Raw genomic sequence first — 144,179 nt, forward strand, 5'->3', positions numbered from 1 at the left:
CAAGATACATCTATATGTTCTCCTACAAAGATATGATCCTAACCTAATACATACATATACATCAACCTTTACATCAAGGAGCATAGATCTCAATTACAAATACAATTACATCATGGATTCTACACATACATAGGCCATATGAATCGTATACATCAATATACTACAAGTATCCATCAATAAGCTGAAGCGATAAGAATCCACATCCATGCACAAGAGCATCCAATGAAAAAAATACCAATGGAAGAAGACATCAAACCACCCAACCATGTGGAACCATAAAGAACCACCCGTCATGCTAGGAGATGATACACGTGTTGGCATTTGCATGATGATTGCATTAATGAAATGTTATGTTGTCATTGATGTCAATTATAACTGGTAATGCTGTTGTTATAATATTGTTTTGTAACCGGTAGGAAGAGCTAGTGAAGGGAACTGCAACCGGTAGTTGAATTTGTGGAGGAACCGATATTGCTATAAAATGGAAAGATGAACTAGTAAACCCTACCTATTGATATGATAAACCCTAACCGATGAATTTTGGTGAATTGGTTGTATTGGTCTATGATCTAATGATGAGCGGTAATGCTTATGACACATATGCATGTTGTATGAGAAGAGTTTCAAATGATTTTTTGCACATTGAGTTAATGGTTTTATCTTGGGAATGAGAAAGTTCATTGCATGTAATATAAACTGCGTGATGAGTTACAGTGTTTGATGAAGTGGTTATCAAGGAGCGGTTGAGGATATCTTGAATGATGTGCAGTGATTATTATGTAATACAACAGTCATACTTGAACCGATTTTGTTTTTAATCCCTATGAGATAATTAGGTTTGTGATGTGTTACCGACCTGATTATTTGTTTATAAGGTCGATGAGTTGTTTTGTTGTAGAGTTGGCAATTTTTGATGGAGAGTAAGAGTGTGTGGTTGCCGAATCGGATGATGTATCTGTAGTTTGTGTAAAGGCAGATAGGAGCATGAAAATGATTTGAACAAGAAAGTGTAGTGCTATTGAAATAGATCATCAAACCCCTGTTGTTTTCTAACAATTACAATAGTCAAATCCCCTAATTGGGTAAGCTCTAACAAGCTTAGTGTTATTCAAATCCTCTAACCAGGTGGTCCATTAGCTTGGATTTCAAATCCTCTACCGAGGTTACTCCTAATAGAGTATTGCTTCTAATAGGGCATTATAGTCAATCCCTTAACCGGGTGGTCCCTAACAGGATCTGTTCTTAATAGGACTTTTTGTAAAGCTTTAATAGGCTTGGCTCCTAATAGGGCAAACTTCAGAAGAGTTCAAAATACTTGTGGGTATTCATCCCCACCGTGTTTTTTCAAATTTGGGTTTCCACGTCAAAAATATTGTGTCAAGTGGTGAATTCTTTTGTGGTTATGTTTACTATGGTTGAATTGCTTAACTGCTAAATCCAATTTGATATGTTATGATAACCGACAACAATCTGAAATATGCTTTTACTTATGTCAGTAAAGCATTTGTATGTTTTGGTTTAATATGTTTTGTGAGTTTAAGAGATGTTTTAATGTTAATCTATTATAACAGTCAACCGGTTTAACTTGTCAGTATTATTGCATTTGAAGTTCAGTGTTGAAACTAGTCAGTTTAGAGTTTGCTTTGAGAGGTTGATTTTGAGATTGGAGAAATTTTATATCAGTTTTCTATCTACTTATTCACCCCCCCCTCTCAGTAGTTTACCGGATCCTTATTATTTCATCAAACCATCAATTGGTATCAGAGCATTTCAGGTCCTCTAAGGTCTAAGCCTAATAGCTTGAGAGAAAGATCTTGTAGAACATGATGAAGAAAGAAGGTACAAAATTTAATAGAGAGAACTACATAATATGGAGTGATAGAATGAAAATTTATATCAAGAGTCTAGGAAATCAATACTGGGAACATGTTGGTACTCAATATGTTGCACCTAGTGGGATTATGACTGATGATCAGAAAAAAGAGCAACAAGAAAACAATCAAGCACTGGAGACTATTATCAACTCTTTGTCTGATGCAGCACATGTTGATGTCCATGGTCTGGAGACTGCTTATGAGGTATGGAAGAAACTTGAAGAGATCTATAGCAGTGATGAGCATGTGAAGATTTCCAAAGAAGAGAGTCTAAGAGAAAAATTTGATGGCATGCAGATGAGTGAAGGTGAGAATATACAACAGTATGGTCAGAGGATCAAAGAGATAGTTGGTGAGATCAAGAATGCTAGTGGTAAAGTGGAGGATGCCACAATAATTAGTAAGGTGTTGAGAACCCTTCTACCGATCTATGCTATCTTAGTTGTATCCATTTAGGAGCTAAAGTCAATTGATAAAACTAAGGTAACCCTTGACTCCATCATTGGTAATCTTACTTCTTTTGAATTAAATGGTTATGATGGCAGTGTTCAGAAATCTGAATCTACATTTAGAGCTTCAGTTTCTAACCCATCTATGAGGAAAAGTAGAGATGTCAGTCATAGTTATGAATCTAGATCTAGCAGAGAAGTTGATGATGAAGACAATTTGGTTGAGCATGAAGCATTGTTGGCCAAGCGGTTGCCCAGAGGTAGCAGTAAGTACAAAGGTAAATTACCTTTGAAATGTTTTACATGCAACAAAATTGGACACATTGCAGCTAAATGTCCTAATGGCGACAATGATCACAAGCATGAGAAGTTCAAGAAGTACAAAGGAAAAGGCAAAAGAGATTGTCTTATTACAGTTGACGGTGGTATCATTGATGAGGAATCTAAGGGTGATGCTAATGAAGACAATGTCTTTGTAGCCATTAAAGAGGAGATGTCTGGTAAGAAAGAATTAGTTTCTCACATGGATAATTCTGATGATTGGATCATTGATAGTGGTTGTTCACACCATATGACCAGTGATCGGAGAAAATTTCTTTCTATGAAGGAATTTGATGGCGGAGTTGTGAGATTTGGTAAGGACTCACTCTGCATGGTAAAAGGTAAGGGAACTATTTCTCTTAATGGAAAGAGTAGTGTAGATGATGTCTACTGGGTTGAAGGATTAAAGCATAATCTTTTGAGTGTTGCTCAACTCAATGACAAAGGATATCCATTGCAATTTAAGAATGGAATGTGCAAAATCTATGTGAGCAAAGGTGAACTAATTGCAACCGACAAGTAGACTAAAGGTAACCTATTTCACCTAAATCCTAAAGTCAACAATTATTTAATTGCTAAAGTAGATGATACTTGGCTTTGGCATAGGAGATTTTTTCATATAAATTTTGATAACATTGTTAAAGTGATTAAGTCTAAGACATTGAGAGGTTTGCCTCAGTTGGACTAGTTAATTCTCTATGTAAGGAATGTCAGCTGGGAAAGATGACATTCTCAACTTTTGAGAGAAAATCTTTTTTTAGTAGAAAATTTGTTAGATTTGGTTCATACAGATCTTTGTGGACCCATAAGGACTAAAAGTATTCAAGGTGACATATATTTCATGATCTTCACTGATGATTTCTCAAGAATGATGTGGGTCACATTCTTGAAGGATAAGTTAGAAGCTTTTAGTAAATTCAAGGCATTTAGGGCCTTAGCTGAAAAGGAAAGTGGTAAGAAGATAAAGTGTTTGAGGACTGTTCAAGGTGGTGAATTCACTTCTTAGGAATTCACTAGATATTGTGAAGAAAATGGTATCAAATGGTAGCTTTCTACACTGAGGACACCACAACAAAATGGTATTGTAGAGAGAAACAACCAGTCAGTTGTTGAAGCTGATAAAACGATATTGATACAAGGAGGTGTAGCAAAAGCTTTCTGGGGAGAAACTGTCAGCACAACTGTCTACACTATGAACTGGATATTGGTAAAGAGAGGTAAGGATAGGACTCCCTATGAATACTGGTATGGTAGATCACCTAATATCAGTTATTTTAAGATATTTGGCAGCAAATGTTTTATTAAGAGAGGTGACTATGTTAATAAGTTTGAGGCTAAAAGTGATGAAGGTATATTTCTTGGTTACTCCACCAAAAACAAGGCCTAAAAATGTTACAACAACCGAACACAGAGAGTGCTGATGTTCAAGTGGATGAGTATCCTGAAGTCTCAGGGGAAACTAGTGTGGAGAAAAAGGATGAAGATCCTTGCATTCTACTTTTGGAACCAGAACTGGTGAAACCTGAAAGTGGTAAAGAGAATGTTGTTGTACCAATTCAACCAGTATAGGTAGATTTAGAAGAAGATGATGATAATGAAGAAGAAGAACCTGAAGATAATGATCATGTTATTTCGAGGTATGTGAGACTCAATCATAATCCTGACCAGATTATTGGAGATAAGGATGCTGGAGTGTTAACCCGAAGAAGAATTAGAGAGAATTCTTGCATGATGTCCACTATTGAGCCTATAACTGCTAAGGAAGCTTTTGGAGATGATCATTGGATCAAAGCTATGGAGGAGAATCTTGATCAAATTGAGAAGAACAATATATGGACCCTAGTACCCAGACCAGTGAATAAAAATGTGATAGGTACTAAGTGGCTATTCAGGAACAAACTGAATGAAGATGGTGTAGTAGTCCGAAACAAAGCTAGATTGGTTTGCAAAGGTTATGCACAAGAAGAAGGAGAAGACTATGGTGAGAATTTTGCACCCGTTGCTAGAATGGAAGGTGTTAGGACTTTACTTGCATTTGCAGCATATAAGGGATTCAAACTATATCAGAAGGATGTGAAGTCAACATTTTTGAATGGAATACTAGAAGAAGAAGTACAAATTGAGCAACCAGAGGGTTATGCTTTGACTGATGCAAAAGACATGGTATGAAAATTGAACAAGGCACTATATGGGTTAAAGGAAGCACTGAGAGCGTCGTATGCAAGGCTACATTCACACCTAATGAAGATAGGTTTTTAGAGCACCAATGAAGATAGCAACATATATCTCAAATCTAAAGGAGATACGATACTGGTTAGTGAAGTGTTTGTGGATGATATCATATTTAGAGGAAATGATGACATGAGAAATGACTTTGCAAATGAAATGAAAAGTTAGTTTGAAATGTCTCTAGTGGGAGAGATAAAAAATTTCACAGGCTTGCAAATACAACAAATGAAGAGTGATATTTTTATCATAGAGTCTAATTATGTGAAAGAGGTATTAAAGACATTTGGTATGAGTGACTGTAAACTAGTTGGGATACCAATGGTTACAGGTTGTAAATTGTCTAAGGAGGATGAAGCCATATCTGTTGATGAAAAGGAGTACAAGCTAATAATAAGGAAACTGCACTATGCTGTTCACAACAGACTAGATATATCTCATGCAGTTGGACTAGTTGCTAGATTTCAAAAGAATCAAAAGGAAACACACCCAATAAAAGCCAAGGGGATATTTATATTTTTGAAAGGTACTATTGACTATGGTTTATGGTATTGATATGTATGTAACTTTGATTTGAAGGTGTATACAGATGTAGAATGTGCATGTAATGGTGATGCTAGGAAAAACACAACCGATGGAACATTCTTTCTTGGTGGAAGACTTGTTTCATGGAGTAGAAAGAAGCAGAGCTGTATATCTCAGTCTACTACTAAAGTTGAGTATGTTGCATCTTATATGAATTATACCCAGGCTATCTGGACGAGACACATTCTGGAAGGTTTCAAGATGAAGTTTACAGAACCAGTAAAAATCTTATGTGACAATACCAGTGCCATAAATATTTCCAAGAATCTTGTTTTGCAGGCACGGACCAAGCATATTGAATTGAAGTATCATTCCTTGAGAGAAAAAGTGCACAGTAAATATGTGATATTGGAGCATGTTTCTATCAAGGAGAAGCTTGCAGATATCTTTACTAAATCTCTGCCTAAGATTACTTTTAATTATCTTAGAAGTCAGCTAGGGGTTGTACCCCTACATGAGGTCAATTGAGCATGATGTAGAGTACATTAGTCCCAGAGCTACTTGTAAAATTTTATAGCAAGATTGGTGTAGAGTGGAGTTATTCCACAGGGGGAGCATCTGCTGGCATATGTGTAGAGTTTGATGACATGATGATATTGTATGTTGTCATTGATGTCAATATACTGAAGTGTGAACCACTATGTTGAAGTAAGTAAACTAGAAAGTGAACCGGTATGATGACGTGTGAACCAATATGTTGAAGTAAGTAAATTGGCAAGTGAACCGGTATATGCAAAATTTTGTATCGGGGTTTCACCTGATAAGGCTACCAATTGGTAATCTTAGCTTCAGGGTTTCTAGCTGATGCATTCCAAGTCTGTGTGATTTGACCAATGACATCCTATGATGAGTTAGCATTGAAATGAAGATTAGATTGCATTTCCATGTCAGCCTTGTGCGCGTGAAGAATTTCCTTGAGGATCTTTCTACCTCGGGAATGCGTGAAGTCTTAGTAAACAATGGAGAGCACGTGATGGGTTATCAGCTTCCAGAAGTAGTGAAGAACGAATGATGCAAAACATCTTGAGATTTTTTCAAGATTGTTTTACCCCATGTAATGTGTTTAAATGGTTAGGATTGGAATGACTGTATTGTTAACCTAGATGCTTAGGGTTTTAGGTTTTTGCCACCGACCTAATTATTGTCTATAAGGTCGATGATGATTTTCATTTGAGTTTGTTGGCAAATGAATGTATGTGAAGTGATTCTTGATAGATCAGAGAAGTGAGTAGAGATCTATAGAGTGTGATTGCAGATGTAAAGGAATTGAAGTGGATCTACCTTGACATTGAGTGTTGTTATCAGACCAGTGTATTACCTATTGACTTCTAACCATTTCAGCAGTTGGAAAATCCCTTTACCGGTAGCTTTGATAGGATTTTTGTAAATCCTTTAATAGGGTGACTCAAAATCATTGAGTTCTTCAAATCCTCTTGCAAGGTAACCTTTGACAGGGTTTTAACCTCTAACTAGGTATTTAGCCATCCCTTAACCGAGTGATCCCTAGCAGGATCAGTTCCTAACAGAACCTGTTGTAAAGTCTTTAATAGGACTAGGCTCCTAACAAAGCATACTTCAGAAGAGTTCAAGAACAACTTGTGGGTATTCATCCCCACTGTGGTTTTTCCCAGTTGGGTTTCCACGTGAAAAATCAATGTGTTATGTGTGATGCATTTCCATGTGATGATTTAGTGTTTTCTGTTAAGTGGTAAAGCATGCTGATCTAATGGTCATTGTATTTCTGATGTATTACCTGCTTAAGTATATGGGTGAAGTTGAGATGAGATGTTAGGTTTTGTTGAGTTCTAAGTGTTACCGGTTTATGTATTTTACAGTCTTATTGTGTTTTACCAGTATTGTCTTGATCTAGGTTGATGATGTTGTTTGCCAATTAGTGCAGCCTTTACAGTTTAAGTTGTCGATAAATTTTTTGTTGGTACTAATTCACCCCCCCCCCTCTCAGTACTTGTTGGGTATTTACTGTTCATTATTATTCATCAATTGGTATCAGAGCATCCTCCAGGTCCTTAGTGCTATAAGCTTAACCGCTTGAGGAAAAGATCCTATTCTAATGATGAAGAGGGAAGGTCCTAAGTTCAAAAGAGATAACTTTAAGATATGGAAGGATAGAATGAAAATCTACATTAAAAACATGGGTGATCAACACTGAAACTATGTTGAGAATACTTATGTTGTCCCTACCAGTACTCTCACCGATGATAAAAGAATAGAAATTTAGGAGAATGGGCAAGTCATGGAAGCTCTTATCAGTAGTCTATCTGATATTGAGTTTATAGATGTTTGGGATAAAGATAATCCCAAAGATGTATGGGATACTCTGGAGACTATCTATGGCGGTGATGAGCATGTGAAGCAAGCTAAAGAAGAGAGCCTTAGGGGAAAATTTGAAGACATGGAGATGGTTGAAGGAGAGACCATTCAACAATATGGGATAAGGAATAAAACTATTGTTGGAGACATCAAGAGTGCAGGAGGTACAATGGATGATCTCACCATTGTTAGCAAGGTTTTGAGATCCTTGTTGCCTGTCTATGCAATAAGGGTTGCCGCTATTCACAAGACAAATAGTTATGATGGCAGTGTTTAGAAGACTAGATCAGCCTTTAGAGCATCTGCTGCACTATCTAGAAAGTGAAAAGAAGCTGGTACTAGCTATGAACCTAGACAAAATAGAGATATGGATGATGAGGAGATCTTGATGAAATTTGAAGCTCTTCTTGCCAAGAGACTTCCTAAGGGAACTGGAAAATACAGAGGTAAGCTCCCTTTGAAATGTTTTTCTTGCAACAGGATAGGACACATTGTTGTCAACTGTCCTAATAGTGATAATAAGGACAAACCAAAGAAGTTTAAAAAGTTCAAAGGAGGAAATAGGAGAAACTATCTTGTTACAGTCGATGAAGGTGTCACTGATGATGAATCAGAAGATGAAGAAAGCGAAGACATAGTTTTTGTAGTCATTAAGGAAGATGTGTTAGACAAGAAGGCTCTTGTCTCCCACTTTGATAATTCTAATGAGGGGATTATTGATAGTGGATGTTCTCACCACATGATTGGTGACCGGAAAAAGTTTGTATCACTGGAAGAGTATGATGGAGGTGTAGTCTGATTTGGTAATGATGCACCATGTATGGTAAAAGGAAAAGGGTCCATCTCTCTAAATGCAAAAAGTAGTGCTGATAATGTGTATTGGGTAGAAGGTCTCAAGCATAACCTTTTGAGTGTTGCACAGCTGAATGATAAAGGACTCACTCTGGAATTCAAAGGTGGAGTATACAAAATAAAAGGAAAGAGTGGTGAACTAATGGCCACCAGTATGCAAACCAGAGGTAACTTATTTCAGTTAAATATAAATATCAGTCAATGTCTAATGGATAAGTTTGATTGCAGCTGGATATGTCATAGAAGACTCTGCCATATAAAATTTGATAATATTGTGAAGTCTAGTAAGATCAAGTCAGTTAGAGGATTACCTGTGCCAAACAAACTAGAGAATCCTTTGTGCAGAGAATGTCAACTAGGGAAAATGTCTTCCTCAACCTTCAAAGGTAAATCTTTCACAACAGATAATTTACTTGATCTTGTGCATACTGATTTGTGTGGTCCTATGAAAACTAGGAGTATTCAGGGAGATAGGTACTTTATTATTCTCACTGATGATTGCTCAAGAATGATGTGGGTCACATTCTTGAAAGACAAGTCTAAAGCTTTTGGAAATTTTAAAGCCTTCAGAGCACTAGTTGAAAAGGAAAGCGGTAAGAGGATCAAATACCTTAGAACCGACCAAGGAGGTGAGTTCACTTCTGGTGAATTCAATAAGTACTGTGAAGAGAATGACATCAAGAGGCAAATATCTGGCCCCCAGACTCCACAACAAAATGGCCTAGCAGAAAGGAATAATTGGATTGTAGTTGAAGCAACCAGAATGATGCTGATTCAAGGGAAGGTTGCTCACACTTTTTGGAGAGAAGCGGTGAGCACTGCAGTCTACACTATGAACCGGGTACTCATAAAAAAAGGTAAGGATAAAACTCCTTATGAGTATTGGACTGGTAAGACTCTAGTAGTAATCTACTTTAGAGTATTTGGTAAAGTGTTACATCAAGAGAAGTGAACACCAGAGCAAGTTTGATGCAAAATGTGATGAGGGAATATTCCTAGGGTATTCCACCAAGAGCAAAGCTCTCAGGTGTTTTAACAATTGGACTCAGAAAATTGTTGAAAGCATCAATGTTAGAGTTGATGAAACCTCTGAGAAACTTGAGGAAATCGATAGCTAGCGAGCGAGTGGTAGATGAACCGGGTGTAACCTTCTGGGAACTGATTGCAAAACAACCAAGTACAAGTAATAGTTTTCCTACACCAATAGATGCTAGGGTAGATGAAGATGAAGATGAGGATAAAGAGGAAAAGCAAGAGGAACCAGCTAAGATCATTCCTAGGTATGTAAAGCTACATCATGATCCAAATCAAATCATAGGGGATAAGGATGCAGGAATACTTGCAAGAAGAAAGATCAGAGAGAATTCTTGTATGATTTTTGAATTTGAGCCCAAAACATTTAAAGAGGCACACAAAGATGAAGACTAGATTAAGGCTATGGAAGAAGAACTTGACCAGATAGAAAAGAATAGCACATGGTCTTTGGTACCCAGACTTCAACACAAAAATGTTATTAGCACCAAACGGGTTTTTAGAAACACGCTGAATGAAGATGGCACAGTGGCAAGAAACAAAGCAAGATTGGTATGTAAGGGATATGCTCAAGAAGAAGGAGAAGACTATGGAGAAACCTTTGCTCCAATAGCTAGATTGGAAGGAGTTTGAATGCTACTTGCATATGCAACCTTCAAGGGATTCAAAGTGTATCAGATGGATGTAAAATCTGCACTCCTGAATGGAATACTTGAAGAAGAAGTGTATATAGAGCAACCAGATGGGTTTTCCTTATCAGAAGACAGTGATATGGTGTGTAGGCTACATAAAGCCTTGTATGGATTGAAGCAAGCATATAGAGCATGGTATGAATGTTTACACTCTCATCTTGTCAAGATTGGATTTGAAAGAACAAGTGAAGATAGCAATATCTATATGAAGTCAGAAGGAGAACAGATTCTGATCTGTGAAGTGTTTGTTGATGACATAATTTTTGGTGGAGATGATAATATGAGCCATGCATTTGCAGATGAAATGAAGAAGGAATTAGAGATGTCACTATTCAGACAGACTAAGTTCTTCATTGGACTACAAATTCAACAAATGAAAGATGGTATCTTTATCACTCAGTCCAAGTATGTCAAAGAGGTGTTGAAAACCTTTGGCATGGAAGACAACAAACCAGTTGGTACACCGATGATGACTGGTTGTAAATTGTCAAAAGAGGATGATTCAACATTGGTGAATGAGAAGGAATACCGGTCAATGATTGGTAAGTTGCACTATGTAGTACACAACAGACCAAACATTTCACATGCAGTGGGCATTGCTACACATTTTCAGAAAAGTCCAAGAGAATCCCACTTGGTAGCAGTCAAACTAATTCTTAGATATCTGAAGGGAACTATAGATTATGGTTTGTGGTATCCATACAATAATGATTTCAATCTCAAAGTACTCACAAATGCCGATTGGGATAGTAATGTGGACGATCGGAAGAGCACAAATGGTGGTGCATTCTTTCTCGGTGGTAGACTACTCTCATGGATGAGAAAGAAGGAGAGTTGTATCTCTTAGTCTACCACAAAAGTAGAATATGTAGCAGCATTTATGAATTGTACTCAGACAATTTGGATGAAGCATGTATTAAGTGGTTTCAAAGTCCCTATATCTAAACCAGTGAGTATATTTTCCGATAACACAAGTGCAATTAATATTTCCAAGAATCCGGTATTGCATGCTAGAACCAAGCACTTCAAGCTCAAGTATCATTTCTTGAGGGAGAAAGTTCAAAACAAAGAGGTTGTATTGGAACATGTTTCCAATAAGGAGTAGTTAGCAAATATATTCACCAAGCCTCTACCAAAGGCTACATTTACCTATTTAAGAAGTGAATTAGGGGTGCTTCCCCTTCAAGAGGTGAACTAAAGGTATGCGCTCCACATCAGTTAGGTATTGCATTGTCAAATATTTTCAAGATTGATGTGTTGAAGGATGCTACTCCTCAGGGGGAGCAACATAGTGGAACATGGAAGCTTGTGCCTCCACTTTGGCATTGTTTTCAAAGGGGGAGAAGATGTGAAGTAGAGAAGATATATGCAGTATTGAAGACATATAATATGGAAGAAGATGTATATACATCTTTGTGTATTTCTATCAATGCCAAAGGGGGAGATTGTTGGCATATGTGCAGAGTTTGATGACATGATGATAATGTATGTTGTCATTGATGTTAATATGCTGAAGTGTTAACTAGTATGTTGAAGTAAGTAAACTTGCAAGTGAACCGGTATGATGAAGTGTGAACTGATATGTTGAAGTAAGTTAACCGGAAAGTGAACCGGTATATGCAAAGTTTGTATCAGGGTTTCACCTGATAAGACTACCGGTTGGTAATCTCAGCTTTAGGGTTTCTGGCTGATGCATTCCAAGTCTGTGTGATTCGATCGAAGACATCTTGTGATGAGTTAGCATTGAAATGAAGATTCGATCACGTTTCCATGCTAGTCTTGTGCATGTGAAGAATTTCCTTGAGGATCTTTCTACCTTGGGAATGTGCGAAGTCTTAGTAAATGGTGGAGAGTGCGTGATGGGTTATCAACTTCCAGAAGTAGTGAAGAATGGATGATGCAGAACATCTTGAGATTTGTTCAAGATTGTTTTACCCCATGCAATGTGTTTAAATGGCCAGGATTGGAATGACTGTATTTTTAACCTAGATGCTTAGGGTTTTAGGTTTTTGCCACCGACCTAATTGTTGTCTTTAAGGTCGATGATGATTTTCATTTGAGGTTGTTGGAAAATGAATGTTTGTGAAGTGATTCCTGTCAGACTGGAGAAGTGAGTAGAGATCTGTAGAGTGTGATTGTAGATGTAAAGGAACTAAAGTGGATCTGCCTTGGCATTGAGTGTTGTTATCAGATCAATGTATTACCTATTGACTTCTAACCATTTTAGCAGTTGGAAAATTCCTTTACCGGGTAACTTTAACAGGCTTTTTGTAAATCCTTTCACAGGTTGACTCAAAATCATTGAGTTCTTCAAATCCTCTTACAAGGTAACCTTTGACAGGGTTTTAACCTCTAACCGGGTATTTAGCCATCCCTTAACCGGGTGATCGCTAGCAGGATCGGTTCCTAGCAGAACCTGTTGTAAAGTCTTTAACCAGACTAGGCTCCTAATAGAGCGGACTTTAGAAGAGTTCAAGAACACCTTGTGGGTATTCATCCCCACCGTGGTTTTTCCTAGTTGTGTTTCCACATGAAAAATCAGTGTGTCATGTGTGATGTTTTTTCATGTGATGATTTAGTGTTTTCTATTAAGCGGTAAAGCATGCTGATCTAATGGTCATTGTATTTCTGATGTATTACCTGCTTAAGTATATGGGTGAAGTTGAGATGAGATATTAGGTTTTGTTGAGTTCTAAGTGTTACCGGTTTATGTGTTTTACAGTCTTATTATGTTTTAATGACATTGTCTTGATCTAGGTTGATGATGCTGTTTGCCAGTTAGTGCAGTCTTTACAGTTTAAGTTGTCAGTGAAATTTTTGTCTGTATTGATTCACCCCCCCTCTCAGTACCTGCTGGGTATTTATTGTTTATCATTATTCATCAACATCAAGTTGCAAGTTGATGATGCTTAACAATAAAGTTTGACATTGCATGTTTTACTTTCACTTTGGCATTGTTGTCAATGGGGGAGAAGAACCATGTGATTATAGTGGAGAATAACTATATGAGAAGAATTGTATGATTGATATAGAGAAGGTCTATAGCCAGCTACTAGCTGAAGACAAGGAGAGTACACAGTAAAATGTAAACTAGAATTCCTACTCAGAATCATAGAAATGAATGATATTGATACTTATATTGCCATTAATGCCAAAGGGGGAGACTGTTGGTATTTGCATGATGATTGCTTTAATGAAATGTTATGTTGTCATTGATGTCAATTACAACTGGTAGTGATGTTGTTATACTATTGTTTTGTAACCAGTAGGAAGATATAGTGAAGGGAATTGCAACCTGTAGGTGAATTTGTGGAGGAACCTATATTGCTATGAAATGCAAAGATGAACTGGTAAACCCTAACCGATGAAGTTTGGTGAATCAGTTGTATTGGTCTATGATATAATGATGAGCAGTAATGTTTATGACACATATGCATGTTGTATGAGAAGAGTTTCAAATGGTTTTTGGTGCATTGAGTTAATGGTTTTTATCTTGGGAATGAGCAATTTCATTGCATGTAATGTAAACCGCGTGATGAGTTACAATGTTTGATGAAGTGGTGATCAAGGAGCGGTCGAGGATATCTTGAATGATGTGCAGTGATTATTATGTAATCCAACAATCATACTTGAACTGATTTGTTTATAATCTCTATGAGATAATTAGGTTTGTGATGTATTACCGACCTGATAATTTGTTTTGTTGTAGAGTTGGCCATTTTTGATTGAGAGTAAGAGAGTGTGGTTTCCAAACCAGATGATGTATCTGCAGTTTGTGTAAAGGCAGATAGGAGCATGAAAAGTATTTTAACAATCAAGTGTAGTGCTATTCAAATAGATCAACAAACCCCTATTGTTTTCTAACAATTACAAAAGTCAAATCCCCTAACTGGGTAAGCTCTAACAAGGTTAGTGTTATTCAAATCATCTAACAAGGTGGCCTATTATCTTGGATTTCAAATCCTCTATCGAGGTTACTCCTAATAGAGTATTGCTTCTAATAGGAAATTATAGTCAATCCCTTAACCAGGTGGTCCCTAATAGGATCTGTTCTTAATAGGACTTTTTGTAAAGCTTTAACAAGCTTGGCTCCTAATAGGGGGAACTTTAGAATAGTTCAGAATACTTGTGGGTATTCATCCCCACCGTGGTTTTTCCCATTTGGGTTTCCATGTCAAAAATATTGTGTCAAGTGATGAATGCTTTTGTGGTTATGTTTACTATGGTTGAATTGCTTAACTACTAAATCCACTTTGATATGTTATGATAACTCACAACAATCTAAAATATTCTTTTACTTACGTCAGTAAAGTATTTGGATGTTTTGGTTTAAATTATTTTATGATTTTCAGAGATGTTTTACTATTAATCTGTTATAATAGTCAACCGGTTTAACTTGTCAATATTATTGCATTTGAAGTTTAGTTTTGAAACCAGTTATTTTAGAGTTTTCTTTGAGAGGTTGATTTTGAGATTGGTGAAAGTTTATATCAGTTTTCTATCTATTGATTCATCCCCCCTCTCAGTAGTTGACCAGATCCTTATTCTTTCATCATACCATCAACAAGACCTCACACACTCTAGATCTAAGTTGATATCTAACAACCAAAGGATAATACTCCATACATCAAACAACTAAATCAAAGCTCAATATAAACATAAGATCTAAAACCTCCAGAGGCAACACATAAATCAAGACTCAAGGTGCTAAGACCCACATGTAGGGAAACAATGTCGCATGCAATTAGAATGGGAACTTGGGTACCTGTCCTGACATCCAAGATGCTCATGTAGAGCCATCTCAACCTCTAAGGAGTAAGGGAGATTATTTAGCTAGGTGACCTAGGCATTCTTAATCCTATCCCAAATTACTACCCTTAGGCAAGGCATTGGGGCTACCATATTCATTCATTATATTTATCAAGATAAAATATACTACCCAACACTCATAGAATTAATTAAATAAATTATCCCTTGATTACAAGGTAAACCCCCAATGAGGTATTCTGGTAGTCCAGACCTTGGGCAACCTGGCTGTCTACTCCTTAAAACCCCAATCACTCACTTAGAAGATCAATCCCCCTAGCATGTACCTATAACTTAGGGTTATAACATGCATAACAAATACAAAACATAATATAACATGACCCAGGGCTCTCTACAACACATAGCTTGGTTATCCAAGGTTCTCAATTAGATAAATAACATCAAATACCATCATAAAAGCTTCATAATCAAATCCACAATATCAAGATTATAACCAATATGATCCCGAGTAAATAATTCAAATAATCCAATTCAGTCAATAAGCCAGTCCTAGGACAAATCAAAATGACAATAGAAAATAGCCTCTGGATAGACTCAAAATCATAAAAGTAATCTCAAATTAAGAAAAAGACCTCAAAGTAGTAAACAAGATAGTTTGGTGTATATGATCAATCTTGTTGCATATATGAAACATAGATAAAAATACACTACAGACATAAATACACATTACAAAAAAGATTGGTCTTGTTGTGCATATGACCAATCTTGTTGCACATATGAAATAGAGAAAAAATACACTACAGATGGAAATACACATTACAAAAAGGTTTGGAAAATATCTAAAGCATCTGAACAACTTTGAATACAATAAAATTAAGATGCAAAGGTAATTGCAACCCAAGAGGCTTATCAAAATAATATTAAGTAGATTCAAAATATAAGAGTGTTCCTTAGTAAAGGTAGATCTGATACCAAGGACAAGCTCATTCACCTTAGAAATGTATGAATGTATGTTATCATTATCTCCCATCTTCAATGTCTCATACTTTCCTTTTAAACTCTGCTACTTAGCAACTTTGACTTGACTATCACCTTCATACATGATTTCAAGCTTCACCCATATCTCATGTGCAGTCTGAAGTTCCATAAAATTTGTCATTTAAGAACCAGTCAGGGAACTAAGAAATGTTTCCTTCACTCTAATGTTATATTCAACTTCCTTAACCTCATTAGGAGCGGATGGTCCATTATGAGGAGCAACATAGGCATTCTTAGTAATCTTCCAATAATATTCTCCAAGACATTTCAAATGAACCTCCATCCATTTCTTCCATATAGTATAGTTGCTTCTATCAAAACTTGCACAATGATCAATACAAATTCACCAAAACAAATAGGAAATGACAAGGAAACACCAACAAGCACGTTAGAATCATCTGGAATAGTTGCACCAACACCTCTTTTCAAATCTTCATCGGTCAATGTCTCAAAGCTCAAGAACACAACCAATCAACAATTGTCACGAGGAAATATAACTTGTGGAGCACCAAATCATGAACCATCTGAAATGAGGATACACAAGATCATCCCAAACAATAATCTAAAGTCTCAACACAAGATCTGATCACACCAGAATATACCAAAGGAAATACCAGATTCTGCAAAATAGTGATCGACAAAACCAAACTATAAAATCAGATCAAAAAATCTTCCCAAACTCACTGGAATGACTCATAGTAATATGTTGACATCAATGACAACAATATATCCTAGCAGCAACAATGATCGACCAAATCCAACAATCTCCCCAATAATCCAACAACTCCTATTTTGAAATCACCTGATTTTGGTAAGCCATTTCAAATATTCTCCTTTGCTTGTTGTAACACCATAGATGTTGTTATGTTGCAGAATAATGATGAGGGATATGAATAGCCTATAGCCTTATTCAATGAGTCTCTCCAAAACATTGATCTAAAATATGATATAAATGAAAAACAAGCATATGCTCTGGTTAAGGATGTGAAATTTTTTACGTCATATTTAGTTGGTGCAAAAATAGTAGCCTATGTCCCAAATGCTACATAAACAAATGTTTTTAGACAAACATAAGTGACTGGAAGAAGGTGCATGTGGATCAACCAAATTCAAGAATTTAATATAGACATCCAGATCACTAAGTTGGTTAGGGGGCAAGGGTTGGCTAGGCTAATTGCTGAATCGAATTTGGATGCAGTACAAGTGAATAATGTAGAATGAGAAGACTCTTCTTTTAGCATTCAGAGGACCCCATGGTACAATGATATAATGTACTATTTAAAACATATTAAGTTTCCAAAAGGAATGAGTGAAAATTAGAAAAAGGACAATAAAAATGTAGGCTTCAAAATATGTGATACTTGAAGGAGATTTATACTGGAAAAATAAGAATGGATTATTACTCCTATGTTTAGATAAATGTCATTCAATTTTTTTTTTGGAAGAGATGCATTCTAGTGTTTGTGGAGGACATTTCTCTACCAAAACCATAGCTCATAAGATACTTAGATCAGGGTATTATTGGCCTACTATTTTTAATGATGCATATTGCTGTGTAAAAAAATGTTTGTCTTGTTAGAAATTTTCAGGAAAACTCAAATACCAAGGAGCTTTACCTTTGAGGCCAATACATATAGAAGCATCTTTTAGCTAGTGGGGAATAGACTTCATAGGAGAAATTTGAGAAAAGTCAAGTGGTGGTCATAGGTGGATCTTGGTGGCTACTGATTATTTTAGTATGTGGGTTGAAGTGATCCATACCAAACAAGCCACAAGCAAGGTAGTAATAAAATTCATGAAGGATTATATCATACCAAATTTGGAGTACTTGCTATGATGACTGTTGACAATGGTATGTGTTTATGTTCTGATGAGTTTACATCATTTTGTAATACTTATGGCATAAAAATACTATATTCATCACCATATCATCCTCAAGTAAATGGGAAAGCTGAATCTAGTAACAAAAATATCCTAAAAATAATTCAGAAGATATTGGGTTAGAAAAAAAGATCTTGGGATTCAAAACTAAGGCTTGCATTGTGGGCAGATAGGACCACCATTAAAAAGGCTACAAGAAAGTAAACATTTGAGTTAGTTTATGGTACACAAGAAAATATGCCCATAAAAAACCTTTTACATGTACAAATATTTATAACCGAGGAAGGTTTCAATATTCTTGAGCCAATGGAGGCAATAATTGAACAATGAGTAGAGTTGGATGAGATCAAGAATGAAGCACAAAAACATAATATAAAGATGCAGAAAAAGGCAAAGTACTTGTTGTAGACACATAAATTAATTATTTTAATTAATTTAGCCTTCTTACATAATTAATTAATTTAATTGTGTTAGCCTTTATTCTTCTCAATATTAATTAAATTTAATCTAATTAATATTGTCACTATAGTCCAATGATTGATTTATTTAATAAATCAATTCTCGCTTCTTCCTCTAAAGTTCTCAAAAATCAATTTTTCTTAATCCTCCCTTTAATTAATTAATTAATTAATTAATCTAGGTGATTCCTACAAATCACCTTGTCCTAATCCATCATTAGTCCAATCAACTCTTCTAGAAACTCCCTTAATCTTACTTAGCATTATTCTTCAATTTTTAATTACTCCCACTCATTCTCTCTCCTAGTCAAATGCTCCTACAAATCCCACTTGCTCCTAATCCTCACCTATTCTTCTAAATAATCCCCCTAATCCCTTGCTAGTACCTAATCTCCATGATTAGGCACAAAAGTCAACTATAGCCATTTATGGCTAAATCCTTTTTGTCCCCCTTCTCACCTTCCACCTTAAATGTCCCCTTTTGGGTGAATGTGAGATTTTGAAAATATCACATTCTCCCATGCTTCTCATCTTCCCAAGGAATTTTAAATTTCCTTTTCCCTTTTCCAATCCCCATACACACAATATCTTGGGAATTTTTAATTCCTTGTGCATCCCCCAAAGAATTTTTAATTCCTTTTATTCCTCCTAGGTGCATTGGGAACTCTTCCCCATGTACCTTGAGGAGGGTGGAGAGAAGAAATGCCTTTATGACAAATCTCTTGGTCTCCACCCCCTTTGTCATGTCATTGACCATTGATCAATGTGATCTCTTCTTTTCAATCCTAGCCCTCCATTTTTTTTCAATCTTGACCATCCATTTTCCTCCATCCAACTCTATAAATTGGGGTCACCATCCCCTCATTTGTCATCTCCAATCCAAGTAATCTTATGATGCTAGTTTGAATATCCACATCATACTTGCATCCATCCTTGAGAACTTATCATTCATCCATACCAATCCCTTGTTGTGTAATTTGGAGAGCCATCCACATCCCACTGTTGGAGCAATCCAAAAAATTTAAGTAGGGGTACATTCTTGGCTTAAACTAGAGTCCAAATTGGAGGAACAAGAGAAACTCCTCTCTTGCAAGGTATATTTATGTTATCTTTATGCATATCATTTGGATTTAAACTAACCTACTAACCTTTCTTGGTGTTTCCCTTGCTTCACTTGTATGATAAGAAGGATAAAGATAGGAAGTTTCAGGAAGGGGAGCTAGTTCTTATGTGGAATTATAGAGCTCAAGACAAAGGGAAGCATAGCATGTTTGAATCCTCATGGGTTGGTCCTTTTGTCATCACTGGGAAGAATGGAGCTAACTCCTATCTTTTACAAAATATGGAATTGCCAGCACATGAACAATTCTTGAAGATATTTTTCTCTTAATTATAATCCATGTGTAGTAGTTTAGGTTTCATTCCTGTGTACTATACCATTCCTTTTTTCCAATTAAAATTTTCCTTTCTAGCCTCTCCCCTAGAGAAAAGTGGATTCTTGCTATACCTGCTAGGGGTATACATCTCCAAATAGAGCTGTGTGTGGGAAAAGTGGGGGGATAAAATGGATTCCGAAAAATGTGATTTCAAACTAGTCCACACACCAATGAGACTCTTGGTACAAGTTATGGAGTTATATTGAATAAATCAACTTCCCAAGGGATGTTCCATTGTTATCTATCTCACAAGACCCCTTAAGCCAATGCCTTTGCTTTCAGATCACTGAGCAAAGTGACTTAGGGATGACAATCATGAAACTGAGGGATATTGATCAATCTAGCATGGATGCATTCCTAGTTATGCATGATATTAAGTCTAACATGATTTAAAATAGAATGTATATGATAACAAAATAAAAGGATTAGTAACAAAACTATCCTAGCATGCTATAATAGTCTACCATGATTATTATGTGATAATGCAAATGCCTATTTAAGATGCTATGAGGATTATTTCTATCAAAGAGAGGCTAAATGCTTGATTAAAAATGATTTTGATTAGCTACTTTGTAAAATGTCTATAAGTTTGATACTAAAGACTTGGATATGAAAATGGAGGAATGAGAGCTCTATTTATAAGAAAAACAGGTCAATGAATGGTCAGGATTGGATGATCTTATGAAGGGCTAGGATTGAAAGTTATTAATCCATGTTTACAATTCTCACCAATGAAATGGTGACAATTATCAACATAAGACTACTTGAGAGGAGATGTAAGAAGCATTAAATTCTTGAGAAAACCTCATGGTTACCCTAGGGGGTAAGGGTTAAGGTTAGGTTAAGGTTACCCATTGGATAAAGATTTTACCCAAAGGATAAACTCTTCTACAAGGGTTAAAAAAATAACCATGGTCAAAGCAATGAATGCTTGATGAGACCCTTGGGTTAGATGAGGGTTGAGTTAGAGAGAAAGTCTCTAATCATGCAAGAGGGTTGAGTTAACCATTAATGGTTTAGAAGACTCTCAAGGTTAACTTGTTGAGGACATAAAGCCTTTAATGGTTTTCAAAGACTTTGAAAGTTTGAGAAGTGACTTCCCTTTGCTTAGGGATGTGACAATATTTAGGGGATGGGTCAAGGTAAATTGGAAGGGATTAGAAGAATCTAGAAGGGGTTTTTAGAGAGACAAGTGGGAGATGTAGGAGAATGCAAGTGGATGGAGGGGAATTTTAATTAAAATAAATTACTTTATTTCAACTAAAAATAGATGCAACTTGCATAAATACAAGTGGGGGATTTAAATAAATAAATTAGATTTATTTATTTGCAATGAACAATCTAATTAAATGTAAATTTAATTACAAAGGGAAGAAAGGGGAATTAATTAAATAAAGTGATTTATTTAATTAAAGGCTATGAGAGACTTAGGTGAATTTAATTAAATAAATTGAATAACTCATTTAATCAAATAGATGAATATGAACAATTTAATTAAACAAAATTTAATTAAATAGAGGAATGAGGTTAAAATGAATATTAAATATTCACTTAAGAAAGTGGTCATTTTTATACGTCTACATTTTGTCCCTCTTTGAAGTGACGTGTGTGCACATGTTGATTCAAAGAAAATTTTTCTAGATGTGATTTTTGTGTCGAGATGTTGATATGATGATGTCGTGCCCCAGTTTTGACGAACGATATTGATGATGCCCCCTCAGGAGATGAATCAAGTATTTTGAAAAATTTGTTGATTTGATAATCGTTTTTGAATTGATTGCATTTTTAAATTTTGATTGTATTGAATGCAGAGTTGTTTGATTCATCTCCCAAAAATGATGTTTGATAGGGTTAAAAGTGAGAAAATGAGCAAAATACATGCCCCACCTACTAACCCTAGTTGACTTTTACCCTATAAAAGGCAAAAAGTGATTTCATTTGGATTATTTGTACCTTTTGAATTCTTGCGAGAGTGACACGTGGAGAGTGACAAAATGCCCATTCCTTGTGCTTCTCATTGTTTCTAGTGCGTTCACCGATATTGGAGGCCTACTATGTATGGTCCACATGTAAATCATCTTAATTTTGCCTTGTTTGCTTTATGTTTTGTCGATTTTAGTCACGTTTATAATTTTTTGCTTCTAATTTTTGTGGTTTAGCATGTAGGGTTTCTTTCCTAGCGTATACGATACAAAATTTAGCACATAGGGTTGTTTAGCTAGGGTAGCATCTAGGAGTCAGCTTGCAGCGTATCGTAGGGTTAGGGTAGCACATAGAGAGATCTAGCGCATAGGGCTAATGAGTTTGCACATGCAGTGCATAGGGTAGCGCATAGGGTTAACCTAGTGCATAGAGTTCTTAGTTTAGCATGATGAAGGATTTGGTTAGTGCATAGGGTTAGTTTAGCGCATAGGGTAAAGGTCTTATTGCGTAGTCAAGTTTAGCTAGCACATGGGTGACAACTTAGTGCGTGGGAAGGGTACTTTGGTGCGTGAGTAGGAAAAATAGCTAGACAAGATCAGGAAGATTGCGTTGCAGGGGAAAAATAGATGAGGGGGATGGTTTAGGGGTGAATAAGTGCCTGTTGAGCTACTTCAAGGTCGTGTCTGCTATCTTAATGTCAGATTTTGCCACTTGGAATTTTGCGTTTGATATGGATTGCTAGATTGAGTGTTTGTTTTTGATGAGGATCTTGACTTTCTTTCGATATGGATCTTTGATTTTTGCCTTGCAATTGAATTTGATGATTGATATGAGTTCCAATTCGTGATTTCTGATATAGTTCCTGATATGATTTATTTTTTTTTGCTTGCGTTATGGGTCTTTGATTTGATTTCTCGATATGGTGCTTGCGATATGGGTCATTTATTTGATTTCTCGATATAGTGCTTGCAATATGGGTCATTGATTTTATTTCTCGATATGGTGCTTGATTGATTTTGATATGGGATTTGATCTTTGATATGGAATTTTGATTGATTTCGATATGGAACTTGATTTAATGCTTTGTTGTTTCAAATTGATTTTGTGATTGGATTTATCAGATAGATATGGGAACTGATGTTTGGAAATTTGTTGTTTTACAGGCAAAACTTGGCATACTCCAGTCGCGAGAGTGATTTCTTAGACCATGGTCCTTGATTTTGCATTTGACATAGGCAGATAGAGATGTTATTGAGATGTTTGGTTTATCCTTTTTGTTGGATATGCTTCGGTATATCATTAACCTGGGTTTGCTGAAAGATTTGGTAGAGAGGTGGCATAGTGACAGAAATACCTTTCATTTGGCCATTGGCAAGGTAACAGTCACTCTAGAGGACTATTATCGGATTTTGCGGATTCCCGTGATTGGGGCATTATTTCCATATGAGTAGATGGAGGAGGATGGGAGAGAGGATCTTCGTCGAATATTCCATGATGATTAGATTTGTAGATATGAAATCCCTTGGTGGGAGTTTATAGATTTTGATTATGCTCCACTACCCTTTGTACTGGAAGGATTTGTAGGTGGATCCTTGTGTCTTGACTATAGGTTGAAGGGAATGGCAGTGGGATGGGGATTGATGTTGGAGGACATGGTGACACAAGGACGTAGGTTCACTTGGGGATCTTGTATGTTAGCACATTTATACATGGAGCTGCACCAGGTAGTGTATCTAGGATACATGAGTTCATCAGCCAGAGTTAGATTATTATAGGTGTGGGCTTGGGAGCACATTCCTATAACGAGGCCACTTCCAGATAGGGATAGGCTGATTGGTCAAGCCTATGCATATGGGTACACAGGTATAGTTGTCTAGTGTAAGTTGGGCAAGCTAGAAAATTCGAGGAGGGTGCTGGATGATATTGATACGGTCATCTAGAGACCATATATGGACTATGAGGTATGGGCTAAGGATGGGGTAGAGATACCCTATGCTTATATGTCAAGGTACTTGATTGGGTGGATGCCTTTTATCATTGAGAGGTTCTTGCACATCTGTGTTCAGCAGTAGTATGGTCAACAATAGGGTATACTGCAGGGAGCATGCTTATATGCTTGTCGAAGACAGGATGTGCCAGAGTGGGGTCCAACTTTTGATAGTCCAGGGACTATGGAGGAGTAAATGCATTTGGTCAGACAAATTTGGGATTACGGGTTTGGAGTGGTCGATGCTGGGATGACAGAGGAGTGTGCAACATACTTCATGGCACATGCCATGGCACAAATATCAGATTAGATAGAAATGAGTGCTGCCTTTGACGATGATGATGATGAGCAGCCAGAGAGGCTATTGAGATGGAGAGAGGAGGGAGAGGAGATGGAGGAGGGATATGGGGATGATGGAGGAGATGATGAGGGAGATGGGAGGGGAGGTGGTAGAGGGAGATAGGGAGATAGAGGAGGGGATAGAGGAGATAGAGAGAGGATTGGAGGAGGGGATGGAAGGAGGAGAGGAGGAGGGGATGGAGGGAGGGAGAGATGGGAGAGGAGATAGAGGTAGAGATGGGAGAGGAGATGGAGGGAGAGATGGGAGAGGAGATAGGGGGAGAGATGGGAGAGGAGATGGAGGAGATAGAGGGAGGATTGGATTATTCAGATGACTGGGTGGTGATGGAGGTAGGGGAGGTTTGGTTCTTGGAGCTAGCAGGGTTGGTAGAGCAGGTGAGGTGCTAGCAGTTGTGGGTGGCTTAAAGGATTTTAGGCGGCCGACCCAGCGGAGGAGATCAAATGTGTTACATCCACTGGGGCCTAGGATAGGGATAGGTAGTGTTACCACCTAGGTACCAGTGTAGATCAAGTTACCATCACATTGACATGATTCATAGATTCGAGTACTACATGTAAAAATGTAGGAGTTGTAGGCACAAGTGCTAGCTCATCAACGTCAGATTACGCAGATTACCATAGAGAGAGATGCAATGATAGAGTGCCTAGGTCAAGCAGAGGAGCTTGTAGAGAGACTGCAAAGAGCGATGACCAATGCTGCTATAAGAGACACACTGAGGGAGATATGGTACACGACCATGGTAGTTTAATACTACAGGTGCTTATATGAGGATCTAGTCCCTAGAGAGCAGTGGGCTCCTAGTTTTACTACTAGTCTATCAGCTTGGAGTTAGTCGGGGATAGAGAGCAGAGGTGTTACATGGCCTTCTCAATGTGACCCACCAGAAGATCCAGGAGCTAGGACATCTACTGTGAGACTGTCAGCCTCAGGAGATAGTCATACCTGAGAGACTTGTCTCTATTGTATTTTGATCATTGTTGTATTTTGACAGACATGACATCCCTTGTATATTTTGACCATTTTTAATATATATATATAACACCAATTTTTTGATCCACATGTGATGTGTTTATGGATGATGATTTATGCATTGATATGATGTTTCTATGATGATGATGTGATGCTTAGATAAATTCTTTTGATTTGATATTGATTGATATGATTGATGTAATGATATAATGATAGGTTGCTGTGATGAATTTGATTTGTGAGATGTATCATGAAAATGAGATGTATGATAATGATATGATGTGAGATGTATCTTGAAAATGAGATGTATGATAATGATATGACGTGAGATGTATCTTGAAAATAAGATGTATGCTAATGATATGATGTGAGATGTATCATGAAAATGAGATGAAAGATAATGATATGATGTGAGATATATCTTGAAAATGAGATGTATGATACTGATATGATGTGAGATGTATCTTGAAAATGAGATGTATGATAATGATATGCAACTAATGCAAGAGTTAAAATGATATGCAACTAATGCAAGATTTAAAATGATATGCAACTAATGGAAGATGTAAAATGATATGCAACTAATTGATCACCCTCTTTTTCTTGTTGTCATTCCTATATAGTCATATATTTTTGCTTTGTTGTTGTTTATCATCATTGAGATTTTGATATGTTGAAAGTTTATACAAGCATAATGGTATAATTGAACCATAATGACCTAAGAAAAACTTACATGGATTTTGATTTTGCAAGATGGCACAAGCATCGAGGTATAATTGAACCAAGACGACCCGAGTGTTGCTTGCATATAAACAGACAAGATTAAACCATTTGTATGCGCAAAGTGGAACAATGTCTTCAGTGATATGTTTCGAATCACATCTCGAGACAAAATTTGCACAGTACAAGTGATCGCCTCACAGACAGAAAACCAAAAAAATATCAGACTCTCTGGCTACTTCCTCTAGCTCAATGCATTGCTGAGAAAATTTTGGAGATTCAATGATTCAAAAAGTTCAAGTGCAAAATAGTCAAAACTTCATGTGAGATGTAAACAAATTATATTTCAGAAAATCATCCATCATGTGTGTTGAAGTTGTTAATAGGATCAGTGTTTTGTTTTCTCTGCTGATGAGCTATTGTTGATAGGATTGTCTTGGCATGCTGCGATTCTTGTTTGCTTGTTGTTGGAATGCTTGAAGTCAGAGGAATGTTTCCCCTAGCCATATATACTGATCGATGTGGATATTTACAGTGATGACCAAGCCATGGTGGGATATAATGAACTGATTCTTCAGATAAGCAAGGATAGTGACTACGCTAAGTATGTTCGAGATAATGTTGCGTATAAAGTGTTGGGTGATTGCCATTAGTTATGACTTCAGATATAAAAGATATGAGTAATGATAGATAGAGGAGCTATTTGCTCACAAATAGCATTTGTTGCCAGGTTTTCACCACTTGTTTTTATTGCACCTATTTTTTGCTTTTATGATTTTTTTTGTTTTGCATTTTTTTCTGATTTTTTTGTTTTGCATTTTTTTGTTTTGTTTTGCATTTTTCTGATTTTTTTGTATTTTTCACTTTTTCCATGAATTAGGACCACTCAAGTATAGAATTTTTTTAGATGGATTTTTTTGGTTGGTTCATCGAGCACATCACCTTCTAACGTTGTAAGTTGATAGGCACCTGATCTATAGGCTGATATAATGACATAGGGACCCAACCAGCTAGGTTCAAACTTCCCCTTCTTTTCTCGATCTTGTTGATTTATGGGATTTTATTTGAGTACGAGATCACCGACTTTAAAAATCCTAGGGATAACTTTTTGGTTGTAGCTTCTGCACATGGGCTGCTGGTATGCTTTGAGGTGATTATAGGCATGTTGTAGTTTTTCATCCAGAAGCTCTAGTTCTTGAAATCTGTTGACCCGATACTCCTCATCTGGAATGAGGCCTTTTAAAGATACTTTGAGTGATGGAATTTTTACCTCAAGAGGCAAAATTTCTTATGATCCATACACCAATGAATATGGCATAGCTCCTGTAGGTGTTCGGATGGTAGTCCTGTATGCTCAGAGTGCCAGATTGAGTTGCACATGCCAATCCTTTCCTGCATCATGTACTGTCTTCTTTAGGATTTTTAATATTGTTTTATTCAATGCCTCTGCTTGACCATTCCCATGTGGGTAGTAAGGTGTAGAAAAATGATGTTGGATTTTAAATCGTTCACATAATTCTCATACATCCTAATTTTTGAAGGGACGCCCATTGTCTGTGATAATAGAAATGGGGATGCCATATCTACAAATTAGATAATTGAGAATAAAAGAGACAATTTGCTTTCCAGTTTCCATGGTCATTAGGACTACTTCAATCAACTAATTCAAAAATCTAAGTTACGTTGATAAACCCTTTATCGGTGTAACCCTCTTTGAACCTCATCAAAAGACCAGTTGTCGGTATAAAATGTTTTTTTTGCCAAACATAAAGAAGCCTCGCCGAAAGAACATGCTGTAATGAAAAATAAGCTTATTGGGGTAAAGTACGGAGGGTATACCGAAATATAAATAAGGCATTGGGTAAAATCCTTGTTCCTCTTATCGAAATCATTAGTTTTAGGTGTAGTGATTGAAGTCTATCAAGCTTAAAATAGTTTTACCAAAATACCATGCTACATTGAAAATCGGGTGGGTCCCACAATAACAAAAGGAAGCAAGAATATTTTATCAGTCAAGCATATCATTAATCTTGCTGAAACACCTATTTTGGCATAATTATAAACATCGGTAAGGAGCGAAGTAATTATACCGAATGCCAGACTTGCACCGAAGTGAGTGATATTGAAGAAGTTGGTAAGTGTTATAATGACAAAGCTAGTTTTCATTGTATTTATGAACTATGGAAAAAGATAAAATGATTTCCTCAAAGTCACTACCTACAATGAAAAGCTTAAGTGGTGATGAAATAGGGTGTAGATTCTTCCGACATTAATATGTGCCAACTTGATGTAATGTCACACAAATTTTTTAAATCAAGCATTTAATGACCATTCTGCAACTGTATCTCAAAGCGATGATTCATGCAATTTTAAAAGGGTAGATTTTACATTCATTCAATCTCCGTCGAATATTCAGACAATAGAGGCCAAAGCAATAAAGAGGTAGAAGTGAGCACAAAATTTAGTGATTAGTGATTCAAATACAAGTGCCTGATTCCAGAGAACATCTTTTCAAATTTAATTGTTCATTTTCTATCCTAATGGAGGATCCATCTAAAAAGCCCAGGGTTAGAAAACAAAAGGAAAAGGTAACTGAAATAGAGAATCCATCGGAATGAAAACCCAAAATACAAAAGAAGGGAAGGCATTTGAATCAAAATTTAATGGACTAATTTCCTGATTCCCACCCTAGAATAAAAAAGGTTGTCTCAATTAAAATCAGATGTCTTATGGGACAAGTATAAAAATTTAGGAGATGTTTGGATGCCAATGAGGGGGTATGAATTGGTTCTATATCATTTCATAAAAAGTAACAAAGTAGAACCCATATGTAACCCATGGATTTTTAATGTCATAAAATTAGTAGTCCCCAATGTCTTTGTTAATATCAATTTGATAATTCTTCTATCCAAGAATTATGATCCTACAACCAAGATGATTTATGATGCTGCTGGGAAGCCACTATTGCCTAAAACAAGGGACTACATGTCTAGAGTATTTGACCTAGACCTAACCTTAGAATAGCCTATTGATAACACTCTTTTAACAAATGAGTATTCCAGATTTAAGGATGTGTACAAGAGGTGGAGATTGCTGACTCATAGGTCTAGAGATGGAAACAACCTTAGATTATTTTATGAAAATGAAGAGCCCCCATATGAGTTAGATTTATTTGAATAATATTTCAAGTATACATATTATTCAATTTGTCAAATTATGGGGATTGAGGTCGAACTTCTTGTGGATGTAGCTCCTATGGTATTGGCTACAGATGTGCAAATGCATGATGCTCGACCCTTTGATTATGTTTGGTCGACCACATAAATCATGGATTGGAGAAAATCAAAGCTAACCCTAATGAAATTCATTTCAAACATTATTCTATGCTTATGCACATGCTTTGGATATGTGGACTAATAGTTTTAGAGTTAATGAGTATGATAGTTAGGGCATGAGGAAGCCAATGTAGACATGGACAATTGTATGGGATCAGAGGTGCCCATGTCCCAATACTTGTATTTCAAAGAGTAATTTGTTAAACCTTTGTATCAACTTCTTGGTTGACCGTGCAATTATTCCCTAGAACTCCGGAACTTAAAAAATTTCTCATGCCTAAATTGTATGATGAGCGTAAAATAGTCAATCACAATTGGGGAGATTGGTATGTCCTCAAGGACTGTACAAAAATAAGAGTGTATGGATTTGAAGGTACCCCTCTACTACTCCCTAAAATAGTGCCGAACAAGATTTCTTACTTGGAGATTATAAAGCAGCTTGCTGAAGCAAGCTCCACACATTTAGGAGCACATGGGAAATATTCCCTTATGTCTGTATACCTATTCTTTGGACAATTTACAACTTTCTCCACCAAAGGATATGATCTCATAAAAAAAGAGAGCCTAGTATAGCCTAGCACAAGATGAGCCTAGGTTCAATTTCAATTTTGAATGATTCATGAGTTCAAAAAAAAATCATAGAAGATACACTCTTATGATCATGTTCCACTTGTACATGAGGACTTGATAAAAAGTTTGAGTGAGCTACAAGCTATGGATAAGTTGGAAGCTTATGACAAGGTGACTAGGGCTCAAGAATGGAAAAAAAATCACAACTTGTTGAAGGATAATGTTTATTTAGATATTTAGGACCCCATCGCTTCCATCAATGAACAAAATGCTCATTTGGATGAAGTAATTGAAGGAGTCCCTACTAGTGTTTTGGAAAGAGATACGAGAAAGCCCCAAGGATGAAATGTACAAGTTGTAACACCTCCTCTACATATATCACCACAACCTACCCCCTCAATACAATGTGATACAGAGGACATTTGAGAGCATGATCCATCTCATGTCCCAAAAGGAGAGGAGGTTATTGCATAAGTTGTAGTAGAAAGAGAGGATATTAGACAACTTGTTGGTGAAAAAATTATTTTTGATGATGAGTATATTCATTATCAATAGTTCCAAACATTCTTGTATATGTACAAAGGGAAAATGATTAGGCAACAAGTTGGTGAAGTTAAACAAGAAAATGAGGGTGAACTACTTGACAAATTGCAATAAGATGTAGATAATGAAATTGCTACCATGACCCCTATTAAGGGAAAAAAAATCCTATAAGATGTCGGTGTACTCATTGCACGTAGATGGGATATGAGTTATACTCTACTATTTGATAGCTATTGCCATTATGTTGTCATTAATGTCAATTGGTATAGCATAAAGTAGTACAACCGACATGGGTGAATAGTTGATATGCTGACAATGTTATCAACTGGTAGTATGGACAGTGAAGCCAATAGGTAAGCAAGCTGGAGTAACAAGTTTACATGTTAGTATTGGGAAGAAGGAATTGGTTAGTGAGTATGCATGTTGATGTTGAACAAGCATTATAGAGAAGTGACTAGTGAGTGATGATAACCAGAAAGTGTGTGACCAATAGAGATTGCTGTAGTATGAACTAATAAAGGGTCAATAGTTCAACCGATATGCTAGTGTGATGACATCTAGAAGGACTCCCACCAGATGAAGACAAGGCTTACAGAAAGGGTGTTGCTTCGGTGAGAAAATATGACATATGGAAAAGGTACTGGGACATATGTCAAGTTGGAGATGTATCCTCTCCTTAGTGAAGTCACATTATTACTGGTAGGTGACGAATCCTCCTCCACCAGTGTTTAGTAGTTGAAGTGCAGTTGTCTAGTCTTCCCACTTGTAAGTGGTAATACTTTTCTTATCCCACAACATACATGGCATGCATCATGATTCTTTGAAATAATATAGTCAGAGTAAGTAAAGGTAGGTGATTGGATGCATAGACCGGATGAATAAAGTGGAAGATGAGGAAGCCTCTAGAGGATAGAACTGATATGTACACTAGATCAATATGTGGAGTCAAGATCACCTATTGGGACAAAGAAGGAAGAGCTGAGGCGATGTGTTTGCCATCTTGGCAAACCAGTTGATAGGAGAACCAGTCTATTGATGAAGAAGATAAAGTTGGAACAGCTATAGACATAGAATGTTTCAAAAATGAAGATGAAGTTTGGTGCCATGGGTGTGCATGGTATCTTACTAGTATACATGCAGACGATACTACTGATATAAATGTCAATCAGTAAGCTAACAAAGTGTAGATGCAAAAGCCTCTTATTTGATGAAGATGTGCATGTTGTAGATTAGCATGCTCGATGATCGAGAAAATGTGATTCACTGGCAATAAGAGAAGACATGAAGGTTAACTAGTTAGGTCTAACCGGTAAGGAAAGATACATTGACAAGGTTAATGTGTCGATAGACAAAGATGAACCAGTTGTATGAAGTATATACCAGTTGTGTGCTATTGGTCAATGACCAAGTTAGATCGACATAGTGAGCCAAGGTGGATATCGATAGAGACACCATGTGGAGTTGAAGTGGCAAGCATGCAGAGGTTAGTGAAGTACCTTTCAGTGAGGTAGTTGGTGGTTGGTTGACATTAAATGTCGACTACGTAAATCATGGGTTGATGATAGTGGTTTGTGGCTCGAAAAAGAATGATATATTGAGATCAAGATTGGTGATGCAAGGATCAATGAAGGACACCTTGCTATAGATCGAATTTGGTGGAGAAACTGGAGATATCATTTATTGTGAGTTGACCAAAACGTAAGGCCAACAAATAGGTAGTAGCTTGCTAAGTTTATCAAACGTGAACTGGAAGGAATGATAATGGTAGTGATGTGGATATTGTCATCTCTAAGACAAGATTTGAGCTAATCTGATACACCTCGAGGGTGGTGGAAGAAACCCTACCACGTAAATATTTGAACTCAAGTTTTGGTGGAAAAACCTGACTATATATGTGCAGACTGAAGAATGAAAAGATTTATGATGCCAAGGATATAGAAGAAGGGCATGAGCGTGTGAGTAGACCGGTCAAAGTGAAAATAGCAGAAGATCATAGTGACTGAGTGTAGGAAAGACAACCAAAAATAGGTTTTAGTTGAGGCTTAACCAATAAGGTTAAAAGCAACTAGAAAACAACAAAAGAGGATGAGTGCATAAGTGAACTGGTGGTGTTCAAGCCAACAAGAGGATATCATAGAGTGAAGCGGTTATGAGTGTGTTGTAGAGAAGGTCTGGTAGGCACATGATAGAGCAGGGCTGAACCGGTAAGCTTAGTAACCAGTATTCAAGTGCATAGTGTCTCAGATGAACAACTGGTAGAGCTTGAGTCAGAAAGTGAGAAAATACTTGGGAGAAGGAGAGGAGATAAAGAGAATAGGGAAGCGGTGACCAGTTGTAGAGACATAACAAGGCAACAATGAATGAGATAGTGTTAACCAGCAGAGAGGAGGCTGAGTAAAGACTCAAGATACTATTGGTAAAACTAAAGAGAAGGGAAGCTAGTAAAAATATTATTCATGAGTGATTATAGAACACATTTGTAACCAGGTTATTACTTTTGCATTTGATGGTATTCACTATAGATCACTGGGTTGGTGCTTGTTGTAGGGGTTGTAGCTCCTTTGGGTTATTGCCCATTGTAATGCCCCTACCCTAGTCGGCCTTGGAAAATCCTTTTGACCGTGGTTGACATCCTATGTGGCATTCTTGAATGGTTGATTAACTGTGATGTAATGTTGTAGATTAGATAATATAAATAATTGTGCATACCTATTGTTGTGCTTTTGCATCGATTCTTGTGTAGATGTAATTGTTTCCCTAATTTTTGTTATAAATCTCAAGCTAACGCCTTCATTGAATATGTATATATATGTATGCTTGCGTGACTCATGGTTGTAGGAAATTGTAGGTACTATACTGCCTAGGTATGAGGTTCATCTCCATCGGGATTCGTAGGGTGGAGTATATCTCCTTTATCCTTAGAATTTGGATTAGGTGGTCATAAAACTCTCGTCTTGCCTTAGCCATGATCAGGTGAGCATCATGTGTGGTCTGTAGGATTCCTTTGTCGTTTGGGTTGCGCGTCGTGTGATTAGTGGACTTTCTTGGTTTGCGTGCCTTGCGTGTGGTAAATAGAGTATTTAATCCTAAGTATCTAATTCCAATTAATGTGTGGATGTACGCATTAGTAATTGAGAAATTTAAAATAGATAGGTTTCTTTTATATGATTAATTGTTAATTTAAGAGATCACTGTATTTATATTTGTAGCAAGCTTAAGTATGTAATTTGAATTAATGTGTTCATTTACACATTAGTAGTTGAGAAATCAAAATAAATAGGTTTCTTTTAGGTGATTAATCATTAATTAAAAGGATCGCTTTATTTATGTTGTAGCGAATTTAATTAATGGTTAATTTTAAATAATGAATTTAATTAGTTTATGCATTTTGAAATAAAGAAATATTTAAAGTTATTTGAAATATAATTAATTTAACCACTTTTGCTTTTTGGAAAAGAAAGGGTAATTTTTATTATTTAAAGAAAATCATTTTTAATTTGTAAAGTTTGATATAGTATAAAAGATTGATTTTGGAAATTAATTTAATTAAATATTTACCCTTGTCAATATTGTGAAATATAAATGTTGGCTTAATTAATATTGAGAAATTAAAAAAATTAATAAGAGAGAAGCATTTTAATTTTAATTAGAAAATCAAGTTAAATTATTTGAATAGTTGAAAAGAATTATTATTTCCTTTTTATTTAAAAAGTGCTTAAATTTTGAAATTAGAAATTAGGTCAAAATGTGATTCATTTAACCTAGGTTGAAAAATATTTTGGGGGGTTGTTGAATTTTTGGAAAAAAAAATATGGGGATGGAGATTTGGGGATTTTGGCAAGTATGGTTTTCTACAGCTGCAGGTTGGGGGCTCTTCTTCGAATCTTACCAGGAATGCTAAAGAGGTAGGATCCCAGTTTTTCCATTTTGTTTCTTTGCTAAATCAAAATAAAAATGGTATTTGGTGGATCTTCATGAAATGCTGGTTTAAAAATATCTAGGAATGCTCTTAAAATTTGAGTATTAGTTGTGAATATTGTTTGTTTTTGGGTTCAAGAATGTTTAAATGGTTTCGTGTTTGAGCAAATCTTGTTATCTGAAAGCAATTGGTTTTTTGGGAAAATCATGAACTTGTTGGGAAAATTTCCCCATTTCTTTTTGTTTTAAACATTCTGGAAATATATATATATATATATATTTGTGACTGTGAATGAATGAGATTTGGGTTTTTGAGAAATGATAGAAAATGCTGTTTTAGAATGTCAACAATATCTCCAAATTTACAAACCTTAATGGGAGAATTCTTAAGTTGCCTACGTTTAAAATTCATCGAGTAAATATCCTCAAGTTAGCCTCATCTCCAATCATAATAGATGAACACTTCCTAAATTCTAAAATGTCAATTCATCAAACATATTATATCCATGTCTTAAGTATTAACTTGTAATTAAGAAATCCAGCTTAATTGGATCAAATGTTGTGAGTTGGGTTAGGTGTAAGGTTATGTAATCACGTTGGGAAACTCCTTAGGTTCGTTTAGTCTTCCGCTGTGTTATCTAAGCTTTAGATAACTCCAATGTATCTTAATGTGGTTTCTTATTATTAACACTCTTATTATTATTAAAAAAAAATATTTACACTCCATTTGAGTGTTTTAGCTTTCCCCCTTCGGGGTTTCCTAGCGGGGCATTACATTTGGTATCAGAGCCCATGTTGCAACACTGGGATCTTTGGTTTTGCTTGTGCCCTTAGTTGGTGTGTGGTGTGTCGACCTTATGTTGTGTGCTTGTCCTCCTTGATGTGTGAGTGTGATTGAACAAACCCTACTTGTGTGTAACGTATGTGTTCACACCTTGTTTTCACCTTCTTAATGTGGGTGTTTTGGAATGATTATATGTGCTTTGTCTACTTATTGAGGTCTTGGTCAATGATTTCTCTTATTCTAAAAGAGAGTCGTATGTACCTTAGTTCTTGATTTGTTTTACTCTTTTGACTAATCTATCTGGGTTGGTTGGTATTGTCTTGAAATCTAAAAGTACGAAATGTGCTTGTTATGGTTATGATCTATCTTAGTGTTGTCCACTTGAAGGACTAGTATGGCAAATATTAAATGCTTTTAGGGTAGTAAAACGAATGATTATCACCCTTCTTCCTCTCTTGCTAGAAACTAAAATGTTTTGATATGGGTAAATTATCTCTTAATTGAGTTTTCTTATTGCAAGAGAAAGGATGAGATTTCTTGAACCCTTGTGTGAGCCTTGTGACACTTATGTGTTTTAGATAATAAAAGGATTATGGGTTTGAAAGTTAATATTGGTTATTGGGGGAAAAATTGTATGTTTACATTAGAGAACTCTCCATGTGCATTGTAGGAGTAATATAATTAAATTCCATCTTAAGTAAGGTGCATTAATATGCGCATAGTTGATTTTATGAAAACTGCTTTGTTGTGAAAGAAGTACCCAAAATAGAACATGTTATAGTAGCTTCAAGAGTGTATTAATGTGTTCCTTGAAAGATTGTTTTATATGCTTCTTCAAACTAGTTTGATTTAGGACCTATTTTAGCAATGCTCCATTTAACTTGCCTTTGGATATAGATAATTGTCTTATTGTGTTTAGAAAGAGCAAATGAAAGACTTGTTAATTTGTATGCATTAATGTGTAGTATTTAGTAGATAGCTCCTCATTTACCTTCTTGTCATAATTCAAATTTCAATGTTAGGTTGCAGATTTTGATGTATTGTGGTATTGAATTAAGAATAGTGAGTGTTCTCAAGAAGACTTGTATTACCGAAAAATTGTTTGTCTTGAATTCTTGTTTGGAAAACTAGAACATTATATTGCAACAACAATAATTGGAAATGTCATGTTAGGTTGTTTTGGCACCCTCCTAAAAGATAGCGAAATGAAAACCATGCAACTAAAATGATAGACTTATATTTGAGCATATAGTGTGATCTTGTAGATCTTGTGTATTCGTAGGAAATAGATGATTTTTCCAACTGTCTTCCTCCTCTTGCCTAAAATATAAGGTTTGTTGTTTTTGAAATGCTATTAAGAATGTAGTGATTTAAGAAGAATTTTTATAACGCATATAAAATTGTATGTTTGCTTTGGCTTCTGATTGAATGAGGAAAGTTTTTCGCTTTGGAAGAGAAAATTGCATAGTTAGTAAGGTGAATGAAAATGCTTAGTGGAATTTGAGAAAGATATCAGAATGACGTTATTTCCTTGTGTAAATTTGAATTGTTAAGAATTTTAGAACGTGTATCTAGAGTAAACTTTATTTAGTGATTCATGGGTAAACCATAATTAAAACTTCCCTTAAATAGATGTTAGCGTATTGTAAAGTACTCCCCGTAAATGTGACTAAACCAGTAATGGTGCTATTCCTTGTGTGTTGTAAGAAACCCGTACTTGCTATGTGTGCCCATGGGATTGTGAAGTAATCAACCATGGGGGATGTGTTTGCTTATGAGTATGGGAAACCATACTATTTATGTGATGTTGTATATTTGTTCCCTTACTGAGTGCCAACCCACGGGTTGTTGATAAGTCAGTATGTGAAGGGGTAGTATTAGAAGTCACCATTCCTTGAATAGTATGAACAACGCACGAGTAATGTCGACACGAAGCGACTTTAGCTTCCCTACCATGAGGAAAAATATAGTTATATAATGAAACTGTATTATAGGTGTACTCAATACTTTCCCTTGTGATGAACTGAGTTATGAGGTTCATGTGTGCCAGCTTAATTCCTATCCTTTATTTTTGAGCATATAGATGACAGTCCTTGAGCATAATGATGGATACTATTGGAGCATCTTTTGCCTTGTCTTCATGAGAGGCATGTTATTTTTCACATGAGCTGCCAATTGACTAGTGTTGGTAGACTTGTGGGTAGACCTTAGCCATGTATACCTCTGGCTTATGGCAGGTATCCTAAGAGGAACAACGCTATGCGGGGTGTGACCGACATGTGCCTTATTCGTGAGGTACAGTGCCATGCGGGATACATCCATTGCGTGCCCTATCTGCTTGGAGTCTTGCCATGCTGTGCTGAGACACGATGTGGGATGTAGTAGACATTGCCATGCGGCCTACCGATATGTATAGGGTAGAGCCATGCCACGTGATGACGTGATGCAAGGTGATGTCGAGGTGCACACTGCCATGCCATGCGGATGTGTGACTTGGCCACACCACATGATGAGCTACTATGATAGCTAGATGATTGTTCCTTCCTTCCTTGTTGGTGGCTAGCTGTTAGTCACGTAGTGATGTAATGTGCACTTATGATTTTATTTTATTACTTATTTATTTATTTATTTCCTTGTGGGCCAGCAAATTTATTTTATTTTGACCTTGAAGGTTTAGCCACGATCTTACAATCTTGTTTTTACTTGATTTGATGTTGCAAATTCTAGAATTATTTTCTTGCCTTACTGTTGGAATTGACGACTATTATCTTTATACTTCTATACTTTGGTGGCTAAACTAGTTTATCCTTATTGTTTTGATAAGTTGGTCTTGTGTTGCAATGTGAATTCCTCTCCAAGAATGTAGGAGATGGTCTTGGTTGAGTGTATACGAGGAAGTAGACGGAGGGAGCCTTGAGGATGGAGGTATGTGAGGCTGTGAGACAGCTAGGATCCACTACCTACCTATGAGTGGTGATTATCTCTTGGAGGCTAAACACCTTACAAAACAAGGGATGTTCACGAGGGTCTTGTATGGAAGGTAGCACTGCTATGGTGTACCCTAGCACCATCAAGCCCTTGAGTGAGATGTTGGATATTGATGATCACTGAAATCAGGCATAGAGATGTTGATCATGCATGTTATCTTTGACCGAGCATTAGACATGCTCACATGTGGCCTTTTGTGTTGTGCAATACCAGTTATGTGGATGGTTATTGTGTGTAAACATGGATTAAATGGTGTTAACTTGCCACTATGTAATGGGACATAGTTATTGGAAAAGTTCTTATATGTCTGGAAAGTGCAAACAATTGAGTTGTTTACGTTGCTCCTATATATTGAAATGTTAACTTGGATGTAGAAATTGGTATTTGAAGCTTGTCCTATGTGATAAAGTTTTGTTAAAAGAGGTATGGGTGAAAGAATTTGATCTTGATGACATATTTTCTTGTCATGTTTGATAGATGAGTATGATAACTGTGTCTATATCTTTTAATGCTATAGTTTGGTGTAATGAAAGGAAGGAAAAATTCTCATTTCTCTACTAAGATTGTGTGTAATTTCTAGAATATTTTAAGAAGTGTATGATTTTAGATGCATTCTATTAATGGATAATGACATTCGTAGAGGATTTATAAACAATGTTTTAATTGTTGACAAAATATTTATTTGTGCAAATTGATAATTGTTAATTGAGTTTCAGGGCTAATACATGTTGTATGATTTCTGCTTAGCCTTGCGACTTCTAGGAGTAAGTCGGAGCCTTGGGGGGGAGAATGTAATGCCCCTACCCTAGTCGGCCTTGGAAAATCTGTTTGACCATGGTTGACATCCTATGTGGCATTCTTGAATGGTTGATTAACTATGATGTAATGTTGTAGATTAGATAATATAAATAATTATGCATACCTATTGTTGCGCTTTTGCATCGATTCTTGTGTAGATGTAATTGTTTCCCTAATTCTTGTTATAAATCTCGGGCTAACACCTTCATTGAATATGTATATATATGTATGCTTGCGTGATTCATGGTTGCAGGAGATTGCAGGTACTATACTGCCTAGGTGCGAGGTTCATCTCCATCGGGATTTGTAGGGTAGAGTATATCTCCTTTATCCTTAGAATTTGGATTAGGTGGTCATAAAACTCTCATCTTTCCTTTGCCATGATCAGGTGAGCGTCATGTGTGGTCCGTAGGGTTCCTTTGTCGTTTGGGTTGCGTGTTGTGTGATTGGTGGACTTTTTTAGTTTGCGTGCCTTACGTGTGGTAAATGGAGTATTTTATCCTAAGTATTTAATTCCAATTAATGTGTGGATGTACGCATTAGTAATTGAGAAATTTAAAATAGATAGGTTTCTTTTATATGATTAATCATTAATTTAAGAGATCACTGTATTTATATTTGTAGCAAGCTTAAGTATGTAATTTGAATTAATGTGTTTATTTACGCATTAGTAGTTGAGAAATCAAAATAAATAGGTTTCTTTTAGGTGATTAATCATTAATTAAAAGGATTGCTTTATTTATGTTGTAGCGAATTTAATTAATGGTTAATTTTAAATAATGAATTTAATTAGTTTATGCGTTTTAAAAAAAGGAAATATTTAAAGTTATTTGACATATAATTAATTTAACCACTTTTTCTTTTTGGAAAAGAAAGGGTAATTTTTATTATTTAAAGAAAATCATTTTTAATTTGTAAAGTTTGATATAGTGTAAAAGATTGATTTTGGAAATTAATTTAATTAAATATTTACCCTTGTCAATATTGTGAAATATAAATGTTGGCTTAATTAATATTGAGAAATTAAAAAAAATAATAAGAGAGAAGCATTTTAATTTTAATTAGAAAATCAAGTTAAATTATTCGAATAGTTGAAAAGAATTATTATTTCCTTTTTATTTAAAAAGTGCTTAAATTTCGAAATTAGAAATTTGGTCAAAATGTGATTCATTTAACCTAGGTTGAAAAATATTTTGGGGGGTTGTTGAATTTTTGGAAAAAAAAATATGGGGATGGAGATTTGGGGATTTTGGCAAGGATGGATTTCTACAGCTGCAGGTTGGGGGCTCTTCTTCGAATCTTACCAGGAATGCTAAAGAGATAGGATCCCGGTTTTTCCCTTTTGTTTCTTTGCTAAATCAAAATAAAAATGGTATTTGGTGGATCTTCATGAAATGCTGGTTTAAAAATATCCAGGAATACTCTTAAAATTTGAGTATTGTTGTGAATATTGTTTGTTTTTGGGTTCAAGAATGTTTAAATGGTTTCGTGTTTGAGCAAATCTTGTTATCTAAAAGCTATTGGTTTTTTGGGAAAATCATGAACTTGCTGGAAAAATTTCCCCTTTTTTTTTTATTTTGAATATTATGAATATATATATATATATATATATATATATATATATATATATATATATATATATATATATATATATATATATATATATATCTGTGACGGTGAATGAATGAGATTTGGGTTTTTGAGAAATGACAGAAAATGCTGTTTTAGAATGTCAACAATATCTCCAAATTTACAAACTGGGTTTCTACAATTTTTTTTGGGTTTCTTCGTAACTTTTCATTATAACTTTTGTATAAATTTCATAAAAATAAAGTTTTGGGTTTTTGAGAAATGATATTAACCGTGTGTCTGTTAAAACAAATTTTATTTTATTTTATTAAATTTAAATTTTGATTTTTTAAAAATAAAATAAAATAAAATGTTTTAATGTTATTAAATTTTAATTAATATATTTTATTAGTTATATATTATATATTAATTATTAATTAATATATAGATTTAAATATATGTTTATTGTGATAATTTTTATAATAATATATATTAATTGCTGATTTCTAATTTGGAGTATACTTTCAATGCATAATAATTATTGTTTAGTCATTGCTTTATTAACTTAGGGACGTATATACATAGAGAAGTATATGCCAATTCATACTTTTAGATCGTGTATTTGTTTAGTATATGCAAAGGAATTATATTTTTAATGGGGATTTTAAAATTAAAATATAATTATTATTTGGTGATGTTTAAAAATAATATATTATCGAAGGATATATTATTTTTGGATTTTAATGTTATAGGTCATCTGGGAAATTTAGAAGTGGAATACAAAAGTTTAGGAGTAATTGGAAAATGAAATGTTTTATCATTGGATCTTTCTTTTGAAAACTAAAATGAGATGCTATTAAAAATAATGAAAATTTAATAATGTACCGTTGGAAAAATTAGTAAGTTAATGATATCTCATTTGATAAAATAAATGGGTTAGTTTTACTCATCCCCGGCATTGGGAAATAGACAAATGGAAATATGACAAAGTTTAATTTATTAGTATTCACTTAGTTTAAAGTGATGGCAAGACCCTGTTATGTTTGTTTAGACTCTATCATCCATCTAGTTGCTTGTGTTTGGTCATAGTCGGTCAAGTCCCTAGTTAGGGAACCATCAGACAAGAGACCTTTGTAATTGCTTTTGATATGTTCAGTTGGATCAACTTCTATGAAGCAATCATTTATGTATTTATTGACCAAAGTGGTCGTTGTATAGTGGTTGTGTTTGCCTATAAGGCAAGATGTAAATGACATGAAACTTATGTAACATTAACTATATTAATTGCCAGAGGGGTCTTACAGTTGAGCAAACCCAGAGATGTAGCCCTCTAGGGGTGAACTCCAAGATCATTTCTGTGTTATGTGATTCTTTTGTCTCTCTTGTTTCATTCTTAGTGCTGGTATGTATGGATGTATTTTGTAAGTGTGTAATGGGGATTAGATGAAGTTAAATTTACAATGTAGGTATATAGTCCCCTTGTTAAACATGGTAATTATGATCATAAAAGATTGTAGATATGAATATGAAAAGTATTTTGTTAATGTTAATGAAAAGAAGTAAGCATGGGAGGAAACTCACTAGGTTGCAATTAATGGATTAACTTGTCATAAAGCTTGTAATTTGAACGTATTGAATGGGTAACAAATATTGGATTAACTATCATAATATCTAAATTGAAATCTAATGGATGAACCTTATTCGGCTACTTACCGTATTATCTTAATAAATGAACATCGTCATGTTAGCTATGTTTCACTAAATTGGATGAATTTATTTAGTTGTTTACGTTTTATTCTAAACAAATAATCCTCACCAAATTAGTTTTATAATTGGATGAACTCAATTGGTTACCCACATTTTAACCTCTATAAATGAACTTCATCATAATAGCTATAATTGAACTAAAATGGGAGAACTCATTTAGTTGTTTATATCTTAATCTTAGCAAATGTATTTCTTCATATTAACTTTATTTTAACTAAAACGAGTGAACTCATTAAGTTACCTATATATTAACCCTAATGGATGATCTTCATTTGTCTATTTACATTTTATCCTCTATAAATGAACTATGATTTAATAGTTGGTTATGTTTAAACCCTAATGAATGAACTTCATTTTGTTTATTTACATCTTAATCCCTAATGAATGAATTTCATCTTATTAGCCATATTTTAACTATAAAGGATGATCTCATTTGGTTGGTTATTTTTAAACCTAAATAAATGAACCTTGATATATTAGTTACATTGTATCTAAATGGATGGACTCGTCAAGTTAACCATATTTAAACCTTAATGGGAGAATTCTTAAGTTGCCTACGTTTAAAATTCATCGAGTAAATATCCTCAGGTTAGCCTCATCTCCAATCAAAATAGATGAACGCTTCCTAAATTCTAAAATGTCAATTCATCAAACATATTATATCCATGTCTTAAGTATTAACTTGTAATTAAGAAATCCAGCTTAATTGGATCAAATGTCGCAAGTTGGGTTAGGTGTAAGGTTACGTAATCATGTTGGGTAACTCCTTAGGTTCATTTAGTCTTCCACTGTATTATCTAAGCTTTAGATAACTCCAATGTATCTTAATGTGGTGTCTTATTATTATTAAAAAAAAATATTTACACTCCATTTGAGTGTTTTAGCTTTCCCCCTTTGGGGTTTCCTGGCGGGGCATTACACCCATAAACTATCAAAGGCTGGTGCTCCTTCGGTTGGTGCCCTAAAGAAGGAGTGGTACTCCTTGGGTTGGTTTCCTAAATGTTGTAATTGAGTGATTTTTTGTGAGGATGGATTGGAGTAGTAGTCTCCAACAACTCTTCTTGTTGAGGTTTTTCCCATCTTGGGTTTTGCTCGTATATACTGGTGTCATGTGATGTGTCTTTGTGTGATTACTTTATGAAGTCTTGTATTATCTCACCAATAGGTTTATTTGTATTGGATTTGATAATTGGAACTCACTCTTAGGATCAAAAGGTTAAAGAGTTTTGGAAACCATTGATTCACCTCCCTTTCAGTGGTACATTGTGTTCAACAATTGGTATTAGGGTCTAGGTTTCCAATTGATAAGATTTCTCTAGCTTGGGTAGATTTTGGTATTAGAACACAATGGTCTATTTAGTGTCAATCCCTACTCATGTATTTGATGGTTCAAATTATTCTATTTGGAGTTGTAGGATGGAAGTCTACCTGTCCTCCCTTGGGTTTGATGTATGGATGTTAGTAATAAATGGCTGCCCTATTAAAGTGAGTCCTCCCATCGATTCAGAAGAAGAAAGAAGATATCGGTGTAATGATATAGCAATGAAGGATGTACTATGTGGGTTATTAGATGATGTTTCCTCATAGGTGGATAGATGCAAATCGACAAAGAGCTTATGGGACAGATTAAAGAAGCTCTATGGAAATGAGCCTAGCACTACAAAACCGATTTGTGGAAAAAAGGAGGAAAATGTAACACATGAGTCTGCAGATGAAGATAGATCAATGAGAAGAAATAAAAATGATGAAGAAGGAACCCACCTCTTCATGGCTTAAGAATTAGAAGATGAGAGGCACACATCAGAGAGTGATCATATAGATCATTCCTACCAACAAGATGTGTTTGGTAGTGATAATGAAGATGAAGTCAAAGTTGACCTTGAATGTGAACTGGTAAGTGCACTAGAAGAGATGCAGAATATTAGAAATGAATTTAAGAGGTACAAAGATTTAGCTCATGAAGAATGCAGTCGATTGAAAACATGCCTTGAAGAATCAAATAATCATATCTGTATATTGACATCTCAACTGGAAGAGGCAAAAGGAATAATTGGTGAATTGAAATTTGTCTTTGATGATTAGGAGAGAAGATGTGAGGAGCTATAGCTAGTAGTGGAGACAAAGGACAAATAATGTTAGGGCCTTAAAGGTGAAATGGAGAACATCAAGAAATACCTTGAGAAGTGTCAAGATGAGCTCAAGGTAAGGATCTAGTATGATGGCAACACTAAGGCCTTGGACAAAATGTTGAGTAAATAAAAACACTCCAAGGATACCAGAGGATTAGGATATGCTATCAGTGAATGATCCACAAGCATGGATGTCTCCCACAAGGACATTCAGTTTGTCTCCTCTAATGGAGATAACAAGATTTAGACCTTCACAGTCTGAAGTTCACCAAGAAATAAGGTTGAGCTAACTACAACCGGTGAGGACATGAGGCTAAAAATGAAGATCGGTGCAGCAGAAAGAAATAATGAAGATCCTAAAGGAAAAATAAAGCTGAGAGAAGATAGGTTCACCGGAAACAAGAATACAAGAAGGAAGCCTAAAATATCCCCCACCGGTGGAAGACAAAGATATGCTGCACCTTGGAGAAGTAGAGGTGAAGAAGCCAAACCGGTTAGATCACCTCATGTTTGGTAGAATAAATTTGTAAGTAATAAGTGTTGGAATCCAATAACACTGAGAGGGGGGGGTGAATTAGTGTTATACCGAGAAGTCCAATTTTAACCTTATTAAAAAATGCATACACCAACCGGTATACCGATACATACAAAATTGAAAGAAGTAAAGAAACCAATAAGACAATCACATAAATGAGAACCATAAAGCACAAAATTATACATGGAAAACCTCAAAGAGGAAAAACCATGGTGGAATTTGTCACCCACAATATCAATCTAGTGGCCATATGAAGAGATATTACAAAATATAATGGGCCTGCACTTGCACGAAGGCTTACAGTCTAGAGCACACTGCTCAATTACAAAAGGAGTCTCACTGACTACATATAAATCCAGACTACAATCTAGAGAAGTGTTGAACTACTAATATAACATCTTCTATGCCAGAATACAGTTCCAGTTTAAGCTCTGTCTGTTCCGGTCTTAAACCCTAAACCCTTTGCCGAAATAACCCTTACAAAAATATCCTCACATACATAATCTCTCGGATATATTTTGCATCATATTACATCCACACCTCCATCACCATCTCTAGTGATTTTTTTACTGGCTAATATTCACCAATTGGCTATTTAAAAAAAAATTGAAAATAAAAAATTGGGTAATAATTCAAGTTTTAAGGTGACCTAAATCGCCACATTTTTACAAAATTTTATTTTAGTCTTATTTAAATCATCAGAGAGTTTATTTTATTAGCTTTTTTTTTAACTCAAAGATTCGTCAAAATATTTGATACATGATTGGATCAGATTCGCCAAAATATTTGATACATGATTGGATCAGATTACCCAAAATTTAATAATTTATTATAAAAAATTAAATTAATTCACTAGTGATACATCATTATCATTTGTTACTTTAGGGTTTTATTAGCAATCTTTAGTTGCCACCATTGATTTAAAATTTAATCTAATGACAATCATTGCATTACATGAGGTAAATTCTACCTACAAGTTGTAATGCTCATGCGGGTTGAGTTGCTTTTCAATTGTTGACCTCAATGGAAATCAATGGTATACAAACAATTTTGGGCCATATGAGTATTGCAAATTTTTAGTACATTTTATCTAACAAATACAAAGAAGGCTATTAGATTAATTTAAATTAATGACAATAACTAAATAAAGTAGTGTCTACCCTTTAAACTCATTAATGCTTTCTATCTTAGGCCTCTACTTTTCTATAAGAATTTATTTTTAAAATGAAATTATTTGCAATAGTAATTAATGCATATATTATTTTATAATATTTGCCAATATTTTCTACCAAAGAATTTTGATTTAAAAAAATTCGCCAATAAAATTAACTTTTTTCTTTAAAAAAATGAAAGATTCACTAGTCAAAATTATTATTTTTATCTAAAATAAATAAAAAGTCACCAAGATTTTACAACTTTTTTGAGGGGGGGTTTCTTTAAGTTAACACTGGGGCTCATCTCTATATAAAAATGATCTAACCCAATTGACCTATATACCTTATACAACTTATCATGCCTTATGTCGTCTTACAAAGATTATGACAATATCAAATTACATGTCTGCTAGATAACATAAATACATGAATAGAAAAAAAAATTGCCGATACCAGATCCAAGAGATGTTGGCCTCCAATATTGATAACCATATTCTAAACCATGTCGGTCTGCATTGCTGGTAACCAAAGAAATCCTTCTATCCTACTGGTGACGGTGCTGGTGTAGTGCCTGCCAATACACAACTGAACCAAAACATGAAGCCGGAACAAAATATCATGTTTCCATCAATGACAACATTGTGAAACCAACCAATTGAGTGTCAATTGCCAACAATCTACCCCTTTGGCATTGATGGTAACACTCATGTGAAAATGGGTCATGGTTTCATCTGCCAGTTTCATCTTGCCTGCTCCCCCTAAGCTTTATATTCATCAATGAAAAATACTCTATATTCCCATAGATCTCCCCCTAATGTATACTACTCTTCTTATTCTTTTTCACATCTATATAACTCCCCCTTTGACATCAATTCCATCAAAATTTCAAAAGAATGTCAAAGATCCAAAACTGTATAATGAATATCCCAAAAATATCTTACTGGAGCTTAACAAATTTGAAAATTTCTTGATAAGCCTTCTCCAATAGCTCAAGATAAGTATCCCAACCAAATTTGAAAGTGCTAGAAATAGATAAAAGTCCACTCAGTATATGTGCAAAGGACTCTTTCTCATTTATCTCTGCCGATGTGGGCTTCCCAACCATATCCATACATTCCTTCTTATGTACATTGAGTGAATCCAACCGAGGACTCACCAAGCCTCTAAGACCTCTAGCTCTTCTTATGATTTTGTCTTTTTTCTTCTCAAGAAAAAAAATTTGGGCTTCCAAAACCAAAATTTGATCATCTATGGATGTAGTCAATGAAGTTAATCCATCAAAAGAATTAGCTATGCTTGCAATTTTCTCCTAAAATTATTTGATCTTCTTATCCACATTAACTATAAGTATATCTGTGTTACAACATCCCTGTATATATTTGTATATTGTTTCAAAGAATTATCTATCAGTTTCAACTTTTCATCAATCTTCTTCTTATCAGATTCAACCACCTGATCAAATGTGGCTCTTTTAGCCTGAGTGAATCTATCCAGTGCTTGCCGGTTTGAAATATGCTACAAGGATTGAAAATCCTTTGAAATATGCTTAGTAATTATCTTAAGCTTTCCAGATGGGCTTGCATCCCTGTCGGTCTTGCACTCCAAGACTAGTCTATGTAAAAAAATGATAGACTGATCAATAATCCCTTTATCTGTAGATCACTCCATTAATTTTTGTGCTGCCATCATCATGAGTTTAGTACGAATCATCTCGGTTTTGTTTTTCTTTACAACCTGCGAGGTGTCAATTGACAACAGTGATGGACCTACTACCAGTTCTGTACCAGATTCTCCTTTATTCTCCTCTGATGATTTATCCTTAATAGCTTCCTCACTTGCACCAGTGGCTTCGCCACTTGGTACAGTCTCTGTAGCTATCGGCTCCTCTCTAGGAACTATAACCTCAGCCTGTACATTTGTATCCTGTGCATTAGTATCCTGTACATTATCAACCTTTTCACTCTCTATATTAGTCAGTGTCTCAATATTTGATTGTACACTTGTATCTACAGGGGGCTTAATTTCCACTATCTTAATGTTTTTCAAAATTAGGGGTGAAGTACCCATAATACCCTTTCCTTTCCCTTTAACCAAAGGGTGTCTGCAGTGTCTGCCTTTGATTCCAGTGAAGTAAAAAATCCTATGTTTTCCTCAAAGAACTTAGCCCATGCCTTGGGTCTCCTTTATTATCTCATTTACCCTTCATAGCATCAAACTGGTTATTCTATGTTTGTTGTTAAAGACTTTTCTATTTGCAACCTCAAGTGTCTTATCCATTTCCTCTGGAGTTATAGAAACACAAACATATAACAACTCTTTAATTTTAATATGCTTGTCTTCTTGTATTGCTGATAGCCTCCTAGCATCTAACATATCATACAGTTCTGTTGGTATTTGGTTTTCAATTTCTATCAAGGCTTTATTATAAATATCTAAATATAACAAAACTTCCTCCTCTATCTCTCTCTATTCAATATTATCTAAACGATCATAGTAAAATTGTAAATTCTTTAACATGCCATCCTTAGTGATTTCATCTACTAACTCTGCACAAGTTTTTGGTGGTATGATAGTTACATTACCAGTTTGAATAGCCATGTCAATGTCACTCTTCTTCTTCCTTTTTGCAGTACTGGATGGAGCTGAAGTGGTTACTTTTGGTGCTTGCTTCTGTACTGGTTGCTTTTTAGCCTCCACTTTTGTTTCCTCTATTTTATTCCTTACAACCCTCTTGAATACTAGGGGTGTGTCATCCTCAGATTCAGACTCAGTTGTAACAGGATCGATGTGAACTTCTAGATCCTTCCTCTTCTTGCCTTTCTCCAGGAAAACATCAATTAATGCTTTGATGTCTTGTAAAACCTTCTCAAGAAATTTTCTTGCCTCTCCTTCCTACTTCTCTCTCTTCTTCCAGTTGAGCTTTGTTTCAACTTCTTGTGTTTTTTGTTTTGCAGTACCATAGAGCTTCTCTACCTCATCAAAAGGTGCATCAATCAACATTTTTGCATAAGCCTCAAGAATTTGTGCATCAACTTCATAACCCATTTCCTCAATCCAAATCTTCCAGGGCTTAACCGCTTCCATAAGTGTTTCATCCTTCTTCACCATGAAGCATATGTTGCTTGAGTATTTTTCAACAATATGCTTAGGAACCCTTTCCCTTGATTTCATAGACTTTTGGAATCCCTTAAAATAATGCCATACTTTATCATCTGTTTGACTGTCTAAAGTAGCAATTGACTATTTCAATCATCTCCCTACCGAGATATCAAATGCCCATTGCCTCTTCCCAAAACTGGGATTTTCATTCATGAAAAATAACATTAAGAAGACAATTAAGTTGTCATACCAGAAATTCCCTTTCTTTTCACCTTTAATATTTCCTAGGTTTATTAATAGTTCATCTAACATCCAACCGCATAGATCGAATTTCTCATTTTCTCTCATCATTTTGTAGGCTGCAAAAATGCAGGATCTAGAGATAGAATTTAGTCAGTTTGACTAAGTTACCTTATATCCAATGATCATGCTACCGAATTTGATGTCTATGTCGGTAATAGTGATTATTCTCATAGATCTTCTATTAGATATCGCACCGGTGATTTTGTTGACATAATCATTCAAAATTTTCTTTTCTGGACATTGCCCAACCTATGGTAAACCAGTGATTGCCCTGATGGCTTCCTTGGTGATCTTGTAAGGTCTATCCAACAAGATAAACTCTCCATGTACTCTGTTTAAAACATACCTTATGATTTCATCTTTGAATTCTGGAATGTCTAGAATGTCGGTAAACCCTAAGTCTTCAATGTACTTATATGCCGGTTTGATCTTTTCAGAATCTCCATAAGTTTGCTCATGTACGTTCTCTTTATATCATATGTCCCCAAATCCTCAATATGACAATGTATGTATGCCCTAACATATTTGATATAGACAACTTCCTCTGAAATACGAGAAAATGCTCCAATAAAATCTTCTAGTGTTGCCACATGCGGATACCGCTTGAGAATTGACCTGGGGTTGTCCTTGACCTCTATAACAGACATATATTCAACAAAGATAGGAATAGATGATGATCCTACTTCCATGATTAAAGATAAATACCTGTTGATCACTTCTGGTGAAAACCCTAAACAAATTCTTCCAGTCACCGGTGAAATCGCTCAAGAAGAAATCTAATTTCTTTGAAAAGCCTTTGATTTCTCTTAGTCTCTCTTAATCACACTAAAATTACTCTAAATGCAAGGTGATCAATAATGAAGTGAATTAAACCTTTTAACCTCCAAGAAAAACCTTAATCTTCTATTGACATCAATGACTACCGATGAAAGATACCAGATCTTGAACACAACACCTCCATGGCAGATAAGCATCTCCAATGTCTGGAACATCTTCCAGAACCTCTTCCCAAGGTATATGCAATATCTTCATGAATTTTTTCTACCCCTAAGGAATTTTCCTTAGCTACTGGTTGAGCTACCTACCGGTGCAGGAGAAACCTCATCTGCCGGATAAGTAATCGGTGCATTTCCATATGCTAATTGTTCTTCAGTCTTCTTGACCCATCTCTGAGTATGATCTTGTTGGATTTCACTAACCTTTTCTTTCTATTTCTCATTTGATCCTCCATTACCAACCAGTGGATTTTTGCTTCTATAGAATTTAGCAATATGTCCAACCTCATTACATGCATAACATGCAACATTGTTCCTTTGAATTGCTTTGCTAAAAATGGTGAAATTTCTTAACCTGCATTGATTAGCCATATGTTCAAATTTTCCACATGCATAGAATTTGACATTTATTCTACAATATTTTGTCTTATGACCATACTTATTGCATTTAGAACATTTACCAGGAGCAGAATCAGGGTTCTGATTTGCTCTATTTCTACATTACCTAGCTATGTGACCAAATCTATTGCAAACAAAATATCTACAATTAAATTTATAAGCATTAAACTACCTTACCAGTGTCTTATGGTTTTGATCTTCATTAGCAGTATCGTGACTCTATCCTTGCTCAAATCCAAGTCCACTGGAATCTCCAATATGCCTTTGTCTTTTCAACAACTCATCTAGCTATGCTGAACTAATATTGATTTTTTCTTCATACTTACTTGCAGTAGTTAGATCTTCTCTCAAAATTACCATTTGTCTCTCAATCTCTTGTTCATTACTCAAGGGTTGTACTAAATCAGTTCTCAACATATCATTCTCATGAACCAACCTACCACATTCTTCAAATTTGTTCTTTAGGGATACAACAAGATTTTCTTCATTTTTCTTCCGGTCCTCAATCTCTTTAGACATTCTCATAGTTATAGCTTGCATTTCCTCTCTCATGCCCATATTCTCCTGACTCAGTTTCTAACATTGTTCCTTAAGTGCATTTTTTTCTTCATCATCTCGACCTTGCAAAAGTTCCTTCCTCCTAGCTTGAACATATGTTAGCCTCTCACGTAGCATAAAAATGGATTCCTTAGCAGAATTCAATTCATCTGGTAGCTTCAAGTTCTTCAACCTTTCAGTATCATAATCAAGTTCCATCTCAAGTTGCTTCTCCAAGGCCATGTCCATGGATCTCAGATTCAGGATCTCCCTCAAGCTATTAAACTTCCTCCGAGGTACAAAGCTTTGATACCAATTGTTGGAATCTAATAACACTGGGAGGTGGGGTGAATTAGTGTTATACTGAGAAGTCCAATTTTAACCTTATTAAAACATGCATACACCAACCGGTATACTGATACATACAGAATTGAAACAAGTAAAGCAACCAATAAGCCAAACACATAAAAGAGAACCATAACACACAAAATTATACGTGGAAAACCTCAAAGAGGAAAAACCAGAAAATGATCTAATCCAACTGACCTATATACTCTATACAACTTATTGTGCCTTGTGTCGGCTTACAATGATTATCACAGTATCAAATTACATGTCGGCTAGATAACATAAATACATGAATAGCAAAAACAATTGCTGATCCTGGATCCAAGAGATGTCAGCCTCCAATATCGATAACCATATTCTAAACCATGTCGGCCTGCATTGCCGGTAACCAAAGAAATCCTTCTATCCTACCAGTGTCGATGTCGGTGTAGTGCCTACAAGTACACAACTAAACCAAAACATGAAGCTGAAACAAAATATCATGTTGCCATCAATGACAACATAGTGAAACCAACCAATTGAGTGTCAATTGCCAACAATAAGCCTCTATTGTTTGGTTTCTATTTTGCTTGTAAAGGATATGGCCATAGGGCAAAGGAATGCAAAATGATGTCTAGGAATAGAAAAGGTGGTTTTCCTAGGAATAGAAATTTAGTTTGTAAAAGATGTAATGCATTTGGGCATAGAAAATTAGAATGTAGAAATGTGCATAATCTCACCCTCATTTATGCTAACCAGAGTCCATTTTCTCCTTCAGGAAATATAAATTATATATTTTATAACTGTAATGGATCTAGCCATAGAAGTAATGAGTGCAAGAAGAAGATGATTCATGCACATGGAAACTTTCATAATAGCTATGCCCAAAGGAGAACCGCACCTGCAAAATCAAGAAGTCAGTTGAAACCGGTAGCAGGCTATAATGACATTACCCTAAGAAGAAGATCAAATCGGTCTGATAGAAGGTCTTCCAATAATCGAGTTGGGATGAATGCAATATGCTTCTATGGAAATGTATCCAATCATACTGTAGAACCTGGTAAAGCAAAGACCTATCAATAGAAGAAGATGAGACATGCTCTAATGGATACAAATGAGAAGAGGAGGGAGTCCAAGTAGGTATGGAGGAAGAAGGATGAAAACATGACCATGGACTGACATTGTGCATTCAATGCACATGTGATTACTCCTAAAGTTTAAAGGAGATGCAGATCCTTAGGGGGAGCTACATTTTGATCAGATCATTCACCCTCAAATATTGAGAAGGAAAATGATTAAGGATGGGCAGTTACAAGCATGAGGGAAAAGTTGAGATGAAAGAGTGTGTGCAATTAATATCTTGGCCACACATTCACAAGGGAGAGATGGATCACTGCTGAAAGTGTCAAAGTGGGATTTGACACAAGAAGGAGGGCCAATGGACAAAGTATACTAACAAAGATATTGGATTGGTGCAGTAAACCGAAATGTGCAATATGTTGCTGGTAGGGACAATTTCCAATATTAAAGCATATGTGTTGCAATGCATTTTGGCTATGTTGTAGTGGCTTCGGTGGCCTGGACAGATGAATTTATGTCTCCGATGATATTAGAAGTAGTCCTAAATGATAGTGTGTTGGACTAGTAGCTGATCTGATGTGTATGAGACATCATGCTATCAACCGGTATGAGAATTGACATGAAGTCAATGTGACTTGGCATTGTGGTGAGGTAATATCATGTCATAAAGATGGGATGGATGTCATGGAAGTGAAATACCATCACCATTTATAGATGCTCACTTCCATCAGTACAAAGTGCAGTTTGGGGTACCAGTTTAGGACTTGACAGAAAAATGAAGACCAAAGAGCTATGATTCAGGGGGAGTTCACAGTCATATCTTATGATTGGTATTTGATACACTTGACATAGGAGGAGATCAAGTGTCATTGCTATTGCACCATGGACCAGTATGCAGGCAAATGTGAACAAAGATGTGAGTTACCTGTATAGGGAAAGAATATGTCAACTAGATTGGTGTCAGAGCAACCCCCACAAAGAAAGAATATTTCATTGATATCAAATTGGTATTAATGTCTTTTCAACAATTGGTTGATTCTGCAATCGATATCACACCAGTATAAACAATTGGTATAAACAATTGGTGTCATTTCTCTGGTTGAAGTGCTACCAGTTGAGAGGTTGCAGAGAATAGTGGTAAAAAGAGAACAATCAACCAATACAAAAGGGAGAGAGAGAGATCTTGTGGTATACCAGCTACCAAGACCCTTTGCCATTGTTGTCAAAGGGGGAGAAAGAATCTGTAGTATTCTAGATACTACACGTGTTGACATCAATGCTAAAGGGGGAGATTGTTGGCATTGTGTTGTCATTGATGTCAACCAGTATAGCATAATGCAGGACAACTGACATGGGTGAATAGTTGATCTGCTGACAGTGTTATCAACCGGTAGTATGGATAGTGAAGCCAACATGTAAGCAAGTTGGAGTAACTAGTTTACATGTTAGTATTGGAAAGAAGGAACTGGTTAGTGAGCATGCATGCTGATGCTGAACAAGCATTATAGAGAAGTGACTAGTGAGTGATAAGAAATAGAAAGTGTGTGACTGGTAGAGGTTGCTACAATATGAACTAATGAAGGGTCAACAGTGCAACCAGTATGTTAGTGTGATGCCATCTAGTAGGACTCCCACCAGATGAAGAGAAGGATAACAAAAAGTGTGCTGCTTCAGTGAGAAAATATTACATATGGAAAAGATACTGGGACATATGTCAAGTTAGAGATGTATCCTCTCCTTAGTGAAGTCACATTATTACTGGTAGCTAACAGATCCTCCTCCACCAGTGTTTAGTAGTTGAAGTGCAGTTGTCTACTCTTCCCACCTATAAGTGGTAATACTTTGCTTATCCCACAACATACATGGAATGCATCATGACTCTTTGAGATAATATAGTAAGAGTAAGCAAAGGCAGGTGATTGGATGCATAGACTGAATGACTAAAGTGGAAGATGAGGAAGCCTCCAGAGGATGAGACCTGATATGTACACCAGATCAAAATGTGGAGTCAAGATGTGCTAGTGGGAAAGAGAAGGAAGAGATGAGACAATGTGTTTGCCATCTTGGCAAACCAGTTGATAGGAGAACCAGTATATTGATGAAGAAGGCAAAGTTGGAACTACTGTAGACAAAGAATGTTTTCATGATGAAGATGAAGTTTGGTGCCATCGGTGTGCATGGTATCTTACCAGTATACATGCAAAAGATACTACTGATATAGATGTCAAATGGTAAGCTAACAAAGTGTAGATGCGAAAGCCTCATATCTAATGAAGATGTGCACGCTGTAGATTGGCATGTTTGATGACCAAGAAAATGTGATTCACTGACAAGAAGAGAAGGTATGAAGGTTAATCGGTCAAGTCTACCCAATAAGGTAAGATATACCGGTAGGGTTAATGTGTTGGTAGACAAAGATGAACCGGTTGTGTGCTATTGGTTGATGACCAAGGCAGACCAACATAGTGAGCCAAGGTGGATACCGACAGAGACGCCATGTGGAGTTGAACTGGAAAGTATGTAGAGGTCAGTGAAGTTCCTATCGGTGAGGTACTTGGCGGTTGGTCGATATTAAATTTCGACTACATAAATCATGGGTTGATGATAGTGGTTTACGAATCAAAGAAGAATGATAGATTGAGATCAAGAGCGGTGATGCAAGGATCAATGAAGGACACATTACTGTAGATCAGATTTGGTGGAGAAACCAGAGATATCATTTATGGTGAGTTGACCGAAACGTAAGGCCAACAAATAGGTAGTAGCTTGCTAAGTTTAGTAAATGTGAATTGGAATGCATGATAATGGCAGTGATGTGCAGAATTTCATCTCTAAGATAAGATCTGAGCTGATTTGATACACCTCAAGGGTGGTGGAAGAAACCCTGGCACACAAATTTTTGAACTCAAATTTTGGTGGGTAAACTTGGCTATATGTGCAGACTAAAGAATGAGAAGATTGATGATGCCAGAGATAAAGAAGAAAGGCATGAGCATGTGAGTAGACCTGTGAAAGTAAAAATAGCAGAAGACTATAGTGACTTAGTGTAGGAAAGACTCAACAAATAATAGGTTTTAGTTGAGGCTTAACCAGTAAGGTTAAAAGAAACTAGAAAACAACAAAAAAGGATGAGTATAGAAGTGAACTGGTGGTGTTCAAGCCAACATGAGGATAACACAAAGTCAAGCAGTTGTGAGTTTGTTGCAAGAAGGTTTGGCAGACACACAACAAAGTAAGGTTGAATCGGTAAGCTGAGTAACCAGTAGTCAAGTGCATGGTGTCTCAGATGAACAACCGGTAGAGTTCGAGTTAGCAAGTGAGAAGATACTGGGGAGAAGGAGAGGAGACATAGAGAATAGGGAACCAATGATCAATTGCATAGACATAATGAGGCAATAGTGAATGACATAGAGTATGAACCAATACAGAGGAGGTTGAGATAAAGACTAAAGATACTAATGGTAAAACGGAGGAGAAGGGAAGCCAGTAGAGAGATTAGTCATGAGTGGTTACATAACACATTTGTAACTGAGCTATTACTTTTGCATTTGATGATATTCACTATAGATCACTGGGTTGGTGCTTGGTGCAGGGGTTGTTGCCTGGTACTCCTTGGGTTGGTACCCTAAAGTAGGAGTGGTACTCCTTGGGTTGGTGCCCTAAATGTTGTAACCAAGTGTTTCATTATGAGGCTGGATTGGAGCATTAGTCTCCAACAAATCTTCTCATCGAGGGTTTTCCCATCTTGGGTTTTCTTTATATATACTAGTGTCATGTGAGGTGCCTTTGTGTGATTGCATTGTGAAGTCTTGTATTATCTCACCAGTAGGTTTACTTGTATTTGCTTTTCTAACTTGTACTCACTCTTAGGATGAAAAGGTTAAACAGTTTTGGAAACCACTGATTCACTCCCCTCTCAGTGGTACATTGTGTTCAACAATAGCTTTGTAAAGAACCATGACACTCAAAAGAAAATGTCATTACAAGATATTGACAAAATCTACTCTAGTTTGGTTTTGATCCAGACATAAAGGTGTTGTTACAATGGGCATTATACCCAAGGAATAAAATTCCCACCTTAGTGGGGATTGATAAAGTATTTGGTCATCTCATGGTCCAAAAGGTTGGAGAAAATGATCCATTAAAAATAGTAGAACTAAATTTTAATGTGGCAGAATTCACCAAGGTGCAGATAAAACATGTAGTGAAAGAAAGAGACACCTATAGGGTAAAATATGAGAATGTAGAGGAATAATTTCATCAGTTAGAGGAGGAGTTGAGGTTGATTCCTAATAGAGAAGAAGTCTCATATGAATGGGAGTAGCAGATAACTAAAGCACTTCAAGACACAAATTACTGGAGATACTAGGCAGAGAAGATGCAAAAAATATTGAAGAAATGGGAGGAACAAAGGAAAATAACTACTTATGACATGATGGCAGGATTAGTCCACCATAGGTTCAATGAAATGATGCAATATGCCAATGATTATTGGAACACTTATGTAGGAACCTTCAAGGCATTACAAGAACAGGCTAGGTTGACAGAAAGGGTGAAAGAAATAGTCGATAAGGTACAAGATTCTGAATCTTCCAAGTTTCCAAAGAATGTCAAAAATTTGTGGTCAAAATAGATGGAGTACAAACAAGAATTGAAGATGATATGAATTGGCTGGATACAGAAGACACTAAAATCCTCTCCTCACTATTGAATGATGATGATGGTACACCAATTCCCTAGGAATAATGGAAGGAGTTACTATCTTAGGAACACTCATGACCATTGAATGAGATCAATGATGAAGATCAAATTATTGAAAACATTAAAATTATCCCGAATAGGCTCTATAGGAAGGAATATATTATAAGACATTTTCTCTCAAACACCACAACTTATCAAGAGAAGGAATATGTAGATCACCTAAGAGCTGTGAATTTGTTTCTCTTAAATAATTAGAAGACTTGTTTGGTTTGTTACATTATGTAACTAACTTATGTTTTTGAGATGTATCTTAACCTTGTGCTCCTTTGGGATTTTCCATTGGATTACTTCGGGATAATTCCCTTTTGGTATTTTCTTTTTCTCTTTCTTGGTTCATCCCGCTGTTCACAACACTTGATGAATCACTGGCCATCATAACCTCATCTTCACTACCTTTTTCTATATTTTTATCTTGCGGTAGTTGTTGGGTTCCCTATTGCAAAGCCTTTTTCACTTCTTGTTGCAGGAACACTCGAATCTCATATCGTTATTTTTTCTTACTTATTTAATTTTCACCTTCTATCTATTTATCTTTTTCCTTTGCAACCCAATTTTATGCATCATCATCAATTTGTTTATCTTGGTCATTCTCACTAAGTAATACATTTTCTCTCTCTCCTTTTTTTTTTTTGATTGATAAAAGGTCAAGGCCAAAGAATTTTATAAATTTTAAAAATAGATAGATTTACATTTACACCTGCATTTGGTGTGGGTACCGGTAGGAAAGAATGGAGGGAAGAAAACCTCTGGTCTATCCTAGATCCCTCAAGGATCAGAAAAAATTAAGAAATTAAGAATGCGATACAAAATGGAGATACAAGATCACAAAGGGAACTTGTCCAAAATAATGAAGATTGTATGTGGAAATCCTCTGTGTAAAGTTGAGCAGCAGATTGCTCATCTCTTGGGGTGATGCTGCCGTTTGTGGGTGACAGTTCTTGCTATTCCTGAAACATAGGGTTAAGCATGCTCTACTCCTTATGTTGCACAAAATATTGAGAAGAACTCTCACCAGAATGTGTGGAAAAGGAAAACCGAACAAGTCAACTTATACAATATATCATACCTGCCTGGATCGTCACCTTGTTAGGATACACAACTCAAAATATTAGTCTAAAAAAATCTCCAGAAACATAATGCAAAAGTGATTACCCATCGAAGAGCATAAACTCAATAAATATTAATGATGCAAATTCCATAAATATTCCTACAAAGAGATTGTGGGGAGCTACCATCTTAAAGAATATGGTTCGAGAGCCTTCCAGGCCCTTATTGAGTGTCATGGGAAAGCTTTAAGTGAGATAAAATTTTATTAGGTTGACCCTTAATCTAATAATATGATGCTGGAGATTACTGGGAAGAAAGAGGAAAATTGACATATGCATCTGAGATTGATTTAACTTAAAACTGAGAGAACATGCAGGAAAATAGGAAACTATATATGAATATGATTATATAGATGTGAGTCTAAACAAAATCCTAATATAATGTGAATGATGATAAGATATATAGAAATATAATACAAATATATATATATATATATATATATATATATATATATATATATATATATATATATATATATATATATATATATATATATATATTGTAACCATGGAAGGCCTAGAAATCCTGAAGGTGGTTGGGGCTGATCATACACAGGAAAGAGGATGACGCATAGGATATACACAACTTAACAAAATTACGAAGCTAAGTTAAAGCAACCTAGAGACATTAAAGCCTGAAAGCTTCTTAAGAACATAACAAGAGACAGAACATAAAGAATATAGGGGACCGAAAAGGTAGAATAGAGATGAGGATAGCTAGGTAAGTGTTAGTCCTAAAAGAAGACAATATCTACATAAATAATAATACCTATATATCCATGATCACATATATCCGGGAGTGAGATATGCCAGCACGTTTATATACCTATGCTCATTAATGTCAGGTATTGCCTCCTTCTAGTCTTAAAGCTTATCTTAGCAGAGTGGCAAGACTGAAAAAGCTAAATTTAGCAGTGATCAAATATAAGGAGGAAATACTTAAACATCTGAGTCTAAGATGGATAAATCTGAATAAGAGAATGAAAATGATTATATAATCATCATTTTCATTAATACCATGGTATCCCATAAGTCATCAAGCAGGTGTAATAGCATCCTATTAAGATATCCGAGTTCAAATAATATCGATGAGAACCAATGATGTCTCATTGATATAGAATGGCCATCGAAGAAAGGAAGCACCGATGAACTTTAGAAAAGACTCATTGAAGACAGTAATTCCATCAACAAAAGATATTGAGGAAAGCGGAGATGGTTTTCATCAACGGGAAAAGGTCTTCGAGGAGATAATACCATCAGTGCAACATAAAAAGAACTCACCAAAAGGAATGTTCTCATCAAAAGAATAATTTTGATTAGGCAAAAGGAAGCTACATCAATAAAAGATATCGATGAGGAAATAGGTTTCGACAAAGCTAAAAGGCATGCCTCCGATATGCATGGTTTCACCGATGCGACTTATCGGTAGAAGATGATAAGGGAGGATAAAGAAAGGCTTCGGTGAGACAATAGATCCATTCACCAATAGGGCATGATGGTTTCGATGGAAGAAGTGTTTCGGTGGAAAAAATAAAGGAGGTCACCGAAGCCTTAGGTTTCTTCGACATAAAAACCCAATGGATATCTGATAGGTATCGGTGAGGAAACAATTAAAGTGACTGAGCATAGTATTTCGATGAAAGAAGGAAATACTTGATCAAAGTAATATTCAAAATAAAAGTATCATCGGTGGAAACAAGAGTTCGATGATGAGAAGAATCCAGTGGTGGTAGAACTGGATCGGGACAAAGACTTGTCAATTTGTGTTAACCATATTCTATCCAATTATTTCCAGAAAAAGAACGACATGAAGATATTAAATAGTGATGTTGTGGTGTATAAAGATGATAAGATAAGCCGATATTCAAGGATGAAAGATCAGTAAACTTCAAGAGACTCATTAATACCATGGTAGCCCACAAGTCATCAAGCGGGTGTAATAACATTCTATTAAGATATCCGGGCTCAAATAATATCGATGAGATCCAATGATGTCTCATCGATATAGAAGGGCCATCAAAGAATGGAAGTGCTGATGAACTTCAGAAAAGACTCATCGAAGATAGTTATTCCATCAACAAAAGATATCGAGGAAAGAGGAGATGGTTTTCATCGATGGGAAAAGGTCTTTGAGGAGATAATACCATTGGTTCAACATAAAAAGGACTCACTGGAAGGAATGTTCTTATCGAAAGAATAATGTCGATCAGGAAAAAGGTAGCTACATTGATAAAAGATATCAATGAGGAAATAGGTTTCAAGGAAGCTAAAAGGCATGCCTCCAAAACGCATGGCTTCACTGATGCGACTTTATCGGTGGAAGATGATAAGGGAGGACAAAGAAAGGCTTCGGTGAGACAATAGATCCATTCACCGATAGGGCATGATGATTTCAATGGAAGAAGTGTTTCAGTGGAAAAAATAAAGGAGGTCACTGAAGCTCGAGGTTTCTTCAAAATAAAAACCTAATGGATATCAGATAGGTATCGGTGAGGAAGCAACCATAGTGACCAAATATAGTATTTTGATGAAAGAAGGAAATACTTGATCGAAGTAATATTTGAAATAAAAGTATCATCGGTGGAAACAAGAGTTTGATGATGAGAAGAATTGAGCAGTGGCAAAACAGGGTCGGGACAAAGACTTGTCAATTTGAGTTAATCATATTCTGTCCAATTATTTCTAGATAGAGAACGACATGAAGATATAAAATAGTGATATTGTGATATATAAAGATGATAAGTTAAGCTGATATTCAAGGATGAAAGATCAATAAACTTCAAGAGACTCATTAATACCATGGCAACCCACAAGTCATCAAGCAGGTGTAATAGCATTCTATTAAGATATCTGGGTTCAAATAATATCAATGAGACCCAATGATGTCTCAATTATATAGAAGAGCCATCAAAGAATGGAAGCACCGATGAACTTCAGAAAAGACTCATCGAAGATAGTAATTCCATTGACAAAAGATATCGAGGAAAGTGGAGATGGTTTTCATCGACGGGAAAAGGTCTTCAAGGAGATAATACCATCGGTGCAACATAAAAAGGACTCACCGGAAGGAATGTTCTCATCGAAAGAATAATGTCGATTAGGAAAAGGATAGCTACATCGATAAAAGATATCGATGAGGAAATAGGTTTTGAGGAAGCTAAAAGGCATGCCTCCAAAACACATGGTTTCATTGATGTGACTTTATCGGTGGAAGATGATGAGGGAGGATAAAGAAAGGCTTCGGTGAGATAATAGATCCATTCACCAACAAGGCATGATGATTTCAATGGAAGAAGTGTTTCGGTGGAAAAAATAAAGGAGGTCACTGAAGCCCGAGGTTTCTTCGAAATAAAAACCTAATGGATATCAGATAGGTATCGGTGAGGAAACAACCATAGTTACCGAATACAGTATTTTGATGAAAGAAGGAAATACTTGATCGAAGTAATATTCAAAATAAAAGTATCATCGGTGGAAACAGGAGTTTGATGATGAGAAGAATCAAGCAGTGGCAGAACTGGGCTGGGACAAAGACTTGTCAATTTGTGTTAATCATATTCTATCCAATTATTTCTAGACAGAGAATGACATGAAGATATAAAATAGTGATATTGTGATGCATAAAGATGATAAGTTAAGCCGATATTCAAGGATGAAAGATCAGTAAACTTCAAGAGACTCATTAATACCATGGTAGCCCACAAGTCATCAAGCGGGTGTAATAGCATCCTATTAAGATATTTGGTTCAAATAATATTCATGAGACCCAACAATGTCTCATCGATATAGAAGGGCCATTGAAGAAAGGAAGCATCGATGAACTTCAGAAAAGACTCATCGAAGACAGTTATTCCATCGACAAAAGATATCGAGGAAAGCAGAGATGGTTTTCATCGGTGGGAAAAGGTCTTCGAGGAGATAATACCATCGGTGTAACATAAAAGGACTCACCAAAAAGAATGTTCTCATCGAAAGAATAATGTCGATCAGGCAAAAGGAAGCTACATCGATAAAAGATATCGATGAGGAAATAGGTTTTGAGGAAGCTAAAAGGCATGCCTCCGATACGCATGGTTTCACCGAGGTGACTTTATCGGTGGAAGATGAAAAGGGAGGATAAAGAAAGGCTTCGGTGAGACAATAGATCCAATCATCGATAGGGCATGGTGATTTCGATGGAAGAAGTGTTTTGGTGGAAAAAATAAAGGAGGTCATCGAAGCCCGAGGTTTCTTCAACATAAAAACCCAATGAATATCAGATAGGTATCAGTGAGGAAACAACCATAGTGACCGAATACAGTATTTCGATGAAAGAAGGAAATACTTGATCAAAGTAATATTCGAAATAAAAGTATCCTCAGTGGAAATAGGAGTCCGATGATGAGAAGAATCGACCAGAGGCGAAACTGGATCGGGACAAAGACTTGTCAATTTGTGTTAACCATATTCTGTCCAATTATTTCTAGACATGGAACAACATGAAGATATTAAACAGTGATGTTGTGATGTATAAAGATGATAAGTTAAGCCGAAGTTCAAGGATGAAAGATCAGTAAACTTCAAGAGACTAATAAGAATATATATATATATATATATATATATATATATATATATATATATATATATATATATATATATATATATATATATATATATATATATATATATATATATATATAGATGAAATGCCTATATATATGTAAAGAGAAAATTATTACATGCTGATGTCATGGAAATGGGGACAAGGCAACAACAAAGTTCAATGTTAATAAGTTAGTTTCAACCATAAAAACAAAACAAAGAACTAAAAACCATTCCAAACATATCAAGAGAGATTTCAAAAAGCATGAAAGAAGTTTAACAAAATAAAAGAAAGGAGAAGAGCCTCCCTAAGATGCTTCCATGATGCCTTTTGATGCTTCTCCCTTGTTTCTCTCCTCTCCAAGTCCCAAATGAGTGTAGCTCTTAGCTTTTAGCACTAGCCATGGATGCCATATGGAGATTCAAGATGGTTGAATATGATAAGCAAATACTATGCAAGAGTAGATAGTGATGCTATGAAAAAGCTCTATGCTAATGCCAGTATAACAACAATACTCTAAAATGCTTCCTTTTGCTTGAGGAGAAGGGTTCTATTTATAGAAGAAATGGGGAAATGAAGGGTTAAGATTGAATGGTTTAATCAAGGGCCAAGTTTAAAAGTTGGGGATCCATGTGCACAATTGGCACCAATAAAATGGTGACAAGTGTCAACATAGGATTGGGTTGAGAGAAGAGGTTGGAGGCATTAAAGGCCTGAGAAGACCTCATGGTTATCTAGAAGGTAAGGGTCAAGCCTAAATTAGGATTACCCACTGGATTAGGAGTTAATGCAAGGATAAACCTTTGTGCAAATGATTAAGAGATAATCATGGTCAAAGCATTAAAGGCTTGATGAGACCCTTGGGTTGGGTAGAGGTTGAGTCAAAACAAATGTTTTAACCATGTGGGAGGGTTTGAGGTAACCATTAATGGTTATTGGAGACTTTGGGGATTAAGTGGTTGAAGGTTGAAAGCCTTCAATGGTTATCAAAGACTTTGAGCCATTTAGTGGTTGAAGGTTGAAAGCTTTCAAAGGTTATCCAAGACTTTTAGGCTTTGAGAAGTGACTCCATTTTGCTTAGGAATGTGACAATAATTAGGGGATGGATTAAGCTAATTAGGAAGGGGTTAGAAGAATCTAGAAGGGGATTAGATTTTGCAAGTGGATTTGGTGGGTGAGGGAAAATAGGATTTTATTAAAATAAAAATTCATTTATTTCAATAAATGTGTGCAAGTTGTATTTGGATAAATATTCAAATAAATATTAATTTATTTAAATGAGAAAAAGGAAGATAAAGCATTAAAATGCTTGAAGACTTTGAGGGGAACCATTAAAGGCTTGAAGACTTTAAGGAAAACCATTAAAGTCTTAAGAAGATTATAGAAGGAAGCCATCAAGTTTGAAGACTTTAAAGCCATCAAGTTTGAATACTTTAAGGGAAACCATTAAAGGTTTCAAGTGGGTGAGGATAAATAGGATTTTAAATAAATAATTTATTTAAAATAGTTGTGCAACTTGCTTTTGTAGGAAAATACAAGTGGGTGGAGGATAAAGGTGTTTTAAATAAATTATTTATTTAAAATAATTGTGCAACTTGCTTTTGTAGGAAAATACAAGTGGGTGGAGGATAAAGGTGATTTAAATAAATGATTTATTTATTTAAATGTGAGAGGTGGGATTTTGGGGGTTTTAAATAAATATTAATTTATTTAAATGTGAGAGAAGATTTAATTAAATAAATATGATTTATTTATTTAATTAATGGTCTGAATTTGGTTAAGTGAATTAAATCAAATAAATTGAATAATTTATTTAATTAATAGGAGAATAGGGTTAAGATGAATTAATTAAATATTAATTTAATTAATTATTAATTGATGGTTAAATAATCAAATAAATACTAAGTATTCATTTAATTAAGTGGACAGATTTATGTGACTACACATGCATTGAGAGTTCTTATTTGTCCCAAATAATTCATGAAAGGGTCCTGAGCCGCAAGAATGTGAGATAAAACCTGCATATATATATATATATATGTATACATACATATATATATATATGTATATATATACATATATATATATATATACATATATATATATATACATATATATATATACACACACACACACATATATATATATATACATGTATATATATATGTACATGTATGTGTGTGTGTGTGTGTGTGTACATGTATGTATATATATATATACATATGTATGTATATATATACATATATACATGTATATATATATATACATATTTATATATACATGTATATATATACATGTATATATATACATATATATATGTATATATATACATACATATGTATATATATATATACATACATGTACACACACACACACACACACACAGACACACACACACATATATGCCGATGAGAGGCTGAATATGAGGATGGATGACTGAATCAAGGTGAGGGTCTTATAATGAAAGTTCCCAGATAAGTATATACAAAAATACTAGGTGAGGGGCCTCTCCTTGGGCTAAAGGATGGAAGACTAAATGGGTATGAAGGAGAGGAATAAAAATATATGATTGAGATTTGTGTTTTAATGATTATATCTGACCATGGATTGAGCCTAACTACCTGAGTTAAAGTCTGGGAGAACACATATATGGGTATATTTAAACTGAATGTTTGACTGAGTATCCATACGTAAATACAGGGGGCAGGAAGAGGAATAAATAAGGGGGTTAAAACATAGTCTAGGCAAGAGAAGCGTAAGGGGATGAAAGGAGAAACATGCCAACGACCACTTAGGACATGAAAATAAAAGAGGGGGTTGCCTTAAGGTGGCATAGACATGAGATTGATACAATCGGCTCCCAAGTTGGCCAACTCATCCGCTCTTTTATTTCCCTCCCTATAAATATGATTGACTGTGAACCTATCAAAATCTCTGCATAAGTTAAGAGCTTTTGACAGCAAAGTATTTAGTCTCCAATTAGGCATACTACCTTTCCTCAGAGTATTGACAATTATAGCTGAATCTCCTTCAATTTCCAAGTTCTTAACTCCTAGTTTCCTGCATAAATGCAGACCCTCCACCAGGGCCATAAGTTCCGCCCAATTGCTGGTTTTGATGCCAACCAGAGAGGCAAGGGTTGCTAGTTCCTTGCCTTCCCAATTATGAACAACACATCCTATCCCTGCTTGCCTTGGGTTGCCATAGGATGCCCCATCAAAGTTTAGCTTCATCCAACCTTCACCTGGGGGCTGCCATCTGCATGCATCCCTTGATCAAAGACTTGCAATAGGACCATCTCCTACAAAGGGAGGAAAGGATAAGCCTTCCCAACATTTTATCATCTTTTCATCCCAATAAGTGATAGAGGCATTCTTCAATGTGCCTGATGACAGTCAGTTGTTCATGAGCTCAGTGATAGCTGACTCTATCCTGTTAATGATTCTGGGAACCTCTAGTTTTTCATTCTTAAAGAGACATCTATTTCTCTTGTTCCATAGTTCCCACATAATGGAAGAAGGAAGAGATTTCCATAAACCTTCAAAGAGACAACCATGCTTGAGGAGAGGCCATGCCTTGAGCATTCCAAAGATGGTGTGGGGGAAGGCCGCAGACCTTTCAAGTTTGTTGGTGAACCAGATCCAACATTTGTGAGCAAAGGGGCAGTTAAGGAGGATATGATTAGTGTCTTCCTCGTCTGCCTCACAAAGAGGAAATCTACTAGGGCCCTCATACCCCAATCTTCTAAATTTGTCTGCAGTTAGGAGCTTGTTCTGAATCGCAAGCTAGGAGAAGATACCTGCCTTAGGCAGATAGTATTTATCCCAGCAAAGTTTCAAGGGAAGCTCATTCATAGGTCTTATAAATGATTTGGAGATGAGAGAGTACCCATCCTTGGAGTTGTATTCTCCTCTTAGGGAGCCATCCTAGATGAGCTTGTCCTCAACCTGACCTAAGGCAATGTTCCTTGATTTAAGAATTGTCATAAGTTTTTGTTTATCCGTTACCAGGATATCCTCATCTTCCTTCTTGATCCACTGCCAACCAACCCCATCCTCTGAAGGGGAGATATTGTTGTTTAACAGGGGTCCTCTATGAGATTCAAGAAGGATACGAGTAGAACCAAATTCATGGATATTATCAATAGCCTTATATCCACCCCATGAATCTGACCAGAAAAAAGCTTTATGCCCAGCCCCTAGGTTCCAAGTAAGTCTGTCAGAGATAATCCTTCTGCAGTCTAACATAAAATTCCATAGGCAGAACCCTCTAGGAGGGTTGGTTTCTCTGAAGATTTGGATAGGATTCCCTCCATTAAGGTATTTTTGGTGTAGCAAGCGAGCCCATTTGAGGTGGGGGGTTCTGAACATCCTCCAGACCAGCTTAAAACCCAAGGCTTTGCCCTGATCATGAAGTTTTTTAATGCCAACTCCTCCTTCTTCTTTAGGTTTGCATATCTTGTCCCAGGATATGAGTGATATTTTATGATTGTCATTAGCACCTTGCCAAAAGAAAATCCCGAGATGCTTGTTGAGCTCTACAAGTTTAGAAGAAGATAAATGTTGACGGGAGAGTTGGTAAATGGGCATAGCTGACAAGACCGATCTAACCAAGGTTTCTCTACCTGCAGATGAGAGCTACTTTCCTTTCCAAGTGTTAATCCTGGACTTGATTTTATCCACCAAGTTGTCCCATAATTTTGAGGGTCTTCTACCCTTGTCAAGGGGAATGCCTAGGTATTTGCAAGGAAGAGTTCCTTCAGTAATCTCTAGGACATTGCTGATCACTTTTCCTAAGGAGGGGTCTATGTTGAACATAAAAATTGCAGACTTGGCCAAATTCACCTCTTGACCCGAGGCTAGCATATAGGAATTAAGGATGCCTTTGAAGGCGCTTGCTTGCCTTACACTTCCCTACCCAAAAAGCATCGTGTCATTGACAAATTGCTGGTGGGTAAAGGGAGGGAGGCCACTAGTAATGGGGATTCTTTAGATCCCATCTTCCTCTTTGGCCTTAGAGATGGATCTACCTAGGTCTTTAGCCATGATGATGAAGAGGAAGGGGGACATAGGATCTCCTTGCCTAAGCCCTCTTGAGCTGCTGAAGAAACCTTCTAGGGAACCATTAACCAAGACCGAGAATTTGGGGGTCAATATACATTGAAAGATTAGGTTGATCCAAGATTTGGAAAATCCAAAGGCCTCCGAGCATTTTCATAGGAAGCACCAATCAACTTTGTCGTAAGCTTTACTTATGTCTAATTTGACTAGCATACTTGGGGCCCTGTTGAGCTAGACCGAATGAATGGCCTCTTGGGCTATAATAACCCCATCATAGATTGATCTATCTGCTACAAAGATGGTTTGTTCTTCACTAATGATATTGGGAGAAGATTTTGGAGTCTAGCTTCTAGGGTTTTGGTTAAGAGTTTTTACAGAGTGTTGCAAAGGGCTATTGGTCTGAAGTCATTAAAACTTTTAGGATTCTCTTTTTTGGGGATGAGAGCTAAGAAGGTATTGTTGATTTCTTTGAGAATCTTACTAGAGTTCCTAATACCTTCTAAGGCGTCTGTGATCTCTATCCCCATAAAACCCCAACATTTTTGGAAAAAGCTGGTGGGGAAGCCATCTGGGCTTGGGGCCTTGTCGAGATTCATCTTCATAAGGATAGATTTAACCTCCTCCTCAGAGAATTTCTTTGACAAGATTTTGTTGTGGTCATCATTAATGAGTTTTGGAAGATTATTGATAATATTGAGTTGGCTTCTGAGGTTGGAGCCTTCAATATTGTTTAAGATTTTATCAAAAAACCTTGCTGCCTCGGAGGCAACATCATCCAGTTCAGACAGGATGGAACCCTAACAATTCTTAATTTTAGAAATTCGATTGACCCATCACCTCTTCTTAGTACTATTGTGGAAAAACTTAGTATTTCGGTCCCCATCACTCAACCAAGTCTCCCTCAATTTTTGTTTCCAAAAGATCTCTTCATTTGAGAGTATATTTTCATATTCAGAGAGTAGAGCCTTTTCTTTGAGGAAGAGATGCTCATCCATCCCATTCTCAAGAACCTCAATGTTAACATTCTTAAGATCATTTTCTATTAGGAGTTTTTTATCAAAAATATTTCCAAAATTATTCGTGTTCCATTCTAAGAGATTCCTTTTGATAAGCTTTAACTTGCTTTTTATTGCTTTTTATAATAAACATCTTCGAACCAGAGAAAATAGAGCTTCTCCACCAGTTCTCAATTAAGTTAAAAAAGTTATCATCTCTGAACCACATGCTCTCATATTTGAAGGGACATTTTTTAGGGGAGTGGTCGGATAATAAGATTAGTTGGAGTGGGAAATGGTCAGATCCTGCTAAAGGGAGGGATTCTGCATTTAGGGTAAAGTTAATCTCCAAGAGCCCTCCATGGATAAAGAACCTATCTAGTTTCTCAGCAATGTTACAGAAACTAAGCCTTCTGTTGTTCCAGGTGAAGGCATTATCTGCCATTTGGATTTCCAATAGGGATTTCCTATTGATCCAATGATTGAAATCTACAGTCGCTGGAGGAAGTTTGTTGCTACCTCCTGTTTTGTCTGCTACCTTAGTGATAGTATTAAAATCTCCCGCAATGATGCATACATCATTTGGGAAACTTCTAAGGAAAGACTCTAGTTCCACCCACACCCTAGGCTTATCCCTATTTTGGATAGGACCGTAAATGTTAATCAATTTGAATCTTAGGTTATTTTTATAACTTACTACTTCTCCTCCCATCCAATTTTTCTTAATCTCTAAAGGTGTAAACGTGATGAATCTAGAGTCCCAAATGATGGCTAAGCCCCTAGAGGCCCCTATAGCAAGGGAGTGCTTTATCTGTCTAACACCTAGTTTTTTCTTGAAAAGGGCTATCTTAGAGGAGTTCATTTTGGTTTCTTGGATTAACATTATATCTAGTTTAGAATTAGAGATGCAATACTTTAAGGTGCGCTATTTGCTAGGGGCATTCAGACCCCTAACATTCCATGTTATGATTTTCATGGCTCTGTGGGGAGGAACTTCCCCTCCCCTACATTAAAAAGATTAGATATTTTAGACTGACCCTTTTCTTCTCCATCCTTTGATCTAAGTTTAGCAAGGGATCTCCTGCCTCTTTTCTTATTGATTTTAGCACAGTCAGGAGAATCTTTACTTCTTTTAGAGCTGAGAATGCCTAGAGTGTTTGGGTTATCATTTTCTAAGTTGTCTAATGCTATAAAATGTTCATCTGTTTCTATGTCGACTCTGCAATATTCATTAGATTTTTGACATAGAGATCCCTTTGTCTTGCTAGTTCCTCATCATCACAAATTTCATCAACCAATTGATCCATGAGGTCATTTACTACTTCTTCCCCTACAAATTTGGCAATGATGTTAACTTCCCTAGCAACTCGATCACACTCAAATTCTGCAATTGAATCTGAAACAACCATCACACATGGAGGATGGACCTTTGACACCTCAAAGGTCTCCATTCTTGAGACTTGAGAGATTGGTTGACCCTACACAGGTGCCATTCTTGGATTCAGGAGAGGCCTATCCCTCTTTGATTGCTCAGAGGAGGAGGTGGGTACCATTAAAGGGGGAGACCTCAAAGGACTTAGCCTCTTTGGTGGGATGAGAAAGCTAGATGATGACAGATTAGTCAGTTTGAGCTGCTCTTTCTGAGGGAGCACCTCACTGATTTCACCTTCTTCCAGGTCTCGATCCCAAAGTAATGAGTCAACTATAGGTGGATTAATAGTTGGCAAATTGAGGAAGAGGTGGGCGAGATATATTAACAGGGGAACTGTGAGGACATAAGTCCATGGTGAGATGATTAGGGTTGAAATTAAACTTATAGCCTTCAAAGGTTAAACCCCCTCCTTCCACAAATCTAAATGGAGTGCCATTAGATTTGAGGACTGATTCAGAGAAAGGTTTCTCAGAGGGGATCTTCCTTGGCATAGAATCTTTGAAAGAGCCATTATAAAAGGGCAATTCTAGGGTTAAGCATAAATTGTCGCCTTTCACTGTTATGGGCTCTGTAGATTTAATGTTAATATTCATATTAACAATCAAAAGCTGGTTAAAGAAGCTTAGGGCTGATTTTTTAACCTATACAAATTTGCCTATTTTGTTACCTATTATTCTTAAGAACTTACAGATTGTGTATTCTTAATTTTAGTGCTTTCATTCTCTAATTCACCAGATCCATCTAACTTTACCACATCATCTATTATATTCTTATTGGTAGTTACTGTTGCCTCAATGGGCTCTTCGGATGATGTATTCTATGATATATTTCCTTTTTCTAATTTCTTTCACAAATCCTCTATGGTGCCTTTGTAGTGCCTTTCTAGAAATTGGTTTACTTCATTTTAAAACCCTAGGTATTCTTTTGGGATAACTTTGAATATACCCACTATAGCACCCAAAGTGTTGTTAACCAAAGGAGGAGATTGAAATAGTTGTGTAGCAAACTAAGAAACATTCACCCGTATAACTATCAAAATTTGCTCCTGAGGTACCTCCTTCTATATTTCAATAACCTCTTTTTGAGTTGATACCTATACATTTATACTACTTTGGTCTTGAGGTGCCCTTCTTTTGCTGCTAGCTAATTGGTTAAGGTCTATGTTTGTGGTAACCACCTCGACCCCTTATTGATTCATTTCTTCTATTCTTAGAGTTCCAGGCTCTATTATCTTAGTCATATCTATATTCCTCTTATGTAATAGGAAATCTGCATTTTCCTCCATATTCTTTTTCTTCCTCTTCCTTCTTATAGTAAGCTTTTTTCCCTATTGAGACATCCTTACTTTGTATGCTTCTACTCATTTCTTGGTTGACTTTAAAACTAGTTGATTTACTAGATCCAATGATACAAGCTTGGGTTCATTAGGTGCAAGTTCATTTACAGGCTTCTATGCTACATTCTCTATTACATATTTTTGTGATACAACTTCCTCATCATTATCTGTTATTTCATTAGGCACTTCTATCCCTATTTTATCTAGACCTAACTACCTTACTTGGCTCAAAGTCGGCCTCTGATAATACTTCCTTTTCCTTACTTTTCATCTTTGTAGTCAATCCAGTAATCTTCCATATCTGGGATGTGTTTAGCTAACTTGGAAATATAAAGTTCTATCTTATTCAAGGGATCATAATACTTCTTTGTGTATTGTAAAGATTGCAAGTGTCTAGCTAAAAAATCTTCTTCTTTTTTAGCATTTTTTAATGATTCTCATCCAAACTAGTCCATCTTCACAAGGAACTTGAACCCTAATTTCCTGTGAGAATTTAAGTAATTGTCATGAAATTTGACCATTTGCTTGCAAAATTTAGTTAACCATGCCCAAGTAGAGGGGTATCTTGGCATTTTTAAAAGGAGTTCCGGAGAATCCTTGCGCCCTTAAGTATGAACAAGTGGGAAACTGAATGTACCATCCATTGTAATATCAAATTACCCTTCATACTTCCTCTGGTACTCTTTCTTCAGGTCTACCTTCTAGTTTGCAAGCAGTTTTCATGATGAAGTAATCATTAACTTCTTTGTAAGACAACATGGACTCGTTTGCTAATTGTGGGTCGTAAACATATATGAGACTTTTGCCTGCTTTTGTTCCTAGAATGCCCACAGTATTCAAACCTTGTATTCTAGCCTTAATAGCACATGCATACACTAAATAGGACATATAGAAATTTCTTGAGGTTTTTTTTATGTAGTGGTATATGGAATCATTAATAAATGTGGTCCAATCATAAGTCCATCGATTTTGCCTCAGGCTTTGTATATAGGTGAACATCCATTCATGGAATTGACCACTAATTTTCAGGCCTTCTATTCTGCTAGCAAATGTTATGGCTGCATACACCTCAAGGTGCATTTTTTTTCTTAACACCAGAGTGGGTAGCTTGGGTAATATCTTTCCCTATTTTTAACATACCATTCTTCTTTGATCGTTCTTTCACATGCTTTCCTTGCTTCATGGAACTCCCTTTTTGCTCAAGCTCTACTCTTGTCTATCCAAGCCATGGGGGTAGGAATCCCTAACAACTCTTTTAACCCCTCGTGTATGAAATCTTCATAAACCCTATGATTGTAAATGACCTATCTTTGATTGGTATCATAATGTTGGATACCTTTCTTAACAAAGTCATGCAGATCAACGACGACTAGGAACCCTGCTACTTGTATTAAGCCACTCTTTTCCATGTTCTCCATTTCCTCTATGGCGATTGGCTCCCTTATTCTATCAATGATGTCTATGAGATTGCATTCACCTAGGTGGGTATCCAACTATAGCATCGTATTGCCACTATTTATGAAAATTTTCAATCAAGTTCTTTCTTTAGCTCTTCTTTCCTAGGACCCATACTTCCTAGTTCTATAATTCCTATTCAAAATTCCCTAAATTACCATTATGCGTGCAATAACCTAAACATTCTAGTTGCTTAATTTATACCTTTTAAAATTTCGCTTTCTAGCCTATTTAACTCTGCCAAGACACTCATATAAATTCACTAAGACAAGTTGAGGTACTTACCTATTTCATTGTACGAATCACTTGTGGAATTTGAATACAATATCATTTGGGGTGCCTTTTGTTCACTCATTTGGTCATTCTAGCTTTCCCATCACTTTTAGAATTTTAAATCCCACTGTTGCACAATCTTCATTACTAGCTCTACCTGCTAATTTCACTTTTACAATATTTGCACTCAACTCAAAAGAAAAGTTGAATTAAAAACCGAAAAGGAGGGAGAAATTTGAAAAAATCTTGATATCCAATGACCCTCATGGCATCGTCCATGCTTGTTAGTAGGAATGTAACTTACCAGCAGAATTAGACATGTGTCTCCCCTTCCACTTTCCTATTTCCTCAAAACTTTCGCCCTCACCTAACTATCGTTAATGCTAGTCCTTGGACTATACGCAAGTTGAACATTAATTGATTATTTATTTGATTCCTTAATTCATCCGCTCCCCACTGAATTTACTCATGGTTAATCTAAACCCCCGATGGACACTATTAATAGATCCACTTCAATTTGATTTGGGTTTTGGGCCAATCCTGGGTTTTGTATTTTTGGTCACTTGGCAATCAGCTTCTCAAAAATCTCCTGTTGTTTGCTAAACCAACTTACAAACTCTGACATCTATTGAGTAGTAGAGGGAAATAATGAATAGAGCCTTAATCATCTTTATCTAACTTCTACTTTCTTACTTTCCACTGCTTACCCACATACAATAGTTTTACTCTCTACAATATTTGTGGACATAATCTCTGACGGGGAAATTACCTGCTCCTTACAATTAACTTTCCTTGTTGCTAAGACTAACTTTACTCCTCTCTTCGCAATTATTCACTATCAAGGGAAACATTCTTTATCTCTTATATTGAAAATTCTAATTAGCAAAAAATTTCAGGTGGGTCCCTATTTTAACACAAATGGGGTGTGTTGTATTTGCACACAACAACTTACCACCCTCTAAACTTAACCAAAATCCTTTTGATTTAGCCTTTAACATGAATTCTCATTCACTTATCTTAAAGTTTCTTTGCAAATGAAATTATGTGTTTACCCCAAAGACCTTAAACTCCTATTGCAATGAAACATTTGAGCATCTCATGCGTGTGCATGTGGTTCATTGTTTCTTCTAAGAACTTGATTGGTAAAAAAGTAATTTGCCAAGCTATTATTTTATCTTTCCTCATTTTTTGATCTTTTAGATAGAGCCTTACTACCACTCAAGTGTTTATAGCCTCGGTAAGGTTATCTTTGTTGCTATGCGTACATTTTATGTTGTTTCCCCCCCTTTTTTTAATTGCTCCAATCGCTTTGATATGACATTAAACACATTCAGAAGCAATGTTTTTAGGAGCCCTTTTTGAAAGCTCTATTTTGGTCTGGAAACATTTGTTTTTCTTATTGATTTGAATTTATCTTTTTCTATTCACAACATACGACATTGACCATGAAGATGATTCTTTATTTTCACTTTAGTAATTACTGATCTTATCAAAAATTCCTTCAAAAGACTTTAGATGAGAAGAAACTATAGAGTGCCTCAAAATACTTCATGTAAAACACAATATTTAATGTCGTGTTGTTTATAGCATAACTATCCTCAAATTACTTCAGTATTTGGATGAGAGTTCACTTTTTGATCAAAGCAAGTTGCCTCATTTAATAATTAAAGAAAGTGTTTGTACCTTCATTAATGCAACTTAGGGACTTTTAATTTTCTAAACCAAGTTGCTTATGTGAAATCATATGATATCCCTTGGAAAATCTCTCTCTTTTTTGAAAAGGAGAAATCGTTAATTGTGAATTTCACTAGCTTTTATGACCACCCTGGAATTAGGATCCGCTTGGCACTACTTCTTTCTCAAATTTCCCATCACACCACTCCATATCCTTATGGTGGTTTCCTCAAAATTCCAACTTAATGATTTAGACACTCTTTCTTTCAAATATGACAAGACAAGCATTTAGGCTCTTCGCTCAAGGTGCTTATTTATATCACCTTATTAGTCATTATTTCTCACAATTTACTATGCCTCCTACGCTTACTATGCCCTTAGTCATGGCTAGAGAGATTTCCCCTTTAGTTGATTGTGCCATCTTCTTGACAAGTAGTACTTGTCAATTAGCCTTCCTAAGAGCCATAACTAGCCATCCCTTACACAAAAATCATGATTTGGGATATCCAACATGCTGACTTGGTTGAGAAAGCTATAAAATGGGTTCTTAGTTCTGAATTCCTCACGTCTACCACTAGGTATAGAGTACATTATGACATTGCTTCTTGCTTCATGGCTTCTCTCCCAAACCTAGGGGAAGATGAAGATGTGGTCTTTGAATTATGTGACTACTTACTACATATTGACTTTATGGGTGGGTCAAATGTGATTTTGGAAGTGGCTCTCCCCGGTTACAAAATTCCAATTCCATAGGATATCAGGGATTTTTGGATTTCCCCTGTACAAGTGCCTATATATGAGTTCTTGGGAGGCTTCCACACTAGTACTATCTAGGATCATCGTGAGAATTATTGTCAATCCTGTCACTACTTAAAGCAATACTTCAAGTTAATCCCAGACAATGGAGGACTCATGAGGATCAATTTCATCATGTGGACCATGCTTCTAGATAACTAAAATCTCCCTTTGCTTCATTTTGAGCACTTAGCAACATCTTTACCAATGCCAAGTTATTTAAAGATCTTCTACATTTTTGTCATTGTCCATATATATAACCGATAAATTTTTTAAATTAATGTAAATATTCTTGAAAGTGAATTAAAATCTTAACATTTTGGCATTCATTCAAATGGTTGTTTTCTTTGCTTTTAATGTTTGTTGTTAAAATGCTTTTAATTCCTAGTAATTACTAATAGAATTAATTGTTTTTCTTAGATTGTAAGCTAGGTATATTTGAATTTACTTGTTGGGGTATTCTTACATATGCTCTACAATTATTCATGTTCTAATTCCTACTTTATGACACACTTCAAACAATATTTACACTATTTACAATGTTCACTTTCTAGCCGCATTTCTTTAAAATAATGTTTAAGGAATTGCCCATTAAATGGTAACACAATGGTGACGCCTTCGAATTTGGCTAGTATTTACATGTTATCACCTAAAATTTATGATATTTTTTACGGGCCAAACCAAATAGGTGTGAATTTTCCAAAATGACCTTTTCCCTCTTGTATTTTTTTCCGATATAATACTCAGTTTGCAATGCAGAACGCTTTTATTTTTGTCCATTTATCAAACCACCTCTTTACAATCACTTGATATTTGTTCATACACTTAGTAGCTCGATCCCTCTTTTTATCTAAATTTAGCAATTATGTTAATCTAACTCTTCTTCTTTGTTCTCAAATTCCAAAAATTCTTGAATAAATTTCAGCATAGGTATTTTCAGATTAATGGATGGCACTGGGTCGACACCGTATGCTAGGTGTTATGGAGAGTTACCTAGACTAATTTTAAGCCTAGTTTTATCCACCCTCTAGGGTTTTTATTTTATAGGTTTTTAATGACATCTACTAAATTATTATTAGTGGATTCAACTAAGCCATTCCCCTAGGGATAGTACCTAATTCAAATGCCCAATCAGTGAATTTTGAAGATACAAAAGTAGGGCCATTGTCACATACTAGGAAATTAGGGGTTCCAAAGTGCGTGATGATGTTTTCCTCCAAGAATTGGATGACAATATCAGTGGTGCATGATTTGAATGTTCTTGCTTTTTGACCACCTTGTATAGTAATTTGTAAGGGTTACAATATACCTGTGTCCCGTTGACGATGGTGGATTAATCATCCCTATGAAGTCCATTCCCTATTGTACAAATGGTCTTGTTTCTATTACATGTTGTAGGGGTTGTGCTGAATACTTTCATTTATCTGCATGTATCTGGCATGTGTGGCAATATTGAATATGTAGGTACACATCTCTGAAGATGGTAGGCCAATAATATCCTGCTCGAAGTATTGCATAAGTGGTGGCTAAATTCCCACCATGCCCTGTTCCAAACTTTTCATAAATTCACAAAGGAATTTTTGTTATTCTTTTTTGGTCATACACCTTAGGTAGATTCCTGCACAATCTTTGCGGAACAAATTGCCATTCTTAATCATGTAGCTCTATACTTTAACTTTTAGTACTTTGCACTATGATCTATTCTAGTTTTTTGGACAATGTCCTGTAACTAATAAGTGCACAATATCTTTATACCAATCCTCTTGATTTTGGTCATTTAACACATATTGGTGACTTACCAGATGCGGGTTAGTTTTCACAATGGCTTGTACTAGAGCTTTTCCTCTAGCCAACTTCATGGTTAAAATGTCTATATCAAACTCTTGTATTATAGTTATCCACTTAGCTCTCCTTTCTCCTATCTCATTATGCATCAAAAGGGTTTTGACAGATGCATTTAGTATAACCGCTATAACTTTACTTCTCAAAATATATTGCCTCAACTTTCGTACCTGTTTTACCAAAGTATAAGCATGCTTTTCAACATTGATATATCTTAATTATACATCTTTAAATGGGCAACTCATAAAAGACACATGCTTTTCCTTCTTTGTCTCATTTTTCTAAGTTAGCACTGCAACACATGTATTCTCCGAGGCAAATGAGCAAATATAAAAAAGCCTACTATAATCTAGGCTGGATAATACTTGAACCTCGATTATAGCCTTCTTAACATTCTCAAAAGATTCCTAGGCTTCTTTCATCCATTTGATCTTAGCCTCTTTCTTTAACATGGTGTTCAAAAGTTGTACTGTCTTCGCAAAGCGTGTAATAAATTTGCGGACAAAATTGAATTTCCCGAAATAGGAATTTAGATCATTCTTGCTATCTGGGGGTTGTAACTTCATCAATGCACTAACTCTTCTGGGTCAATGGAAATTCCATCTTTTGAAATGATATACCCTAATAATTTCTCTTATGTTAGTCCAAACATACATTTCTTTGGGTTTAATGATATCCCATATTATTCGTACTTCTTCAACACTTTCCGCAGATCTTGTACATGCGTAGATCTATCTTTTGAGAAGACAGTCGAGTCATCCATGTAAATTATAATGTACTTTCCTACTAGATCTTTGAATGCAATATCCATTGCCCTCTGGAATATAGCGCTTGCATTTAGTCCAAATAGTATCCTTCTATATGCAAAAGCTCCCCATTTCATAATGAATGTAGTTTTTAGCCTATCTCATTTTTCCACCATAACTTGGTTATACTTTGAAAAGCCATCTAGGGTTGACATCATTTGGGATCTGTTTACTATTTATAACACTTCATCTAAAGGTGGTAGTGGATAATTATCTTTTCTGAATCCCTATTTAAATTCCTAAAATCCACACATAAGCGCATGTCTCCATTTTTATTGTGGATTGGGACCAGGTTTGCAACCCATATTGAATCAATGATAGGAAATATAATCTTTGCCAATAACAACTTCTGTACTTCCTTTTGGATCAATGGTTCAATTAAGGCGTTCATTGGGCTTTGCTTCTGCCTAAAAGGTTTAGAATCAGACTTCAAAGGGATCGTATGAGTGATGATAGATGTATCATATGTCTTTAAATCCTCAGACATCCATGCAATTAAATCTATATAATATTTCAATGCTTGCATTATATTATCCTTTTCTTTCTCAGTGCACACTTTTTCTATCAATTTATTCCTTGTATCTTTTGGAGTTCCTAAGTTATAAGGGTTACACTTGTCTCCTTTAGTTTTAGGCAAGTTTTTCTTCTTTAACACTTGGTCTATATCAAATAATATTTCCATTTCTATTATACCTTTGGGAATATTGTTATCTTTTAAAAATTTATGGAACTCTTCCACTTCTTCTTCTAGTGGATCACTTGCATCAATGACTTGCGCTTAAAAAACCCCCCAAATTTATAATGAATTCCCTAATATGATGATCATCTTCAAAAACTTGTATGTTTTACAAATTATCAAGTACCAAAGGTATTGGTACTAACTCTACTATAAACTTCTTAAATCTGGAGGATCCTAATGGTTCAAGTGAACTTCTTGCTACAACTAGGGTGTCCACTCTTCAGTTGAACTTCCTAGGAACATGTTCAATGTTGAATGCATTGAAACTTTCTATCAAATCCCATACCCTATGACAATAATTGGTAAGTTTCTTATAACGAAAAACATATTGTTTTCCCACTTGCTTAACTACCAATTCTAAATCTCCCATTACTTTCAGTACTCCAACTCCTTTCCTTAGAGCCAACAAAAAAGCGTGTACCAAGGCTTCATACACAATAATATTATAAGTACATTGAAATTGTAATCTGTAGGCTGCCAAAAATGTATTTCCTTTCAAATTAATTAATTCCATTCCAATTTTGATTCCTTGTTTTGACTTTGACCCATCAAATTTTAAAATCCACATTTCTACTTCAAGTTTTGTGAGGACTTTAGTAATTCCTAGTCCGGAAATAACGCCACCTTTTCCATCTCTCTCATTTACTGCACAATCTTGAGACAATTTCTCACTTCCTTTACTCTTTGAATTATTTCAGATTCTTGGTTCATCCTTTTGCATAGGATTCACTTCGTGAGATGAAATCTCTCGTCTAAACTCTTTGATATGGGACAACACCATTACCTTTGACTGGAAAATGTCTATTGCAATATTAAATTGTGGACAATATTTTTCTGCATGATTTCCAGTATTATGAATCCTACACTAATCATTCACTTCATATTCAACTAAATTGATCCTTGCGAGCTGGTTGTTGTCTCTAGTTGGAGGATTGTAATTTGTAGGCTACCAAAAATGACTTTCCTTTCAGATTAGTTAACTCCACTCCAATTTTGATTCCTTGTTTTGAATTTGACCCATCAAATTTTAAAATCCACATTTCTAATTCAACTTTTCTGGGAACTTTAGTAATTTCTAGTTCGGAAATAACACCACCTTTTCCATCTCTCGCATTTACTGCACAATCTTAGGACAATTTCTCCCTTCCTTTACTCTTTGAATTATTTCAAATTCTTGGTTCATACTTTTTCACAGGATTCACTTCGTGAGATGAAATCTCTTGTCTACTTCTTTCATTATCCATAATTGTTAAACACAAGAAACATTGATTTTCAGGATGTTTAACATTATGGACCCTACACTATTCGATTACCAGTATGAAATCTAATGGTACCTTCTGTTTTCTATAATCATCTTCCTTTTGAGATACCAACTCGATGAACATGTCTAGTACACCATTCTCTTCATTAGAGGAGTCCTTATCAGACTCAATCAACATATTTGTATATGGCATAAATTTTATCAGGGGTTGTGAGTCAATAGTACATATTTCATCCATTTGTAGGCTTAGGCTGTAATGTTGGATTGATGATGATTGTAATGGATGACTTCATGTGTTGTTATTGATGACACATGTATTCACACACATATGTTCACATTGTCTTAGTCATCTTAGTTAAGACTAACCAGTATTACTCCTAAGTCTTTGTATTGCAAAATCGATATTATATGCATAGAGAAGTCCAATCGGTTTTGAGGGTGTCTAACCGGTCTATGTAGACAACCGGTATATGTAGGAATGGCATGACACCAGCTTGGAGATACTATGGAGATAATCAAAGAAGCAAATGGAGGACAATCGGTGTATGGGTTGAAAGAGGTTAACTCTTAACCGGTATCGATGTTCCAACCAATTTCACTGATTATGTGATGAGTTATCACCGGTCATGATGAGTTATCCCTAACTGATAGATTTGGTGGCAATCTGTGATGTGTTATGCAAGATTGTCCAGATACACTACACCTAGGAAATTTTGATGTGATTCCTGAGCCGACGTGAAATCTAAAGTCTATATAATGACATTATGATGAACTATTTTTATGCTACGAGATAGAAGTGTTAAGTTGTTGGAATTTACTGAAGGCATTGCAAAGTATGTTGGTGATGCAGTTTTGAGTGAGTAGAAAAAGATCTATTCAAGCAAGATGTGCTACTTCTAGATCACACCACCTTTTTTTTTTAATCACCACAATAGTCAAATCCCCTAACCATGTAAGCTCTAACAAGATTCATTGTACAAATCCTCTAACCAGGTGATCCATTAGTTTGGGTTTGAAATCCTCTACTGAGGTTATTCCTAACAGGGTACTACCTTTAACAGGTTATAGCTTCTAATAGAACTTTGGGATCTTTAATAGGATTCGCTCCTAGCAAAGCACTTTGTAGACCCTAACTGGTCACTTACCTATTACTGCAGATAGTTAACTTGTGAGTCCCATCTCACCGTGGTTTTTCCCAGTTGGGTTTCCCATGTATAAACACTTGTGTTATGGTGTCTGTTTTACTTATTGTGGATGCTTTAATATCATTTTGGATTGCATGCATAGTATAAAGTAAGTTGGTTAACTGTCTTTACCAGTCAGTGTTTGAAGTGCTATTGTTTTTGTTGTCACTGATTCACCCCCCCTCTCAATGCTTTATAAGTCTATCAATTGGTATCAGAGCCAAACTTTCTTAAGGCTTAATCTCTTGGAAGGAAACCCTAAAGCCACCATGGGGGATATGAGTTATTTAGAAATGGCTAGAGTGCTTGATGCAACCAAGGAAGAGCTTGAAACCCTAAGGGTCAAATTTAAAGCTTCACAAGTCAAAAGGAGAGAGAAGACTGAGTAACTATTGGAGATATTTGACAATAGTTCACCAGATGAAGCCAACATTGATGCATTGGCTGAAGAAGTTGAAAATTTGAACAGTTAAGAGATAAATCTGAGGAGAGAGCTAGAAGCCCTAACAATTCATATATTCCAAGAGCTTGAAGCAAGAAGGACAACTGAAGACCTAATCAAAGAAAGAGATCATGAGATTGCTAAGATCAAACAAGAGAATGTAACTTTGCATGAGCATTGGCATGAAGAGAAGGAAGAGAAAGAAGTACTGCAACTAGATCTTGAAATGGAAACATCTCTAAGAGAGACTATGACTAGACATAATGAAGATCTTACCAGAGATCTCACTAAGGCTAATGGGAAGCTTGAAAAGTTCAATAAGAGTTCTTCTATGCTGGATGAGCAGATCCAATCTCAGAGGATGAAAGGTGACACATCTGGACTAGGTTTAAATACATCTAAGAAAAGATAATCTTCTAGTAACAAGAGAAACATGCACAAAGCTAAAACTGCTCCTAAGGCTAACAAGCCTACCGGTAAGAAATCTTTTAAAACCATTTGCTTTATCTATCACAAACCTGGACATATTGCTAGTATGTGTAGAAGCAAACCTAATGAGAACAAAGGCTATAATATAAATGTTAGGTATGTAATATTTGAAAGTCAATGTTTTACATGAAACATGTATGGACATAGATCAGTTGAATGAAGATATCGAGCAAACAATCTAGCACCTCACATGAATCCAATACCTAATGGTGACTGGAGAAGAATCTATGACAATCAGGGAAACATGAACTGGCAGAAACCCTATGTCAACTAGTTTAGTCCATTTGAAATGGAAAATGTAACAAATGTGATTTGTAACATTTGTAATAATTATGGACATGTGGCTATAAACTATAGAAGGAGAATTAGAAGAGGTAATGCAAGACCTTGGAGATCATCTAGGATGAATTTCTATCATTGTCACAAACGGGGAAACATGGCAAAGTTATATAGAACTAGGAAGAACAAACTGGTCAACCATTCTAAAGACTACAAAGGTAAGCAAAAGGTCAATGTTGAGGAAACCAGAGAGGAGATGAATAAAATCTAGAAAAAGAAGAGTGAGGACAAGCATGCAAAAGAATCTATCCCTTCACCTAGTGTGGAGAATCCTGCACTAGTGAATTAAGCCTTTCAGTAGGCTTGAGGGGAGAATAGCGGTAAATCCACTTCCAGACCCCTTGAAGAATGCGTGGTAAGAGAGTTTTTCATTTTGAGTTGTTTTTTGAGAATTTTTGATACCATTGTCTATCATTTTTTAAAGGATTATCAAACCGGCTATATACCTATCGCTAAAAGTGAGTTTTATTAAGTGATATATTAGGGTTTGCTACCCTATCGGTGAAGCAATTAATGCAGTGGGTAATTTTATAAAAGAGAGTTTTACTATATTATTTTTACCCTAATTGTATTTGACGAAGAGTTCTTGAGCACCTACAGAGCGAAAAAGAGAATTGCTATCTGATTGTAGATGGATTTGTGTTGCGGATTGAAAGATTAATCGAATTCAAATATTAGAGAAGGCGAAATGGGTGTACATTTGAGAGATCAACTAGAAACCTTGCCAGCGTGAAGAAATTAAGGTATTCTTTTTTTAATCTCTCTCAAATCAAGTTTATCCAAAATGGCATCATCCTCTAAGAAAGTAGAGAGATTTATGATTACTGCTGAACCTATGGAGTCTATGGAATGAGACAAAATAGTATCATCCAATGCATTGTCTCAAGTTCCTAATGATATTATGATCAAAAGTGATTTATCCAGTTATATTGACTATTAAATTGAAGATTTAGGGTCATTATCAATTTATTACCAACTCAAATCCTTGTGTGATAAAAGTGGGAAAATCAAACCCGAGTTCATTAGGGTTTATGAAAAGGGTTTTCACAATGCGACATATTTTCTTGAAGATTTTGATGAAGAACATGTTAGAATAATTATTAGTCATGTGCATGGATAAAATATGTATCTTGATAGGTTGCACACAATCACAGAGGAAGCAATTCATGCAATGAATGGTTTTTGGCAAACCGGTGAAGTTCCAAAGCTGAGGAAAATTTCAAAAGACATTGTGATTGCACTAACTCAGACCAACTCTGATGGTAGTGCATTTTTAGTCAAAAAAATTAAATACCCAACAATTAGACTTGCAAATATGGTCATTGGTTATAGGATATTTTATTCCACCATGATGAACAATGTGCCATCTACTGTTGTGCATGCAACTTACATGATGATTACTGAGAATGCAAATTATGACCTATGCAAGGCAATAAGGAGCCAATTGATATTGAACCTACAATCAATTAAGAAAGATAATAGTCAAAGGTTTAAATATGGTCAACTGTTGATTGGTCTATTCTTCTATTTTCAGAATTTCTTACCGAGAATTGGTGACATTCAATGGTCAAAGGACATACCGGTAACAACTCAAATCAAGAACAACATTAAGGTTGTAAAGAACACATTTTCTGTTGCTGTAAATAGATATTTTAATGAGTTCCAAAAGAAGATGAGCATGAGGCCAAGGCTACCTAAAGATGTGGTGAAACACTTTGCAAAAGACATCTATTTCACAGTTACCACAAACTTTTGTCTTATGGAGGCCGTAGAACCCAAGGAAGATGAAATGGAAGAAATGAGTTATGAAGTCAACTATGACTTATTAATCAAATATGCCAACAACCTTTTGGCATCTCCCAAGGATAAGAAGAAGAAAAGATTGGGAACTTACAAGGAAAAAAATGCACCTGCTGAACCCAGTTCTACCAAATAGAAGAAGAAGAAAGTTAAGCAAGCACCTTCAGTGACTACCGGTACAAGGGTGACAAGAAGTGTTCAAGTCAAAAAGGAACCAACACCCAGCGTATACACTAAGAAGTAGACTGTAACTAAGAAGATAGGTAGGAAACTTATTCTTCAAGCAGAATCTATGGATACCGACATAGAAGATGAACCAAAGCAGATGAACCAAAGAAGATGAAAGCAACTGGTAAAAAAGCCAAACCAGTAGGAGACACTTTAAAGCAAAGTATTCCTATTAATGCTTTATCTTAAAAACCTATGAGTGATTTTGAGAGAACTATAAAAACATTACGAAGGAATAGGTTTGATAATGTGAAGGAATGTTGTGATTCATTTGATGATGATCAGAAGCAAAAAATTGTTCAAGAGATAATCAACCACTTGTGTCAATACAATCGGCTACCTCAGGATGTTGAAAAGGATATTTCTGATTCTTTGTATCCTATTCTTGAAAATAAGTGGAAAATGGTTGTTGAACAAGATCAAGAAATTATTGATAGTGTTTTCATTCAATATTTTCCTGAATTGCCTAGAGATGAATTATTAGCATTGCTTGATAATTTCAAAGGACAGTTTCATTCTAAGGCAAGAAGATTGAAGTTATTGAGTGGAAAGGTTCAATTTGTTGAAGTTGAAACTCATTAGATAGCTATAAATATTTAGAAGATGCATGAGAAAATGAAGTCTCATAAAACTGATCAAACAGAGATTGAAGCGCAACTGGAGTTAGATGAAGAAGAAATTATTTCACCATATATTTTCTATCCTATTCATAAGGATGACACTACTTCTCTACCGGTTATCTTTGTAGATAATACTGATGAGATACAAGATACTATTGATACAACAAGTCATATCATTGAACCATTTATGGAACCTTTACATCAATCGATCATTATTGTTACATAGGAAGTAGTTGAAGCACCGGTCATTGAACCTAGTGTGGATATTCAACCACTACCAGAAAAAGAACACCAAGTGAAAAATCAATTGTCAACAGTTACAACAAATACATAGGAGAAACAAACAAGGGCTGACATAGAGAAAGAGAAACTAGAGAAAGAGGTTCAAATGAAGGAAACTGAACAAAAAAGGGAGGAAGTGAACGAGAAAACATAGGAGAAGATAGCATAGAAAATAGATGAAAATGAAAAAGCAAAGATAAAGCAGCAAATTGATGATGAGGATGACTCAATAGGCATCAAAGGGCCTATAGATATAGAAAATATGAGTTCATCTGAACTCATGGAGATTGCAACAGTGATGCGATCTAAAGCTCAAAAGAAAAGATTGAAAGAGTAGAGGAAAGAAGCTGAAACAATTCAAATTATCGTTGAGATTCTGTCAAGTCTTCTACTAGAGACTGACATTGGGAATTTGTCAACTCCTATTAGAAAGCTTGGCCAGTTGGTTGTTGATGCTTATGACCAACTGAAGTCTCTTGAAGAAGCTACTCAGACTTTAGCTGAGAAGAATTACATAAAGAAGAGAGGAAGGAAAATAATGAAAGATATTGATACAGGGAAGATTGCTTTATCCCTGAATAAAGATCTTTTGAAGAATTCTATTGAAATGGGAGGAAGGATACTGGGCTATACATCTAACGTTTCATTTTTCTATATTGATTTGAAGAAGAGGCGAGAAGACACAGAACAAGACCTAGAAAGGATATGTATTGCCTACATACCTTTATAGGATTTGGCCTTAGCATTTGGCAAATCAGTTGATGATTTGCAAAACCGGTTAGATGTCTATGATTATGAATAGGGAAAGAGACTTCGATCCTTGAAATAACTAAAGAATTAGTTGAGACCTAAAGTGGACATCTTACAACGAGCGTACAAGAATGCAAAAGCGGTTTTGGTGACTCCATAGATGAGCATAGTGGATGCACTGGAAGAATTCACTGCACAAGTTATTACAACCATTGAGATCACTAAAACATTATTGGAAACATGGGATAATAATTTTACTCAGATGAAGATCATTTTCAATGACATTTTCTTACAAATTGCAGTGAACACTCCTTGAAAAGACTCTTATATTTTTGTATATATAGTTTTTGATGCAAATTTTGATATAACATATATATATATATATATATATATATTACTTTTCAATTTAACATTGTTGTCAAAGGGGGAGTAGAAATATGTTTGTACAATTTTTGTAAGCACACTTAGTTGTAAAGTTGTAAATTTCTCTAAGTGTTGCCATCAATGCAAAAGGGGGAGATTGTTGTCTTGATGATGATTATAATGGATGACTTCATGTGTTGTCATTGATGGCACATGTATTCACACACATATGTTCACATTGTCTTAGTCATCTTAGTTAAGAAAAACCGGTATTACTCCTAAGTCTTTGTATTGCGAAACCGGTATTATATGCATAGAGAAGTCTAGTCAGTTTTGAGGGTGTCTAACCGGTATATGTAGAGAATTGGTATATGTAGGAATGACATGATACTAGTTTGGAGATATTGTGGAGATCATGATAGAAGCAAATGGAGGACAATCAGTGTATGAGTTGGAAGTGGTTAACTCTTAACCAATATCGGTGTTCCAACTGATTTCACTGATTGTGTGATGAGTTATCACCGATAATGATGAGTTATCTGTAACCGATAGATTTGGCAGAAATATGTGATGTGTTATGCAAGATTGTCCAGATACACTGCACCTAGGAAATTGTGATGTGATTCCTAAGCTGACATGAAATCTAATGTCTATATAATAACATTATGATAAACTATTTTATGCTGCGAGATAGAAGTGTTAGTTGTTGCGATTTACTGAAGGTGTTGCAAAGTATGTCAGTGATACAATTTTGAGTGAGCAGAAGAGGATATATTCAAGAAATATGTTCTACTTCTATATCACACCACTTGTTGTTTTCAAATACTGCACCAGTCAAATTCCCTAACCAGGTAAGCTCTAACAAGCTTCATTGCACAAATCCTCTAACTAGGTGATCCATTAGTTTGGGTTTGAAATCCTATACTGAGGTTACTCCTAATAGGGTACTACCTTTAATAGGGTATAGCTCCTAATAGGGCTTTGGGATCTTTAATAGGATTCTCTCCTAGCAGAGCACTTTGTAGACCCTAACCAGTCAGTTGCCTATTACTGCAGATAGTTAACTTGTGATTCCTATCTCACCGTGGTTTTTTTGAGTTGGGTTTTCCACTATAAACACTTGTGTTATGGTGGATGTTTTACTTATTGTGGATGCTTTAATATCATTTTGGATTGCATGCATAGTATTAAGTAAGCTGGTTATTTGTCTTTACCGATCAATGTTTTAAGTGGTATTGTTTTTGTTGTCACTGATTCACCCCCCCTCTTAGTGCTTTATAAGTCTATCATGTAAACCTTGGGTTCAACCACAAGGTATAGTATTTCATTTTTTTGGTTATAGTTCGTAACCATTAATTTCACCCTGGGATCAGATTCTATTCTTATCTAATTTGAAACTCCTTTCCATGGCAACCACATGTGAGAAAAGTCTGTGTGTAGATATCCATTTAGCATTCTCAACCAGTCTCTACTCAATAGTATACCATACTGATCTAGTATGTCTACTACCCGAATACCCATAAAGCTTTGTATCCTTAGATCCGATGCCAACTGCATATGTATATTTGTCAACTCTCTTGTTACATTAAATTCTGTTCGATCTAACTAAGTTACCTTATGTTTTGATCTTGCAGGGGTCAGTCCTAATTCTTTAAAAAAAAAAATGGGCATGACATTCATAGATGCTCAAAAATCAATTAGACAATTATGCAAATTCTTTCCGAACACTCTCAAGATCAACAAGAAAGGAAAAACTTATGATTTCCCTTTATATATAGCTAGATGAGCTTTTGTGGCTGGCAAGATTTCTTTTTCTTAATTACCTTATGTGTTTTATCTTTTGGCTCCCCTTTTTCTTTCTCAATTTGATCCTCAAATCCTTTGAGAAAATCTTTCTAGATAACATATGTCTTCAACAACTCTGTTAGCAAAAAAATAACTTTTACTTTCTTAATTTCCTTTGCAAGGTAGCCCATGAGTTGTTTCGCACTAGGGTCATTAACCTTAGTTTCTATTTTAGAACTCTTTACTACATCTGAAATTCTATAAACTTGGTTATCTTTAGGATGTGAAGGCACATTACTTTCTTATGGGTTAGGAGGAGTTTGGTAATTATTTGGAGGTACTGAGGTAGTTAATGGGTACTTGGACTTACTACAAGTTTTACTCTGCAAGATATGTGTTTCCCTTCCTATATTGTTGTGTTGCATAAAATTCTTCTGCTTTTGATTTGGAGGATTCCTCCCATTGAAACAGAAACACATAAGACTCCATTACTAGTGCAGGAAAAAATCTGCTATTTGCAATATTTTCAACCACTATACTTTTCTGAACCGACATTTCTTTTGGTGTTTTGTAACTTTTTAAGAAAAGAGCAACATCATAATTTGTGGAGACAATGTCCCTAATGCATTTTTCTCACTCAACTCTTCGATATGGGACAACACCATTACCTTTGACTGGAAAATGTTTGTTGCAATATTCAATTGTGGACAACCTTTTTCTGCATGATTAACAGTATTATGAATCCTACACTAATCATTCAGTGCATATTCAACCAAATTGATCCTTGTGGGTTATTTGTTGTCTCCAATTGGAGGATTGTCTAAAGGTGAGACTACCCTCCATTATTAGGTCAAGTATTACATGGTCTTGGGGATTGGTTTGAGTTATATCTTTGTTGCAAATTATAGTTCCCTTGTTCATTACTTCTATTGTTGTAGTTTTGACTCCTTAAGTAGGTTTAGGAGTTTGTGAGAAGAATGACTCCATTTGTGGGGACTTGAGTAATTGCTTGTCTTGGATGTAAAACTATAGCTTGATTGTTATTTAGACTTATTTGATTTGAGAAAGTATTCGAGAGAAAGGTAGCGAGTCTCATCCCTTGTATTGGCATACTTGAGTTTGCATTACAAATATTGAAGTCATTGGATCTACAACTGTATAATACACTGATAAAGCAACTGGGGCTTTGAGATTTGAATAACCCCTATGCAATCTATCTTTGTAACTACTAATAGACTTAATTTTCTCTCAGAATATCATGGCAAATTGATGATATAGAGTGTCAGGATGTATTGGAGCTTTGAATTTGGAAAGGAATGCATTCTCTAACAGGTCCCAAGTCATTATTGATTATGTAAGTAGGTTAACATACCACACATGAGAATATCCACTTAAAGCATATTGAAACAATCTACAAACTACATCTTCATGTTCAATTCGAGCCCTCCCACACATATCTTTAAAGACCTTAAGATGCACTTTTGCATCACCATGAATGTGAAACTTTGGATACAACTTATCCAAATTTTTAGGCAGGTCATGGTAAACAACAAATTAGATAGGTTAATTAACATTAAAAAATCCATTAGAGGAGGGGGAGAGGGTGGTTGAAACTAATTTAAAGGATGATTATGATTTTGCAATGGAACTCTATTATTAGCAATCGGATTTGGTCCAACTGAACTGTCTCTAGGTGTCCTATGATTCTTTACGTCAAGTAATTCTTCAAATTGAAACCTAGGATCACAAGATCTAGACCTTGATACTCTCCTATACTCTAGTGTAATATAACTAAATTATCTAGAGATATTATATTTCAGGCCCTCCTTCTAGTGCCAAAATATGTTGATGTGGATTTTGAGTTCACTCAACACTAATAAATTCTTGCCTTCACACGTAAGTTTGTTTTTCTTGAAAGGTGTAGGGAACCTAAACCTCAAGTCTCAAAACATCATTTTTAGACATCGTGGTTTCACTGAGTAACATGCATCAACTATTTTCATGAGGGGAGTCTAATTAGTTCCTCTAGGGTTTATATATCTTTTATAACTCGAGAGTACTTATCGTAGTTTATACTTTTGGAACAATAAAAATACATGGAAAGAAAAAAATAAATTGAAAACTAAAATAGATTCTTAATTCTAACTAGCTTCTCAATAGGTGCCCCTCTAAAATGATTAGCAATGATAAAGAATAATTTTATAAGTAACCAGAAATATTCTCTCGATTAAATATAAAATTGTGCAAACTATGCAAGAAATATTGTATTGAACAGAGAAAATGATACCACAAATCGAAAAGCCATGCAGATTTGTATATTTCCTTATCAAAACAATGAATTACAACTGTAGACACCCGAAATTGTCATGTCTAATTAAATAAATATTTTATTTATTTAATTATCTAAGCCTAATTCTTCTATTAATTAAATAAATCTTTATTTATTTAATTAATTCATTTATCCTCTTCTAGCCTTATTTCTCATTTAAATAAATACATTTATTTATTTAAATTATCCCTTTCCTAAATTAAATAAATATTTTATTTATTTAATTGTCCTACTTCTTCTATTAATTAAATAAATCTTTATTTATTTAATTAATTCATTATCTTTTTCTACACATGACACATGTCATTCATCTCTTATTTCCTACACTACCTACCCCTTTCATTATTTTGGTATTTCTTATACCTACCCTCTAATCCTAGCCGACCTCCTTTTTACACCTCTCAATCTTAACCCTCCATTTCTTATTGTGTCTTCTATTTAAGGAGATGCTTTCTTCATTGACAAACCCTAACTACTGGATCAATTGACTACATTACAATTCTACTTGCAACCACATTCCGTCCTTTGTTGAGCTCTTGTGCATATAAAAATCCGAGAGCAAGCATATTAAACAAGATCAATGGAGATAGGAAGAATGAAGATCAAAACCCTAGTGGACATGTGATGGTATAATCTTTGTGATTTTTGAATTATTTTGCATTGTCTTAGGTTATCTTCATATGTTATGGTGGATCTTTGTTCATTGTTAGGCTAGGGTTTGGTGGTTGAATCCATTTTAGTCTTTCAATATTGTTATCATTGCTATCCATTTTCACCATATACATTTTGGCACGCCCGGTGGGACCTTTGTCCCTTTGCATTTAACATTTTTGTTGCAGATTTTGCATTTTTGAAGTTGCAGATCGGACGATTTCGACGACATTTTAGGTTTTTTTCCGCGTCTGCGAGTGTTCGGATCGCGTTTTTGTATTTCAGAGGCGTCTGTGATATCTTGGATCGCGTCTGTGTTTCTGTTATTTTCTATTTTTGCAGGTTTCCGAAAGTCGCGTCTGTCATCCCGAATCGCGTCTGTAATACCTAATCGCGTCTGTGAACAATCTGATCGCGTCTGCAGAATATAGAGGCGTCTGTGTTCTGAAATCACGTCTGTGAATCACAGAACCGCGTCTGTGTCGGACAGACGCGTCTGTGTCTGGTATAACAGCGTCTGTGCATTCTGTTTTGCAAATTTTTTTAAGTTTTTCGATTCGGGTTTTCGGATTTTGTACTTAGGGTTTCAGATCTGGTTTATTTTTGGCTAACCTTTGCAGATCTAGCTAACCTGGTTTGTGCAGCTTGCTTTGGAGGCAAATACGTTTTTGTTGAAGGCCCCTTTTCACAAAGTCTTTTTGGGTTTTCTTAAAATTTACCTAACTTGTGTGCTTGCAGGAAGGGGTTATCATTTGAAACAACCCAAACTACTAACAATTTTGTTGCAGGGCCTTAGCTAGGGTTTTGTAATTTTATTTGTGTGCCTTGTCTTCATAGCTTAGCAAACACTTCAATTGGTGCACTAAAATTGAACCATTGTCTTTTGTGTCTTGAGCAATAGGCTCTTTTTGTTTATTCTTTAGAGGGCCTGTCTTCCCGTGTGGTCATTAGGACTACTAGTGAGAAGAGAACGACCCAAGTGGTAGCAAAAGAAAAGCCATCTTCTTCCAAGCCACTATAATCAAATGTATTCATGGTGAAAACTATGAATAACGTGTGCTGATTAGTTCATACCGACACTATGTCTCCCCATAAACCCGTTTGATCAAATTTATTTGATCATTTGTAGGGCGTAACCCCTACCGGCTGGGAGCCTTCTGTATTTACAGAGCTGAAAGTGCCGCATGTATGGCCACATGAGTGGATGCCTTTACTAGTACCTCATTGTTTTAGATGCCCAAATCCTTCTAGTTGTTGAGGCAGGAGGTCGGACCTCTGGTAGCGGCCCACACACATACGGTTCTTAGTAGAGATACAAAGTTCGCCATGGGGAGTTTTCATGGGGACTGATGCTTGGCTGACCCGAGAAGTGAGTGCCGAGGGTGGAGCCAGTGAGGTCAAGCATCTAAGTATTCGCTCTGAATAGCGTAGCCTCGGGGGTAAAACCCCATGTGGGATCAACAATTATTGTCCTGGCCAGCCATAAGAATTGTGCTTGACTTATGATAAACATTCAAACAATCAAGACAAAACAGCAAAACATTGTGTCTTTTGTGTCTTCAAGTGTATGCAAAAAAAAAACTTTTTACATCAAACAACACACTTTTTGGAGTCTAAACAGTCTGCAAACATTGGGTCATCAACACTGTGTCCTCTTGTCACGAAAAACAGTTGAAAAATCAGATTTGGTCACAGCAAAACAAATTCACAGATAGGAAAGATTGCATTAAGGTTACAGAAACGCGTCTGTGTCTGTTAGAACCGCGTCTGTGTCAGATAAACGCGTTTGTGAAGTACAGAATAGCGTCTACGTTTTTATCAGCGTCTGTGTCGAACAGAGACACGTCTGTGTCTGGAAATCGCGTCTGTGAAGTATACAGGCGCGTCTGTGTCCACAATTGCAAAAAACTGTTACAGTCTTAGCAAACATCAACAGGAAATCTCAGAATCACGTTTGTGTCAAACAGAATAGCGTCTGTGTCTTCAAACCGCGTCTGTGAAGTATACAGAGGCGTCTGTGTCAGGATTTCAAAAAAGTTTAACAGTCAAGCAAACAAAGAAATCAGTTTCGGCATACTTGAGCTTCCTAGGTTGTCTCTTCAGGTTTCATCTAGTATTCAGCCTGTTCTAAGGTCTTACACAGTCCATCATTACTTCATACCTCATTTTACATTCATACTTGTCTAAACTTGAGTCAAAAGGTCACTTGCTTGTCCTCACTATACTTTGTCAACACACTACATACTACAACACTTTGCTAAGTGGTCCCTCATCAAGGTTTCTTACCTTTGGGTTTCATTTGGTCTTACTTAGAGTCAAGGTCAGCTTACCTCATCAAGAGAAACTATCCTCTCTTTGGAAGTCACACCTACTCTACAACATACATACTTGGTCTTACACTTTGGACATTGCAAGTAAACTTCAGATTCATTTACACTCCATACAACTCTTGGTCTTACATACTCTTGTCATTTTCGTCTAAGTCTCTCACATATTGGTCTAACACCTAGTTCATGGTTGAAACCCGTCTTCAAAAATCTAGGAGAAAAGCTAAAGAAGCTCAAGGGCCCGTAAACATGAGTTCTTATGAGTATGACAATGATGTCTTCTACAATCCTGAGCACACTACATTACCAAACATGAATGTTTATAGACACAATCCAAATATGGAAAGCGCAAACGCTATACACAACGCTACACACAATGATATTGTGGACAATTCTTCAATACTATCAGCAGACATACAAGAATCTATAATGGACCCTCAATTCAATAGATTGGTTGAAGAGATAATGAGGAGAGATCGTCAATACTTTCTAAACATGATGGCACAAAGTGGCGCTAAAATACCACATGATTTTGACTTATCTCAACTTATGGAAAGTAGACCTTCACAACAAACTCAACCTAATAGTGGAGGACCCAATAATATGATGCCGGAGTCACCATCAGTTTTGCTTCAGAAACCAGCAATCCCACATATACAAGCTCAAATGCATGATGCTTACACTCAAAGACCATCATGGAGGCCTTATGTTCAAACACATGCTCAAGATATGGGTCAACCAAGACAAATGGATACTCAAGGACTTCCTCAAAATTTTGACACAAGAAGACCTCATGCCAAAATTGGGGGCAACACAAGGGAAAATGAAAGGCCCATTGAATATGGTTTATATACACAAAACAGATATGGGGTCCCTCAACAAGAAGTTATGCCAAGTGCTCCATACATGTCGCAACAATATCGACCTCCATATGGACATGTCTACGATCAGTATCATCCATATATGCAACAAGCTCCTCCTCAAATGGGTGTTTCAAACATGGGATATGCTACAAGAAATCCATCTCCTCCCAAAAATAATTTGGAGCAACAAATTAGAGATCTACAAAAGAAAGTGGAAGACATGGGCACATCAAAACCCACATATACTATGAGAGATATATGCCCTTATCCCTTTGATAAGAGCATTCCAATGCCTCCGTTTCCTCCGCACTTTGTAACACCAAAATTTGACAAATATAGAGGGAGAGGAGACCCTAAGGCACATATAAGACAATTCTTCACAGCTTGCATTGAGGTAGCGGCAGAAGAAACATACTTAATGAGGTTGTTCCCACAGAGCTTAGGAGATCAAGCGATGGAATGGTTTTCTCAATTACCTCCTGGTATTAAGTCATGGGGTGACTTGGCAGAGGCATTCATTCAGCATTTTTCTTACAACATTGAAACAGATGTCTCAGTTACTACCTTGTGTAATACGAAACAAAAAGAAGGAGAACCTTTTGCGTCATTTTTACAAAGATGGAGAAACTTAGCTAGCAGATGCTCTTGCGAAATCCCGCAAAAACAAATGGTGGAAATGTTCACACAAAATGTTAACAAGGCTATTGGTTATGATCTCAGAAAAGCTTGTTTGTCTACATTCAAGGATGTCATTGAACATGGCCTAGCAACAGAAAAGGTCTTGATTGAACAAGGAGTTATCAAACTATTCAAAGAAAACAAAGAGGACTTCAAAGGAAAGGACAAACCAAAGTTTTGGAACAAGAACAAGAACACAGTTAATGATGGTGTTGTTGATGCCAACACAGTGAGACCAAAGTTCATCTTTTCTGGATCAAATTCTACCAACAATCAAGTAAACAATCAAACGGCTGCTAAACCACGAAGGAAGTACACTCCATTGGGAGAACCACTTGAATCAGTATTCAAGAAGCTTGTAGCAAACAAAGTGATCACGGTCCCAGATTTTCCTCCATATGAACCAAAGGTAAAACCGAATTGGTGGAATGATGATGAATATTGTGAATTTCATAAGAGCAAGGGTCACAAGACAAGTAATTGCCATCGATTGAAAAACATTGTACAAGATCTCATTGACAGAGGAGATATTGAGATTGAGGGACATTCATCTAACCAAGAGCATGAGGTGTTTAAGGAACCATTCCCGAAACATGACAAGGGAAAAGGCAAAGTCACAGATGATCAAGCCAATTACACCAGAACATCTTACAATTATGATTCCACTACTAATCACATCTCAATGGACAATCATATTTCTACCATTACTATCAAAAATAAAAATCCTAAGAATCCTCCTCAACGACCTAAAATTGTCCTAAAAGGTGTGGGATCTTCGTCCACATCTACCTCTGAATGTCATGTTACAACCCATCGAGGTAAGATCACATTGCCAGGTACCTCTACTAAGAATACCAATCTTCCGTCAACTAAGCCTGAGTACGATCTTGTAGAGCAATTAGGGAAAACACCCGCACTCATCTCTATTCTTGAGCTCTTACGTATATCTCCTGCACATAAAGCTGTCCTTGACAAAACCTTGAGAGATACTGCTGTCCCTACGGATCTAAACGTGGATCAGTTTCAAGCCATGGTGGGATACTTATCCGTTCCACACTCCCTCACATTCACAGAAGCCGATGACGCCTCCATAAGTCAGCCTCATAATGCACCTTTACATATTGAAGCCTTCATACATAAACACCGAATAAAACGAGTCCTGATAGATGGAGGAGCAGGTCTTAATATTTGTACATTGAGCACCATCAGACAATTGGGATATTCTGACAAAGCTGTGAATGCTACAAACCAAATCACTATTAAGGCTTATGATGATGAAGAGCGTTCGTCCAAGGGCACAGTCATCTTACCACTAAGAATAGGGCCAGTCACAAAGGACGTGATTTGTCAAGTCCTGGATCTAGACCTCACGTATAACATATTGCTAGGACGTCCGTGGATTCATGAAATGAGAGCAGTCCCATCAACGTACCATCAGTGCATAAAATTTCCTCATAATGGAGTCGAGGTAACAGTCAATGGTGATCCAAATCCATTCATATATTGCAACAACTTGAGATCACATACTGAGATTATCATTCCCAGCAATCGTGAGGCTACTCCTTCTTCAGCATATATTGATCCTGAGTCATTAAAGCCCTCGACATCCAAACAAGGTGAACTTAGAGCCAAGTTTCAAGACAAAGGCATGGGAGAATACACTCTGAATCAAACAATGTTCTTACGACAAGTCATGAACTCCCCCAAGGAATATGGGAGACCACATCCTAATAAGCAAATCTCCATCATGCTCCTCAAATGGGATCCTACCGTCTTTCAAAAATGGGGCGAACTAGAGGAAGAAAGTTTATATAAAATGCTATATAAGGACGCTGAAGATGATACACATGATCAAATTATAATACCCTGTGAAAACTATGGTAAAGGTTTCAAAATTCTGCAGAGATTCAGGTATGATGGAAAAAGTCCTCTCGGACTACGCAAAGAAGGTGTCATGGAGCCTCTACAACCTGAGCTAATTACAAGAAGGGAACGCTCTAAGGGGCTTGGTTTTCTAAATCCCAAGATTCAAAACAAGAGAACAAAACAGATATGGCGAGTCAAAGTGGCTGAAGTTCAACAAGAGGATAATTATTCCACAGACTCCAATGAGTGGGAATGGGGTTCAGACAAATCCTCCAGCGACTATGAACTTAATGAGACATTTAGAGAGCCAGATGAACCTACAGAGGAGGAGGAGTTTTACAAGAAATTTAGAGTTGGTCAAGAACCGACCCATAAGGATCCCGCACAAGCTTCGTTTCAGGGCCCTAGGTCAGGATCACATAGGATGAGGACACCTGTCCCGGAGGGTGCTACTAGTGATGATAATTTGGACTCACTCACGATCGACACTGATGAGGAGAGTGCCATTGACGACCTCGATGACTACCTTGACATACCTGAATATAACCACATCTTCACTATTAGCCTTGCGGACTCTAAAAACACTAAAGACCTTCCCCTCGTTCACCCCCAACTCATTGACTGGGATCAGGATGGACCACCACAGATTGATACATTTCAAAATGACGAAGCTATTGTTGATTATCTTGGCATTCGCGATGATCTTCCTCTTGGAGACCATAAAGAAGGATACGCCATAGAGCTAAATAACATGGCATACTTTGGTGAGGGTGTCGGGCCTTCTAGTCGCAAAAATGTGAAAATAAAGACAAAACAAGGGTCTTATGGCGAAAACCACACTGTGGCGCTCTCTGACTCTAAAAAAGTAAAAAGAAAGGACGTATCTGAGGGTGAAAACCTCTCTGAGGCGCCCGAAGATGGAAGGCTTGACATTCTCCCAGCATCATACGAGGAAAAATCATCCATGTTGGTAGAAGAGACTATAAAGACAAACATTGGTACAGCAGAGGTTCCACACAATATATTTTTAGCTCAATCATTGACAGAGACCGAGAAAGCAAGGTTCATAAGCTTCTTTAAGGAACGACAAGTCAACTTCGCATGGTCTTATGCTGATATGCCTGGACTAGACCTCGACTTAGTAATGCATCATTTAACAGTCAAACCGGGGGCAAAACCAGTAAAACAGAAATTGAGGAAAATGCATCCACAGGTGGCATTGCTAGTCAAGGCAGAGCTGGAGAAATTACTAGATGTCGGATTCATACGCCCAATTGATTATCCCGAATGGATTTCCAACTTAGTACCTGTTAGCAAACCAGATCGCAGCATCCGAATATGTACAGACTTCAGGGATATCAACAAGGCTTGTCCGAAGGACGATTTCCCATTACCAAACATTGATTTAATTGTTGATCTCACAGCAAGCCATGAGATGTTATCTTTAATGGACGGATTCTCAGGATATAATCAGATCAGGATCGCACCTGAAGATCAACATAAAACATCATTCACTTGTCCATGGGGAACCTTCTGCTGGAATGTCATGCCCTTTGGGCTGAAAAATGCAGGTGCCACGTATCAACGAGCCATGACTACTATCTTCCATGATCTCATGCATGTAAAGGTGGAAGATTATGTCGACGACCTTTTGGTTAAATCAATAGATAGAAATACACACTTGGACATACTTTCAGTTGCTTTTGATAGGCTGGAAAAATACAAAGTAAGATTAAACCCAAAGAAATGTGTCTTTGGAGTAACCTCCGGGAAGCTCCTAGGATTCATTGTGTCTAAAAGAGGAATAGAAGCGGATCCAGCAAAAGTCAAGGCTATCTTGGACATGTCACCACCCAAGAATATCAGTCAACTTCGGTCTTTACAAGGGAGACTCCAGTCTATACGAAGATTCATAGCACAACTTGCAGATAAGTGTAATCCTTTCCAGCACCTGCTACACAAAAACATTAAGTTCAAATGGGACGAGAACTGTCAACAGGCTTTTCAGGCACTTAAAGACTATCTTTTGAACCCGCCAGTTTTGATGCCACCAATTCTGGATCAACCATTGCTACTTTACATATCAGCTACTCCAACAACACTGGGGGCACTGCTAGCACAACAAATACCTGACGGCAAGGAAAAAGCAGTCTACTATATCAGTCGCACATTGGTGGGATATGAGCTGAACTACACACCAATTGAGCGTGCATGTCTCGCTGTGGTCTTCGCTTCACAAAAATTACGACATTATATGCTCACTCACAAGACCAAGTTGATTGCCAGAATTGATCCACTAAAATATCTGCTCAACAAAGCTACACTTACTGGGCGACTGGCCAAGTGGGTAATGATTTTGAGTGAATTTGACATTGAATACGTGGACAGAAAAGCCATAAAAGGACAAGCCATTGCAGATCAACTGGCAGACGCTCCCATGATAGATGATGTTCCTCTACAGTCAGAATTTCCAGATGAGTCCATTCTAACAATATCACCTGCAAAGCCATGGCAACTATACTTTGATGGCTCATACACACAGCATGGGGCAGGAGCGGGTATACTCTTTATAACTCCCCAAGGTGATTCTATACCAAAGTCATACCGCTTATCATTTCCTTGTACCAACAATATAGCGGAATACGAGGCATTAACAACTGGGTTAAGAATTGCAGTTCAGTGGAAGATCCAAGAACTTCGGGTTTTTGGGGATTCTCAACTTGTCATCCGTCAAGCAACTGACGATTATCAAACAAAAGATGAAAAGCTAATGCCTTACAAACAACTGGTAGATGATCTGAAACAACACTTTGCAAAGATAGAGTTTGAGCAGATACCAAGAGAACAAAATCGCGCTGCTGATGCCATGGCTACAATTGCTTCACTCATTGACCTACCGCAAAATGAGACCTGCTATGAGTTCCTGGTTGACAACCTGCTGATTCCGTCATATGAGATCACGCCTACGGAAATGATATGTGTTGTTGGTCCTGAATCCCAGTTATATGGTTCCATATTCACATACCTTCATGACAACATCTTACCTCCCGATTTATCGAACAACCAACGCCGCACTTTCATCCGCCAATCCTCCCGATACGTTATCCTAGCTGATCTCCTATACCGACGAGGTCTAGATGGCACCCTCCTTAGATGTTTAGAGAGTGATGAAGCTCAGATTGCGTTACGAGAAGTGCACGAAGGGATATGTGGTCCGCATACTAGTGGTCCTACCTTGGCCAAGAAACTCATCAGGACTGGATACTACTGGCCTACTATGGAAAAAGATGCATATCAGTTTGTCAAGAAGTGTAAGCAGTGTCAAATTCATGGAGACCTCATACACGCACCAGCACAAGAACTACAGCCACTTGCATCTCCTTGGCCCTTTTGTCAGTGGGGACTCGATCTCATAGGCAAGATTCACCCTCCCTCTTCCAATGGACATAAATTCATTATCACAGCCACAGAGTATTTCACAAAGTGGATTGAAGCCATGCCTCTCACGCAAGTTACTGGGAAACAAATTGCTACTTTCATCCTGAACTACATCATTTGCCGATACGGGATCCCTACTTCCATTATTACTGACAACGGGCGTCCTTTCAAGAACCAGGATGTTCGTGAACTCTGCGAGCGCTTCCATATCTCTCATCGTTTCTCCACACCATATTACCCCCAAGGTAATGGCCAAGCTGAGGCGTCTAACAAAAAAATTCTCAAAATACTTAAAAAGACAGTCGACGACGCTGGCCGTAACTGGCATGTCCAACTCAATCCCGCACTTTGGGCCTATCGTACCAGTGTCCGCACACCTACAGGGGCTACACCTTACTCACTTGTCTACGGTGCTGAAGCCATCTTGCCTATTGAGGTCGAGTTACCTTCTTTACGGGTCTCCTTGAGAAACATAATCAACGATGAAGACTACAGGGTCTCTCGCTTACAAGAACTAGAACTGCTGGAGGAACGACGACACACTGCTTTTAATCATCTCAAGGCTTACCAACAACGAATGAGTCGCAGTTACAATCACAAGGTCAAGCCTCGCACATTTGAGGTAGGTGCCTTAGTCCTCAGAGAGAACCCTAAGAATCAACAAGAGAGAGAAAAGAAGGGCAAATTTGAACCCAACTGGCTTGGTCCTTACATCATCACAGCAGTATATGGATCTGGGGCATATCAACTCTCAACTACAGAAGGGGAATCTTTGGAGGATCCTATCAACAGCATGCACCTTCGCAGGTTCTACACATAAGCTCTTTTTGAGTATCCTAATGCAAAAATACAAAAAAAAATCAAAAAATTCAAAAATACAAAAAAAAATTATAAAACAAAAAAACCGTTACTTGGTGAAAACCTGGCAAACAGGCGCCTTGTGACAACAAAAAAATTGCAAAATCCAAAAAAGTAAAGAGAAATAATTTCGTCCAACGGTGAAAACCACTTCGGTGGCGCCCTGGGCAAGTACCATGGTGAAAACTGGGTCACCAGCGCCATGCGTAGGGACTTTGCTCCTCCCTCCTTCAGGATTCACTTTCATCCTTTCACTTTGCACACACTCACAACTTATTCGCTCACAATAAACTTACCCGTTCCCATCATGGCTTATTATTGATCTACCCAAGATTGGTTAGCCATTCATAATAAACCCTCCCTTTTTACTCTCTTTTCATCCATAATAAATCAGATCCTATCTGTGACTACGGCCAATTCCTACGTCTAGTAACGGGTGTGGAACTGAGAACATCACATGTTTCGAGGAGTACAGTTTCTTTCAGCTCTCTTCAGTCTATCCGCGCACAATTCGCAATACAGCAGCATTTTGCATCGCAGATCCGCAATAAAGTTCCACCTTCTCCGCAATAAAGTATCAGTTTCATGGAATCAGTCAGTTTCAGATGAGACACAGCAGCAACAATGGGCTTCAACAAAATCAAATCTTTCAACAGACTCAGACAACATATGGTTCAGTGCTATCTATCCTTTTTGTGAAAGTGAACATTGTGACCACAATCAAAATTTGACTTAAACAAGTGACAAGAGACACAAAATTGAGGACTACAGTGGATGTTGGTGTCGAGTCTTGGTTTTCTTTTGGTTTTATCTTTTTGGTGACATGTCTTTTAGCTTTTCCAGGATGTCTTTGACTAGAGATTCTATCTCCAGGATGTCTTTGACTAGAAAGGCGAGGATGGGGTATCGTCACCTACTTGCATTTGCTGTCTGTGGATTGTCTTTTAGTAATGCTATGACTTGTCCAAGGATATGAGGACACTGTGAGTCTAGTATGAACTGGGGCATTCCTTGTTTGTGACTGTCTTATCTCCATGCAAACAGGTACAATGACTTTCTGGGCCGAACATATGCCTCGATTGTCATAACCTATTCTGCCATAATAAAGCTCAATGATGATAATGCACAAGAAGCTCTTTCATATTCATATCTTCTGTCTTCCATCCCCCGTTCTTGATTGACTTCCATTGTCCTTCTCGAGTCCGCGTAGCCCGCTATCACATGACTGAGTATAATGACACACCAAAAACATTTGCATTTCATATAGTTGCACCTGCATCACCACATATAAGCATTTCATACATATATATAGATATTATAATTGCATCACATCCTGCATACAACACATGTTAGCACATCTCACATTTTCATTATGTAAATAAACATTTGCATTATCATATTCATTTGCATCACATAAATTTTCATTTGCATCATGCATCACATATACAACATAAAAGAACAGAAATATATGGCATTGCATCATATAAGCATCCATATCATAAAACATGCATCACATAAGAACATCTCATCACATAAGGTACACATGCATATAGCTGCCGCAAAAGATGAATCATCTCATATATATAATCAAATGTGTCATAATACAATGATGTCAAAAGAATCATATGGCTACAAAAGAATCACCCGCAGGTGTCTACAATACAACAATGATACATCTACTGATACAATGGGAGCCCACTATAGCTATGAGGAACTCCCTCCCTCGGAGCCGCCTCGCCTCGACGGAGTCTGAGCTATAGATGGACCTGCCCCAGGATCTCCCTATCCCTCTAGTGGTGGTGGAGGCCCCATAACCCCACCGCTGGATGCCTGTCTCCTGCGGCTCCCTCCCGTGGCCGTCGCTGTGCGCGACGATCTCTGGAAGCTCCTCGCCCGCTGCTCTACTGGCATGGCTGCATAATATAGATCCCTCCAGTAGGCGATCTCCTCTCCGGCTCGCAAAACATATGCGTAGCCTGCCCCTGCATCCTCTGCTGCTCGCCTACCTGCCCTCAGAGCTGTCTCGGCCTCGGTATATCTCTGGATGGCCTGATCCCTCTCCCGCTCTGTATCTCGGACCCTGATCCTGAGGTGGTTCCTCTCTCGAACCAAATCCTCAATCTCATCTGCCTGGCCCTGGCAGATCTCCCGTAGCCTAAGCACCTCATCCTCCTCGGAGTCTCCGCTCTCCGTCCCTGCCTGTGGCTCCTCCTCTACAGGTGCCTGTCCCTGTGCCTCTGCCTGCACTTGTCCCTGTGCCTGTATAGGTACCTGTGGCTGTACCTGTCTCTGTCCCTCTGGCTGCACCTGTCTCTGTCCCTCTCTGGGACCCTGTGCTGCTGGCACCTGTAGGGGCAGTCCACCCCGTCCTCTCACCACTGGAGCTGCTCTCTCCTGACCTCCCTCCCTCCGAGGTGCTACCCGTCTCTCTCCCACCACTCCCCTCCGCCTCCGCCGGCCCCTACCTCCATCCCCTCCTCCATCATCATCATCTCCTCCACCCTCTCCATCCACTGGCTCTGCCGGATCTGTCAACCTAGGAAATGGATGCTCTGCCCAGTACGCAGAGTACTCTGCATCCATCCCTACATCATCTACCTCTGGCCACATGTCCCATGGCATCGGCATCATCTCCGCTAGCTGCATCACTGCCTGATCATAGGATAACAGTGGGCCAAACTGCACCTGATCTCTGACCGTACGGGCATACATGCCCGAGCCTCGGGGCATCCTCTGAATCCTGCCATACTGCCTGCATACCCTGTCCACCAGCTGTCTCTCTAATATATAGGGCGTCCGCCCAATCAGGTACCTGCTCCGGAAGGTGTAGGGCAGCTCCAGTGCATCGTCCCCCCACTCCTCGCACCCCAGGTACGGCCTCCAGATCACCATATCAATGTCATCAATGACTCTCCTCCAGTGCTCCAATCTCCCAATCCGAGGCTGGGATGTAATCATCACATATAGGTGCACAAAACTCTGTCCCTGTCCTCTGCCTCTGAAATGAATAGGCTGTGTGATGGGAAGGTGCTCATAGGCCCACACCTGCAAGAGAGTCACACCGCAGCCCAACCCCACTGATCCATGGTATACAAACTGATGCAGCTCATAATACAAATGTGCTAGGACACATGGCCCCCATGCATACCTAGTGTGCTCTGCCATCAGCATCTCCAAGGCCCCTCCCCAGCCCACTGCCAATCCTCGTGTGGCCCTGTCTGGACACAGATATCCACTGATAACTCCCCCAACAACTGCCGGCAATGCTAATCCTGTGGCAGTCATGCTGTCCCAGGCTACATGGCCTGCTCGCATCTCCAACTCAGGATCCTGAAAGACCCGTCTCAAGGCCTCCCTGTCACCGTCACGGTCGTAGGGGATCAACTCTCCATCAATGGGAACATGTAATATCCTGTATACATCCTCCAGTGTCACTGTCATCTCACCCATCGGCAGGTGAAACGTGCATGTCTCTGAGTGCCATCTCTCGGCCAACGCAGTCAGCAACCCCATGTTTGCCCGAAACTCGGGCACATAGAGCATATGTGTGAGGCCCATCTCCTCAACGGAAATCATGTCCTGGATAGATAACTCCGGTCGCAGTCTCTGAGTCGATGGGAATCTCTCCCGTGACTCCAACATCGGCAAATACTCCTGCAGTCAAGCAAATCAATCTTGTCAGTTATCGTGGCATTCACTGTTTATCACAAAATGCTACTGGCTACCTAAATGCATATGGCTATCTACCCTAGTAACACTCACTGTTCATCACAAAGTGTTGCTATTTATCCTAGTAGTGCTCCCTGTTCATCACAAAGTACTACGTGTGTGACATTCCCTGTTCATCACAAAGTGTCACTCACAATCGCACTCCCTGTTCATCACAAAGTGCTGTCTATCCTGGTGCTCCCTGTTCATCACAAAGTGCCTTGATCTATCCTAATCTTCCTAGAGGACCTGCTTGAGTGTATCCTCTTAGCAGCTTATCCAATCGACAGCGTATGTTCATCACAGAACTGCCGATTTGACCTAAAGGACTAAAACCATGCATTTAAACACACAAACGCACTGTTTCAACACACACGCGCTTTTAACTCATAAACGCGCTTATAGACTGCATAAATGCGCCTCTGCAACACAGACGCACTTTCTGAACACAAACGTGCCTATGCCAGACACAAACGCGACCAGGGAACACAGACGTCCCTGAATGACATAAACGCTATTCAAAAGCACAGACGCTACTACATTTCACAAACGCGTCCGCAATCAACACAAACGCGGTTCCAGGCACAGACGCGCCTGGACCCAACACAGACGCGCCTGTTGGACACAGACGCGCCTGGCGCTGACACAGACGCGGTTGCGCGTTTTTGCACTTTTAAACTATCCTATTTCTAGCGCATTTATTGCTCCTAAACATGCATTTATGACAAAACTTGAAATGCGTGAAAGTACGAGGAGGTTTTCGGGTACTTACCGGCTCTCCTGCATCGGCTGGTCGCTGGAATCGGCGGACACGGTCGAATCTATGAACGAATGCCATCGCTGCTGACTGCTGCTGCTCTTTTCTCGCTCTGCACTGTGATCTCGTAAGGGTGTAGATGACAATGAGGATGTCTTTTGCCCGTGGTCTATCTTATAGCCTACCCTAGCCCTCGCCCTCATTTTCTCGAGTCAGTCTTCCTCATCCCGTGACTTTGTCACTTTATCCAATCAGTCCATTCTATCCCATCTTTCTTATCGAGAGATTGTCTGCAATCTTTCCAGACTTTTTCATCCAATCTCTCGAGGGGGCATATCATTCCCATCCTGGGGCAACTCTGTATCAGTTCATCTTATTTTCTTTGAAACAACGCGACAAGCCGCATTGTCTCAAAGAGGGGCAAAATGTAGACACCCGAAATTGTCATGTCTAATTAAATAAATATTTTATTTATTTAATTATCTAAGCCTAATTCTTCTATTAATTAAATAAATCTTTATTTATTTAATTAATTCATTTATCCTCTTCTAGCCTTATTTCTCATTTAAATAAATACATTTATTTATTTAAATTATCCCTTTCCTAAATTAAATAAATATTTTATTTATTTAATTGTCCTACTTCTTCTATTAATTAAATAAATCTTTATTTATTTAATTAATTCATTATCTTTTTCTACACATGACACATGTCATTCATCTCTTATTTCCTACACTACCTACCCCTTTCATTATTTTGGTATTTCTTATACCTACCCTCTAATCCTAGCCGACCTCCTTTTTACACCTCTCAATCTTAACCCTCCATTTCTTATTGTGTCTTCTATTTAAGGAGATGCTTTCTTCATTGACAAACCCTAACTACTGGATCAATTGACTACACTACAATTCTACTTGCAACCACATTCCGTTCTTTGTTGAGCTCTTGTGCATATAAAAATCTGAGAGCAAGCATATTAAACAAGATCAATGGAGATAGGAAGAATGAAGATCAAAACCCTAGTGGACATGTGATGGTATAATCTTTGTGATTTTTGAATTATTTTGCATTGTCTTAGGTTATCTTCATATGTTATGGTGGATCTTTGTTCATTGTTAGGCTAGGGTTTGGTGGTTGAATCCATTTTAGTCTTTCAATATTGTTATCATTGCTATCCATTTTCACCATATACAACAACTAGATCTTTTTAGTCCCAACTGGTGCTGAGAGGGGAGGGGTGAATCAACACTTAATCAAATTTTCACAATTTAACTTTTTAACTTAAATCTACATTTAGCTAAAATCCAACAATATACTTAATCTTTGGTGAAATGGTGGGGCTTCTTGCTTGTAGTGCCTACAACGTAGGTTCAAACCCCGTGGGTTTGTCTCTACCGTGTTGACAATGGAGCATGTTTGTCCATGGGGATAACCTTGGAGAAATGGTGGGGCTTCTTGCCTGTAGAGCCTACATCCTTGGTTCAAACCATACAATTTTAAGTAAATTTTAAATTTTAATGCTGGGAGGAACATGGAGCTAGGAGGAATAGTAAGCGGCAATCGGAGAACTCAAAATTCAAATTCTCTGAAAGGCGGGAACTCTGGTTCCAATGGTGGGAGCAGCCAGAATGAAGTTACTGGTCCTATGGGAGAGAAGGACAAGCCTCTGGATATTCCAAAGGCTGTTGACATTCCACAGTCTGATGGTACCCTGCCAGAGAAGAAAGCTAGTTCTGGGTTTTCGGGGGAGGGGTCCAGTGGGGGTTCCAACCCACGTGAAGAGCCCTTGGAGAATGGAACAAAATCTAGAAAATGGTCATCCCTTTTTGGAACAAAACCATCTGGTAAATCCTCTTTACCTCTTGTCAAGAATATTTCTGATCCAACTGGTGGAAAGTTCGCTATCTCTATCCCTGATCTGGTTCTGGATCATAATATAAACAGCATGTCGAACTCCCTGGTAGGCAAATTTATGGGTTCCCGCCCAAACATCAAAGTTGTTAGGGTTTACGTCAAATGAAAATGGGCTCTGAAGGGTAACGTTGAAATCTTAGCATTGCCTAAAGGCCTCCTTTCTTTTACTTTCTTGTGTGAAGAAGATAAATTAAGGATACTTTGTGGTAGCCCTTGGATGGTAGGAAGGATAGCCTTGGTCCTTCGAAAATGGCATCCAAATCTGAATATGAATGACTCTCTTTTGGCACAAGTTCTAGTTTGGGTAAAGTTACCAGGCCTGCCTCTTGAATATTGGGCAGAAAGTATCTTCTTGGGAATAGAAAATTCCTTTGGTGAACTCCTCTCGATAGACCCAGTCACAACATCTAAAAAGAGACTCACTCATGCTAGGTTTTATGTAGGGATATCTCATGATGCAGATATGCCGGAACAGATAGATATAGTTTCAAAGTTTGGGACATGGAAACAACAAATAGAATATGAATCTATCCCCTTTGCCTACTTCCATTGCAAGAAAGTAGGCCACTGGGAAAAATCTTGTCCTATCAAGCCTAAAGGAGAGCTCAAGCAGACTAAACCCCTAGGTGAAAGTAAAAAGGTTCTAGAAAAAAAGGTTTGGCAAGTTAAAAACTCAGAAAATAAGGAAGCCGACTTTGTTGACAACAACTATTTTGAACCCTTGGGGGAAAATAAGGAAGTGGTCTCCTCAACTTCCATCTCCAACCTTCCAATATAGGAAGTATTGAGGAATGATTCAACAAAAGTTAACAACCCCGTGATAGAGTAGATCTGAATAGAGGAATTGAAAGAACAGACTGTATCCTCAAAAGATACAACCAAAGTGGTAATTGCTGACACTTTTGCTGGTAAAGAAATGCAAAATAAAGAGGAACAACCTGAGGAAGGGGAGATCACTAGCTCCCAAGAAGAGAAGACTGACTCATCCCCATTTATGAACAATACCGAAATGCAAGAAGCTAAAAAATGTACTATACTGGGTATGAACCTTTCAGATTCAGATCAAAATTTAAAAATAGTGAATAGTGCATCACATGTTTACATAACCCCTAAATGGGGCAATGAAGATGAAATATCCAAACTCCTTAGTAATTCTAAAGCAGTTCTTGAGAAAGAAGCTGACCGAAAAATACCAAAATACAGGAACAAGAAAGGTTCCACTCCCTCGGCTTCACAACTAAGGAAATCCAGTAGAATTGCTCAAGTTGATGTTGGGTACATTTCCTCTTCCCCAGGTCGACCTTCTAACCACAAAGTTAGAGACAAGGAGGCCAGTAAGAACATTGCAGATGGGACTTAGAAAACTCTTAAGGAGTTAGGAATCAGTAAGTAACTATGAAGATTATTTCTTGGAATATTAGGGGACTTAATAATCCTCATAAACATGATATTATTAGGAATATGATAAGGGATAGTTAACATGATGTTTTTCTAATTCAAGAGACCAAAATGAGTAGAGAAAAAGTTGAAACTCTAAAGTTTTTTTAAAATGGAAGTATTAGTGGTGGAAGCTCGAAAGGTGCTTCAGGAGGTATAGCTACTATGTGGAATCTCAATAGTGTTAAAGGACATGTTCTTATTCAAGAATTTTTTTTCTCTTGCATTAGATTTGATAATTTAAAAGATGGGACATCATGGGTCCTCACCAACATATATGCACCCAACACCTTGAAAGCTAGAAACTCCTTCAGGAAAAAACTTATAGAAACTAGGGATAGTTTCAAGAATCTCAGTTGGCTGGTCATGGGAGACTTTAATACTCCTTTGAGAGAGGAGGAAAAGTTTGGTGGAAGCCCCTCTTAGTTTGAAAGCAGGTTGGCCCTTATGGATTTAATAAATACTCAAGCTCTCAACGATGTGGAGATATAGGGATGCAATTACACATGGACTAATAGGAGAACTGGCAATGATCTTATCCAAGTTCGCCTTGACAGGGCTCTTATTTCCGATGACTGGTTCAAACATTATTTCTGCTCCCTGTCTGCTCACATCTGGGTTGGGTCTGATCATTTCCCCATCACTCTCTTTGCTGATCCTATTAACAGAAGAAGACATTTTCCTTTTAGATTTGAAAAAATGTGGATTCATCACCCTGATATTACCTATAATATTCAAAATTGGTGGAATATCCAAGTTGAGGGCACTGCTATGTACAGAGTTGTGAAGAAACTCAAAAGTGTTAAGGACAATATAAGACTCTGGAATAAATCTAGTTTTGGGAACATTTTTGAGGCCAAAGGTAAAGTCTAGGATGACCTCAAGAAAATACAAGTCCAAATTCAGAAGGATGGTTTCTCAACTGTGTCTATTGCTGAAGAAAATGAGACCCTTAAAAAATACCATGAAATCATTGCTAAAGAGGAAATTTTTTGGAAACAGAGATCAAGATGCACTTGGCTAAAGGAAGGAGATAGGAATACAAGATTATTTCATATGTCAACTATCAAACATAAAGCAGCAAATAGGATCTCTAAACTGGTAGTGGACAGTGGAGAGGTGGTTAAGGAGGAAGAGATAAGGAATGAGGCCAAAAGGTACTTCTCAGATCTTCTAAGGAGGGATCACAGGCTGGATGCTAATGCTCAATCTTCCTTTCTTCAAAATATTCCTTGCCTCATTAATGAGCAGATGAATGCCTCCCTTTCTTCCATACCTTCGATCATGGAAATAAAAAATGCTATTTTTTCCTTTGATGGTAATAAAGCTCCCGGTCCAGATGGCTTCCCCATGTTCTTCTTCCAAGATTTTTGGGACATTGTAGGGAAAGATGTTTCCAATGGGGTCAAGGAATTTTTTGGGGCTAGAAGACTTTTGAAAGAAATTAATGGCACTTTCATTGCACTTATTCCCAAAATCCAAGGTGCTGACTCCATGGACAAGTTCAAACCAATTAGCTTATGTAACTCATTTTATAAGATTATCTCCAAGGTTCTTACTACCAGAATCCTGACTGTCCTTCCCTCTTTGATTAATCATCAGCAAAATGGTTTTGTCCCAGGAAGACAAATTCTTGACTCCATTATTACTGTCCATGAGAATATTCATTCTCTTGTAAGGGGCAAGAAACAGGGTCTCATCCTCAAGTTTGATCTCTCTAAGGCCTATGACCGGGTTGATTGGTCTTTTCTTGTGAAGGTTCTTGTGGCTTATGGCTTCTCCTTGAAATGTGTTTACCTCTTTAGTCAGCTTATTACCTCAGCCTCTTTTTCAGTTCTTGTCAATGGATCACCATCCCCCTTCTTCCAAGCGTCTAGAGGATTGAGGTAAGGGGATCCCATTTCCCCTATCCTCTTCATTATTATGGCTGAATGTTTTGGTAGGTATATGGAAAGCATGGTGATGCGAGGATATTTTAAGGGACTTCAACCTTCTTCAGCTAATCATACCTATTCTCACCAACAGTTTGTGGATGATACCGTTGTCATGGGGGAATCAAGTATCTCAGAAGCTAGAACCCTGAAGGACACTCTTTGTAAGTTTGCCTCTGTATCTGGTCAGCTCATTAATTGGGTCAAAAGAAAATTTTTTTTCATCAATAATCCAGAGAGAAGACAACATAGAATCAATAGAATTTTGGAATGTCAGATTGCTGATCTTCCTGCCACTTATCTTGGCCTCCCATTGGGCATTTCTCCTGCTGATTCTTTTTGGAGCTCCCTGGTGGACAAATTTCATAAAAAGCTAGCTGGATGGAAAGGAGCCCTTTTAAGTAAGGATAGAAAGATTCAACTTCTAAAGGCTTCTCTTCAAAGCATACCTATCTATGCCCTCAGCCTTTTCAGAATTCCAATAAAGTATGATGATGCTATTGAAAAAATTCAAAGAATTTTTCTCTGGTCAGGGGTTGAGGAAAAGAAAAGAATGTCTCTCGTGGCTTGGGATCAGGTATGCAGACCGAAAAGTAAAGGTGGTCTGGACTTGAGAAGAATCCAGACCCTAAATGAAGCTCTCCTGTCTAAACAGGTTTGGAGAATGATCCACTTAGATAGTGAATGGTGTAAAATCTGGAGAAGTAAGTATTCTCTTCTGTCCTCTTCTCTTTCCTCTTTTATCAATTTTGATATTAGTATGAATGGGTCCCATATCTAGAATCATGCCTCTAAGTGTAGAGACAACATTGCTAAAGGGGTTATATGGAAAGTAGGCAATGACAGGAAAATTAAATTCTGGGAAGATCCCTGGCTTTTTGATAAGTCTTTGATTGAAATCCCAGAATGGGCCCCTTATGCCTCCTCCTGTATTAGAACTTTTGGTCCTTAGTTGAAGGGTATTGGATAGGTAATAAATGGTAGAATATTGAAAGCATCCACCCAAACCTTATTAAGCTTAAAAACCATCTATCATTGGCCTGGTTGAATAAAGAGGAAGACTCCCTCATTTGGAAATATGAACCTAAAGGTAATATTACTGTCTCTTCTATGTATGGTGTTCTCTCCCTTGCCCCTTCTGAAAATCCTTTTTGGTCTAAAGCTTGGATAAAGGGTCTAATCCCTAAAATCAATTTTTTCTATTGGACTATTCTTCAAAATAAAATCTTGACCTTAGATAACCTAAAGGGCAGAGGTTTTGCTTTCTCTAATAGATGTGCTCTGTGTCTTGAGGAGGAAGAGTCTGTGGACCATCTGGCCATTCACTGTTCCTATTATGCTTCTATCTGGGAAAGATTTCTTAAGAGTTTTTGCATTGATTGGGTGTTTCCTAACACTATCAGTGATTTGTTCTACTCCTGGAATTATCATTGGTCTAACTCCTTTTTGAGAACTCTATGGCAGCTATCTCTCCCTCACATTCTATGGGGGTTATGGAAAGAAAGAAACAATCATATTTTCAGGGACAATTCTCTTACTCAGGATATTGTTTTCTAGAAAATAAAATGGGCTATAGTGGAGAACATTAGGATCATTGGGGCCCCCTTCTTTTCGGCCAACCTTTTGGAATCTCATATTTTAAGTTCCTGGAGTTTGAAGAATGCTGATAGTTTTGATCCCAAGCAAAACAAAAGATTAGAAGCAAGATGGCAAACTCCCCCTCATGGTTGGTTCAAAGTCATTTTCTTTGGTGCTGCAAAAGGTGATCCAGGCCTTGCGGGATGTGGAGCTATTCTTAGAGATGATAAAGGTATATGCAAGGAAATGATTGCTATTCCAATAGGAAGCCAAACAAACCACAAGGCAGAAGCAATGGCAGCTCTCCAAGGCATTCTCCTTGCAAAAAGATGGAATTGCCCCTATCTATGGATTGAAGGGGACTCTAACAACATCATTAAATGCCTCAAGGGGACCTCTAAGCCCTCATGGTCTATCAATAACATTATAAAGGCTGCTAGAGACCTCATTAACACTTTTGAGAAAAGTTTCATATCTCATATTTACCGTGAAGCTAATGGTTTAGCTGACTGGGTAGCCAATGTGGCGGTCAATCAAGATGAATTGATTACTTGGAAGGGAGAATAGGGCCTCCAAGAGGATGTCAGATTAATCATTTTTAAGGATCAATACAATAGCACCCCAAAGATCATTAATGGTCAAAATAATAATGAAACAGATTAAAAGGAGTGCTTCGAGCTTTTCTAATATTGTCAGTACCAGTTTCCAGATTCTAGAAACTATCAGTAGAACCCAGTTTTTGGAAATTATCAGCAGAATCCAGACTCTGGAAACTATCAGCGAAAAAACTATCAGCAGAACCCAGTTTCTGGAAATTATCAGCAGAACTTAGATTCTGGAAACTTTCAGCAGAATCCAAATTATGGAAACTATCAACAAAATTTAGATTCTGGAAACTATTAGCATTGGTGAAGGGAAGTCTACAGCAGATTATGTGGAGGATTTGACCAAAACTATTGCTAGAGCTGAAAATATGAGAGACTCCAACCCCAGATTTGAGCAAATTGAGAAAGACCTGATTGAGAGGAAAGCTAATGCCAATGCTATGGATCAAACAATGGCGGAAACTATCAATAAAGTTAGAAAAATTAAGGAATGGTTTAAAATTATCATCGAGAAAAGCTTAAACATTTTGAAGGCCTCTTCTAGAAAAACCAAAACCCTCATCAGCAATTTGGAGGAGAAGGATACCCTGGAAATTGACCCTAACACTGAAGGAACAGGAGATTTTCAAGGACCCAGAACAAGAACTAGTGGTAAAAAGAAGGAGAAGAAGCCAAATAAGGACTTGGATGAACTTAAAGCTACTCTATCCAATTACAACTAGCTGATGATTAAGGTGGAGGACCTCCTGAAGGCCTTATAATTGTGCAGTGTTATCTCTGGTTTCTTTATTTTGTTGTTTCTGCCCTCTGCTGTCCTTTCTATTTACTGGCTTTATTGCCAGTCTTTGTTTTAGTTATTCTTTCTTGGTTTGGATTCTCTTTGATGATCCTATTTAATCTCCTTTGCTAAAGGTTTCAGGTCCTTAAAACCTATTTTTCCTATTAATTAGAATAATGTACTTAATCACTGAAGTAAAATATGCAAGCATGAAAAGTTGATAGTGACACCAAGAAGTTATCTCATGGAAACCCAAAAGGGAGAAAACCATGGTGTGAGTAGGAAATCATAAAATTTGTACTCTTCTGAAGTATGCCCTATGAGGAGCCATCCTTGTTAGGAGATTGCAAAGACACTGTTAGGTGCCACCCAGTTAAGGGATTTTGATCAAGGTCAGTTAGTGCCTTTACCCTGTTAAAAGTAGCCTAGTTAGAGGACTTAGAATATCAGTTAAGATGTCACTCGGATAAGGGATTTTACAATAGGGACCTATTAAAGTCCACCTGATTAAGGGATTTATGTTGTAGTTGTTAGAAAGCAACAGATGGATGATCTATTGAATTAGCTACTGATAGCTTGATCAGATCTTAATATGCATCACACTCAATACACACCGATTGTGTCTTCTCTTCACAACACTAGTTTCCTTCTTACACCTTTGACTCTTCACTCAATTGGTCACCTATCCCTCAACACTGCAATCTACCCATCCTCAAACCTTTGGCTCTACACTTTGCCAGTCCCCTGACCTTATGCTCTGCACTCTACCAGCCCCCTGATCTTCGGCTCTGCACCAACATATTATTTGGCGTAGACACAAGCTCACCAATTCATCCTTCACCACTGCAACTAAATAATTGATCACCACTCTGAGATTTATGGTGATCACTTGTCTTTCTTCTGTCATACCGATGTACCGGTATGCCACCGCACTTCTATATTACCGGTTTGTACTTTGATTGCCTGTTTGTTGTGCTAGCACCAAGTCTCTTAACCTATTTACCAGTGAGTTACCAGGTTGTATAAACAAACTGGTTTTCTTGCTTGAGTCACCTTTTGTGACTTCAGCATCATCATAGTGACCGAACATCATCATCAAAGTGACCAATCTTCCTGAATGATAGAGCAATTGGCTTCGTCTATCTTTCCTTTAGCTAATTGAATCTTTGATCATTCAATACCAAAGTTGTTTCCATGTATTGTAAGTCACCACTTTTGCTTACTGAAAAATAACACCAGTCTACCTATACCACTTCACCGGTTAGTGTCTTCATCAGTAAGTGTTGGACATCAATGACAATCTTAACACATATACTAGTTCTTTGGATTGACCAATTTTGTCAATGCCAACAATCCAACAATCTCCCCCTTTGGCATTGATGGCAAACACTTCAAAATATGGCACTAATTAGTTGCATGTTTCTTCATCTCTGTACTAGTGTTGTTCCTTCATCTCTTTATGAGTTCAGTCATTACTTCTTCTGTAAGTAATGAATATCTCCCCCTATCACCGGTCATACTCTGATATAGCAATGAATATCTCCCCCTGTCACTAGTCATATTCTGATATAGTAACTTCAACTCAACCACTACTTGACAATACTTAAGCACTCTAATCATATCTCCCCCTTTGACAACAATGCCAAAGAGTCCTTTCTAAACACTTACAAGACTGCTCCCCCTAACCGGAGTAGTCCATACTCATCAATTTAGTTGTTTTTTAAAAAGAAACTTGAAATCATACCAGATTGATGTAGAAAACTATTTGCCTACTTTACTGAATGGAGGGGCATAACCCCCAAATTACCTATGAGATAGTCAAAGGTGTCCTTCTATAATGGCTTGGTGAAGATATCAGACACCTGCTCTTTTGTTGGTATGCACTCCAACATCACTTCCTTTTCGCATCACCAAGTTCTTGGATATGTCAATGGCACAGGCATTGTCACAATAAATCACTACCGTTCCAATCAATTTTTCTTGTATTCCTTATAGTAGTTGCTTGATCCAAACTATCTGTGTGCAGTTGATTATAGCAGCTACATACTCAGCCTCAGTTGTGGATTGAGAAATGTAGTTTTGTTTCTTACTTGTCCAAGATACAATCATGTCTCCGAGAAAGAATGCACCTCCACTGGTGCTCTTCCTATCATTAATGTTTCCAGCCCAATCTGAATCAATGAAGACACTTAAACTAAAGTCTCCCTTGTGTGGATACCAAATTCCATACTCATAAGTCCCCTTTAGGTATCTGAATATGCTTTTGATTGCCATCATGTGAGTCTCTTTCGTATTTGCAGAAAATCTGGCAACCAAGCCAACAACTTGTGCTATGTCTGGTCTGGTATGTACTGCATATTGTAACTTACCAATCATGGACTGGTAAAGTGTCTCATTTACTTCTTTAGCCTCATCATGTTTAGATATCTTGTAATCGGTAACCTATGGAGTTCCAACAAGTTTACAATCTTCTATACTGAAAGTTTTTAGACTTTCCCTTATATACTTAGTTTGACGGATGAAGATGCCATTCTTTAATTGAGAGACTTGTAGGCCAATAAAGAACTTTATCTCACCAATCATGGACATTGCAAATTCTTTCTACATTTATTCTACAAATCATCTGCTCATCTTATCATCTCCCCCAAAGATGATGTCATCTACAAAGATCTCAACAATTAGGTGTTTTCCTTTAGCTCCACTCTTCAGATATAGGTTAGTGTTAGCACTGGTTCTTTTGAACTCTATGCTTAGAAGATATGAGTGTAACCTCTCATACCAAGATCTTGGTGCTTGTTTCAGCCCATACAGAGCCTTCTGCAACTTAAATACCATATTCCTCCCAGCTTAAGATGCAAACCCTTTAGGTTGCTCTATGTATACTTCTTCCTCTATCACCCCATTTAAGAATGTCGATTTGACATCCATTTGGTAGACTTTAAATTTTTCATAAGAAGCATAGGCCAACAAAATTCTGACCCCTTCCAGCCTGGCTATTGGTGTGAAGGTTTCTCCATAGTCCAAACCTTCTTCTTGAGCATAGCCCTTATAGACAAATCTTACCTTGTTTCTTATCACCTTACTGGTTTCATCCATCTTATTTCTGAACACCCACTTGGTGCCTATTACATTTTTATTTTCCGGTCTAGGCACTAGAGTTCATGTATCATTTTTCTCTATTTGCTCCAGTTCTTCTTCCATGGCTTTGACCCAGTCATCATATTTTAGAGACTCCTTTGCTATTTTGGGCTCCAAAATTGAGAGCATACACCCATTCTCTCTTGCTCTTCTTCTGGTTATAACTCCTGCATCCTTGTCACCGATGATGTTTTATGCAGAGTGATTATTTTTGACATATTTAGCCAATACCGGTTCACTCCTCGGAGCTTCTTCTATCGGTTGTGCAGGTTTTACTTCACAAGATTCTTCATTAGCCACCTCAACAGGATCCTCTTCAGTAGGTTCCACTGGTATATTATACTCAAACCCTTTGTAGTTCTCCGGTTCACTCTTACTGTCCTGTTCATTTTTCTCAGAGTACTCATCTACTTTGACATTTGCACTTTCCACAATCTTACCAGTCCTTTTGTTTAAACACCAGTATGCCTTTCTCTTTGTTGAGTAACCTAAAAAGGTTCCTTCTTCAGTCTTGGGATCAGATTACCTAGTTTACTCATCCCTTTTGATAGAGCACCTACTTCCAAATACTTTGAAATAACAAACATTAGGTGAGTATCCACTCCATAATTCATAGGGAGTTTTATTTGTGCCCTTATTTACCTGTATCTGGTTCAAAGTGTATACAACAATGCTTGTTGCTTCTCTCCAGAAGATATGTGGGATGTCCTTTTGTATCATCAGAGTCCTCGCATAATCAATAAGAGTTTTGTTTCTTCTTTCAGCAACTCCATTCCACTGAGGTGTTCTAGGTGCAAACATTTGTTTCATGATCCCTTATTCCTCGAAATAGTTCATGGACTCTTGAGAGGTGAAATATCCTCCTCTGTCTAATCTTAGACACTTTAGATTCTTACCGGTTCCTCTTTCTACTCGAGCCTTAAACACCTTAAACATGTGAAAGGCTTTAGATTTTTCTTTCAAGAATACAACCCACATCATTCTTGAGAAGTCATCCACAAATAACATAAAATACCAGTCTCAATAGAAAATCTTGGTTCTCATGGGACCGCACAGGTCTATGTGAACTAAGTCCAGCAAATTTTTAGATGAAAATTTTTTACTACTGAAACTAGACCCAACCAACTTTCCTAGTTGACACTCTTTGCACATAGCATTTACAGGTTTTACTATGTCAGGCATACCTCTGACAAATTTTTCCTTATTGACTTTAGCTATACTATCAAAATTAACATGAAACAATATTTTGTGCCACAACCAGTTGTCTTCTACCTTAGCCACTATACAATTACCTATGGTGGTGTCTAGATGAAACAAATTGCCTCTTGACTGTTTACCGATTGCAATTAGACTTCTAGATTTTTCATTTATTTTACATTTCCCTTCATTGAACTCTAATGGGTAACGCTTATTGTTAAGTTGTGCAACACTTAACAAACTATATTTTAATCCTTCTACCCAATAGACATCATCACAATTTGTCTTATCATTCAAGGCTATAGACCCCTTACCTTTTACTGCACATGGGGCATCATTTCTGAACCTCACTATTCCTCCATGCCGAGGAATTTATTTCTATCACCAGTCATGTGGTGAGTGGAGCCACTATCAATCACCCATTATCCACACCGGTTTGTGCTAGAAATCAATGCCATATCTCCTTCCTCTAGGCTTCCCACTTTGACTACCACAAATGCAATGACATCTCCATCAGATCCCTCTGATTCTTCATCAGTGACTCCTTCTGCAAGATAACATTCTTTCTGGCTCTTGTCTGTGTAACTTCTGAAATTATCCTTCTTGTCTCTATCATTGTTAGTGAATCTTGAAGCAATATGACCTATCTTATTACAGGAGAATCACTTTAAGGGTAGTTTACGTTTGTATTTTCCTTTATCTCTTTGCAATCTTCTTGCCAATAGAGCTTCAATTTCATCTTGCTCTTGTTCCTCAGAGAGCAGATGGTCACTCTCATGGGAATGACCAGTTCTAGTAGTAGAGCTACTACTAATTTCTTTCCTTCTCCTTGTTGGTGCATGCATCATGGATGCTTTAAAAGAAACATCAATCTTTGGTACTCTATTTTCATAATTGCTCAATTCAAAAGCAGTCAACTTACCGATCAGTGAGTCAAGAGTTACATTGACTGTTCCCAAGGATTTGAGTTCCTGGATAGCAGAGACCCTTATGGAATATTGTGGTAGCAAAGTTATCATGATTTTTCTAACCACATCCTCCTCCTTGAGCTTTCCTCCTGCACTTTTAATGGAGTTTACTATATCCTTTATCCTCTTATTATACTGCTCTATGTTTTCACTTTCCTGCATTCTCATCTCAACATATTTTCCTCTCAGGCTATCTGCTTTGGCCTTTTTAACATGGGGATCTCCCCCATAGAGTGTCTTCAACTTATTCTATATCTGAAAAGCTTATTTCAAATCTTGTACCTCAACAAATTCATTAAAATAGTGCTAAAAATAAGATCCATAGCAGCAGTATTATCTTGCCTTTCCTTGATTTGGTCGAGAGTAAGAGTCCCTCAAGGTTTATTGTACTCAGTGATCACATGATTCCAATAATGTTCACCTAGGGGTCTTAGATAGAGTTTCATTCTTGTACACCATAAGGTATAATTTTCCTTAGAGAACTTAGGATCCTCCTTACGTATCATCTTGGATCTCTCCCTAACTTGGTTAAGCTTCTTCTGATTCTAGGGACCTGATGCTCTGATACCAATTGTTAGTCCCAACCGGTGCTGAGAGGGGAGGGGTAAATCAACACTTAATCAAATATTCACAATTTAACTTTTAACTTAAATTTGCATTCATCTAAAATCCAACAATATACTTAATCACTGAAGTAAAATATGAAAGCATGAAAAGTTGACAGTGATACCAAGAAGTTATCTCATGGAAACCCAAAAGGGAGAAAACCATGGTGTGAGTAGGAACTCACAAAATTTGTACTCTTCTAAAGTACACCCTATGAGGAGCCATCCCTATAAGGAGATTACAAAGACACTATTAGGTGCCACCCGGTTAAGGGATTTTGGTCAAGGCTAGTTAGTGCCTTTACCCTGTAAAGGTAACCTAGTTAGAGGACTTAGAACATTAGTTAAGATGTCACCTGGTTAAGGGATTTTACAATAGGAACCTATTAAAGTCCACCTAGTTAAGGGATTTATGTTGTAGTTGTTAGAAAGCAACAAATGGATGATTTGCTGAATTAGCTACTGATAGCTTGATCAGATCTCAATATACATCACACTCAATACACACCGATTGTGTCTTTTCTTCACAACACCGGTTTCCTTCTTTCACCTTCAGCTCTTCACTAAGCTGATCACCTATCCCTTGGCACTAAACTCTACCCATCCTCAGACCTTCAGCTCTACACTCTACCGGTCCCCTGACCTTAGGCTCTACACTCAACCAGTCCTCTGATCTTCAGCTCTACACTCTGCCAGTTCACTATCTCTTTGACTCTGCACTTAGTCGATTTACCTCAAACACACTCTACTATGCTAATACCTTTTAGCACTTCCTCTCTCTCTTCTCTTCACTATGGATCACCTTCAACAAATTCTGCTTGTTGCAAATTACATAATCAAAACTTTTCCACAAGCTCACCAACTCATCCTTTTCCACCGCAATTGAATAACCGATCACCACTCTGAGATTTATGGTGATCACCTGTCTTCCTTCTGTCAAATTGGTGTATAGGTATGCCACTGCACTTCTATATTACAAGTTCATCCTTTGATTGCCAGTTTGTTGTGCTAGCACCAAGTCTCTTCCCCTCTTTACCAATGAGTTATCGATTTGTATAAATAAACAACTTTTCTTGCTTGAGTCACCTTTTGTGACTTCACCATCATCAAAGTGACCGATCATCATCATCAAAGTGACTAATCTTCCTGAATGATAGACCAATTGGCTTAGTCTATCTTTCCTTTAGCTAATTGAACCTTTGATCATTCAATACCAAAGTTGTTTCCATGTATTGTAAGTTACCACTTTTGCTTACTGAAAAACAACACCACTCTACCTATACCACTTCACCGATTAGTGTCTTCACTGGTAAGTGTTGGACATCAATGACAAATCTTAGCACATATACCGGTTCTCTGGATTGACCGGTTTTGTCAATGCCAACAATCCAACAGATTTCCTCAAATATTGGCTGTCAAAACTTTATTGAAATAGTTGTTTACAATGAAAAGACACTATTATAATAGCTAATGTGTAAATGAATCAAGGAAAAAAACTCAAAAATATCAGAGCTCCCCAAAGTCTACAAATTTCAAATTGAAAAACAACTGAGAACTCCTACTACTTTTATGATATCATTACAATCAAAAGATAAAATATTGCGAGCTCATCATTAATTTTTCTCTTGGTCAATGTTAAACTTTTCAACATATGCTTCTGAGGCTTCTTCTTGTCACACTAAGTATTGTTAAAGATTTATCAAAAATCGGGCCGTTCCTTCATTTTTGGATTCTATCACCATAGACAAATTGTGCTCTTTTATTCGGCATTCCATCCACAAGGGCTTGGTGTTTTGTTCTTCTTCTAAGACGTGATCCTTATAGCGCCTCACCAAACTTTGAACTTGCTCAATATCTCCTAGAAGCCATGAAATATCATACCGACTTGGCTCCACCATCCTCTTGTCCCATGCGTCTTCTAATTATTCTAACATTTTCTCCTCACCCACATTGATTACATCTTCTACTATCACTTCCAGCAATACTTGGATAAGAATTCTATTGTCTTTCCTTTTATCCACTGCTCTGTTCTTTATTTTCTGTAATTTATCTTTACCTTCATGTAGCCTACTAAGTTGCTAGGTATTCACCACTATCCATGTTCTAACCTTGGAAATTTTCTTTGTAGTCATTATTTTCCACTCTACTAATTCCTCCACACTCATATCCCCTATGGCTTGAAAATAAGTCTTTTCCACTTCAATGTGTTCTAGCAGATCCTCATATTTTCTTTGGGCTTGAGTGATCCTTTTTTATCAATTTAGCCTAGGTGATATATTTGGTCCTTTCTACTTCCAATGAAGATTTGGCATGTGCCAACACTTCTTTGCTCTATTCCTCCACCAATTCTTCTTTGCATTTCAAAATGTCCACTACTTCCACTTCTTGAGACACTAGTACTTGATGAACTGGGCTTTTCCGTGGAGTATCCCCCTTTTGAACAATCCCTTTATAAACTGTGTTAACTGTTGCACTTGAATTTTCAGCTCTTTCACCTTTTGATCTTTGTGGATTGTATCCTCCATAATTGTGACGCCCTCTTGGTAATTCATGCACCTTCAAATTTGGACAATTTCCTTAATTATACTATGGTTATTTGGTATTTCTGAGAAATTGATTCTTCCTCACCTTCTTCTACTACAGGCTCTACAATATGCAATTCTTGTTCTCTCTCAGTTCTCAATTATGTAGTGTATATAAATTTGGTAGTCTTTCGCTTCTTCACACTGGGTGCTCCCACTAACAAGTTGTTAAAGTCCAACAAAATCATCTCTATTTGTTTACTGGGAATATTTTGTTGCTTTAATGAGTCGAGGATATTTCTGCTTTCTGCACTTATGGTGAACTTTCACTTATAAGAAACTTCCCTTATTTCATCCTCTAGCGAGGTTACCTCGGGCTCTTTTTGAGTTGTATCTTCACCTTGTGCTCCTTTCGGATTATCCATTGGATTAGTTTGGGATAATTCCCTTTCGGGATTTTCTTTTCCGCTTTCTTGGTTTGTCCCACTGCAATTGATGAATCCCCAGCTATCACAACCTCATCTTCACTACCTTTTGTTGTATTTTTATGTTGCAGTAGTTGTTGGGTTCCCTACTATAGAACCTTTTACACTTCTGGTTGCGGGAACCCTGACATCTTCTGTGGCAGATTTTCCTTACTCATTAAATTTTTGCCTTCTATTTGTTTATCTTTTCCCTTTGGAACCCAATTTTCTGCATCACCGTCAATTTTCTCATCTTGGTCATTCTAGCTAAGTGTTACATTTTCTCTCTCCCTATCTTGTTCCTTTGTAGGGGGATCACTACTTATAGATTCTGTATTCTTCTTTTAATTCCTTTCATCCTTTGATTCACCAGACCTATTTAAGTTCACCACTTCATCCTTCATATTCTTACTTGTAGTTACTACTGCCTTAACATGCTCTTCGGATTGTGTATTCTACGGTATATTTCCTTGTTCTAATTATTTGTCACAAATCCTCTATGGTGCCTTTGTGGTGCCTTTCTAGTAGTTGGATTAAGTCATTGTAAAACCCCGAGTCTTCTTTTGGGCTAGCTCCGAATATACCCTCTAGAGCACCCAAAATGTTGTTAAGCAAACGAGGAGATGCAAATAGTTGGGCAACACACTGAGTAACATTCATCGAAATAGATGTCAAAATTTCCTTCTTAGGTATCTCTTTCTATATTACAATAGCCTCTTTATGAGTTGATACCTATACATTTCTGCTACTTTGGTCTTGAGGTTCCCTTCGTTTGCTGCTGGCTAACTAATTAAGGTCTATGTCTGTGGTAACCGCCTCAACCTCTTCTTGATTCATATATTCTATTCTTAGAGTTCCAGGATTTATTATCTTAGTTATTTCTATATTCCTCTTATGTACGAGGAAATCTGCATTTTCCTTTGTATTCTTTCTTATGGTAAGCTTTCTTTCCTATTGAGCCATCCTTGCTTTGCATGCTTCTAGCCATTTCTTGGTTGACTCTAAAACTAGTTGATTTACCTAATCCAATGATACAAGATTGAGTTCATTAGGTGTGGGTTAATTTACAAGATTTTGTGCTATATTATCTATTACATAATTTTCTGATACAACTTCCTCATCATGATCTGTTATTTCATTAGGCACTTTTGTCCCTATTTTATCTGGACCCAACTGCCTTACTTGGCTCAAAGGTAGCCTTTAATAATACATCCTTATCCTTACTTCCTTTTCATCTTCATAGTCAATCAAGTCGTTGGATTATTAGGGAGATCGCTTGAATTGGGTGTTTATTTTTGCTGCTAGGATATGTTGTTTTCATTGATGTCAACATATTCCTGTGAGTTATTTCGGTGAGTTTTGGAAAGATTTTTGGTCCGGTTTTGTGGTTTGGTTTTGCTAATCTTTATTTTGCACAATCCGGTATTCCCGCCAGTATATTTTGGTGTGATTAGATCTTGTGCTTATATTTTGGATTATTGTTTGGGATGATCTTGTGTATCTTAATTTGAGATGGTTCATGATTTGGTACATCGCAAGTTATCCTTCTTCATGACAGTTGCTGATTGGTTGTGTTCTTGAGCTTTGAGACGTTGATCGATGAAGATTTGAAAAAGAGATGTTGGTGCAACTATTATGAATGATTCTAACATTCTTGATGGTATTTCCTAGTTGTGTCCTATTTATTTTAGTAATCCACATTGATCATTGAGTGAGTTTTTGGTGTTTATTGAAATTGGTGATAATTTGCGTGTTATGCAGTATTTCTGGTGGTGTAGCTCATGTTGCGATTGATCTTGGTAGGATTTTTGGTGGATGTAATCATTTGGGAATTTGAATTAGGTCCATGGTATGTAATTTAAATCATAATATTGGTTTGGTGGTTGATATTTGTATCGTGTGATGTAATTTTTGTAATTTTGAGTTAAGGGTTGAGGGTTTAGCCGACCTCATTATCAAGGTTGATGATTTGTATATATAGGTGATATAATTATGTAATTTTGGTGTCGGTATTATGTTTGCATTATCAGAGAGAGGTAAATGTGTGAACAAGCATATATCATTTAGTGAAGTATTGTGGTGAGTTTTGGTGTTGCAAGGCAGACAACTGTGCTTAACCAGAACTGTCATCAGGAATTTGTAGATGCTATTATTGTAGTTCATTCCTTCCAGATTGTAGTTCGAATCATATTGTAAGTCAATGAGATTTCCCTTAGGGTTGTAGCCTTGTGCGTATATATCTTTTGAGTAGTGAGCTCTAGGTAGTGTGCCCGAATGCATGTGCATTCCCCATTGTAATATTTTCACACACTACTATAGAGTATCATATTATTGTGGGTAGGTTCCCATCATGCTTTTTCCCTTAACTGGGTTTTCCATGCTATTGTGTATTGTGCTGCTTATTTTCTTATATATTATTGTTGTGGTTTATCAATTTATGTTTTCGAAGTTTAATTTGTAGATCCAGTGAATACTGATTCACCCCCCCTCTTAGTCTTTCTTCTTAATTTCTGCTAACAATTGGTATCAGAGCTAGATCCTCTAGTAGAAGCTTAATCACTTAAGAAGATCCAGGATGACAACTCAGGGTATTGTTTTCAAGAAGGAAGCAACTAAATAGTATGGAAGAAATAGATGGAGGTGCATTTGAAATCTCTTGGAGAAGATTATTGGAAGATTACTAAGAATGCCTATGTTGTTCCTCTGAATGGACCATCCACTCCTGATGAAGTCAAGGAAGCTGAATATATCATCAAAGAAAAGGAAGCATTACTCAATGCCCTGACTGATTATGAAATGACAAATGTTACAAAACTTCAAAATACACATGAGATCTGGGTGAAGCTTGAGATCATATATGAAGGTTATAATCAAGTGAAAGTTGCTAAGTTGCAGAGTTTGAAAGGAAAATATGAGACATTGAAGATGGGAGATGATGAGAATATACACTCATGCATGGCTAAGGTAAATGAGCTTGTCCTTGGTATTAGATTTGTTGGTGGAAATATTGAAGAAGATGATATTGTTGCTAAGGTGCTAAGATCTTTGCCTCCTTCTTATAAACATAAGGTTTCCGCTATTGATGAGAACCAGAGTGTAACCACTATGACAAGAGATATATTAGTTGGAAAACTTGCTACATTTGAACTGAGTGAATTTGATGAATCACATGGAAAGTCTGAGACAACATTCAAAGCATCAACATCAGTGTCTGGTAAGCAAAAATATGATCTTGATGAGTGGAAGATATCCAGATATGAAGGAGAAAGGAGAGAGATAGCAAAGCAAGAAAGAGAGCTTGATGAGATTGAAGCATTGATTTCCCAAAGATTGCTTAAAGGTGCTGATAATGTGATGGAAAGTTACCCTTAGATTTTTTTCTTGTAATAAGATACAATATTTTTATTCTATATGTCTGGAGAGAATGGCTAAGTATGACATACATGATAAGTTTGATAGGAATGATAGATATGAGAAGCATGAGAAGTATGATAAGCCTTATAAGTCTAACATGAAGTTTAGGAACCAGAAGAACTATTATTATGCTGTAGATGGAGGTGTTACAGATGAAGAATCAGAAGGAGATGAAGTTGTGTTCATTGCCATTAAAGAATATAGTCTTGTGCCTATTGATCCAGTAGTTTCTCTATTGAGGAGAAAGCTTTTGCTGCTAAGGTAGAAGAAAAAGGTGAATGGGTGATTGACAATGGTTGTTCACATCATATGACAGGTGACAAAAGAAAATTTGTAAGCATGGAAAGGTATGATGGTGGAATAGTTAGATTTGGAGATGATAAAGCCTGTGTAGTCCATGGGAGAGGTTCTATTTGTTTTGATGATAAGCATAACACTAATGATGTCTTGTATGTTGAAGGTTTGAAGCATAATATTTTGAGTGTTGGCTAGATGGTTGATAAGGGTTATGATCTATAGTTCAAATGTGGTAAATACAAGATTTTGAATGCATCCGATATAGAGATTGCATCTAGAACTAAGACTGAAGGTAACATTTTTCATTTGAATGCTAGTGAGAAAATTTGTTTGATTGCTAAGATAGATGAGAGTTGGTTGTGGCATAGAAGAATGTGGCATGTAAAATTTCATTCATTGATCAAGATCAATTCTACTCAAGTTGTTAGGGATTTTCCTAAGATTGTTAAACCTATTAATCCAGTATGCAAGGAATGTCAGTTGGATAAGCAAACAAGGATTTCTTTCAAGAGAAAATGGTACACATAAGATGTATAGTTAGATCTTGTGCATACTAACTTGTGTGGACCTACAAATGTTCACTAGTACAAAAACAACAATATATGACTAAAACAATTACCAAAAATTGCATATGAATGACTAAATTTGATCATGTGACCATTGGTAGTTTATTGCTAGTCATAAATTGCGCGACCAAATTTATGACTAAAATATTTTAGTCATTTATTGGTTGTTTTGATTGATCAATTTGGTCATCGATTTGGTTATCGATTTGGTGATTGATTTAGTCATTGATTTAGTCACTAATTTAGTCATTGATTGTTGTTATCTAGTCATTTATTTAGTCATGCTAGTCACTAATTTAGTGATATATTTAGTCATATATTTAATCATTAATTTAGTCATTGATTGTTGTTATCTAGTGATTTATTTAGTCAAGATAGTAACTTATTTATTCATATACTTGATCATTAATTTAGTCATTGATTATTGTTATCTAGTCATTTATTTAGTCATGATCATCACTAATTTAATCATATATTTAATCATTAATTTAGTCATTGATTGTTGTTATCTAGTCATTTATTTAGTCATGATAGTAACTAATTTAGTCATATATTTAGTCACTAATTAAGTCATATATTTAATCATTAATTTAGTCATTGATTATTATTATCTGGTCATTTATTTAGTCATATATTTAGTCATTAATTTAGTCATATATTGAGTCATTGATTTAATCATTTTTTTTGGTAAAAATGGCAAAGCCATTAAACTTTTATTAATATTAAGTTATTTACAACGGGATTCAAAAGAGCATACCAACAGGAAAGAATCTGGAAGAAAACCTTTGGTTGTAGCCTATAAAAAGAAAAGCATAATGCTACCCAAAATGCCAAAAAACCCATTATATATGAGAGGCCCCACAAGTCAAGATATAAAAAGTCCCTCAATACATATAGAAGCCAAATACATGAAGATCATTACCAACCCTGATACAAGTAACAACTAGAACAAAAAATCATCAACCATGTAGATGCAACCCAAAATGGAGACCCAATCAACCCAACAGTCAAGAAGCCTGCAAAAACTAGGATCTTGAGCTCACAAGAGGAGGATCTCCAACATCCATAGAGGGGGAGATAATATACAATGAGATATAAAATTAATGTGTATCCAACTGAGCAACCCAAACAACCAAAAGAGAATGAATACCCATGAAAGCATCCAGATCAGGGTTCAAGAGAGACTGTGGAACTAAATTAATGAGCCTCTGAAATTGTAGCAGAGTGTCATCAAACTCATCATAAATAAGGCCACACCTGATCACAAAAAGAATCTCTCCACACCAGCCATTGCCCAATAACTCAAGAAGAGATATGAAGCCACCATAAGGAAAATCACTAAAACCAAAAGAGTAATCAGACAAAGAAATATCCATAGCAAGAGAATTATAGAGGGAGGACACCAAAAACATATCAGCCAAGGCTCGCACTAGAGGGGCATCTAGAAGAAAATCGATACAAATAGGAAGGAAGCAAGACACCATCTCATGAATAGAACAATTCAAATTTGCCACCAACCAATTAATACCAACCACCTTCTCGATCGAATGAGAAAACTCAAAAGAGCAGAGATTAAAATTTTTACCAAGATTTTCATCATTAAAAGAATGGCCATCCTGGAAGTCACCAAATCTCGATGGAACCAAAATTCTGTAGTGCATAGAGATAATAGAATGAGACATAGATACAAATAACAACACAAACCAATGAATAATATGAGGACAAGAAACATCATATGAATAATACAAAGATGCCTTAATTAATTACTCGATCACCCAAAGCTGAGCAAAATCTGTAAAATAATGTTGTAGAAAAAAATCACCTACAAAAGGAAATATTATCGAAATGCCATGATACCATAAAAGTACTACCCATTCACTAAGATTAGTGGCAATAAATGTTTCACACATATGAGGAGCCAAATATGTGCCAAAGAAAAGCTACAAATTATAACAAGTAATAAAACATAAATCATAGAGGACCTTCCTATCACATCAAAACAAAAATAGTGCAATAAATGGAAGGGCCGAGCAAAGAAATCTATTGTACCTCACCAATCTCCTCGCATGTGTAAGTACAACCAACAGTGGTGAAACATGTCTAAATCACCATACAAACATGTAAGCAATAAGAAGTACAAACTCAACATAGATAAGAGATAGTCAACACCTGTACACATAATACATACATGATACACACCTCATGGTGAAATGTCAACGCATGGGATGTATACCATAAATGCCTCATATCAGGGAAGTGCATTGTCTACCATGAAATCGAAGAGTGCATCACATTGCCATGAGAAATAAAATAATTCAGATCTAGAATATGAGCCGATAGAAAAGAACCAGAAGAAAACCATCAACAACAAATACTACATATATATGTAAATATAATAAAAAATGTCAAAGCTATCTAAGAGTTTACAACTCTTTCAAAATATTCAAAATAATGCATAAAACAATAAGAAACATGATAAACATATTCAACTATATCATTTTCTACAAATATTTTAATGGCCACCTTATGAAGTTCCCTCTTTCTCTTTTAGACAGATCACTCCATCTAATTTGTCTTCATAAGGAAGAGGTATGTTACTTGTGACCATTAAAATGTTCACATTTGCGTTGCCTGTTCCTTTTAAGTTTACTCCATGTAGAATAGATAGGGAGTGAATCATCCCAATGCCAACATCAACACTATCAAATGGATCCAACAAACTAACTTTATATGTAATAATTACCCTTGTTTGCATAATAAAACAACCATTAATAGAAATATCAAAAGACTTTTGCAGTCAAGGATAGCCTTCTTCCTTAAGACAGTGAGCTTTAAGCGGGATATCCATGATAAGTTACAACTTTATTTAACAAAACATGAAGTCATTAAAATAGAGACTCAAGAGCCCCTCATATGCCATGAAGAAAACCCTATGGATCATAAACTATCAAAATAATAGAGAGCAGCAAGGGATAATGTTAGAAATCTCAATTAGAATAGAGAATATTCAGTTGGAGAGCTACCAAATCATAGTGAGCATGAAAGCATAGTCATTCATGATTATAAATCTTCATGAAGGCTAAAATATACAGTCCAATAAAAAGTGCACTTAAAGAATAAACTCATGATAGAGATACATTAAAAAAAGCAAAGACCCTAGGGTAGCCAACCAAGGGCATAGGGCTTGGAGCAAAGAAATTTTGACTATATAGTAATCATTAGGCATACTAAGCATAGAAAGGCATATTCATGAGCCCTCATAAAAAAAAGGGATTAGTTGCAGCCAAAGGTGATAGTGACCTAACCATCATAGGGTCAAAGTCATGGGAATAGAGAAGTCCACATTTAAAGTGGTCATAAATAGTGTAAACACCCATGAGCAACAATTAGGGCAGAGAATATAGTCATAGGGAAGAAGGGCCTAACATAGAGTTGGTACCAAAAGACATACATAGGATCTAGCAGATATCATCACAAAGCAGTCCTTAGGGGTCAGATTATGACAAGATGAAAGATAGATGCAATGATAAGTTTTGATGATGAGAGTGTCATGAAAGTTAAGGACTCAAAGATCTCAGTCATAAATGATATATCATGAGCATGGTCATGTTGAAAAGAGATAAAGGAGGCTTCAAAATAGTAACAACAAAATATTTCAAGACCTCTACCCTCATCCTCTATCTTAATACATAGGTGGTAGGGATTGATGGCAATAAGATGAGCATTAAATGAGAATTTATTCAAATAAACCTTTCACCAAAGCATCCCTACCAAGAACACAATCTTGAGAAGTAAACAGTGTTGTCAAAATATAAGTGCTCACAATTCTTAACTCAAAATACTATCCAAACTTTAATTACATAGTAGCCATCACAATAATGAAGATGTATAGTCATTGCTATTAGAGACATAATGATAGAGGTGCAGGTATGTGGAAAGTACTAAAGGACCTCATGAAGATAAAATGAGATAAAAGAGGCATTTGGAGGTATAGAAAGACAAACATAGTTCATAGTCAATAATAGGAGGCAGTGTCCTAGTAAACTATCATTGAGACTAATGAGAAAGGGTTTAGTTCCTAAAAGATTTTAATTTAGATCTTGAAGATTATTACAGCTATAGGAGTATAAAGACAAAAGAACAATCATTACAGGCTAGATATTCTATGGAAGATGGGTTCCATTCATCAAGGAAATCAATCATGAAACTTAATATCATGAAGAATTTCTTATACACTCATGATTGAATTTCTTATATCCTTGTAGATTCTTATAGTCTGTATTATCTAAAAGCAAGCCTTTCTATGAGACAAGTAAGATCGATGAAGCCATAAAAGCAATCATTGCAAGATTCAAGATCATCGAAATAAGGGTTAGGTACTATAGAACACTTTGATGCATCTTATACTATCGATGATCTGAAAATTCATATGATCGAGGGATTGAAAGTTACCGAAGGGTGAACTTCGATGAAATTTACAACACCGATAAAGTGGAGGAGGAGTATCATCATGAAGTAAATGTTATTGAGGTCAATAAAAGAAATGCAACGAACAAACAAAAAAATGCCCTCATTGAAGAACCACATCTTATTGAAGACAAGTAGTTTGATGATATGATAGGGATCGATAAAAGAGAAATAATGATTATTGAAGGAGGAGATATCATTGAAGTGATTGTGAAGAAACAAAGCTACTAGAAAAAAAGGATTTTCTCATTATCGAAAGCTATGGTTTCATCGATATAACCCATTGATGAAAGTAAGGGTTTCGATGATCTGAAAAGTGGTTTGGTAGAAGGACATTGTCTTATCGATTGTTGGGAATACACATCGATGACAAATTGCTTTTTGATAAAAGAAAAAGGGGGATTATCTATGTGTTAAACTCATCGATTACTCTTGATGTGACAAATAATGATGGTAATAGCTTGATCGGAGAAAAAATAGAATGCATGCGCGAGTGAGATTTAACAAAATTAAATTCAAAAGGTGTTCCAAAGTAAACACAAATAATTTTGTATTCAGATTAAAACATAAAAGAAAGGATAGAGCCACTATAGAAGAGAAAAATATTACAATTGATCAAAAGGTGAATTGCAACTTGGAGATACAGTGAAAGGAACACACAGTTGAAAACAAGTAAGTTACTATATTGCTTTTTCTCTGTGAATACATGGAGTCCTCTTCATCTAAACTAGATAAGTGTAGGAAGCCCAAGAATCTCCCTCCTACTGATACTAGTGAGGTAGCTAAAGAAAAAAGATAGAAAAAGGAAGAGAGAGTGTTGAACCAAGACTTATTGGACCAATTCTCTGTGTTTAGCATGAAATCCCATAGAGTGAAATCTAAAGAGGATAGCCTAGAGAATAATATGGAATTTGTAGGAGATATCTAGACTGAGATCGGAGGGTATGATTTATTTATGTTTCACTGGAAGAGGATAATGAGCCCTGAGCCTATTAGTAAACCATGGAGGTTGAATATAGGGAGACTAGTAGTTCCAAATGTATTTATTAGTCCTGAACTGATAAAATATCTCATAGATAGATATGATCCTAAAACAAAGACAATTTATGAGAAAGACAACAAGCCATTAGTCACAATCAGGAAGGACTTCATTGAGACACTATTCAATTCAGATTTCATAAACGAAGCACATATTGATGTGGGAAAATTAAAAAAAGAGTATGTCTCTCTACAAAGTACATACAGAAACTGGAGGCTGCCTTATCACAAAAGGAGGGAAGTAGGGAAAAAACTATTAGTATTCAAAAGTAAAGAATTAGCTCCGTTTGATGTGAATATTTTTAGAACACACATCAAATACACCTATTAATTTGTGGGACAAGTCTTAGGAGTTAAGGAACCTCCCCTAATAGACATTGCACTGATGGTTTTGGTTCTAGATATCCAATCAAAGGATCCCAGAGAGTTTGATTATGCAACCTATATTTCAAATTAGATAAATCACTCTTAGGAGAAGATCAAAGGGGATTCTAGACATATAGTGTTCCCTCATTATTATCTATTAATTCATATGTTGTTATTTATTGGGGATATGAATTCAATGTGGAGTAGGGATTTACCAAGAAATGTGTTTGATAAGAATGGTGAGAAGAAGCCTATTCAACTGTGGTTGTCCATTTTGGATTCAAGGTATCCAAATTGTTACTACAACTATTTTGAGGAAAAGTTGGTAAAGCCTATGGTGTATCTACTAGGATACAATAAGAATTTCTCCTTGTTGGTGTAAATAATTATTCATCATGGATATTATTACACCTTTACTTAAGTTTACTTAGGATAATGTATTTAATAGTAGTTTGGGTATACTTGGGTGTTTGTGCCACATTGGGATAGTGTGTGTAGGAGAATTTCCACCTTTTATGGTGTTGATCTTATCTTGTTGTTACATTCCACCTCATGTGGAATATTATATTATTTCTCCTACCTACCACACCTATTTCCTACCTACCCTTGTCTCTTATTGAGCCACATGTCATGTGCTCACATATCCATATAGCCTTACCTATATAAGAAGGCTCATCTACATTGTTTGTACGTGCAATCATTGAACATCTTGTAATGATCCAATTGATCATATTTTGCATCTTGATAGAATACAGTTTATTTCTATCATCTATTTTTTTCTCTCTTATTTGTTCTTTCCATTGCCTCTAGATCATGGCAAAATCTCACATGGTATCCGAGCCATTAGAGTGTCATTGGTTTGCCAATTGAGAGAAATTTGATGCTATTTGGGGTTGTATATTTTGGAGTTTTCTATTACAGGTTTTTATTGAAGCTTGATGGGTCAAATATGAGGTCACCATTGGATTGAGGAGGTCCAATAAAGTTAATTTTGTCTTTTGTTTCATCCAAATCAGATTTTAGAGGCCAAATCTAGAGGCATTTGAAGTTTGAAGCTGCGGCGGAAATTTTCTAGAAATTATAATTTCGCAAACAATTTTCAAATAGTGATATCTCACTCATCCGGACTCCTTTTTTCAAGCAATTTTTTTTTGTTTTGGGGTATAATTTCATGATCTGTATAGTGGTGTAGGATTTTTTGATTTTTGGATACTGGTTTTTCAGAAATCGTGAAATATCAATTTTTACAACTTTGGAGGCTTCATTTGGGCTCATAAGGACTCCTTTTCAGGTGCCGTTTTTTTTTTGAGTACATAATTTTTTGTCTACTTTCATAATCTGCCATTAGTTTGTAGTGATTTTGAGTAGAAATTGTACTTTCAGTATTTGGTCATTTTTTGGCCCATTTGGTACTTGTATTTTGCTTAGATCTCAGTTTAGATCACTAGCAGTATTTGTTGAAGTCTCGTATATCTCATTTTGAGAATTTATAAAGTTGAAATCAGAAGTCCACTTTGCCATTATTTGCAAGTGTTAACATGATCTTTTTATGATCTTTTTATGGGGGGTCACTTACTGAAATTCCATTCAGAGGCATCTTCATCTGCAGTATTCTACATGGCTTCTTTATTGTTGGCATAATTTTGATGTTTCCACATTTGAATATTTTAGCATGATGTATGCTCTTTCATGACCAATGTTGTACTCACACTATCATAAAGTATCACACCTCTTTGTATCTTGTAATTGTTGACTATTTGATGTAGTCCTCTTGTACACTTAGAGTAGGAATATCTTGTGAAACTTGGTGCATGGCTCCAGTTGAGAATTAGATTGTACACATTTATGCATGGATCCTGTGAGACTTGGATTGTACCAGTATTTCTACAATTTATGAGTATCTAGATGATGCTCAAAGCAAGTTGTCTCCATGCCTGATCTTCATTTTGTTGCAGTGAGTGATTCATCATCATCAACTTGGTACTTGGTTTTGTCACACTTTAACATTATTGGTGTAGAATTCGCTCTCTTTCTTCCTTATGGGGAGGTATTTTGGTCAACATCATTGGACCATCTTTGCAGGAGATTTGACATTGAGGGGGGGGCTTCCTAGCTTCTCTTCTTCTCTCATATGGGGGGGATTTTTTCCTCACAACGGGCAATCGTTGAACATCTTGCAATGATCCAGTTGATCATATTTTGTATCTTGATAGAATATAGTTTATTTCTATCATCTATTTTGTTATCTCTTATTTGTGCTTTCCATTGCATCTAGACTTTGGCAAAATCTCACGCTCCTTATCCCATGAAATTAAGAAATTTCTCAAATCGTTGTAATTCAATGAAGAGCTAGGAATTGATCATAATTTGGGAGTCTGGTTTTCACATGAAAACAATACTTTGATTAGAGTTTATGGATTTGAAGGGATCCCTAATATCCTTTGTAGGACCATCCCTGATTGGTTGGCTAATTTGGAAATCGTCAAACAGATGAATGGATCAGCACAAGTCCATCTAAGGGCAAGTAGGAAACAATCTTTCTTGCCTTTATATTTATCCTTTGGAGATTTTTTGATTAGAAGTAGAATAAGCTATGTACTCCATGAGGGAAATATAGGATATTATCAATTGTCCTAAGATACACCAAGAGAAAAAATTGATCCTGAGGGGTATATTTAGAAAGATAGGAATTCACAAGGATTAGACAAAACAAATCATATCCCACTGGTGAATGAAGACATCATCAAAAAATTGGAGAGGGAAAAATTAGTCAAAAGAAAGGAGTTGTACAATAAGGTTGGTAATTCCTACACTTGGAAGATGCAACAATAGAAAATACACTTTCCTATGTAGAAAGCATAGTGAATCCAATAGATAAGACAATGGCATTAATTCAACATGTAGAGGAAATCCTTGATGATGTTCCTAGGGAGATAGTGGAGGTAGAACTTGATGTACCAATTGAGGAACTCCCACTTGAACACATGTCCACTAACTCTAGAGCATAGGAGAGGCATGATAATATGCCTACATAGCCTTCTGAGGGGGGTGATAAAAATATTGTTGAGGAGGTCTCTGAGGAGAAAGAAATTATCTATGAGAGAATAGATGACTATGCAACCTTCATATCAGACAATGATTTTATCCAGACTGAAGAGTTTTGATCATTCTTGTATGAACACAAAGGAAAGGAATTGAGGGAGAAGAGAAAAAATGTAGACAAGAATGCACTCTTGGATGAATTACAAAGCATAATCAAGGAGGAGATGAAGATGATGATGCCAGCAAGAGGGAGACAACTGCTGAAGGAATCTGGTGCTATCATATACCAAGGGTGGAACATGAAGGGGGCATTGATCTTTGACACCTTTGCAAAAGCAACAGGGAGACAACAAATGAGATTTCCAGATAACATAGAATTAGTCTGCACTAGGTTAAGGTATGATCCTGGATAGAAGGCCTTTCTACAATGGGAAATTTATCCTAGGGATAAAAAATATCTCATTCTAGACCCAGATGAAATGTATGCTACTCTTTAAGTGCACCAAGTAGGCAAGAGTGATGCCATGTAAACAACCATGTTAAACTTGAATTTGGCTAGATTCAACATTGACCAAATGGATTATTTCAAGCGGTCGATGGAACATTTTAAGTATTTGTACCATAAGGAATGAGAAAAATGTAAGAAATGGTAGGAAACAACCCTGCAACTATAGAAAGAATCAACCCTTGAGAGAGCAGTTGATCTTGATGAAGAATACAAAATCGTTCTAGCATCACAGGATGGAATCTACTGGAAGTACAAAGTAAATAAGTATAAAAAGCAATTGAAAAGGGAGGAGGCACATAAAGAGACATATGTATGCTCATTAGTGTGTGTGTGTGAAAAAGTGAAATAAGGTTTGATAGTTGTAGGCACAACACTTTAATTTAAGTCATTACATGTATGGTTAGTAAATCAATAATTAATAAATAATAAGCCATAACAAAGTGACTAATTGCCTTCTAAAAGATGCGAGTATAAGATTGCTCTTAGATTTTTATAAACAATACCAGTGACTAAACTACACCAAGACGAAGGATTTAATCTATATGAGCATGATATTAAACTACATGGATGTAAGATGGATGAATAATTCAAGCAATAATGATTCAAGCAATATGGAATAAACTAAATATGGAAAAAGCTAAACTAAGATGCAATAATCTCAAAAAAAAGCAAGAACAATATCTCCAATGACTCCAGAGCAAAATCAGCATAATAATAATCTCCAAGGTGTTTCTCAAGTATCATGAGTAATTGATTTAATTATTATTGAGTAATTGATTTTCCATGTGACATTTGATGATTAAAGAATTAATTAATGTGCTCAAGATTGATTTAATTGCCTTTGGTTAGGACCTTGGTGATGTTGTCGAGATTAGGGGCCCATGGTTTAAATGACCAATTTTAGGGTATTACATTTGACCCTCTTTGAATTAATGTGCGAGCAACACGTTGGTCCAAAGAATAGTTGATGTCCAGGAGATGCTAGTTCTGAACTTGATTGATCATGAACCAGATGAAGAGCAAGGTGTTTAGCTTGATTTGAAGCGATGAAGCTGAACAAAGTTGATTAAAGAGATACCGATCTCGAACTTGATTGAACTAGGAATGATATAGAGCAAAGATACCAAACTTGAACTTGATTGATCAAGAAGCGAATCTTACTGATCTAGAACTTGATTGATCTAGACACAGTGAGAAAAGATAAAATCGATCTTGAACTTGATGGATCAAGATACGATGAGCGAAGATAAACTGTCCAGCTTGATTTGATGCAATGAAACTGAACACCTACTTAGATTGAGTGTGATCAAAGATACTCTTTAAACCCTTGATTGAGTTTAAATGAATAATCAGCTTGATGAAAAGTGATGAAACTGATTAATGCTAAGAGATTGATTTAGATGAAGACAATATTAGCTTGATTTGAAGGGATGAAGCTGATATGCCCCTAGTGATTGATTCGATTTAGATGATCAAGAGATCTCAACTTGATGTGAAGCAATGAAGCTGAGATGCCCCTTAGTAATAAAAATTTGATTTTCTTTAGTTGAAAAAGATTGTTTTGCTCAACTTTGATGAAGATTTGAAAATTTTCTCAACTTTGAAGATGTGAGGTCATGAGGTCATGAGTATGCCCCCTCGGGAGTGAAATCGAAAGATAGCAAGCGTACATGATGATTAGGCAATTGTTTATCAATGATAATTATTTGAACATAAATTGATTCAGAGGAATTTTTGAAAATTCAGCGTTGATTGATGAGAAATTGAGTGCAAAGTTGATATATAGAATTGAATTGAGATTCAACATTGATTGATGAGAGCAAATTGAAGCGAGAATGAGCATATGATAAAAAAGCGCTAAGTGGTCCAAATTGTGAAATTGACTAGGAAAATGATCTTGTATTCCAATTTCGATCCCAAAAATAGAATCAGAATAGGCAAATTAGCTAAGGGTACAATTTTTATGTCCATCGGAGCAAGTTCAAAAATTAGGGTTTTGACTATATAAGGGGTAAAAGTGTCATTTTCAAATCATTTTAACCCTCCAAGTTTGAAATTCAAAAAGCATTTTGTGAAGAAAAATGGCGGTTCCCACTCATGAGCATTGATTCAAGTGCCAAAGATGACATAATCAACTGTGAAACTACAAGCCAACGGTAAGTGATCAATCAACCCTGTTTATTGTTTCAATTTTGAAATTTTTTGTTGAATTTTTCAATTTTTGGCATGTAGAAGTTAGACATTTTTGTTTTGTCATGCGAGACAGGATCCTGTCTTGTACAACAAACTGATTAAATTTGTTTTATCATTTAAGTCCACTAGTTTTTTTGTACTGAAACTACCCTTATTTTGTACGATAACATTCAAAATATCCCATTTTGTCATACTAGAGCTAATCTTGTGTCGTATCAGAGTCTTTTGTCATACTAGGCCTATTCTCGACTCGTACAAGTTGTTGCCTCTATTGTGTTATGTTGTTTGAAAAACAGTGAGCATTTTTAAAGGTGCAAACTTGAAATTTTGATTTTGCTGTTAATGTAGTTGGATTTGCGTGATGTTTTGCTTCTCTTATAGGCTAATTTGAAATGTTTCCTGATGGTCTTTTGTTTGATTTTTTTGCAGGTTCAATTGCCTCATGTTTTATTTTGATGTGTATATCCATCGACCATGACATTGGTTCGCGAGTTATCTGATATTGACTGGGCACATATTGATTTGTGCAGATTGACTCACCTTTTACAGTTACCTGATATCCATGTGAATCACGGTATGCTCATGACATTAGTTGAGAGGTTTCATTCAGAGCATAACATGTTCCATTTTCTAGTTGGGGAGATGACGATCACTCCCTAGGACGTATACATGATTCTTCATATCCCTTTTGCTGGAGGGAAGGGATGGGGGCCTAGGCTATCATACACCTTAGGCATGTAGGAGCTAACTGGGTTACAGTGACTCAGATGGGACTATATGGATGATGTTGCAGATGCGGGGGTATTTCCCCAGTATAGGGATTGGTTTCAGTAGCATCCATTCTTGAGATTTACAAATCTAGCAGAGCAGGCACCTCGCATAGAGGAGGTTGAGGATGATGCCCCCGTGCAGGGACAGAGACAGGGACAGGAATAGGGACAGGGATAGGGACAGGGACAAGGACAGGGTCAGGGACAAGGATAGGGACAAGGACAGAGAGCTGAGGCTTTGAGACGGGTAGGTGGTGATCCTAGTGCTAGTAGTAGCAGGGTGTCATCTGGTGGTAGGCAGTAGTAGAGAAGAGAGGGTGGATCCCTAGGGGCTATTAGTGTTAGACTGAGTGGAGCTAGGGTGCTTGAGGGTGGGGGTGAGGAGGAGAGAGTAGCTTCTAGATAGGTTAGGCAGAGATGGGAGGAGCAGGGTCGAGCCAGAGGTGGAGATCCTGTGAGAGATAAGGGGGCCGACACAACGCGGTTGTTGAGAGCACGCCTAGCAAGTTTACAATCACAAATGACAGTGGCATAGACATAGCTAGCGGAGCAAGACTGATAGCTAGTAGAGCTTAGAGAAGAGAGAGATCATCAGGTCTCAAAGATGAGAGTAGAGAGGAGGGTAGAGATAGATGCTTTGTGGTAGGAGGTACTTCATCAAACTAGTCGTGCAACCTATTACGTTGTGGCTTACAGCGTAGCAGTTCCAGTAGTGCAATAGGTTGTACCTTATTCTTAGTATATGGCTCAATCTGAGAGAGCTCAGGTACCTCATCAGGATCCGTGCCAGCTGGCTTTACCTCCTCCACCAGGTGATGAGGGAGAGGCCAAGAGCTAGATATTCTTTTTGTAGCTCTGAGATTTTTTGTAGACACACCCATTTTTTTGTAGCGCTTACGATTCTTGCTCCGATGGGAGTTTGTACATGTTAGTTGACATTATTTGTACCCTGAGATACTGATGATTATATATACAAGATCTGATTTGACTTCTTAATACTTATGTTGATCAATTATGAGATGTCTTCTATATGCTTTATTCTATATGTATGCATATATATTTTTTTTCACTATGGATGTATTTAAATGCAAGTGAATATGAATGTTTGTTTTTGTTGCTTTTCATATGCAAATAAAATGAATGAGAATGAGTAATGTGTAATGAAAATTTTAATATTTTCTTTTTTCCTATGCAATAAGATGAATGCGAATGAGTGATAATGAAATGAATGAATCTATATAAGATGCTTATGTATGCAACTAACATCTCACTAGACAAGTAATCGATCAGAGAAGTGATGAAGAAGAGACCACTTAGCTAAGAAATGATGATCTTCCAACTCTCATTCAGAAGATAAAGAGATTATTACCATACTGAAATCACTCTAAATTCACAAAATATAGAATTAAATGCAAAATGAGATGCAAAATGAAATGCAACCTAAACCTAGTCACTGGATTTAAAATGCTTAAGTTTTATCACTAAGTATAACAAACATAGTAGATAGATTAGAGTTCCTTTCTTTTTATGTGGAATATTAATTATCTTATTTGCAATGACCCTTTTTCATTCATATCCTTGGACAGATTTCGCAGGGACTCGGATTCCATGATAAAGAAATTCCCTCAAAACATACAAAGAAATAATGTGAACTGCCCTATAGTATACAAATAAGTGGAGTCAAGGTATGTGTGGAAATTTCACCTTGATGTGAAGGCTCTTATCACAGACACCTAGCTGATTAGATGTTTCTAGATCATCAGAATCATTCCTATAAGAAGAAAACAAAGAAAATATTATGCCCCCAATCCTTGCTTCTCTTAGTCAAGATTGACTTCCTCGAGTTACTTAGAGGGAATAATAATCGAAAACCAATATAAAAGACAACACACAAAGAAAAATTTTCACACATAGCTCAAAATTTTTAGTGATTGTTTTCCGTTATGTTGTTTTGCTTGTGTACTCAGTGACAAAACTCTTTGGTAGTTAGGAGACAGGTGACTGACACAGAGTGGACGACTAGGTTTCACTAACAAAAAGATGACTTGGTTGATATTGCTTAGGACACGTAAATTGCTTAGTTGATTACCCTAAGAATAGGACATTAATTAGTTTCAAGCCATGGGGGTTCTAAAAGAACTAGGATGTCACAAAAGTGATTGAAAATATGTACAAGTGATAATAAAGATGCATGAAAGCGGGAAATGCCAATGTTGCATTGATAGATGGAGTGTTGAGTACAAGAGGCACCTATTTGCCAGGTTTTCACCTACTTGGCAGAGATTTTTTTTTTTACCAAGGTTCTTGTTTACTAGGTTTTCGCCATGGCATTTTTGTTATTTTTCCCATTTTATTTTATTTTATTTTTTTCAGGACTTTTTATGATTTTTTTCAGGACTTTTTCAGCTATACAGGTTGTTGGAGAAGAGAATGCTAAGCAAATAATTTCTTCAAATGGATGGTGTTAATCAATTCATGAAGTTGTTCTCCTTCCAATGTTGAGAGTTGATAGGCACCAGAGCCAAATACCGCAGTGAGGATGTAGGGACCCAACCAATTGGGTTCAAACTTCCCTTTTTTATCTCAAAACTGTTGATTTTTAGGATTTTCTCTCAGAACTAGGTCACCAACTTGAAATTATTGTTGTCGAGTCTTCTCGTTATATCCTTTGGACATTCTCTTTTGATACACTCTGAGATGATCAAATGCCACTTGTCGACATTCATCCAACAATTCAAGTTCTTGCAATCTAGATATCCTATAGTCTTCATCAGTAACAAGACCTTGCAAAGAAACTCTTAGAGATGGTATTTCTACTTATATCGATAATACTGCTTCGGACCCATACACCAAAGAGAAAGGTGTAGCCCCAATAGGTGTTTTGATACTTGTTCTATAAGCCCATAATGCAGGATTGAGCTATAGATGCCAATCCTTCCCAGATTTGTTTACTGTTATGTGTAAGATAGTCAACGAGTTTTTGTTAGATGCCTCAGCGTGTCCATTATCTTGAGGGTAATATATAGATGACCAGTGTTGTTTAATTTTGAATTTCTCATAGAGCTCATCTAGATCTTTATTCTTGAATTGTCCTCCATTGTCAGTCATGATGGATGAAGGTATCCCATACCTACAAATGATATGGTTTAGAATGAACATAGCTACTTGTTTACCAGTTGGTTTGATGAGAGAAACTACTTCTACCCACTTAGTGAAGTACTCAGTGGTAGTTATGATAAACTTGTGTCCATTGGATGATGTAGGATAGATCTGACCAATGAGATCAAAGGCCCATTGCTAAAAGGCCAATGTGTGATGAAGGGTTTGAGATCCCTTGTTGGAGCATGTATGAGATTTCCATGTAGCTGACACTTCTCACAAGTTTTAGGAAACTTTATAGTATCCTTCTCCATGTCTGGCCAGTTGTAGCCAGCCCTTAGTAGTTTCTGAGCTAAAGTAAGACCATTCGAATGAGATCCACAAATACCTTCATGGACTTCTGATAATGCACATTTAGACTCTTCAGTTTCTAGACAACTAAGCAATGTATTGTCGAAACCTCGCCTAAACAAATCACTAGAAATGATGACATACCATGAAGCATTTTAGGTTAGGTTCCTTTTCTCATTATGGGTAAGTTTTTTTGGGATAATTTGGTCATGCAATTGAGAGTAAATATGGTTATATTGAGATGAGTCATGTCCAATAATAGAACAAACTATTTGGCACTCAGGAGAATCATAGGCAGGGTAATGTAACTCTTCCACCAGGAATT

This window comes from Cryptomeria japonica, chromosome 4 (genome assembly GCF_030272615.1).
Source record: "Cryptomeria japonica chromosome 4, Sugi_1.0, whole genome shotgun sequence".
Taxonomy (NCBI): domain Eukaryota; kingdom Viridiplantae; phylum Streptophyta; class Pinopsida; order Cupressales; family Cupressaceae; genus Cryptomeria; species Cryptomeria japonica.